The sequence below is a fragment of the Mobula hypostoma genome, chromosome 17, assembly GCF_963921235.1.
Source record: "Mobula hypostoma chromosome 17, sMobHyp1.1, whole genome shotgun sequence".
NCBI classification, from domain to species: Eukaryota; Metazoa; Chordata; class Chondrichthyes; order Myliobatiformes; family Myliobatidae; genus Mobula; species Mobula hypostoma.
Window position 1 is genome coordinate 9,134,640 of NC_086113.1, and position 136,681 is coordinate 9,271,320.

The following is a 136,681-nucleotide window of genomic DNA, read 5'->3' on the forward strand; positions in this document are numbered from 1 at the left end:
CTGAAACGTCGACTGTACCTCTTCCTAGAGATGCTGCCTGGCCTGCTGCGTTCACCAGCAACTTTGATGTATGTTATCTGCAGATTTCCTCGTGTTTACTATTTTATCATCACCTGTCAGGCACCTTCAATACAGAGACTCCTGTCCCAGCATCACCTAATGGACATACAATCGATCTGTGTACAAGAAGCTATGTTATGTATTTATATTTATTGTTTTTTTTTAATTATTGTGTTCGTTATCTAATCGTGTTTTTTTATGCTGCTTCGGATCCAGAGTAACACTTATTTCGTTCTCCTTTACACTTGTGTACTGGAAATGATAATAAACGATTTTAATCTTGAATAGAAGTGAACGAGGAGCACGGTGACATCTGCTGGTGTGTGCGGAGCGGCTGGGTCTATTTAAACACGCCGCTGTCACTTCCGATCGCTCACACCCATACTCTCTCCCAGGACCAGGAACAAACCACTGTCCCAGGGAAAGAGAGTTTCAGCTGCGGACAGCGGGTGAGTTCGGTGCCGCGCCGAGGGAACGGTGGGGAGGGCCCGGCCCGACACGGACTGCTGTCTGCGGGTCTGAGCGGGGCAACGAGTTGGGTTTGTAACGCCCCTGCGGCGCTGCCCTCTCATTTTTGTCGGTGTGCCCACTGCTGCCCGGAGAGGGGTCCGCCCTTTGCGGGCACTCTGAATACCACCCCGCCATGGGAAAGCTGCTGCCTCCCGGACTTGTCTCTCGTTGAGTCCCGGCTGAGGGACAGGGTCAGACTGTCTTCGAGCCCTCACGTCTGAGGTGGGTGCCCCGGACAATGGCGGGGACGTGGGTATGGGGAGAGAGAACTGATTTACTCAACTCCTCAAATACTTCAGCGGCTATGCACGCCTGTAACCAGTAAATAGAATTAATATCATTTTGCTGGGCACTTTATTTGCTTGCTAGTTATAATCCCATAATGTGTTGGCCACATTACCAGCCTTGATAATTCTATTTGCCGGTATTAATGGCAATTTAATCATGTGATCGTGGCGCGTGACCGAACACGTGATATGTGGTGGGGAAGTGGCTTACGCTGCAATTTTTGTTCTAATTCACTTGCATGGAGTTTTGCTAAATGCATTGACACTATCGTACATTAAAGATGTGTCCTTTTTAAACCGGAGTAAGAACCCAAATGAATAGGAAGATTTCAGCAGAGCAAGCAAACATTATTATTTAAAGACCAGAGATCCCGCTGACGTTGGAAATCCCAAACACACACAAAATGCTGGAGGAACTCAGCAAATTAGGTAGTGCCTCTGAAGGGGAATAACGTTTCAGGCCAAGACCCTTCATCAGAACATTATAAAAGTCCAAAGTATCAAAGAAATGCTTTGGCTCCTGTAAGGGTCACCCATGCCAAACAAGTTGAAGGGTGAAATGAAAGACCAAGAGTGGCCCGCCAGTCCTCCAGGTTTGGGGGTTCAGCTCCAGGCGAGCAACCCTGTCTGGTCAAACAAAGCTGTTAAGTAAATTTGCCTGAATGTGACGGTGTTCCTGAGTCTCTATCTGGGACTTGCATGACCGAGCTACTGGCACGATGAACGAAGCTCTGAGCACTGCCAGTGTCGGAGGACCTTTGTTGCTGCCCTTAATGCCGGTGGTGTAAAGGGCAGTTAGTAAGTAATCCTGTACTAATGTGATGCACTCTAATTTATTCAGAGATTAAGTACGGCATAGCCACCCAGCTATTTAACACCCTCCTAATGACAGGGCAATTTACAATTTACCGGTAAACCTACTGTGAGGGGATCCAGGAGTGCCCCTATTAACTGTTGGAAGAGAGACAGAGAGAGTCATTTATCATTGATGGTTTGTTTGGAAAAGAGAGAGAGATGAAGATTGACGGTTGGAGTGTCACGGGAGTTAACTTTGGAGATAAAAACTGAGCAGCTCGAAGGTTGCTATGGTGACCAACAGGACATTATTGATGTTACTTCCAAGGACTTGTTGCCTGCTCACATTCCTTTACAGACAAAGGAAGGAGGGACTCTTTGAATGACAGGTGATGCTCAGCTTGTGAGATAAATCGGGGGTCAGATGGTACAAACCTCAGACACATGATCGGGACACTGAGTGAGCATTGTTGTGCCCGCAGAGAAAGTGGGTTTTGGAGGATCAATCAGGCAGATTGATCCAAGTACTCTGCCAGTGAAAATTCAAAGGCAAGACCAGTGGGAAGTTGTCCATGTGTCCGACCCTGGCCTGGGTAGACAGCACAACCACACCGAAGTACGGTCCCCTTTGTTGTTACGTCACAGTCGGTGACTTGTGAAGGATTTTGGAGGACGACGAGAAAAGCGACGGCAACAACTCACCTGAAGACTCAACTCACTCTCTCTCTCTCCTACTAACGAATATGGTTTTGGACTGTGGGAAGAAACTGGAGCACCCAGAGCAAACCCACAAGGAGAATGTACAATCACGGACGGCGCTGGAATTAAATTTTCAACTCCAGAAAGCACCAAGCTGTAAAAGCATTGCACCAACAGCTAGACTGTTGTGGCAGTATGCAAGACAGGGTTTTTTTTTTGCTGTACCTTGGTATATGTGACAATAAACTAATTCCAATAATGAAATGCTTTGTGTGGATTAAGTCTGTCCAAAAAAAGCATGTGTGAAACATCAAATGGATAGATAGATACTTTATTGATTCCAAAGGAAATTAGTGTCACAGTAGAATTACAAGTGCATAGATATAAATGTTTGAAGAGAAGTTTTCAAAAAAAAATTTAAAGTTACCTCAAACAGTCTAACAGGAGGGGGTCATCACTTCCCCAGCTATAGGTTGACTCACTATAGAGCCTAATGGCCGAGGGTAAGAATGACCTCGTATAGCGCTCTTTGGAGCTGCATAGTTGTCTTAGTCTATAACTGAAAGTGTTCCTCTGTTCAGCCAAGGTGACATGCAGAAGGTGAGAAAATTGTCCAGAATTGCCAGGGTTTTCCACTGGGTCCTGTGTTCTACCACAGTGACACAATGTGTCCAGTTTGCCTCCTATAACAGAGCCAGTCTTTCTAATCAGTTTATTGAGCCTGTTGGCATCACCCGTGTTGATGCCATTGCCCCAGCACACTAGCACATGGAAGACAGTACTGGTGACAACAGACTGGTAGAACATATGAAGGAAAGGCCTGCATACTCCAAAGTTCCTCAGCCTCAGGAAGCAGAGGTCACTCTGGCCCTTTTTGTACACAGCCTCTGTGTTGGTGCTCTGCTCAGATCTGTCATCCAGGTGCTCCCCAGATACTTGTAGGTCCTCCCCACATCCACGTCCTCACCATCAGTAGTAATAGGGAGCAATGCAGGCTCAGTCTTCTGAAGTCCAACACCATCTCCTTTGTCTTACTAATGTTGAGCTGCAGATGATTCTGCTTGCACCATTTGACAAAGTCCTCCACCAGGTATTCATCCTCCCATTCTCCCTTTATACACCCAACTATTGCTGAGTCATCAGAGAATTTCTGCTGATGACAGGACTCTGTGCTGTATCTAAAGTCTGAGCGATACAGGGTAAACTGGAAAGGAGCCAATACAGTCCCCTCTGGGTCCCCATTACTGCTTATAGCCATGTTCTGAAGCCCCATAAACTGTAGTCTGCCATAGTCCATTAATCAGGATGCAATGGCAGTAGCAACCCGCAGTGAACAGAGCTTTGCTTAAAGTGCTGGAGGAACTCGGCACATCAGGTAGCAGCTATGGAGAGGGTTGAACGGTCGATGTGTTCTGAAGCTAGATGAAGGGGCCTAATGCTTCTGGCATCTTCTCCCCTTCCCTTCCAGTCCTGATGAAGGGTCTCAGCCCAAAATCAGGACTGCTACCCTACCGTGGGGCATCACAGTGGAGTGGCAGTTAGGACAACGCGGGGCTTTGGAGTTGAATTCCAAAGTCATCTGCAAGGAGTATGTATGCTCCTCCCTATGAAGGCATGGGATTCCTCCAGTTTCCCCCCACAGTCTGAAAACGTGTTGTTTGGTAGGTTAATTGGTTATTGTAAATTGTCCTATCGTTGGGGTAGGGTTAATAGGTGGGTTGCTGGGTGGTGCAGCTCGTTGGGCTGGAAGGGCCTGTTTCGAGCTGTATCCCTAAATAAAATGCCGACTGTTTGTTTACCACCCTGCCCATAGATTCACCTGACTTGTGTGTGCTGCTTCTGTCAAACTACTGTTACTTGCCCTCTTCACGCAGGTCCTAAATACCCTGCAGAGGGCGGCGTGCTTGTTCAGTATCCAGTTGATAGGAATTTGTAGTGAAAACCCTCCTTGGAAGTAATTGACATGGACAAGACAAAGAACAGCCAGTGTTATGTGGCAGTGAAACAAATAAACTGAAGTTTTGACCCTGCAAAAACAGAACTTTGGTCCACTGCTGAGTTTGTAGTTTCTAGAAAAGTGAAGTTTTTAATACAGAATAAGTCAAGTTACTTCCTTCAGTATTTCCTGTTCTAATAATGATATTTGTAATATGTGTCTCGTCATACTACCACAGGAGCAACATTCAATGCCTCTTCCCCTCCACCAGATTTCTGAATGGTCCACAATCCCACGAACACTATCTTGCTATTCCTCTCTTGCACAATTTTCTTTTGCATGTTATTAAAATGTTTGTCTTGCATTGTGCTGCTGCCCCAAAGCAACAAATAACATGATGTATGTCAGTGATAATAAACCAGATTCTGATTCTAATTCTACTCAACCCCACAGATACTTGGGCTGTTCTCTGGGGCCATCTGGGGGAAGCTTGCCCCAGCGTACTTTGATTCCTCTGGTACCTGAGATGCGCTGATTGTGAGGTTAATTGGCTCTGTGCAAGTGGCCATTGGGAAAATTGGGGTGATGGGGAGGGTGGGTGAGAGGAAAAGCTATAATGGAAGAATAGGAATAATGGGATTCCTCGGACAGCAGATATTACTCGATGGGCCAAATAGCCTCCTACATTTGCAAGGAAAGAAAAATCTTCTATTGTGGGGTGGGGCGGTAGCGTAGTGGGTAGCACAACGCTTTACGGTACACGCGACCGGGGCTCAGTTCCCAACACAGTCTATAAGGAGATTGTGTTTTATTTCCCGCGACCGCACGTTTCCTCCGGGTGCTCTGGTTTCCTCCTTCAGTCCAAAGACGTACTGGTTGGATGGTTGATTTGGTCATTGTAAATTGTCCTGTAATTAGGCTAGAATTAAATTGCTGGTGGTGCAGGTTGTAGGGCTGGAAAGGCCCGTTCTGGGCTGTATCTCAATAAATAACTAGATAAATGACTAATGTCATCGTTGGTGTACTACACAGTTCCTCTCCATTATGATCTGGAACACGTACGTTGAAGATGTAGAGTTCATAACTATGGTGAATTCTCAGCCCGGAGGTTGACTAATGAATAGTGGGATTGATCTCGATGGAGAATGAAGCACAACACATTAGTAATGCAACGAGCATGATTAACAATAAATGTACATCATCTGCATTAATGTTAAATTTATAGTGCTCTTTTATAATTATTAAAATTAATTAGCTTGTTAAATGAGACTGGCTAAATAATTGTTTGATTTACAACTCCACAACTGTAATCAACACAGTGTGAGCTTATCTTTGATCCAATTTTGTTCCATGCTCTTTTCACTATTGCCATCAAGAAGGAGGTACAGAAGCTTCAGGTCCCACACCACTAGGTTCAGGAACCCTCAACCATCAGGCTCCTGAATCAGTGTGGTTAACTTCACTCAGCTCAACACCGAGCCGATTCCACAACCTATGGATTCACTTTCAAGGACTACATTTATTAATTTGTTATTATTTTGGTTTTTTTTTCAAATTTTTGTATTTGCATAATTTTCTTTTGTATATTGGTTGTTGCCTGTCTTTGTGTGCAGTTTTTCATTGACTGTATTGTGTTTCTTTGTGAATGCAAGAAAATGAAACTCAGGGCTGTATATGGTGACACGTATGTACATTGATAATAAATTTACCTTGATTACTAAGTGACTTTGTCCTCTCTCCAGGATGTGGCGGACACAACTGTTGGTCACTGTGCTCCTCTCCATCCAGACACACTGCATTTCTGGGAAATTTTCTTTCTTTGGACGAACGTTTAGAAACAACAATGCTTTTGTTCCACCAGTGGTGGATGTCGACCCCGGGAATCCGCTTTTCCTCACTCCATACCTGGAATCTGGACAAATTGGAAAAGGTGAGAGTAAACATCAATAAGATTGGAAGAGCGCAGAGAAAACTTAAAAAGAATATTGCTGGACCTTGAGGACCTGAGTTAGAGGGAAAAGTGAGGACTTTTCAAAGAGCCACAGTAGTGTAGTGGTTAATGCAGTGCTATTACAGCTTGGGACGTCAGAGTTCACAGTTCAATTCTGACGCCCTCTCTGAGGTTTGTACGTCCTTTGTGTGTGTGTGTGTTTCCTCCAAGTGCTGCCGTTTCCTCCCACATTCCAAAGACGTACTGGTTCGTGGGTTAATTGGCCATTGTAAATTGTCCCGTGGTTAGGCTTGGCAGTGCAGTTCATTGTACTGAAAGATCCTGTTCTGCTCCGTATCTCAAAATAAAGTGGCAAGCTTCTTGAACTCCAGCTCCAAAGAGTATGTTTAGAATTGTTCCATTCACCTCAACTTCTGGTTAGTTTTCCAGATTAATAACTAATTATAAAAGAATTAGAATATAAGTTGTAGACTAATGGGTGGGTTTAGATGGTGAAGTTCCAACTGTCATTTTAAGTTTTTCTAGTTTGCTGAAATACCAAAGTAGGAAAGTGATTTTTTTTTGCAGGATAGTCTTAAAAAAGACAGAAGTAGACTAGCAGAGAGGCTGAAGGAGGATTTTGCAGCTGAGGTAATTTAAAATCAAGGATCAACAAGGTGCCCAGAATGAAGTTCATATCTCCAGGTATGCTTGTGAGGCTGGAGGAGATTGCACAGGCAGGTCTGACTGGGCATAGAAAGGCATTTGAAATCGAGACTAGTTAAAATTGAACTTGTTCAACCAGGAGCTGATAGATGGCAGTGAGTACAAGGCTGGTGGGTGAAGATAGCTTGCAGCAACCTACTAGATGGGCTGCAGTGTTTTGGCAAGACCCAACTTCCTGATGGTTTGAAGATGGCTGTTACATCAGGAATTTCTGAAATTGTCTTGATGTAGTAATGGCATTGATCAGCTACCAATACAGAAAGGAAAATGTTAAAAAGATTCAAGTAAGTTTGTTGTGGTGATAAATACAAAAAGCCATTTGTCTGGTGTATAAAGATTTTGACAAGTATTTTAAGAATTTCAAGTATTACGTGACAATAATGCTGAGAAAATCTTCGACTGGATAAACGGAATTTAAGTAATTACTATTTTCCCTCTTGTTGAGGATTGTTGAATCTCTGAAACGAAATTTTAGAGATCTGGGAAAAAAAACTCCTTAAAAGAGCCCATTTATTTAACATGTTAAATCGATTAACTAATATTAAATTTATGCCATGAAATGATTAACCAATCAAGTTTCCAAGTTTGTGGAACTGTCTAATTATTGTACAGTACAAATATTGATCTGCTGTAACATGTAGCAACTGTTTTAATAGTTTAAATATTTTACCAGCTGCTGTTTGCCCTGTCATGTCTGATCTGTGCTTCTGATCCATTTCTGCCCATTTTTTTGAAAGAAAAAGCAGTCCACACAGAAAGATTAATCTTTTAACTTTTGTCAAAATATTTATGTATTTCTAATGAACTTGATGTTGTATACACAGGGTGCTGTTTACCAGAATACTTTTTTGTCCTTTTTTATCATCGTTTGAATGCACTAATCAGATTTCATCTTGATCTGCTCTGTTCCCAAGGCAAAATAAATTGAGTTTGTCTCACCTTGCATCATTGGTTCTTAGTATCAGGATACAGAATGATTCAAATCCTGAACCTCATTTTAGCTATGTGATGTAACCTATTCAGGGGCCTTGAAACAATGATCTTGGTTCTAGGTTTTTATACAGGACTTATTCTTTTTTCAGTGATGTCTTGCTTTATTTGGTGAATGTGTTGGCTTTTTGATTTTGTTTTTTGTGTACATTGGAAAGTTTGACTAAATATTGATTTTTCAGCAAAGAGTGTGCTGTTGTTTTGTGTGGAAATATTAACAGTGTCCTTGTTTCTCCAGCCAGAGAGCTGAGTTTAGTGGGGCCTCTAGGCGGGCCAACGGTGAAGAGCTACTCAGGATATTTGACAGTGAATAAGACCTGTAACAGCAACCTTTTCTTCTGGTTTTTCCCCGCACAGGTAAGTATTCATAAGTAGGTGAGTGAAACCAAAATGCTTTCTCAGAGAGTGTAGCAGTGAGTCATAGAAAAGTACAGCACAGAAACTGGCCTTTTGGCCCAACTACTTTGTGCTGAACCATTCAAGGAGCCTAGTCCTATCAACATGCACCCAGACCATTGCCCTCCATAACCACCCCACCATCCACGTACCTATCCAAACTTCTCTTAAATGTTGAAATCAAGCTTGCTTGCACCTCTTGCGCTTGGTGGCTCGTCCACACTCTCACCACCCTCTGAGTAAAGAAGTTTCTCCTCATGTTCCATAGAACCATAGAAACCATAGAAAAACTACAGCACAGAAACAGGCCTTTTGGCCCTTCTTGGCTGTGCCGAACCATTTTCTGCCTAGTCCCACTGACCTGCACACGGACCATATCCCTCCATACACCTCCCATCCATGTATCTGTCCAATTTATTCTTAAATGTTAAAAAAGAACCCGCATTTACCACCTCGTCTGGCAGCTCATTCCATACTCCCACCACTCTCTGTGTGAAGAAGCCCCCCCTAATGTTCCCTTTAAACTTTTCCCCCCCTCACCCTTAACCCATGTCCTCTGGTTTTTTTCTCCCCTTGCCTCAGTGGAAAAAGCCTGCTTGCATTCACTCTATCTATACCCATCATAATTTTATATACCTCTATCAAATCTCCCCTCATTCTTCTACGCTCCAGGAAATAAAGTCCTAACCTATTCAACCTTTCTCTGTAACTGAGTTTCTCAAGTCCCGGCAACATCCTTGTAAACCTTCTCTGCACTCTTTCAACCTTATTTATATCCTTCCTGTAATTTGGTGACCAAAACTGAACACAATACTCCAGATTCGCCCTCACCAATGCCTTATAGAACCTCATCATAACATTCCAGCTCTTATACTCAATACTTTGATTAATAAAGGCCAATGTACCAAAAGCTCTCTTTATGACCCTATCTACCTGTGATGCCACTTTTAGGGAATTTTGTATCTGTATTCCCAGATCCCTCTGTTCCATTGCACTCCTCAGTGCCTTACCATTAACCCTGTATGTTCTACGTTGGTTTGTCCTTCCAACGTGCAATACCTCACACTTGTCAGTATTAAACTCCATCTGCCATTTTTCAACCCATTTTTCCAGCTGGTCCAAGTCCCTCTGCAGGCTCTGAAAACCTTCCTCACTGTCTACTACACCTCCAATCTTTGTATCATCAGCAAATTTGCTGGTCCAATTTACCACATTATCATCCAGATCATTGATATAGATGACAAATAACAATGGACCCAGCACTGATCCCTGTGGCACACCACTAGTCACAGGCCTCCACTCGGAGAAGCAATTCTCTACCACCACTCTTTGGCTTCTTCCATTGAGCCAATGTCTAATCCAATTTACCACCTCTCCATGTATACCTAGCGACTGAATTTTCCTAACTAACCTCCCATGCGGGACCTTTTCAAAGGTCTCTCTGCTTAAAGTTTTCACCTTCCACTCTTGAGTAGAGGTCGGTAGGTTCTTGAGCAGTATGAAGATCAAAGGTTATGGAGAAGGCAGGAAAGAAGGGTTGAGTGATAATAGAGGCTGCATGGTAGCATAGTGGTTAGCTCAACACTTTACAGTACTAGCAACCTGGGCTCATTTCCTGCCACTGCCTTTTAAGCTGTTTGTATATTCTCCCGTGACCACTTGGGTTTCCTGAGTGCTCTGGTTTCCTCCCATAAACCAAAGACCTATTAGTTGGAAGGATAATTGGTCATTGTAAGTTGTCCTGTGATTAGGCTAGGATTACTTCAGGGGATTGCTGGGCAGTGTGGCTCAAAGGGCAGGGAGGGCCAGTTCCATGTTGCATCTCGGTAAGTAAGAAGATTCCCCTTGTGCTCCCCTTAAGCATTTCACCTTTCACCCTTAACCCATGACCTCAAGGATGGGAGATTTTTGTTTTGCAATTTGATTAATAACAATTGAAAGAATTCTAAGAGCTAAGTGAGGGAAGAGTCAAACATACTATAATGACTTTGCCCTTTGCTTTCTAGAGTTATTACAGTGTCCTTGCAGAGTCCATAAGTTGAATAGAGTGGGACGTACTGGGAGGGCTGGAGATGAGAGAAGTCAAGACTTCGCCTATGATGGGTCTCAACCCAAAAGATCAACTGTCCCTTTCCCACTTTGCCTGACGAGCCCGGTTCCTCCAACATTTCTGGCACCTGCAGGATCTCTTATGTCTCCACTTTTATGAATCAAGTCGACGCAGAGTTCACAGCCTTCAGATCACTTGCATCTGAAGGAAGATTTTTTTTTAAAAAAGAGATGTGAGCCAGATTTGTGACAAAGCTTCGAATGATAATTGTTTCCTCTGCGCACAAGAGATTCTGCAGATGCTGGAAATCTTGAGGAAAATGCACAATGCTGAAGGAGCTGTTCTTCATCAAGACTGGAAAAGAAAGGAGCAGAAGTCATTTGGCAGTGGGGGCTGGGGGTGGTGGTGAGTACAACAATGTGTTTGGTTAAACTGCTAGAATTTTGCAGAAATTTAGCTCTTCCCCTGCAGAGTATGCCACTTCTGATGTACAGATTTCAAGGGCTGTGTGGATTCCGTTAGTCTTGCGAGACCATGGATCTGCGCCTGGAAAGTCTTCACTCTCCAGGGCGCAGGCCTAGGCAAGGTTGTATGGAAGACCAGCAGTTGCCCATGCTGCAAGTCTCCCCTCTCCACAACACCAATGTTGTCATTAGGACCCATACAGCTTGGCACCAGTGTCGTCGCAGAGCAATGTGTGATTAAGTGCCTTGCTCAAGGACACAACACGTTGCCTTGGCTGGGGCTTGAACTCAGGACCTTCAGGTTGCTAGTCCAATGCCTTAACCACTTGGCCACGTGTGTGGATTAAAATCTGGTAAAAGTAGACCATGAGACATGGGAACAGAATTTGCCATTTGGCCCACCAGGTTTGTTCTGCCATTCCATCATGGCTGATTTATTATCCCTTTCAGCCCCTTTCTCCTGTCTTCTCCTATAACTTTGACCCCTGATTAATCACGAACCTATGAACATCGGCTTTAAATGTACTCAATGACTTGGCCTCCGCGGCCATCTGTGGCAATAAATTCTACAGATTCACCAGCCTCTGGTGAAAGAAATTCCCCTTTCTTTCTGTTCTTAAAGGACATCCTTGTATTCTGAGGTTGTGCCCTCTGGTCCTGGACTCCCCCACTATAGGAAATGTGAGATACTGAACCCCATAAGACATGGGAGCCAAATTAGGCCAGTCAGCCTGTGTTGAGTCTGTTCCACTATTCTAACATGGCTGATTTGTTATCCCTTTCATCCCCATTCTCCTGCCTTCTCATAACCTTTGACCCCTCTCTAATCAAGAGCCTATCAATCTCTGCTTTAGATTATGAGGACACTCAGTCCTCGTTCCTTGTCATTTAGAAATGCATTAAAAAATGATACAATGTTCCTCCAGAGAGATATCACAAGAAAACACAGGACAAACCAAGACTAAAACTGACAAAACCACATAATTATAACATATAGTTACAACAGTGCAAAGCAATACCATAATTTGATGAAGAACACACAGCTTGGCCTCCACAGCTAACTGTGCAATGAATTCCACAGATTCACTAACCCTCTGGCTAAAGAAATTCCTTGTCATTTCTGTTCTAAAGGGACATGCTAAAAGTGAGTACTTAGAAAATCATGATATAGTTTGGCAGTCAACAAATATTACAAAATGAGAATCTCTGCTCTTCATGAAGGAGGAAGAGAGAAAGTAAGGAACTTGCAGACGAATTAGTGTGTTAATTGTTAGGATTACCAAATCTATTAGTAAGGATCCAATAAGTGGGTACGTAGAAAATTGTGATTGTGATTTGGTAAAGTCAGTGAACTATTATGAAATGAGAGTCTGTTGTTTGAGAATACGCCCAGTAACATCAACCAGTGGCTGCAATAAATTCAATGCTATAGAATTTTTACAAGGCATTTGAAAAGGTACAAAATAAGATCGAGCACCTTTGCTCTGTCTGCACCAAGCTGGACTTCCTAGTGGCCGACCATTTTAATTCCACTCCCCATTCCCATTCTGACATGTCTGTCCATGGCCGCCCCTACTACCACGATGAGGTCACTCTCAGGATAGAGGAGCAATGCCTTGTATACCATCTAGGTAGCGTACAGCCTGACGGTATCAACAGTGATTTCTCTAACTTCTGGTAGTTTCTTCCCCCCCCACCCCTTCTATTCCCTACCCTGGCTGCCATAAGATACAGAAACAGAACTGGGCCATTTAGTGCACCGAGTCTGCTTTGCTATTTCATCATGGCTGATCCGATGTTCCTCTCAGCCCCAATCTCGTGCCTGGAAGTCAGATTCAAAGAGAAACAGCAAACCCCCACCCTCCCCGCACAGGAAAAAGAACAGCAACACAATCAATAGCACCCCCCCACCCGTTATCCCGCCACAAAAGACACCAAGAGCATCCCCTCCCCTGTGCAAAATAAACAATGAGAAAGAACGGGCGAAAACGCAGAATATAAAACCCATAATCCTAAAGTCTTATTGGTTAATTGGTCATTGATTAGGCTAGGATTAAATTGGGGGATTGCTGAGTGGTGTACTCGAAGGGCCTGTTCTGTGCTGTATCTCAGTCCTTAAATAAATGTTGGGATATTAATTAAAAATGGAGTCATAGTCATACAGCATGGAAATTGGCTGTTTGGCCCAACTCTTCCGTGCAGGCCAAGATGACATCCAAACTGGTCCTATATGCCAGTGTCCAGCCCGTATCATTTTAAACCTTTCTAATCATGGACCTGTTCAACCAAGTTGTTACTGTAGCTGCCCCAGCCACTTTCTCTGACAGCTGATTCCACATAGACACCACTGTTTGTATAAAACAACATTGTCCCTCAAGTTCCTTTTTAAATCTTCGCCTCCCACCTTAAACCCCAAGTTCTTGATACCCCAAATGAGTAGAAAGATTGAGTGCATTCACCCTATCTATGGTCCTGATGATTTTGTGTACCTCTGTAAGGTCCCCCCTCTGTTTGCTGTTCTATAAGATGGGTTCCCAACCTTTTTATGCCCTGCGCCAATGCCATTAAGCAAGGGATCCTTGGATCCCAGGTTGGGAACCCCTCTGCTCTAGTCTGTTCAAACTTTCCCAATTACTCAGTCCCTCATGGCCCGGCAGCATAGCAGTTAGCATGACACTATTACAGCGCAGGATTTCAGAGTCGATTCCAGTGCTGTTTATAAGGAATTTGTATGTTCTCCCCATGACTGTGTGGGTTTCTTCTGAGTGCTTGCGTTTCCTCCCACAGTCCAAAGACATACCAGTAAGTAGGTTAACTGGTACTTAGATTATGAGAACACTCAGTCCTGTTTTATTGTCATTTAGAAATGCATACATGCATTAAAAAATGATACAATGTTTCTCTGGAGTGATATCACAGAAAACAGGACAAACCAAAGACTAACACTGACAGAACCACATAATTGTAACATATAACATTATAACAGCAGTGCAAAACAATACCATAATTTGATAAAGAACAGAACGTGGGCACAGTAAAAAAAAAGTCTCAAAGTCCCGAGTCGATCGACTCCCAAGTCCCTGATAGCAGGTGGCAAAAGGGAGAAACTCCCTGCCATAAACCTCCAGGCACCGTCAACTTGCCAATACCTTGGAAGCAGCCGACCACAGCCGACACCGAGTCCACCTGTCCGAAAAACTTTGAACTTCCGAGCAGCCTCTCTGATACAGCCTCTAAAGCGCCATCCTCTGCCGAGCGCCTTCGACCTCTCCCCGGCTGCTGAAACACACAAAGCCGAGGATTCCGGGCCCTTCAGCTCCGGAGATTCCGGTTACCACACATTAGCAGTGGCAGCGAAGTGGGCATTTCAGAAATTTTCCAGATGTTCCTCCGTGCTCTCACGCCTGTCTCCATCAAATCAGAATTGTGCACGGTCCCCTACTTGACAGATAACAGCTATCATCACTGAAGTGGCCGCGCGCGCTGTCGTCGTGCCGCCATCTTCTTCCCCCCTCCCAGGAGGACTTGTGTTTTGTCCTGTGATTAGACTAGGGTTCAGTAGGTGGGTTTCTGGGTGGTGTGGCTCGTTGGACGGGAAGGGCCTGATCTGCCCTGTATGGACAAAGAAAATTGTGAGGGGAAGCATTGCACTTCAGAAAAGCTCGGACAGGTGGCGCTGTGGAGCTGAGCAGTACTGACAGCGGGGCGGAGCAGAGCGAAGATCAGCAGAAACCAAAAGCAAACCAGCACTAGGGCACAGGAAATTTAAACCCGACCAGATTGAAACCTGTGTGACAGCTGGTCTTGGTTGAAATAACTTGATTATGAGCTTATAGGTAAGGGAAATGAAAACTAGGAGGAGGTAAAGGAGATGAAAACACATGCTCAATGTTTTAGGAACAGCTTCCCCTCTGATCAGATTTCTGGTGGACAATGGACACTACCTCACTGATCTCCCTCCTGGCACTCACCCTAGCGAGTGGAACAAGTCCTACACCTGCCCCTACACCTCCTCCCTCACTACCATTCAGTCCTTCCAGGTGAGGTGACACTTCACCTGTGAGTCTGATGGGGTCATCTTCTGTATCCGGTGCTCCCAGTTTGGCCTCCTGTATATCAGTGAGACCCGAAGTAGATTGGGAGACCGCTTCGCCAAGCACCTACAATCCATTTGCCAGAAAAAGCGGGATCTCTCAGTGGCCGCCTATTTTAATTCCACTACCCATTCCCATTCTGAAATGACCATCCATGGCCTCCCCTACTGTTGCTATGAGGCCACGCTCAGGTTGGAGGAACAACACCTTGTATTCCATCTGGGTACCTCCAACCTGACAGCATGAACGTTGATTTATCGAACTTCCCGTAATGCCACCCCCCCCTTCATCACTCCCCATCCCCTTTTCCCTCTCTCACCTTGTGTCCTTGCCTGCTCATCACCTCCTTCTGGTGCACCTCCTTCCCCCTTTTCCTCCATGGCCTTTCATCTTCTCCTATTAGATTTCCCCCTTCTCCAGCTCTGTGTCTCTTTCACCAATCAACTTTCCAACTCTTTACTTTACCCCTCCTCCCAGTTTTTCACCTTGTTTCATCCCTCCTTCCCCCCCCCTCACCTTTTTAACTCTATTTCTCATCTAGTTTTCTCCAGTCCTGCTGAAGGGTCTTGGCCCGAAATGTCAACTGCACTCTTTTCTATAGATGCTGCCTGGCCTGCTGAGTTCCTCCAGCATTTTGTGTGTGTTGCTCAGATTTCCAGCATCTGCAGATTTTTCTCTTGTTTGTTACTGTAATGTAGTTTTTTTTATGTATTGTAATGTACTGCTGCCATGCAACAACAAATTTAATGACATCTCAGTGATATTAAATCTGATTCTGCAACTTTTACTGTAGTTCTGATGAATTTTCAGGATGAATAGGGTCAGACAGTTTCATCCTTTCTCCCACAGACCCATATCTCTTCAATATTTAGCTTTACTTTGTGTCTCTGTTTCCTCAGATGCAGGGGAAGGGGTGGATAATAGGAAGGGAAGAGGAGATGGTTTGTGATTTATGGTGGAGCACGAAGGATAAGCTGAACACTGAGCAATTTAAATTTATTTATCACAGTTACATGAAAGCATGCAGTGAAATGTGTCTTTTGCATTAACAACCAACACATGCAGGGGTGTGCTGGGACCAGTCTTCAAGTGTCACCATGTACACTGGCGCTGACATAGCATGCCCACCGTGCTTGGCAGAACACAAGCAGCAACAAAACAACAACAGCAAAACAAGTCCCTTTCCCTCCTCACACCCACACACCGAGACAGGCCTCCAACTTCCAGTCTCAAGTCTCCAGGCTTTGGCTATTGGGCTTCAAATTCCGGTCTCCAGATTGACCTTTGGGCTCCAATCTTTAAACATAATACCGTAAGATATAGGAGCAGAATTATGCCATTTGGCCCATCGAGTCTTCTCCGTCATTGCATTGTGGTTGATCCATTTTCCTTTCAGCCCCAATCTCCTGACTAATCAAGAATCTGTCGATCTCTGGTTTAAATGTACCCGGTGACTTTGCCTCCACATCTGCCTGTGGCAACGAATTTCACAGATTCAGCACCCTTAGGCTAAAGAAAATCCTCCTCATCTCCGTTTTAAATAGGTGTCCCTCTATTCTGAGGCTGTGCCGGCTTTGGTATTGAGTCCCAGACCAGCTGATGACAGGATCTGGAACTCCAGGCTCGAGTTTCAATTGTCACCTCAACCCCCACTGCCCTGTTTGCTCTCTTTCCTACTACACTCTTTATCTTTTCTCAATTTTCAGATGAGTTCTTAAATTGGCATTTTTTTTTCTGTCTTCTTGCTGTGCACAGGCTGCTGCTGGACAAAGAGTGGATCTGCGAGGGTAGAATCAGTAAATGGCTTGGCTCGTCTAAAGAGATTAGCTTTAGTTATCACGTGCATCAAAACATACAGTGAAATGTGTCATTTGCAGCAATGACCAGCACAGTCCGAGGATTGTGCTGGGGGCAGCCCACAAGTTGCACCGTGCTTCCACTGCCAACAGAGCATGCTGTATCTTATTAACCCTCACCCACCCATCTTTTTGGAAAATGGGAGGAAACTCTAATAAACCAATGCCGCTGCTGGCGACCACATGGGGGGGTTACCCAGTATGACGTGCCCTCCGATCAATCCAATAAAAATGTTCTGAAACATCGAAGAAATTTATTTGGTCCTTTATCAGCAATCTTAAAGCGATGAAACTAAACCTGGCGATGTTAAATGGACTTAAGCGATCTTGCGATTTCAAATGCAATTAAGTGGTCAACAAAAGATATCACACCTGGTAGTTCCTATCTTTAAACTAACCAAGACAAAGCACAAATATGCAACTAAACCCTTTGCTTTTACCATACCCCCACCCATCTGGCTAGCTACCATAATACACATCATGTGGCGCTCTGGGGTGCAGTGGGGGGGGGGGTTTGACAGTCCACCCCAGCATTCCAAGTGGCCAGCACTATTTATTGTTGTTTTAAAATGCTGTTGTGGGATTATGGTGGATGTTGAAGTTCATTTATCGTTCCAATTTTTAGCTTGGGTTAAACAGTTATTCGTTTGTGGGTCACCCTGACTATAACCAGAGTGTGGTTATAATCACCTCCCCTGTCTATATGTGACTGAGTGGGTTCTCTCCCTGGGTCATAGTGCCCGGTCTGTTCTTGCGCTTGTCACAATAAAACCGGCAGTTGACCTAGACGAGGTTCTCCCATCTGTCATCATGGACAAAATGTTTGCCACGATAATAAAGACGTAACACAAGTTCAATGCAGATAGGAAACTGATACACGGCTCTAGCACAAAGCAAACCCATGTGGTATTGGGAAGAGCATGTGAACATCTTACAGACAGCAGTGGAATAGAGCCTGGGTTGCTGACACTGCAATTACGTTATGCTATTCACTGTGCCACTGTGGTTTAAGTCATTGAGGTCTCAGCAAGGTAAGCAAAAGTTGCCCTGGGTGAAGATTAAATTAGAATTGGAGAAGATGTCACCCTCTGCTTTAAATATACCCAAATGACTTGGCCTCCACAGCTGTCCGTGGCAATGGAAACCTCAGATTCACAACCCTCTTGGTTAAGAAGTTCCTCCTCATCTTTTTTTAAAGGGACATCTCTGTTCTGAGGCTGTGTCCTCTGGTCCTAGATTCACTCACCATAAGAAACATCCTCTCCACATCCACTCTATCTAGGCCTTTCAGTATTCGATAGCTTTCAGTGAGGTCTCATCTCGTTCTTCTAAACTCCAGCGAGTAGAGTCCCAGACGTTACTCCTCCTACACTCCTCGTATGTTAACCGTTTCACTCCCAGAATCCTTCATGTGACACCCCTCTGGAATGCCAGCATGTCTAAGCCAGTCTTGTGTATATACGGCTACACTCAACATATATGTGTACAATGTGTTCTATCAGATTGCTTTCATACAGTATTTGTGTTTATTGTGTTTATTTTTGTTTATTGTTGAATGCCCCTGCCACACCCCCCCCCCATCTCAGTTGCCTCTGTATTGTTCTGGAAATTTCTTTGCTTCAGTGGCAGGTATCATATTACTTGGATCTGGCTTTCTGATTGATTAGTGTTATCAATGGAATTTCTGTTATCAGTGGTCTGGTATAAGAAGGCCACACTCTTTGAATCTTAAACCTTTGAACTGAGATAGCTATATTCAAGTAATGCCATCAAGCTGGAGGCTATCCAGGCGGAATAGAAGGTGTGGCTCCTCCAGCCTGAGGTATCTTTGAATCTTTCTCGTTTCCCCCACTCTTCCTTTCATCTGCTTCTCTCTTCTCTCTCGAACAGTAGGTTCTTCCTTTCTATCCGTTACTCTTGTAACACTTATTAAAATGACTGCAATCAACAAGTTTTATACTTCATTCTTAACTTCTGAAGAACCTTTGGATCCAAATCTATCAAATATTGAAAGGCCTAGATAGGGTGAATGTGGATAGGAGGTTTGCTATGGGGGGGGGGGGAGTCTAGGACCAAACAGCACAGCCTCAGAATAGGTTGGGCACAGGGCTAGCAAACCTATCCTGTAAAAACACAGAGCTATAGAAATTTCAACAGAAGCTTTAAGGACCTCCTCCCTGGGAGAGAAAGGATCTTTGAAGATGGTCTATATCTGGATACAGTTTGAAGGACTGGCCCAGGATGGAGACTCTACCAAGCTGTAGTCAGTGGCCTATGCTCCAGTGGGGGTGAATGCCAAAGAAGGAGAACTTGCGATCATTTTATTAAGAGGCAAGAATAGAAAGGAAGAAACATGGCAAGAGTGAACAAGAAATAAGAGAGAGGCAGACAAAGGGGAAACTTTTCTGGTAAAACACTTTCTCTGTTTCTCTACTAGGAAAAACTCACTGATCAACTACGTGTTTATAGGCGATTACTTAAAAATACAAACAAGCGTAAGAAAGTTAAACTACAAGAAAAATAACAATTATATAGACAATCGAAAATTGTGTGTTGTTAATGCTGCATCAGATCCAGAGTAACAATCATTTCACTCTTGTTTACACTCGTGCGCTGAAGAATAACAATAAACAATCTTGAATCTAAGCACCGTTCTGCGTGTCTTCATAGGCACTTTACCCAGAGCAATGCCGTTTATCAATTTTGTATTTTTATAATAATTACTTGTGTGTGACTTTTCAGACGAGACCTGAAAATGCCCCTGTGTTGCTGTGGCTTCAAGGAGGCCCTGGAGGTTCCTCAATGTTTGGCCTGTTCGTTGAACATGGGCCTTATGTTGTGACTAAAAACATGACATGTAAGTGCAACTTTGCTCTTATGAGGTTAATATGCTGAATGAATGTACAGAATAATTAAGCCTTTGGAACAGTTTTTCTGTTGCCCACAAATACTTCCACTGAAACTCACCGGTTGATACTTCAGGTTATTTTAAATTGTTTTTAATACAAAATGTTAAGCTCAAATATATAGGGGTGTAGCTACCATATTGTCATGACTGTGAGTGAAGTCACCAGAGAGATGAAGTTGGTAGTATAAAAGTCTTTATTTGGGACACACTCAGGCTGACAGTCTTTGGAGTCGCTTGAGAGAGAAAGAGACATTACAGCACATTTTTATACATAGAACATACACAGAATAGTACAGCACAGTACAGGCCCTTCGGCCCACATTGTTGTGTGGACCCTCAAACCCTGCCTCCCAAATAACCCCCCACCTTAAATTCCTCCATCACCTATCTAGTAGTCTCTTAAATTTCACTAGTGTATCTGCCTCCACCACTGACTCAGGCAGTGTATTCCATGCACAAACCACATTCTGAGTAAAAAAACCTTCCTCTAATATCCCCCTTGAACTTCCCACCCCTTACCTTAAAGCCATATATGTTAATAATCAAAAGTAATTGGACAATTTTTATAGCAACAATGCCTTCATAATGCTTCTTTTGAGTTGCATATAATTTTTCAAATACCTGGATTTTCCCATCAACACACCCAAAATGAGTATTAATTATCATTGTTGCCAAGTCTTAGGTCAATGGGCTGTTAATTGCATTCATGCATATGCAGATATCTCAGTCAATCTGGTGTTTCCTGGTCTCCAATTTATCTAAAATGTAGCTTCAAAAACACCATTGTTCTGAGCTGGATTTTGAACTCAACCTACAATCCATATTCAGTTCTGAAGACTGGTTGCTGTTGAAATTAATATTTGCTAAATTGTATATCTCCAGAATATGCACTAACATATAGTATGTATTTTTGGGTATACTGTGGTTCAAGGAGGAAATATTTATAATTCCTTTCTGTGAGAGATCATGATGTCTGCCTTTAGAGACCTCCTCCACCAATATACACTGTAATTTATAATATATTTACTTCAGAAGTGTGTGGGCATGTGGCCAAGTGGATAAGGCATTGGACTAGCGACCTGAAGGTCGTGAGTTCAAGTCCCAAGGGAATGTGTTGTGTCCTTGAGCAAGGCACTTAATCACACATTGCTCTGCGACGACACTGGTGCCAAGCTGTATGGGTCCTAATGCCCTTCCCTTGGACAACATTGGTGTCGTGGAGAGGGGAGACTTGCAGCATGGGCAACTGCTGGTCTTCCATACAAACTTGCCCAGGCCTGCGCACTGGAGAGTGAAGACCTTCCAGGCGCAGATCCATGGTCTCGCAAGACTTCAGAAGTGTATCAAATCAATGTTCATTACATATTCTCATTTAATGTCTACTGATGTGTAGTAATCATTTCAGCTAAACTGAAAAAACAGGTGTTTGATTTTTGTTTGTTGTTATTTTTCCATATCTGTGCTTTGACCACTACTTATTTTCATATAATTCTTTATTCTTTAGAACTGTTGTATTGTTTTGTTGCGCGACATGCCAACACGCCGCAGCAAATTCCAAATACATGTAAATGTATATGGTAAATAAAATTGATCTTTGTCCCTTGATCTTTGTTTCCCAGAACCGATCTAAGTCTAAAAGAAAAATTGTTATCAAAGTATGTACATGTCACCAAATACCACCCTGAGATTTATTTTCCTGCAGGCATTGGCAGGAATATAAATAAATACAATAGAATTTATGAAAAACTGTCAATAACAAAGTCTGAAAAAATAACCAATGTGCAAAAGACAAATCATGCAGATAATATAAAAGTACATAAATAATACTGTGAACATGATGTGTACAGTCACAAATCCTTCAGTATTTGTTAACTTTCTATGTTACTATAAAATTGCCTTCTGTATAAACATTTCAGTCTGCAAACTACGGAAACTATTCACTTGGCACAGTGGCATAGTGGTTAGCACAGTGCTTTACATTGCAGGAGACCAGGGTTCAACTCCTGCCACTGTCTGTAAGGAGTTTTTGTATATTCTCCCCATGACCGTGCGGGTTCCTCCGGGTGTTCTGGTTTTCTCATGCAGTCCAAAGAACTACTGGTTGGTAGGTTAACGAGTCACTGCAAATTATCCTGTGATTAGGGTAGGGTAAAACTGGGGGTTCTTAAACGGCGTGGCTCAAAGGGCTGGAGGGCCAATTTCGTGCTGTATCTCAATAATAAATACTGTAAATAGTAACCAATTCTCTAAATCTATGGTGCTGAAAAGGATCTTCATATTCTAGTACAGTGTCAGGGACGGGGAGTATTAACCATGTTTGTGATTATGTATGAAAAATTAGCTTTACAGTTGAGGACACGGCTCAGTTCACTGATGTTCATTCTGACTGCCTTAGAAATACTGTTCTTGAGCTAAAGTGAACTCCGTTGTTTTGTGCTGATTGCTTCCTTTCCATGGACTGGATATCATCAAGGCTCGTCGCCAGACAAAATAATACATCTCCCAGTGTATAAATGGGTTTCCTCAAAAGATTTTGCCTAAGTTTATGTAGAGTGTAAAGTTCAAGCAAATCTGTTGATATTTAGAGAACATTGACTTGGAAGACTAATCTTTACCAAAAAACATAGGAGCAGAATTAGGGCATTTGATCCACCGATTGTGCTCAGACATTCAATCATTTATCATCCTCTCAACTCCATTCTCCTGCCTTCTCCCCATAACCTTTCATGCCCTTACTAGTCAAAAAATCTGTCAAATTATGAATATTCAAATGTTAATTTTATTATTTGTGTATTCTGCTCAAATCTAGTGGAAGCCCGGAAGTTCTCATGGACATCAAAGTACTCAATGTTATACATCGACAACCCTGTAAGTGTTTGAACTGTTATGTGTCTTTATTTGCAGAAGTTGTATGTGGCGTGGGAGCGTAGTGGTTAGCACAGCGCTTTACCGTACCAGCAACCTGGGTTCAAATCCTGCCGCTGTCTGTAAGGAGTTTGCATGTTCTCCCCGTGACCGCCTGGGTTTCCTCCCACAGTCCAAATATTAGACTAAGGTTCAATCGGGAGTTGCTGGGCAGCACGGCTTGAAGGGCAGTAGGGCCTATTGTGCACTGCATCTCAATCAATAAATCAATAAACTTAATCATTAGGATTCAGAAATACATGTCCAAGAAGGGGTTTTCTGAGAGTGTATCAAGAGCTCCCAAAAGTAAAGTTCTGATGAAAAGCAAGTCATGTTCTTACTCTTTTTTGAAAGTTTTCTTGATTGATGATGAAATCCTGTTTTCAATTTCTAGTACTCCACTCAGTATCCACTTTTATTTATTTGTCTTTTGAGATACAGCGCAGAATAGGTCCTTCTGGCCCTTTGAGCCACCCCATCAATTTAACCCTAGCGAAATTACAGGACAATTTCCAAGGACCAATTAACCTCCCTAACTGGTAGGTCTTTGGACTGTGGGAGGAAACTGGAGCACCCGGAGAAAACCATAGGGGACGACGTACAGACTCATTACAGATTGGACTTAAACTCCAAACTTCCAATGCCGTGAGCTATAATAGCACCATGCTAACCTCTACTCTGATAATGCCATAGATGAAACTATTGACATTATTTTGTTCCTTAAAGTATTCGTATTGCAATAGATAGAATAAATACCATAAAGTTGGTTTTATCTATAACATTTACAAAATGGCATTAAATATTATGGTTTCACGAGTGAATGAAGCACAGATCCAAGTTTGAGGATCACTCCAAAGTCCAAATGCTCAAAGTTCAATGTAAATTTGTTATCAAAGGATGTGTATGTCACCATATACCACCCTGAGATTTGTTTTCTGGTGGATATTCACAGTAAATGCAAAAAAAACAAGACCGCACCCAACAAGACAGACAAAGACCAATGTGCAAAAGACAACAAACTGTGCAAATATAAAAAGAGAAAAAGAATAAATAAGTACATAGATGAAAAGTCCTTGAAAGTGAGTCCATAGGTTGTGGGGCAGTTCAGTGATGGGGCGAGTGAAGTTATCCCCTTTGGTTCAAGAGCCTGATATTTGAGAGGTAATAACTGTCCCTCAACCTGGTGGTCTTGAGGTGCCTGTACCTTCTTCCCGATGGCAGCAGTGAGAAGAGAGCATGGCCTGGGTGCTGGGGGTCCCTAATGATGGATGTAATGAAGGCGCAAATGACACCAGATATTGCAGACTTCTTTAAAATAAGTAAGATGAAGTGTGTAGCAAATTACTGATGAAGGATTTTATCCTTGTTGAGTGGGTAAAAATCCCTTTTTCCTGGGTGTCTCTGGAGAAGCGACTCATTAGTCCCTCGCAAACGGCCACTGGACTCGGCAGTGAGAATCCACCTTTCCAGACTCCGTATGTCTAGGATCAGTATGACTTGGGTCCCATCAAAACCGGGAAGTTGGGATGTCTCGACCACCCGAACCCCGACCTGTATGAATAATGTGTAAATACAGCCCCCCTGCAATTAGCCATCGACAAGAAATAACAGATTGTACACTGCATACAATTGTAAAGAAAGTATATTTATGAATGTCAACTTGCTCAAACCATTATTAAAGAAGAAAGAGAAAAAAACAAAAGGGCCCATTATAACTAAAACAGTCAAATGTGCCCAAGGCTGGAGCTCAGATCTTTCAAAAGCTGGATGTGATTGTTTTACACAAAGTACCAACACATCACCAGTTTAATTGCCCACCTTGATTCTATCGACTCGTGCATTCCAGTTGGATCGAATCTTATGGCTAGTGGTCTTGAGCTTCTCGCTCCATCTCATGACGAAAAGAACTCAACATGACCCCCCTGCCCCACTGTCCGTCACCAAACATCTCCGCCCAGCTTTCTCTCGAACCTTCTGGCTGACTTGACATTCCTATGCTGAACATCGCAACCCGTATCTTTAACGGTGACCCAAACACCACCAGCAGATCAGCTGGCTCCCACAGAAAGCCATTAATTGAACTCACCTGCACATTACCAGTAAAATCTTAACCAGGGCATTATATGTGCAAACCACCAAATCAAGGATCCAGGAACTAAAATTTAGCCTTTTCACTATCAAGATATACATTTTAGGATCATAAATGTTTCTAATAATTAATAACTTTAAATAATGAAATTTTGACTCAACAGACTTTTTTCACCCATTCTGGCTTCTTTTGAATCAACTAATATGCCAGAGATCAGAATAACTGAGAGAAATGGAGAATTATTTTCTCTAGAGTTAAAGAGAAAGTTGCAAATTACGACTAAAAATGTGTGGGCCCACATTGGTTCCCATTAAACAATAAAAAATATTAAATGGGAATGTCAATCACATCTATGGGTATAAACACAAGAAATTCGGAAGATGCTGGAAATCCAGAGTAGCACACACAAAATGCTGGAGGAACTCAGCAGGTCAGGCAGCATCTATGGAAATGAATAAACATTCAACATTTCTGGCCGAGACCCTTTATCAGGACTGGAAAGGAAAAGGGAAGAAGCCAGAATAAGAAATTGGGGGGAGGGGAAGATATACAAGCAGGCAAGCAATAGGTCCTATGGTCCACTCCCCTTTCCTATCAGATTCTTTCTTCTTCAGCCCTTTACCATTTCCTCCTATCACATCCCAGCTTCTTACTTCATCCCCCACCTCATCTGCCCACCTTCTCCACCAATCACCTTCTGGCATGTACTTCTTCCCCTCCCCCCACCTTATTCTGGCTTCTTCCCCCTTCCATTTTCAGTCCTGATGAAGGATCTAGATCTGAAATGTTGACTATTTATTCCTCTCTATTGGTGCTGCCTGGCCTGCTGAATTCCTCCAACATTTTGTGTATGGTTTATATAAAATGTTATTTCTAAGGCCTCCATTGGTTACGTTCAGCCATGGATGTTGTGACCTAATTATCTAGATACGCAAGCCTGGGCAGTACAGTGCTGTATGGAGAGCAAGCTGTTACCCATGTAGCAAGCTCCCCCTCTCCACGCATCTGATGAACCCAAAGGAACAGCAGAGACTGACATAGTTTGACACAGCAGCATCGCTGGAGTTGCCAGTCAACATTGAACTCAACATAGGACTGCCTTAGGGACTCCAGCTCTGCATTATTTCCTGGGAGTGTACTCCCGAAGTCTCCCTCATGAGTGGCTATAGCTGCAAGGCAGCAGAGGCTTGAGATCTTGAAAACCTTCTAGATGAGCTGTTGACCATGGCTGACAAGCCCCATCTGCCCAAACATGTTATTTCACAGGTTTATATTTATCTATCTCCAGATAAACTAAATAAAAAGATATCTGAACTTCTGCCAAGGACTGTAGGCTCCACAATTCAAATTGAACATCTACACTTCTTTTTTGGATATAACCAGAGGCTTTCCATCATTATCTTTTTTTTTAATTGGAGCACTTAAATTTTGAAATGGTGGTTGTCCTTGTCAAAGCCAAATAACAAACCTTTCAAATGTGTTAATATAATAGTAAATCAGAAGGGCTAGCTATAATTAGATCAAAAGTGAAGTTGTACTTAAGTGCTGATTTAATCTATTTGCAGTAACCTAGTAGTTTTATAGATGTTTCCCCCTTACCTAGGTTCACTTTCTTCATCTTCCTCCGTTGCTTGAGGGTTACTATATCAGAAAGCTGTGATGACGTATACCCAATTTTGATGCTTGTTTGCACTACTTGTTCCTTATTTTTATATAAAACTTTTTTTTTGCCAAGACAAAAATGAGGTCACTTTTAGTTCAGCTGTGACTTGCTACTATTTATGTGCCCAAAACAAAATGAGAAAGAAGGCAGCTGTTACAGCTATGTGAAACCTTGGTCAGACCCCACTTGGAGTACTGTGTCCAGTTCTGGTCACCTCACGAGAGGAAGGATGTGGATGTGGATACTATAGAGCAAGTGCAGAGGAGATCTGCAAAGATGTGGCCTAGATTGGAGAGCATGCCTTATGAGAATAGGTTCAGTAAACTTGGCCTTTTCTCTTTGGAGTAACAGAGGATGAGAGGTGACCTGATAGAGGTGTATAAGATGATGAGAGGCATTGATTGTGTGGATAGACAGAGGCCTTTTCCCAGGGCTAAAATGGCTAACATGAGGGGACATAGTTTTAAGGTGCTTGGAAGTAGGTACAGAGGTGATATCAGGGGTAAGTTTTTCACACAGAGTGGTGGGTGAGTGGAATGCACTGCCAGTGACAGTGGTGGAGGCGGATGCAACAGGGTAACTTTAAGAAACTCCTAGATTAGTATATGGAGCTTACAAAAGTAGAGGGCTATGTGGTAAGGTAATTCTAGGCCAGTTTCTAGAGTAGGTTACATGGTCGGCACAACATCGTTGGCCGAAGGGCCTGTAAAGTGCTGTAGATTTCTATGTTCAGATAATTTACAAAGGATGCTGAGATTAGTATACAAATGCCACCAGTGAATGGTACCAATTGTTCCATCAGGTTTTTTTTTCTAATACAAATCTTCCCCTGCTTCCTTCTCTCTTTTTCTGATCCTCATTCTGGCTCCTCTCTTACCCTTTCTTTTCTCCCCACCTGCCCATCACCTCCTTCTGGTGCCCTTCCTCCTTCCCTACCTCCCATGGTCCACTCTTCTTTCCTATCAGATTTGTTCTTCTTCAGACCTCTTGCCTGTTCTACCTATCCCCTCACATCTTCTCACTTCTTCCACCCCCCCTCCCCGAAACATCAACTCCTTATTCCTGTCTATAGATACTGCTAGGCCTGCTTGGTGTCCTCCCACATTCCAAAAAGACGTAGGGGTTAGTGACAGTAAATTGTGGGCCTGCAATGTTGGTGCCTGAAGGATGGGCACACTTGTTGTCATTGATGCAAAATGGATCAGTGTGTCAATGTACTTCGAACATGGAACAGTACAGCACAGGAACAGGCTCTTCGGCCTGTTGTGCGGGACCAATCAAATTAGGAATCAAATGGCCAACTAAACTAGTCCTTTCTGCCTACACAATGTCCATGTCCTTCCATTTTCCTTACGTTCATGGGCCTATCTAAATGCCTGTTAAAAGTCTGCTTCTACCACCACCCCGGGGGGGTAGGCGGGGTGTGGTCCTGCCCCTCACATTTCTTTTGAAATTACACCCTCTCACCTCAAATGTATGCCCTCTGCTATTAGACAATTCAACCTTGGGGGGAAAAGGTACTGTCTGTCTACTTTATCTATGCCTCACATAATCTTATAAACCTCTATTAGATCTCCTCTCAGCCTCCACTGCTCCAGAGAAAACAACCCAAGTTTGTCCAAGCTCTCATTATAGCACATGCCATCTAATCCAGGCAGCATCCTGATACTCCTCTTCTGCAGCCTCTCCATGCGACAATAAAGCCAGCCCTAAATCTAATATTTAATACTTGAATCAATGTCACCTTCCCATCGGCTTGAAGCAATCTGGTCATACTCCTCTGATCTTTCCCATTAACAAGGCGTTTTTGTCCACAGAACTGTTCCTCAATGGATGTCTTTTATTTTTTTGCACCATTCTCTGTAAACTCTAGAGACTGTTGTGTGTGAAAATCCTAGAAGATCAGCACTTCCTGAGATACTCAAACCACCCTGTCTGGCACCAACAATTATTCCACAGTCAAAGTCACTTAGATCACATTTCTTCCCCATTCTGATGTCTGGTCTGAACAACAACTGAACCTCTTGACTGTGTCTGCATGCTTTTATGCATTGAATTGTGGCCACATGATTGGCTGATTAGATATTTGCATTAACGAGCAGGTGTACCTAATAAAGTGGCCAGTGATTGTATATGTGGAGATAATGTTTGATTTTTCCTGGAAACTAGGTTGGCACTGGTTTCAGCTTTACTGACAAGACAGATGGTTATGCACGGAATGAAGATGACGTTGGAAGGGACTTGTACAGGTTAGCCATTTCTATTGATTTAGGTATTTACTCTTCAACCAAGAGGAATTTTCCCCCTGTTCCCTTAATGCAGCTAGAAAGGCATCAATTTCTGCTCCAAAATTTCTTCATAAACACAAGATTCTTCATATGCCGAAAATCTTAGCAACACGTAGAAAATGCTGAAAGAACTGAGCTGGTCAGGCAACATCTATGGAGAGGGACATTCGATAACACTTGTGAAGAATATGGGGCATTTAGCTATGTTCTCAAGACCAAATGAGTATTATTTCATATTGTCAATACGAGCGGCTCTGCAGATGCTGGAAATCTAGAGGAAAAACATACAAAATGCCAGTGGAACTCAGCTGGTCACGACAGTATCTATGAAGGGGAATAAATAGTTGACGTTTCCAGCTAACATCCTTCATCAGTCTTGCTGAATGGTCTCGGCCCAAAATGTCGACTGTGTCGGGATGTATTTAGTCTATTCTCTGAGTATGTTTTCAATTGTTCTTTCAGCAGTGCCAGGTCTGATGGAAGTTAGTTTACCTGTAAAAATCAGTCGGGTCCAGCTCACTTGATCTAAGTTCACTTGTAAACCAATTTCCTTCTTCCCTTCTTGAACATTTTTTCCCACATCCTTCAAGTCTGTACTTGTTTCTCTGAGATGAAGTTGATACTTAGGACAAGAAGCTGATTTCTTGAAGAGGTACAGGGGCCTGAAGACACGCTTCAATGTTTTAGGAGCAGCTTCTTCCCTTCCCCTCTGAATGGACAATGAACCCATGTACAATACTTCAATAAATATTTAAAATATTTTTCCTTTCTTTTTGTACTGCCTATTTAATTTTTTAAAATGTTGCTTATTGTAATTTATATATTTTTGTTATTACTGTCTGTATTGCACTGTACTGCTGTCATGAAACAACAAATTTCATGCCCAGCGGTGATATTAAATCTGATTTCCTTGCTTCAGCCTAGTTTGAAATCCATATAGAGGCCTGATAGAATGAGGCCTTTATTGCATTTGCACAAGGAGCCAATATTAATTACATATTCATAAACAATCTCATAAAATGGAGCAACACTCACAACACGCTGGAGGAACTCAGCTGAGTTCCTCCAGTGTGTTGTGAGTGTTGCTTTGATCCCAGCATCTGCAGATTATTTTGTTTACTCTTAAAGTGGAGACAGGATCTCCCCAACAAAAGATTGCAGACATCCCACCTCTCCCAGAACTTCCGGGAGTCTCCCGCATATTAATAGTGGCTCCCTGATGCCTGCAAACTATATACAATATCACGGAAATCAATTTTTTGAGAGCGAGTGAGAGAAAAGCAAGAGAGAGCGCGAGAGCGACCACGAGAGAGAGCGCACGCGCGTGAGAGAGAGAGAGAGAGAGAGTGCAGAGTGTTCCAGAAAAAATATAAAACGTATGTCACCCCAGACTACACTAAAGTGTACCCCCGCCTAATAGGGGTCAAAATAATGACAGTGTTGCTCGCTGCGCTGTTTGCAACAGTGACTTTTCTATTGCCCATGGTGGGTTAAGACTGTAAAAGACATGTTGAGGTGAGTTTAACATATGTCATTCGTTCATTAGCATAGCTAACGTTATTTAAACTAGCTGGCCAGCTGCTAAGGAGCTACTCTATTGCAGACATCCCACCTCTCCCGGAAGTCTCCCACAAATTGATGGTGCTACCTCCCTGAAATGAGTTTTTGCAGGGTGGGATGTCTGAGACTGGTTCTGGTAGTTTTGTTCTGAGACACCTTAACCCATGTTTTTGAAGCACAACACACAGCCTTTACAATGAAATGGATTGAAATGAAAACTTTCACAGCTTTCATTGGTGACAAAGGTATATATTTTTTTGTATGTTAGGGACACAATTATCATGTTCTGCATGTCCCTACTGATATTCTGACTTGACGTGTGTGATTAAATACACAACTGGGGTGGCACAGAGGCTAGTGGTTAGCATAAAACCATTACGGTGCCGGCAACCCAGGTTCGATTCCAGCACCGTCTGTAAGGAGTTTGCACATTCTCCCTGTGACTGTGTGAGTTTCCTCCAGGTGCTCAGTTTCCTCTCACAGTCCAAAGACACACTGGTCAGCAGGTTAGTTCATCACCGGGTGTACACGGGTTGCATGGGCCAGAAGGCGGTGAGGCCGCATCTGGAGTGCTGAGTACTGTGTGCAGTTCTGGTCTCCTTACTTGAAGAAAGATATACTGGCTTTGGAGGCGGTGCAGAGGAGGTTGATTCCAGAGATTGGAGGGGGGTGTGGGGTAGGGTTAGACTATGAGGAGAGATTGAGTCACCCAGGACTGTACTCACTGGAATTCAGAAGAATGAGAGGAGATCTTATAGAAACATATAAAATTATGAAAAGGATAGATAAGACAGAGGCAGGAGAGTTATTTCCACTGCTAGGTGAGACTAGGAGGCATAGCCTCAAGATTTGGGGAGTAGATTTAGGATGGAGATGAGGAGGAACTGCTTTTCCCAGAGAACGGTGAATCTGTGGAATTCTCTGCCCAATGAAGCAGTGGAGGCTACCTCAGTAAATAAATTTAAGACAAGGTTGAATACATTTTTGCATAGTAGGGGAATTAAGGGTTATGGGGAAAAGGCAGGTAGGTGGAGATGAGTCCATGGCCAGATCAGCCATGATCATATTGAATGGCGGAGCAGGCTGGATGGATGGGCTAGACGGCCGACTCCTCCTATTTCTTCTGTTCTTATGTAAGGGCCTGTTACTGTGCTGTATCTCTACATAAATAAAATAAAATATGAGTAGGAATTACTGCAGATACTGGACGTCTAAAGAAGAGGTTCCCAACACAGGGGTTGATAGACCCCTGCTTAATAGTATTGGTCCATGGCATTAAAAGGGTGGGAAACCACTGATCTAAAGTAAAACAAAAATTGCTGGAAATGCTCAGCAGGTTGAGCAGCATTTATAGGGAGAGAAACAGAGCTAACATTTAAGGTTGAGGAGATCTGATTTGAGGTTTGGCCCTTCAGCGTTATTCCTGTTTCTCTTTCCACAGAGGCACCCTGACCTGCAGGGTATTTCCAGCGTCCTCTGTTTTTATTTCAGCAAGTTATATTAGTTATAATCGTTAGAAACAAACTTCTTATGTATGCACAAAAAAAACTGGATGGCTGTCCTCTGTTAGCTGGCAACTATTTTCACCAATCAGAATTGGGTTTATTATCACTGACGTTTGTCACAAAATTTGTTGTTTTGTACAGTGCAATAAATACAGTATAAATTATGATCAGAATATATTTTATAAGTTAAATAGGTAGTGCAAAAATAGTGAGGTAATGTTTATGGATTCATTGTCTGTTCGGAAGGGAGGAAGCTGTTCCTAAAATGTTGAGTTTGTGTCTTCGGGCTCCTGTACCTCCTTCCTGATGGTAACAATGAGAAGAGAGCGTGTCCCAGGCAGTGGGGGTCCTTAATGATGGATACTGCCTTTTTGAAGCACCACCTTTTGAAGATGTCCTTGATGGTGAACTATTCTGTCTCGAATATGAAACAGAATTTCATTGCTCTCCCACCATATCAAGAGGTCTGTGCTTGCTCATGAAATGTTATGGGCAAGATTTGCTATTAACAGTGTCAAGCTATAAGCTAAATAAAAATGGATCCTTTCTTTCTTTGCAGTGCCCTTATCCAGTTTTTTCAGATATTCAATGACTATCAGAAGAATGATTTCTATGCTGCAGGAGAGGTGGGTAATCCTAATATTTTCGCATCCTAAAATTTGCTTGGTTTTGACTATGTTCTTAAAATCAAAGTCTGTGATATTTATTGCTTTTAAAATGAAATTCAAAAGTAATAATTTAGAACATGCAAGCATATTTTAGAAATGTTATAATGATTTTTTTTTCTCTTTGGTTCTCTTTTTTCACGATGGGGTACAAGAAGCAGATTTATGATGGTCATAAATGGTGGTCACAAACTACTGTCTTTGTAGTCTGTTATTGTAATTTTAATGCATCATCTGGTGCATTGTGAGATACATTATTACAAAAGGTATAGAAATTGACTTCCTGTATGAGTTGATTTTGTTCGTTAAAATTAATCATTAATTTTATTGAAATCTTTACAATCTGTGCTTCTGTAATGCTGAGTATTACGTTAGAGTTGTAGAGTTAGTGCCATAGTGATATCAGCTCTTCAGCCCAATTTGTGCATGACAACCCAGATGTCCATCCAAACTAGTCCCATTTGCCTGCATATCCTTTAAAACCCCAACTATCTCTGTACCTGTTAAGAACGTGTTAGGAACAGCTTCTTTCCTTCTGCCATCAGATTTCTGAACAATCAATCAGCCTATGGACACTACCTCAATATTGTTTTTGCACTATATATTTAATTTAATTATGTGTGTGTATATGTACCTATGTGTTTGTGAATGTGTGGGTGTGTATGTATATGCATGTGTGGGTAGGTATGTGTATGTATATACAGTGTACATTTCTTGCTATAATTTATAGTATTTTTAAGGTATTGCACTGTAGCGCTGCTGCAAAATAACAGATATTGTGACAGATGCCAGTGACATTAAACCTGATTCCGATTCTGCATACTTGTACCCATCTTTTCTACTTCCTCTGGCAGCTGGTTCCATACACCTGCCACCTCTATGTGAAAAGCTTCCCCCTCGTGGACCCACCATCCTGTGTAAAGGTTGTCCTTCTGGTCACTTTAATTCTTGCCCTTTCACTTTAAATCTATATCCTCTAATTTTAGCCATCCATAGCATGGGGAAAATGACAGTGATATTATATAGGCTCAATAAGGCACTGATAAGACCTCACTTGGAGTACTGTGTGCAGTTTTGGGCTCCTTGTTTAAAAAAGGATGTGCTGACGTTGGAGAGGGTTCAGAGAAGATTCACTAGAATGATTCCGGGAATGAGAGGGTTAACATATGAGGAACATTTGTCAGCTCTTGGACTGTACTCCTTGGAGTTTAGAAGAATGAGGGGGGACCTCATAGAAACATTTCAAATGTTGAAAGGCATGGACAGAGTGGATGTGGCAAAGTTGTTTCCTGTGGTGGGGGAGTCTAGTACGAGAAGGCATGACTTAAGGATTGAAGGGCGCCCATTCAGAACCGAGATGCGAAGAAATTTTTTTAGCCAGAGGGTGGTCAATCTATGGAATTTGTTGCCACAGGTGGCTGTGGAGGCCAAGTCATTGGGTGTATTTAAGGCAGAGATTGATAGGTGCTCCAATTCCCTCCCACATTCCAAAGTCACACAAGTTAGGGTTAGTGAGATGTGGACATGCTGGCGACATTTGCGGGGCTGCATCCAGCATATCCTTGGATGTCAGTCTTTGACATAAAGGACTGATTTCACTGTATGTTTTGATGTTTCAATGTATCTGTGATAACTTAGTTACTTAGTAACAACGCATGGTGCAATCCTGGTCATATTATGATCGAGGAACGTGTTTGTAGACCGGATATTGAACTTTTTGCTGTTGGACTCCGGCCACTCTCCACTGAGATACAACACTGGGCGCCACGGGAGGTTGTTCCTGCCTGTGGCCATCGAACATGCAGCTCCTCCCGTGGAGGGTCAGAGACCCTGAGCTAATAGACTGGTGCTGGACTTATTTTCCATCTGGCATAGTTTGCAAATTGTGTTTGATTGCTTGTGGTTTTTGTATTGCTATATTTATGCTCTATTCTTGGTTGGTGCAGCTGTAACGAAACTCAATTTCCCTCGGGATCAATAAAGTATGTCTATGTCTTAGTGCCTTTTATGCTGCTGGTGTTTAGTGCAGCAAAGAAGGTCCTCCATCTCTGGTTGTGTTCGGGGCTTCCTTCATCATGTCAGTACCTTCCTTTCAGTTTTCACTGCTGTCATTCACGTGAGTCCTGGGTGGAGACTCAGGAATACCACTGCACTCACATGTAGAAGGATTCTTCATTGCTATTTCCGTAACAATTTTGCTTTACCAGTCAGGGTTGTTAGCCCTGAGCTGATTCCCTGGACCTAGTGGTTTGATGGAGCGCTCTTATTCTGGCCTCTACCCTTTGACCTGTTTGGCATGGGTGACCCTACCAAGAACCAAAGCATAAAGCCCTGACTCCAGCCAGCACAGCTCTCCAGGTCATTGAGGTACGTAGGCCTCCAAACCCTACAACAAGGTTGTGGTCCTCTTGAGCAGATCAGGTTTAATATCACCGGCATATGTCATGAAACTTGTACGAAGCAATATTATAAATATAGAGGAAAAAGCTGTACTACAGTAAGTATGTATATTAGTAACACACACAAAATGCTGGATGAGCTCAGCAGGCCACCTATGGAAAGGAGTAAACAGTCAATGTTTTGGGCCGAGATTCTTCATCAGGACTGGTTTCTCAAGAATGTATATTAAACAGTTAAGTTAACATAGGTAGTGCAAAGAACAGAAAATAAATTTTTAAAAAAATTATTGAGGTGGTGTTCATGGGTTCAATGTTCATTCAGAAAACAGACGTGTGACAAATAAAGCCAATATTTTCTTTATCTCTTTCTTGTTTTCTACCATATCATAAAAAAGATTTAAAATATGGAATCCATTTTGACTTCCTTTAAATTGCATTAATTTTATAAGGCTATATAGGGAATTAGTAACACCAGTGAACAAATTCCAGGATTGTGAATGTAATGGGAATTTTTTCTAAAGTTATTTACGTGTATTTTTCAATATGTGTACATTTTTAGTCCTACGCTGGAAAGTATGTGCCCGCAATTGGTCACTATATTCATATCAACAACCCAACAGCCAAAGTAAAGATCAACTTTAAGGGAATAGCCATTGGAGATGGGCTCTGTGATCCTGAAGTAGTAAGTGGTTTTGTTGTAAATTAAGCAGCATACTTGAATTACAATTTAGTTTTTATCCTGATAAAAGGAAGTTGGTTTTCAGTCAACTTCCTCATAACTTTAAGATGCTAATCTTTACCATATGTTCATCCGGCCAGTACTGGCTCAATTGGTTTAAATTATACCTTGCTGACCACGCTGACTGCAGCCTTTGACTTTGAAATATCACTCTTGTACTTTCTGAAGTTGAGTTTTTGTAAAGTGACAAAGCTCCCTCCTTTGTTGTGTGTCTGTTACACAGATGTTGGGTGGTTACGCGGAGTTCATGTATCAGATCGGGATTGTCGATCGGAGTCAAAAGCGGTACATCCAGCAGCAAACAGACATAGCAATGCGTTACATCCAGAAGAAGAAATGGGTGGAAGCCTTTGATGTATGTACCAGGAGCTTGGTCGCGGCCTTCAAATTGGAAACATCTGAGTTGCACAGGGGTCGGGGAAGGCATTATGGGAGGTCAGAAGTTTTTTGCTTGATGGCTAGATCTGTTTAAAAATAATCATCGTCATGGCATTCTAATGAGCTCTCTACTGCTCCAAAACTTCCCCTAAATTTAAGGTAATCTGTGTTTACCAACAAGAACAACGCTGAATTATACTTCGGTGTACCAAGTGCCACCTTTCTGTCCTCATTCAAATTTGACACTGAATCAGTGAGCAGGTAACAAGTGAGAAGTTTAAGGAACACAATAGTCTTGTAATCTAGTGGTGTGAGTTTTTAAACAGAAAATATGCATTTTTAAAAAAACTTCCCAGTGTTTATGCTGAAGCTGCAATAATTTAGACCATAAGACACAAAGCAGAATTAGGCCAATTGGCCCATTGAGTCTGCTCTGTCATTTCATCATAGTTGATTTATTATCCCTTTCAGCTCCATTTTTTCCCTTCTCTCCATAATCTTTAATGCCTTTACTAATCAAGAACCTATTAACCTCTACTTTAAACATACTCGGTGACTTGGCCGTCACAGCCTTCTGTAGCAATGAATTCCCCAGATTCACCACGTTCTGTCTAAAGAAATTCCTCTTCATCTCTGTTGTAAAGACATGTCCTTGTAATTTGAGATTTCAGGTCCTAGACTCCCTTACTATTGGAAACAGCCTCTCCAAGTCCACTATATCAAGGTCTTTCAATATTTGATGTACCTAATAAAGTGGCCACTGAGTGTATGTTTGTGGTCTTCTGACGCTGTAACCCGTCCACTTCAAGGCTCAATCACAAACGAGAAAATCTGCAGACGCTGGAAATCCAAGCAACACACACAAAATGCTGGAGGAACTCAGCAGGCCAGGCTGCAACTATAGAAAAGAGTAACCAATTGAATTTTCAGGCCAAGACCCCTCATCAGGACTGGAGAAAAAAAGATGAGATCAGAGTAAGAAGGTGGGGGGGGGGGGGAGGAAGAAACCCAAAGTAGAAGATGATGGGTGAAACCAGGAGAGGGGTGGGGGGAAGTAAATTGCTAGGAAGTCAATTGTTGAAAGAGATAAAGGGCTGGAGAAAGGGGAGTCTGATAGGAGAGGACAGAAGGCCAAGGAAGAAAGAAAAGGGGGAGGAGCACCAGAGGGAGGTGATGGACAGGTAAGGAGATAAGGTGAGAGAGGGAAATGGAAATGGTGGGGGGGGGGGTGCCACTACCAGAGGTTCAAGAAATCGATGTTCATTCCATCAGGTTGGAGGCTACCCAGACGGAATATAAGGTGGTGCTCCTCCAACCTGAGAGTGGCCTCATTGCAGCAGTAGAGGAGGCTGTGGACTGACATGTTGGAATGGGAATGGGAAGTGTAATTAAAGTGGGTGGCCACTGGCTGATCCTGCTTCTTCTAGCAGACCAAGCATAGGCGCTCGGCGAAGCGCTCTCCCAATCTATGTCGGGTCTCACCAATGTATGGGAGCACGGGAGACAGTAGATGACCCCAACAGACTCACAGGTGAAGTGCCGCCTCATCTGGAAGGAGTGTTTGGGGCCCTGAATGGTAGTGAGAGAGGAGGTTTAGGGGCAGGTGTAGCACTTGTTCTGCTTGCAAGATTATCAGGAGGGATATCAGTGGGGAGGGATGAATGGACAAGGAAGTCGTGTAGGGAGCTGTAAGTCCTGTGGAAAGCAGAAAGTGGGGAGGAGGGGAGGATGTGCTTGGTGGTGGAATCTCATTGGAGATGGCGGAAGTTATGGAGAATTGTTTGCTGGATGTGGGTGAGGACAAGAGGAACTCTGTCCCTGGTGGGGCAGTGGGAGGATGGGATGAGGGAAGGTGTGTAAGAAAGGGAAGAGATGCAGTGAGGGCAGTGCTGATGGTGGAGGAAGGGAAGCCCCTTTCTTTGAAGAAGGAGGACATCTCCTTAGTTCTGGAATGAAAAGCCTCATTCTGAGAGCAGATGAGGCAGAGGATTTGGGGGAAGGGGATGGCATGTGTACAAGTAACGGGGGGGGGGGGATAAGAAAGAGTATAGTCCAGGTGGCTGTGAGAATCAATGGGTTTATAAAAGATATCAGTAGATAAGCTGTCACCAGAGACAGAGAGATTGAGAAAGGGGAGGGAGATGGACCAGGTAAATTTGAGGACAGGGTGGAAGTTGGAGGCGAAGTTGATGAAGTTGGCAAGCTCTGCATGGATGCAGGAAGCACACCAATGCAGTCATCGATGTGACGTAGGAAAAATTGGGGAGTGATACCAGTGTAGGCTTGGACCATAGATTCTTCCACGTAGCTGAGAAAAAGACAGACATAGCTGGGACCCAGGCAAGTACCCATGGCTACACCTTTTGTTTGAAGGAAGTGGGAGGAACCAAAGGAGAAATTACTGAGCGTGAGGACCAGTTCCGCCAGACGGAGGAGAGTGGCGGTGGAGGAGAACCTGCTGGGTTTGGTGTCCAGAAAGAAACTGAGAGTTTTGAGGACTTCCTGATGGGGGAATGGAGGTGCATAGGGACTGGACATCCTTCGTGCAAGTAAGGTGATCGGAGCCAGGGAACTCAAAATCATTGAAAAGATCAAGAGCATGTGAAGTGTCACGAATGTTGGTAGGAAGGGATTGAACCAGAGGGTACGCAGATATACATGAGTTCAGTGGTGCAGGAACAAGCAGAAACAATGGATCGACCTGGACAGGCAAGTTTATGAACCTTGGGTAGGGGGTGGAAATGTTAGGTGCAGGATGAGGGAATTATGATGGCAGTGGATGGGAGATCCCCAGAGTCAATAACTTCAAAGTTTGGCTTGTTTTGCATTTAGAGATGCTCTTCTGCATGCCACTGTTGCAACATGTGGTTACTTGCGTTGCTGTTGCCTTCCTGTCAGCTTGAAGCAGTCCAACCATTCTCCACGACCTCTCCCATTAACAAGGCATCTTCATGCACAGAAATGCTGCTCACTGAATGTTTTTGTTTTTTGCACCATTCTCTTTAAACTCTAGAAACTGTACTGTGAGAATACCCCAGGAAATCAGCAGTTTCTGAGATACACAAAACACTCCGCCTGGCACCAACATTCATTCCATGGAACAAAGTCACTTAGATCACATTCCCTCGCTATCCTGATGTTTGGTCTGAACAACAAATGAACTTCTTGACCATGTCTGCATGCTTTAATGTATCAAGCTGCTGCCACGTGATTGACCAATTAGATATTTGCATTAATGAGCAGGGGTACCTAATAAAGTGGCCACTGAGTGTACCTTACCAGATTTTGACAGGAATTAATTTATTTAAAGAGCCATACTGAGATTCTACAATTCATTCTAAGTGCGATGCTGCCATTCCAGGGGTTAGTGTACTTCAGGTAGAATAAGACCCCAAGGAAGTGTAATCTACTTCACAAATTTGAAAGTGCTAAGGTATCCTAAGTGGCATGAACACAAGAGGTTCTGTAGATGCTGGAATCCAGAGAAACGCACATAAAATGCTGGAGGAACTCAGCAGGCTAGGCAGCATCTACGGAGAGGAATTAAAAAGTCAACATGATGAAGGGTCTTGGCTGAAATGTTGACTCTTTATTCCTTCTTGACTGACCTGCTAAGTTCCTCCATTGTCTTGTGTGTGTTTATATATGCCCTGAAGCTTTTTTCAGCCATCATTGCAAGAGTTTCTGAGAAAAATCAATGAATAACCTTAGCAATTGAGAACCCTGGCTACCTGTTTCGCAGTTTGGCAATATCCTGATTTCAAGGCTCCGTGTATTTAATCTTCTTCAGTTCTACTTTAGACATACAATATTAATAATTATTTTATTTTATTTAAAATTTTTTTTTATGCATTTCTACAAAAAACTACAGAGAGAAAATCCAACAACAAAACAATAATAATTTAAAAAATTGATAACATCTGTGTCTTCATATTCCATGTTTTCTTCATTTATTTCTTTAGGTTTTTGATGCCATGTTGAATGGTGACCTGACTGAATATCCATCCTTTTTTGAGAATGTCACCGGATGTTCCAACTACTTCAACTTCCTCCAGTGTACGGTGAGTGACTGGAATCTGAAAGCATTCCCACAGTTTTATGAGTCATGGAGTATTGAGTTCAGAGAATTCAAGGAGAACAACATTTGAAGGATTTGCTCTACAAGCTGCTGGCATGGATTCAGTGGGCTGAATTGTAATCACCTGCATTGTAATGATTCTGTGATTCTATAATCTATGCACAGCCACCGAATTAGAGCAATTACTCAAGTGTGAGCTTTTCTGATGCATTTTCAACTCCAACTCACATTTCAATATACTTTTCTTGATCTGGTAGCGTAGTGTTTAGCAACCTGGGTTCAATTCCTGCTGCTTTCTATAAGGAGTTTGTACATTCTCCCCGTGACCACATGAGTTTCCTCTGGGTGCTCCGGTTTCCTCCCACAGTCCAAAGACATACCGATTGGCAGGATAATATGTCATTATAAATTGTTCCATGATTAGGCTAGGAATAAATTGGGGGATTGCTGGGTGGCGTGGCTCAAAGGGTATGTTCCATGCTGTCGCTCATAAATAAATACATCCAGCTGCCATTTCAGCCAAGTGTTAACATCACTTTTTGTTAACTGATACTTTTTTAAAAAAAAAAGCAACCTGGTTTTAATTCCTCCTTCTAATCATTTTTTTAAAAAATTCTATTAATATTTTGACACAATTGGATATCTATCTCTCTTTAACCTGCCAATATTATAACTTTCCGGTCACATTTTTAGCTAAACTATCGAGTTTAAAGCACAAATTGATTACCTTTCACATGAACAGATATTGGTAACAATTGTTTGCTGGTATCTAATTCTATCTGTAACGTTCGATGGGGGTCCATCATTAAGGACCCCCAACTCCCAGGACATACCCTCATCTCATTGCTACCATCAGGAAGGAGGTACAGGAGCCTGGTGGCACACACTCTATGTTTTACAAACAGCTTCTTCCCCTCTGCCATCCGATTTCTGAATGGATACTGAACCCACGAACACTACCTCACTATATTTTATTTCTGTTTTTGCACTACTTAGTAAATGTAAATATTCAATACATTTACTGTAATTAAGTTTTTTCATATTTATCATGTACAATATTGCATTTTACTGCTGCTACTAAGTTAACAAATGTCACGACATATGCCGGTGATAATAAACCTGATTCTGATTCTCCTGAGTGAGATTGAAGTTAATGCACCAGGGGCAAAGAAAGGATTGCCTCCATTTCTATTCCCCCCGCCCCCCCAGAGTAATATAGGATGGAGACGGGCCCTGCAGCCCGGCTTGTCCATGCTGACCATGGTGCCCAATAAGCTCATCCCATTTGCCTCTAACCCCCTCCTATCCATGCGCCTATCCAAATATCTTTTAAATGCTGTTATTATTCCCAGGCTGAAAAAGTAGGCAGGCAAATTCATCTTGTGGACGAATAGCCAGCTCTGCAACTATAAAATCGTGGGGAAAAAATATCCTTGAAGCCTATTTCTCTGGATCTCATTTGCTCAAGAACATTAATGCCCATTCCAGACTGAGCTGATGATAGTTGTTGAAATATCTCAAGGTTCTTCCTTCCAGTTCTTTTTTCTTCTCATGTTAACAAGTTTAGTTTTCATCTCTTGAAGACCACAAACTGTGATGGGTTTGGGGAACAATAGTTAGAAATCAGAGTGGACGTTGATACACACAACATATTACACTGAGCAAGCTACTGTTAACTTTAACAATTCTTCTGCAATATTGTTACTCTGAGGGGAAAAAGTATGGATGAGCTACCAGAAAAATTGGGTGGCAGGGTGGAGATGTGCCTTACCAAAGGGGATGTAAGGTGTTCCTTCCTTCCTTCCTTCCACTAGCATGCAGGTCATCCGTGGGTGAGGTGTAGCACCCGTTTAGACCCCCTCCCCCTGATCAGGGTGACTTGAAGCCATGGGGGCAGGTGGTGGATGGTTACATGAGCGGGTGGTGCATATCATGTCCTGGTTATGCAATATTGATGCCAGGCAGACAATCTTTGAAGAATATTGATAATGGCTAGCATCACTTGTCATAAAGATATTGCCCAGAAGAAAGCGATGGCAAGCTACTTCTGTACAATCATGGTTATGGAAGGACCATTATTGCCCACATCAACCAACACAGCACATAAATAATGATGATGACCAGATGAAATGGTACAACAGCATCTTTTAACAAGCATATGGAGGGACAGGGCTTAGAGGGATGAGGGTCAAACACAGAAAACTGGGACTAGCTGGGTGGGTACTGTTTTCAACGTGGACTTGTTGGGCCGAAGATGAGGGGGACGGTGAGTGGTTGGAGCAGGGGGAAATGAAGTAGAAAGCTGCGACGTGACAGATGGGAGACATAGAGGGCTGGAGAAGGAGGAGGGGCACCAGAGGAGGGAGCTGGGCAGGTGAAAAGGGAGCTAGAGTGGACAATGTGGGAGAAAAAAAGGGGAAGGGGAAGAAATAACTGGAAGTTTGAGAAATCAATGTTCATGCCATCCACTTGGTGGCTACCCAGATGGAAATGTGTGACACTGGTATCATGAGACTAATTGGTACATCTATTCTAAAACAATTACATGCTGTTCACAAGGGAGTTCTGCTTCACTTCTTGCTGCCTCAATAAAGCAGCCAGCATAATCAAAGACCTCGCCCTCCCTAGACATTCTCTCTTCTCCTCTCTCCCATCAGGGTGAAAATCAAACGTTTGAAAGCACCTATTACCTGGCTCAAGAACAGGTTCTGTCTCAGTGTTATCAGATTCTTGAATGGTTCCATACTATCAGAAAGGCTCTTAACCTCAGAATCTACCTCATTCTGATCTTGCACTGTGTTGTTTACTGGCTCTGAACTTTCTGTGTAGCTGTTACACTTCGATCTTCATTTTTATTATTTTACTTCATTGCACTGTGTAATGATTTGATCTGTATGAACAATATGCAAGACAAGCTTTTCACAGTATCTTGGTACAGTGACAATAATAAACCAATTCTAATTCTGAGGCCAGATAAATGACATACTGTCTGACGTAAAGTACTGTTGACAGGTGGAGTAATTGCACTTAGTGTTATTATAAGAAATTGTGTTTGGAAGATATTGCAAAAATGATCACTGGTTGTTAAAGTCAAAATACTTTTACCTTGTGTACTTTCTGTGATTACTAATCGATCTCTCTCAAGAGATGCAACACTCAAGTCAAATGGAGTTGCAGACTGGTGAATAAAGAGATGAGGATAGGGTCAGAATCAAGGACGAGGATCAATTTTATTTGCAGTTTACATGCATTAGGGATTGGATGGCACTGTTGCATAGTGGTTAGCACAATGCTTTACGGTGCCAGTGATCGGATTCAATTCCCGCCGCTGTCTATAAGGAACTTATATGTTTTCCCGCCATGGGTTTCCTCTGGAGCTCCAGTTTTCACCCACAGACCAAAAGCGTACCGATTGTAAATTGTCCTGTGATTAGGCTAGGGTTAAATCGGGGGGTTGCTAGGCAGCCTGGCTGGAAGGGCGGAAGTGCCTATTCTGCGCCGTATCACATTAAATAAAAAATAATAAATTTGCTGTAGTGCATTGGCGTGACATGCAACAAAAACAACTTTCAACAGTTACAAGACTTGTATAAACAATAAGCTTTGAGTTTAAAGCAGGGCTATGGAATGAAATATGCATAAGTACATAAATACCAGCATGTATTTACAATATAAACAGCATTATAAAAATTATAAACACAAGGAAATCTGCAGATGCTGGAAATCCAAAGCAATGCACACAAAATGCTGGAAAGACTCAGCAGCTCAGGCAGCACCTATGGAGAGGAATAAAGAGTCGACATTTTGGGCTAAGACCCTCCTTGAGTTCCGATGAAGGGTCTTGGCCCAAAACAACGACTCTTTATTAATTTGCATAGATGCTGCCTGACCTGCTGAGTTCCTCCAACATCTTGTGTGTGTTGCTAACAATTAGAAAATGTGGTTTAAAGTGTTTACAGTGCAGTGACAGGGGTAATAGATAGATGAAGGTGGGTGGAGGTTCATTAGAATGGTTGATTGGATTATCTGCCTGGGAAAAAGAAACTTTCAAGATGGTGTGAAGTTTTTGTTTTAATAGCCCTCTAATTGAGGCTAAGGAAACTGGAAGAAACCAGTGAAAACAGAGAACTAGGAAGATTTGGGACAGTGGTGGGGGTGAATATAGGAAGGTTGAGCAGTGCCAGAAGCTCAGAGGTGGGACAACAGGATGGTTGGGGACGCTTTGCTGCTGAGGTAATTTTCTTACTATTCACAACAGATGTTTTTGTATCTCCTACTAAGTGGCAGGAGCTTGAACAGATAGTGTCCGGGATGGGATGGATCTTTAATGATGCCACAAGTGCACTGCAGGCATCAAGAGTTGTAGATTGTCTCCAGGTCCAGTAGTTCAGTCCCAATGATGGCTAAACCATCTAAGTGCTTTGTGATTTGACTTGCTGCAGCTAGAGTACCACACTGTCATTCCATATGCCAGTATGGTCTCTATCACACATCGATAAAAGTTGGCTTGCAATTTTTGGCCAACCTATTGTAAATAATGTTCAAAAATCATTCTTTCATCAAGATATCCATTACCCCTGTCATTGCACTGTAAACACTAAACCATTTTTTATAATGGTGTTTACAATGTAAATGTATACTGGTATTTATGTATTTATGCACATTTTATTCCATGTTTGTGCTTTAACATTTGACTTTATTTTTTTATATAATTCTTTATAATTGTTGAATGTTGTTTATTGTTGCATGTCACGCCCTGACTAACACACAACAGATTCCTGATATTTATTTATGTGTATCGTGAATAAAGTTGATCTGTGATTCATGATTTACTTCTAACAGGAGCCAATGGATCAAGATTACTTTACCGTTTTCCTATCACAGCCAGAAGTGAGGAAATCCATTCATGTGGGGAATCTGACCTTCCACGATGGTTCAGAGGTGGAACAGCATCTGATGGAAGATATTATGCAATCTGTAAAGCCATGGGTGACCGTATTAATGAATAATTACAGGGTAAGAAGATCTTTTTTGTAGGTAAGACGTCAATTTAACAAATATTCGGTTCAAGTTTGAAGTATATTTTAAAATCAAAGTACATATAGGTTACCATACATAACCATGAGATTCATTTTCTTGCGCGCATACTCAATAAATCTATAGGATAATAACCATAACAGAATTGATGAAAGATTGCCCCAACTTGGGCGTTCAACCAATGTGCAGGAGACAACAAAATGTACAAATACAAAATGAAAGTAGTAGTAATAAGTAAATAGATAACTAGATAAGTAAATAAGCAAGCAATAAATATCGAGAATATGAGATAAAGAGTCCTTGAAAGTGAGTCCATTGGTTGTGGGAACATTTTAGTGGTGGGCAAGTGAAGTTGAGAGAAGTTATTCCCTTTGGTTCAAGAGCCTGATGGTTGAAGAGTAGAACTGTTCCTGAACCTGCTGTTGTAGATCCTGCATCTCCTGTACCTTCTTCCTGTTGACAGCAGCAAGAAGAGAGCACGTCCTTGGGTGTTGGGGGTCTCTGATGATGGATGCTACTTTCCTGTGACAGTGTTTCATGTAGATGCTCTCAATGGTGAGGATAGTTTTACCCATGATGGTCTAATCAATTTCATTGATATGAATTTTGATATGGAGATTTAGAGTAACGCAGCAGGGAGCAGGTCCTCCAGCCTAACTGGTCCATGCCACCCACGGCTTCCTCCCAGCTAATCCCCATTGCCCACATTTCAGCCTAATACCCTCCAAGTCCCTTCTCTCCATGTACCAACGCAAATGCCTCTCAAATGCTGGAATTGTGCCTGCTTCAATCACTTCCTCGGGCAGCTCATTCCAGGTTCTCTTGACCCTCTACGCCAAGATGTTTCAAAGTTCTCTTTGAAATCTCTCCCCTCTTGTAACGGTCCCCTCTGGATATTATGGAGATCGAAATGGATGGGCTACAGCAGCAGAAGATTACGAGTCAACAGTGGGTACCTTATGAAGTGGCCACAGAGTGTAATTCCAACTCTGTTCTCTTGTCAAAGTTCAATGTGCTGTGTATTCAGAGATGTTCTTCTGCACACCACTATTGTAACGCATGGTTATTTGGGCTATTGTCGCCTTCCTGTCAGTTTGAACCAGTCTGGCCATTCTCTACTGATGTCTCTCATTAACAAGGCATTTTTGCCCACAGACCTGCTGCTCACTGGATTTTTTTTCCTATTTTTTTCAGCATTCTCCATAAACTCTGGAGACTGGTGTGCATGAAAATCCCAGGAGATCAGCATTTTCTGAGATACTAAGATTCTGAGAGTCTGTTAGATCACATTTCTTCCCCATTCTGATGTTTGGTCTGAACAACAACTGGACCTTTTGACCATGTCTGCATGTTTTCATATATTGAACTGCTGTCACATGATTGACTGATTGGATATTTGCATTAATGAGCAGGTGTACAGGAGTTACCTAATAAAGTGGTCTGTGAGTGTGTATGAGGGTCAGGTGGAGTTGTAGTTACAGGCGGTATGATGTAAAGAGGATGATTATGATCAGAGATATCATCGTCTTCAATGGTGTCAGCTCCACTGCTGACAACTCCAGTGATTCCAAGCACCATTTATTCAAAGTTCCAAGTATATTTGTAATCAAAGTACATACAACCCTGAGATTCATTTTCTTGCAGGCTTTCGCAGAAACTACAAAGAAACACGAAAACAAACTAACTAATAAATAAATAAGTAGTAAATACCAAATAATGAGATGAGGAGTTTCTGAAAGTAAGTCTACAGGATGTGGGAGCAGTTCAGCATTGGGGTGAGATGTTGAGTGGAGTTATCTCCTCTGATTCAAGAGCCTGATGGTTGAGGGGTAGTAGCTGTTCCTGAACCCGGTGGTGTGAGTTCTGAGGCTCCTGTATCCTCTTCCTGATGGCAGCAGTGAGAACAGAGCATGAAATGGGTGGTGGGGTTGGGGGGTGGGGGTCCCTGATGATGGATGCTGCTTTCCTGCAACAACGCTTCATGTAGATGTTCTCAATGGTGGGGAGAGAGAGTGGGGAACTCGGGTACTTCATTTTTACTTTAGGCAAAACGTGCACGTATGACGTGGTGGCATGATGATGTCTGCCATTCACGTAGTTTTACATATAATCCATAATGATTTATGTAAACGACAAAGAATGCTTTATTAAACAATATACAATGTTACTGAAATATTAACTACAGAACATTATCCCCTCTGGTTCAAGGGCCTGTTGGTTGGAGGGAAACTACTGTTCCTGAAGCTGAGAACAGAATCTTAAAAACGCACTTGTCCTACAAAAGAAGGAAATGAATAATGGATCTGTGGAATTGTTGAAAACAGTTAACATTTGCAGATTTATTGATTATTCATGCGCGGTTGATAATGTGTAGGAGGTGTGGATTGAGGCTACGAGTGGTAATAAATTGGAGTCTTAGAAAATTACCTCTGCGCCAAAGTGTCCCCAACATTTCGGCGATCCCAGATCTTGGACGGAAACTTTGATTGTTGATTCCCCTCCATAATTTCTGCCTAGGAAAAGGTTGAATGGGTTAGGATTTTATTCCCAGGAGTGTTGTAGAATGAGGGGAGTTTTGATGGAGTTATACAAAATTATGAGGGGTATAGATAGGGTAAATGTAATCAGGCTTTTTCCACTGAGGTTGGGTGAGACTACAACTCGAGGTCATGGCTGAATGGTGAAAGGTGAAATGTTTAAGGGGAATGTCTTCACTCAGAAGGCATTGAGAGTGTGGAATGAGCTGCCACTGTGGAAGTGGTGGATGTGGGTTTGGTTTAAACATTTAAGAGAAATTTGGACACTGTAGGTACATGGATGGGAGGAGTATGGAGTGCTATGGTCTGTGTGCAGATCGATGGGACTAGGCAGATTAATAAGTCTGCGTGGGTTAGATGGACCAAAGGCCTGTTTCTGTGCTATAGTGTTCTGTAACTAACCTGCTGAGTTACTCCAGCATTTTGTGTGTGTGTTGCACTGTGATTTATTTTGCATCTCTTTGCAATGTTCTGCTTTGCCTTTTGGGTTATTTTATAGGGTATCTATTATCACCCTGCTTTTTCTTAACTTGGTTACTCCATTTCCACATTGTTTTTTTAAAATAAACACCTTTTCATTTTCATTTTCATTTTTTTCATTTCATTTTCCACTTACTACTCCCTAGAGCTGTTTTCTTAGTCCAAAAATCTCTGTTTCAGACGCATGGACATTTGTCTTATTCTGCTCCTGATGATTGCCAAATCATTCTAAATCTAAACATACAATGATTATTGCAGTCAAATCTTCACTTTTGGATAGAATGCAGATTGACTGCTCAGACCCCTGAGACTTACCAAGACAGTTGAACACTAAATGCTTTTAGGTAATATAAATCAGGCAAGCAAATATATTGCACATGTTCAAAAAATGAAGGCCCTTTCCTGTTGCAAATGGTAGTTTTGGCCATTTTAAAGCTTTTGTGTTGAGACGTTCCTTCTGTGTCTTCACTTGTACTTGATTGGGAATAAAAATGATTTCAGACCCACACAAATCTTGAAACTTTTTTCAATATGATGTTCGATAGAAAATTGTCAGATGCAGGGATCAATTCTTGGATTGCTGTCTAGACTAATTAAGTCTCTCAGGCCTTCTATATGTTTAGCACTTTAATCTCTGTCTCTCATTCAGGGAACCTCAGTGCAACATTCACTCAACAGCTGTAAGGTCTCCATACAGAACACTTAGCAATTGTTCTTTCTTTCAGATTATTTTTCCTAAAGCACAAGCAAATCCCATTGCAGCCAATTTATTGGCTGAGTTTCAATGCTTAATGTTTAAATATTTGGTGTGGAATGATCTAACTAACTTGCATGGTGAAACATCGTCATCGAGATTCTGGAAACCTAGTCTTGATAACTTCTGCAAAGAGTGGTTACACTTAAACTTGTGAACTTGCTTGTCCTAAACATCTGGTTCCTTCAGAATGTAATCTGGTTATGGTTCTGCAAACTTTGTTTATATTTCCTTTACTGATTATTTTTTCTCTCTCTCTTCACCAGGTGTTGATATACAGTGGCCAGCTTGACATAATTGTGGCAGCTCCATTAACCGAGCATTTCCTGCTCACTGTGCCTTGGTCCAAAGCTGAGGAGTACAAAAAGGCAGACAGACACTTCTGGTTTGTTAATCCCAGTGACAAAGAAGTGGCTGGCTATGTTCGAAAAGTTGGGGAATTTTATCAGGTAAGATTGCAATTCCTAGGGTTAATCACCAGCATTGAACTACTGCGTCTCAATGTTCTTACAGAATCTGAGATTTTATTTAAATCTTACATCCATCCCACAACATGAGGGAGTAAAGATCTTTGCATTATGACTCTTGCAATGTACAGATGTGATTGTAAAAGTCTAATGGCTTGTAGAAAGAAGCTTATTGGTCCAGGCTTTAATGCTGCGGTAGCATTTGCCTGACAGAAGCAGCTGAAACGGTTTATGGTTGGGGTGACTGGTGTCCCGATGATCTTCCAGGCCTTCTTTCTGCACTTGTTGCTATAAGTGTCCTCAGTGGAGGGAAGATCACATCCACAGATACGCTGGGCTGTCCATACCACTCTCTGCAGTGCCCAGTGATCAAGGTTGGTGCAGTTCCCGACCCAGGCGGTGATACAGCCAGTCAGGATGCTCTCAATGGTGCCCCTATAGAAGGTCTTGAGGATTTGGGGGCCCACGCTGAACTTCTCCAGTCGCCTGAGGTAGAAGAAACACTGTTGTGTGTTTTTTTTTGCCACAAAGCCGGTGTGTACAGTCCAGGTGAGATCATTGGTGATGTGTATACCGGGGAACTTGAAACTACTCACCCTCTCAGCTGCAGACCCATTGATGATGATCAGGCCGAGCCTGTCTCCGTTCCTCCTGTAATCCACAATCAGCTCTTTTGTTTTTCGGACATTGAGAGAGAGGTTGTTATCCTGGCACCACTGTCTCAGGGTGTCCACCTCTCCTCTGTAGGCTGTCTCATTACTGCTAGAAATAAAGTCGATCAAAGTCATGTCATCTGCAAATTTGATCAGCAGATTGGAGCTGTGTGTGGCAGTACAGTCATGGGTGTAAAGGGAGTAGAGAAGGGGACTTAGAACACAACTCTGGGGTCACCTATGTTGAGGGTCAGAGGGGCAGTGATGAGGGAGCCCATCCTTACCACCTGTAGGTGATCTGATAGGAAGTCTAGGATCCATCTGCATAAGGTGGGGAGCAGGCTGAGGTCTCTGAGCTTCCTGTCAAATCTGGAGGGAATTTTGGTGTTGAATGCTGAAATGTAGTCCAGGAACAACACTCTAACGTAAGCATCTCTCCTCTCCAGGTGAGTGAGGACTGTGTGTAGTGCTGTAGCTATGGTGTGTTTGGTAGACCAGTTCCATGAGCAGGATTAAGGAAAGCCCCAAGGCTTTCTACAAGTATGTGAAGAGCAAGAGGATGAGCCGTGTGAGAAAGGCACCAGTTAGGTGCGATAGTGGAAACGTGTGGATGGAGTCGGAGGAGGCAGCAGAGGTACTTAATGAATACTTTGCTTTGGTATTCAATAGCGAAAAGGACCTTGACAATTCTGGGGACGACTTACAGTGGACTGAAATGTTTGAGCATATAAACATTAAGAAAGAGGATGTGCTAGAGCTTTTGAAAAGCATTAAGTTAGATAAGTTGCTGGGTCCAGACAAGATGTACCCCTGGTTGCTGTGGAAGCGAGGGAGGAGATTGCTGAGCCTCTGATGGTGATTTTTGCATTAACAATGGGGACAGGGGAAGTACCAGAGGATTGGAGAGTTGCAGATGTTGTTCCCTTGTTCAAGAAAGGGAGTAGAGTAGGGAGTAGAAATTACAGACCAGTGAGTCTCACTTTAGTGGTGGGCAAGTTGTTGGAGAAGATCCTGAGAGGCAGAATTTATGAGCATTTGGAGAAACATAATCTGATTGTGGATAGTCAACATAGCTTTGTCAAGGGCAAGTCATGCCTTACGAACCTGATTGAGTTCTTTGAGGCTGTAACAAAACACATGATGAAGTGGATGTATTGTGTATGGACTTCATTAAGACATTTGTTAAGTCCCCCATGCAAGGCTCATTCAGAAAGTAAGGAGGTATGGGAGCCAAGGAGACCTTGTTTTTTGGATCCAGAATTAGCTTGTTCACAGAATGCAAAAGGTGGTTGTAGATGGTTCGTATTTGGCATGGAAGTTGGTGACCAGTGATGTTCTCGGAAATCTGTTCTGGGACCCCTCCTCTTTGTGATTTATTTATTTATTTGTTTTTTACACATTACCTGGATGAGGAAGTAGAAGGGTGGGTTAGTAAGTTTGCTGACGACACAAAAGTTCGGGATATTGTGGATAGTCTGGAGGGTTGTCAGAGATTACAGTGGGACGTTGACAGGATGCAGCACTGGGCTGAAAAGTGGCAGATGGAGTTCAAACCAGATAAATATGAAGTGGTTTATTTGGAAGGTCAAATTTGAAGACCGACTACAATATTAATGGTAAAACTCTTGGCAGTGTGGAGTTTCAGAGAGATCTTGTGGTCCATGTCCATAGGACACTCAAAGCTGCTGCGTGGGTTGACAGTGTTGTTAAGAAGGCTTATGGTGTGTTGGCCTTCTTCAACCATGGGATTGAGTTCAAGAGCCATGAGGTAATGTTACAGCTATATAAGACCTTAGTTAGACCCCATTTGGAGTACTGTGTTTAGTTCTGGTCACCTCACTACAGGAAGGATGTGGATACTATAGAGAGAGTGCAGAGGAGATTTACAAGGATGTTGCCTGGATTGAAGGGCGTACTTTATGAGAATAGGTTGAGTGAACTTGGCCTTTTCTCCTCAGAGCGACAGAGGACGAGAGGTGACCTGATAGGTTGGAGGTGTTGTGGATAGTGTGGAGGGCTATAAGAGGTTACAGTGGGACATTGATAGGATGCAAAAATGGGCTGAGAAGTGGCAGATAGAGTTCAACCCAGATTAGTGTGAGGTGGTTCATTTTGGTAGGTCAAATATGATGACAGAATATAGTATTAATGGTAAGACTCTTGGCAATGTGGTGGACCAGAGGGATCTTGGAGTCTGAGTCCATAGGACACTCAAAGCTGCTGCACAGGTTGACTGTGTGGTTAAGAAAGCATACAGTGCATTGGCCTTATCAATCGTGGGATTGAGTTTAGGAGCCAAGAGGTAATGTTGCAGCTATATAGGACCCTGGTCAGACCCCACTTGGAGTACTGTGCTCAGTTCTGGTGGCCTCACTATAGGAAGGTTGTGGATACTATAGAGAGAGTGCAGAGGAGATTTACAAGGATGTTGCCTGGATTGGGGCGCATGCCCTATGAGAATAGGTTGAGTGAACTCTGCCTTTTCTCCTTGGCGTGATGGAGGATGAGAGGTGACCTGATAGAGTTGTATAAGTTGATGAGAGGCATTGATCATGTGGATAGCCAGAGGCTTTTTCCCAGGGTTGAAATGGCTAACACGAAGGGGCATAGTTTTAAGGTGCTTGGAGGTAGGTACAAGGGGGATGTCAGGGGTAAGTTTTTCACACAGAGTGGTGGGTGTGTGGAATGCACTGCCAGTGACAGTGGTAGAGGCGAATACAATAGGGTCTTTTAAGAGACTCTTAGATAAGTACATGGAGCTTAGAAAAACAGAGGGCTAAGCAGTGGGGAAATTCTAGGCAGTTTCTGGAGTAGGTTACATGGTCGGCACAACATTGTGGGCTGAAGGGCCTGTAATATGCTGTAGATTTCAATGTTCTATGTTCTATACCCCTCAATATTTTGCATATCTCTATAAGATCTCCCCTCGCTTTCCTGCGTACCAGGGAATAAAATTCCAACCTATTCAACCTTTCTCTATAACTCAAGTCCCAGCAGGATCTTTGTGAATTTTCTCTACACTGCCACAGTAGCGTCACGGTTAATACAAACCTATTACAGCTCCGACCATTTGGAGTTTGGAGTTCATTCTGATGTTATCTGTCTAAATGTCCTCCCTGTGGAATGTGTGGGTTTCCTCTGCATAATCTGGTTTCTTCCCACAGTCCATAGGTTAATTGGTCATTGTAAATTGTCCCATGATTAGGTTAGGGTTGTTAGGAGTGGCTTGAAAGGCCAGAAGGGCCTACTCTGTCCTGTATCGGTAAAGAAAATTAAGTAGAATAAAATAAACATTATTGATACCTTTCTTGTAGATAGGTGACCAGGACTGCACAAAATACTCCAAATTCGGTCTCACTAATGTTTTGTACACTTCAACGTAACATCCCAACTTCTATACTCAATGCACTGATTTATGAGGGCCAGTGTGCCAAAGGCTGTAAAGTCATTTGGCATGAATCTAAACCAGAGGTTCCCAATTTGGGGTCCACGGACCCCTTGGTAAATTGTGGGGCCCATGGCTTAAAAAGGTTGGGAGCCCCTGGTCTAAACCAAGGCCTAGGGTAGTTTAACATGAGTCTAAATCAAGGCCTAGAGTGGTGTGAAATGAGTCTAATCCAAGGCCTAGAGCAGTTTGGCAGGAGTCTAAACAAAAGCCTAGGGTAATTTAACATGAGTCTAAACCAAGGCCTAGAGCAGTTTGACATGAATCTCAACCAAGGCCTAGAGCAGTTTGACATGAGTCTAATCTGAGGCATAGATTGTGTTGCCAGTTGAATACAAGTCACCAGGTTCATCAAAACTAGATTAACTATTCATTCTTTTTACACCTGTTTGTGCAATCTTGTAACACCCAAATGGGCTGTGGGTGTCCTGTGGCAGTGAAAACAGACTCATAAACAATAAGGAAGATGAAAAAGGATCTGGTACTTTCCCAGTGTATATGATGAAAAAACTCTTCTCTGGTTTCCAGCTGGGTGCAGGTATCAAGTATAACTGACGTTTCGTTGACAAGCTCTGCCATCTTCTTTAGGGATGATCCCAGGGTATGTCTGGTCCAGTGGTATTTACACCCCGTAGACCCGCAAATGCGGAGCCGTGTATATTGGCCAGACGGGACGCGTGGTGGAAACCCACATCAAGCAGCACAGGAGGTGTATCCATTTGGGTTACCCGGAGAAATCGGCGGTCGCATTCACAATGGCCGTAGGATTGACTTCGACAGTGCAAAATCACTGTGCCGCACCAATGGCTTTTGGGAACACCTGTTAAAGGAAGCTATTGAAATAAAACTAGAGGAAAAGAATTTTAACAAAGACAAAGATCTCACTCAGAGTAAGAACTTCCATATTCATAATATGGAAGATGTAAAACAGAGAATCCCAAAATGCTCAAAGTTAGGGGGCAGCTCTGGATAGTCAAAAAGAGTTGATATTTATTAGAAAAATAACATTTGGCATGGGCTAGATGGGATGAAGGGCCTGTTTCTGTGACATACAAAACTTAATTGATATAATTGTTGAAAAAAGTGCAAAAATGGGTCTATCTATCAATTGCAAAAAGACAGAGTGTGTGGTGATATGCAAAAAGAAGGAGAATCCTATCTGCAGGCTGAGAATAAATGGGGAAGACATAAAACAAGTACAGAAATTTTGCTACTTAGGAACCTGGGTGAGATCAGATGGCAGGTGCGACATGGACATCAAAAGAAGAATAGGGATGGCAAAAGACACCTTTACGAGAATGAAGAGTATACTGACCAATACTAAACTAGGCATGACAACCCGCCTCAGAGTACTGAAATGTTACGTTTATCCAGTTATGTTATATGGCTCAAAATGTTGGACAATATCTAGTAACATGAGGAAACATATTGAAACAGCAGAGATGTGGTTTTTGAGGAGGATGCAAAGAATATCATGGACGAAAGGAATATCTAATGAGGATGTCATGGACAGAGCAAGCACAAAAAGAGAAATAATGTATGAGATCATGAAAAGGCAATATAACTTCATTGGGCACGTGATTAGGAAAGAGGAGTTAGAATGCCTGGTAATTATGGGAAAGATTGAAGGGAAGAAAGCAAGATGAAGACAAAGACAAATGATGATGGAGACAGCAGCCAGAGAACTGGAAATGAATACCAATGAATTGATCCATTTGTCCCGAAACAGGAGTGTGTGGGCCATGGCAGTCAAAGCTCAAACTGGGCATGGCACCTGATGATGATATTTATCTGGAGTGCCTAAGACTTTTGCATAGTACTGTATTTGTCAACATGGAGCGCAGAGTGAGTTTGTAAATCTGGTGGGAGCGAAGGATGTCGAGAGTAGTGAGGGTGGAGCTCCAAGGGACAGCTGGCAGAGAAGGGGTACTGGTGACGGGGGTATGTGGCGTGAATGCAGGCACACCCAGCCCTGAGACACCAGGCAAGGTTATTTGATTCCAAACAATTAGTTTATTGATCATTACAGAATGTCTCTCTGGTGCTTCATGCTCCCTCCCCTCTCCCTTCCCCTTTTCCCAACCGTGATTACCCTCTGTCTGTCCCCTTCCCACTCTCAGTCCACAACAGAGACCCATATCAGAATCAGGTTTATCATCACTCACATATGTTATGAAATTTGTTTTTTTTTGTGACAGCAGTAGAGTGCAATACATAAAATTACTACAGTACTGTGCAAAAGTCTAAGGTACTGTAGATATATATCTTAGATTTTTGCACAATACTATATTTTGTAACATCCCAAATTGTACATATCATTTTCTTATAGTCTGTAGTTTCAATTTTCTGAACAAATTAAGGGTTAAATCTGTTTGAATTTTTGCCTGAGCAGATTTTATCCACTGTGCAAACTTTGTTTAAGCTGCTTTTGATGACGAGTCCCCTAAAGGTTCTAATTTGGCCATTTTTAAGAGGATGCATTTCAGCAAAATTAAAACAGTTAAAAGTCAAAACAACGCAATCCCCAGAAATTCTGTCTCACTATAGTTGTGCAAATTCAGAAGCCTACAGATCCCTCAAATGCATCCAGATGGTAACAGTCAAAACACAGGAAGGGGGAAGCTTGATTTTTTTTTTGTTTGGAAGCCACATGAAGAATGGTTCTATTATGTTTTCTCTTTGATATCAAATTTGCACTTTTGCAGAGTTTGGTATTGAGTGCTGTGAGAAAGGGACCACAGCTTAGAAGCTGAATTGTTCAAAACATGTAAAGAGCTTATCTCCTGTGTGTGAACGTAATATGCTGCGATGGTATTTGTAGGAGAGCATTACAATTAAAACACATTTTATAAGGGTCAAATTTTAAAATCTGAATTGGGTTTATTATCACTGATATATGTTGAAAAATTTGTTGTTTTGCTGCAGCAGTACAGTGTAATACATTTCTTATAACTTTAGTATATTTATGTATCTGTGTGTAAAGGTAGAGATCTTCCATCATGAAATTCACAGAGCTACTGCATTTCTCTGTGCTCAATACTGTCAGTATACCTTTCTCTTAGTGGTGTGTTGCAAGTTTTATCTTATTAGAGATACAGCGTGGTGACAGGCCTTTCTAGTCCCACAAGAACATGCCATCCAATTACACTTGTGACCAATTAACCTACTAACCTGCACATTGTTGGTCTGTTGGAGGAAACTGGAGCACCCAGAGAAAACCCCACCTTGTCACGGGGAGAATGTACAAACTCCTGACAGACAGTGCTGGGAATTGAACCCAGGTCACTGGTGCTGTTATAAGACCATAAGGCATAGGAGCAGAATTAGGCCATCTGGCCCATCGAGTCTGCTCCGCCTTTCAATCATGGCTGATCCTTTTCTTTCTCCTCCTCAACCCCAGTTTTCGGCCTTCTCCCCGTAACCTTTGATGCCATGTCCGATCCAGAACCTATCAATCTCTGGATTAAATACGCCCAACAACCTTGCCTCCACAGCTGCATGCGGCAACAAACTCCGGAAATTCACCACCTTTTGGCTAAAGAAATTTATCTGCATCTCTGTTTTGAAAGGGTGCCCCTCTATCCTGAGGCTGTGCCCTCTTGTCGTAGACTCTCCCACCGTAGGAAACATCCTTTCCACATCTACTCTGTCTAGGCCTTTCAACATTCGAAACGTTTCAGTGAGATCCCCCCCCCCCACCCCACTATCCTTCTGAATTCCAGCGAGTACAGACCTAGAGCCATCAGACATTCCTCGTATGATAACCCTTTCATTCCTGGAATCATCCTTGTGAACCTCCTCTGGACCCCTTCAATGCCAGCACATCTTTTCTAAGTTGAGGGGCCCAAAACTAATACTCAAGGTGAGGCCTCACCAGTACCTTATAAAGCCTCAGCATCACATCTTTGCTCTTGTATTCTAGATCTCTTGAAATTAATGCCAACATGGCATTTGCCTTCCTCACCACTGACTCAACCTGTAAGTTAACCTTTAGGGTGCTCTGCACAAGTACTCCCAAGTCCCTTTGCATCCCAGATTTTTAGATTTTCTTCCCATTTAGAAAATAGTCCACATATTTATTTCTACTACCAAAGAGCATGACCATGCATTTTCCAACATTGTATTTCATTTGCCACTTCCTTGCCCGTTCTCCTTATATGTCTAAGTCCTTCTGCATCCTACCTGTTTCCTCAACACTACCTGCCCCTCCACCAATCTTTGTATCATCTGCAAATTTGGCAACAAAGCCATCTATTCCATCATCTAAATCATTTATATACAGCATAAAAGGAAGTGGTCCCAACAATGACCCCTGTGAATACCACTAGTCACTGGCATCCAACCAGAAATGGATCCTTTTATTCCCACTCGCTGCCTCCTGCCAATCAGCCAATGCTCTCACCATGCCAGTAACTTTCCTGTCATACCAGGGCCTCTTAACTTGGTAAGCAGCCTCATGTGTGGCACCTTGTCAAAGGCCTTCTGAAAGTCCAAATGTACGACATCCACTGCATCTCCTTTATCTATCCTACTTGTAATCTCCTCAAAGAATTCCAACAGGTTCGTCAGGCAGGATTTTCCCTGAAGGAAACCATGCTGACTTTGTACTATCTTGTCCTGTGTCACCAAGTACTCCATCACCTCATCCTTAACAATTGACTCTAACATCTTCCCAACCACTGAGGTCAGGCTAACTAGTCTATAATTTCCTTTCTGCTGCCTTCCTCCTCTTTTAAAGAGTGGAGTGACATTTGCATTTATATATAGTGTTATGCTCATTGTTATGTTACCATGCTGCACCAGCAGAGGATGGTTTCGAAGTTCTTTCATTTTTCATCATGATTCAGATTCATTTATTTATCACATGTACATTGAAACATACAGTGAAATGTGTTATCTGATTTAACAACTGGCACAACTTAGGGATGCGCTGGAGGCAGCCCGCAAGTGTCGCCACACATTCTGGCGCCAGCATAACATTCCCATAACACTCTGTAGAACAACACAGAACATAACCAAATAGAGCACAGCGAGCAACAAAGCACAGAGGGTCTCAGCTGCCAGCTCTTAAAGGAACATACCACAATACAAGCAGCACTCTTCCAGCCACATGACAGTGTTGCTACTGGATGAATGTTGCAAAGGTGAGACTGAACTGGAGAGATTTCTGATATTCCACAGAACCTGGACAGGCTGGTGAAGAACAGTACCCTCAGTAGGAAAGGACCTGTCTAAGGGATCACAGAGACCCTCCAAGCTACAGCCAAGCACTTCTGCTTGGGGGTTGCCAGGATGGACTCTGTGAGGACACAAGTGTACTGTAAGAGTGTCTGTATGTAGGGCAAGTGTGCACTGTAGGCAGGTGCTTGTGTCACTTCAGCCTGTGGGCAGGAAAGAGTAGGAAGTAGAAATTTCCTTCCTTGAGAAAGGGTAATTGTTATTTAGGCCCAATAGATGACTTTTCAGTGTTGTATTATTATCAACACCTTTCCAGGAGAGAGATATTCATTGGAAGAAAAGAAATCCTTAGAAGAGGAAATTGTTTCTTTTTGTTTTAAACCCATAGCCCTTTCTGGGGCATAGACTGCTGACAGTAGCACATCAGAGCCCTCCGTCCTGGGCCAGTCATCCAAGTTGTTCCCAGGTGTAGCCCATCTTCAGAAATCCTTCCTCTCCCAGGAGTGAGTTCTTTGGTGCTTCTACTGGCATTTCTGTAGCTCTGGGTTTTTACAGTATGGGACTGCTAGCCCCATGCCCAACCCTCCTCTTTCACAGTCGGGCTTGGGACCGTCTATGGCGGAGTTAGGAAATCATGTCCTTATTTAAAAACAAAATAGGGACATGAATTCCCCAACAAGAGCTAAGCCACCCAGGAAGATCTACAAAATTACTGCACTTCAGGGTAAGCTAATGTTCAACAACACAGCACTTTTTGGCATTGTGTGCATAAACACGTAGCCCAGTTTGCTCCAGTAATGTTAATCGAGAGATAAATATTGGCTAAGGGAGAAATGTTAGTAAATCTTCTTAATGTTTCAGGTCTTTAAAACTAAATCAGGCTATTGCTTATAAGATAGACATCTGTTAGGAAGACACACATTCATCAATCGTCTTAGTATCAACATTATAAAGCAGTAGTCATAGAAAGGGAGGTTTGTAGCAGGAAGATGTTGGATATAATATTTGCTTCTTTAATCATTGTTGCACATGGAAATGAAAACATAGATTAAGATTAGGTTTCTCTCATGTACATCGAGAAAGGGAAATGTGTCATTTGCATCAAATTAGGATTGTTCAAAGCAGCCCTTAATTTAAAATGTATGTATTTACTTTGTCTAAAAGAATTGTAAATTACAAAGGTTTTGAAGGGAATATTTCAAAGGAAATTTGCATGAACTTCCTCCATTGCAGGAAGTTCAAGAGTACTTGTTAATTCTTAATTATCCGAATAAGTACAGGTCAGTCAGCTTTCTGAAATAGATTTTGACAGAGGCTCTTAATGAGTGTAAAATATCTACAGTGACCCTTTCTATTCAACATGGTTTTATAGTGTAACTGGTAGATCTTGCAATCAAATGAAGATTTGGTATGATGACACTCTGTTTCCCAAGAAGGTGGCATCCATTATTAAGGACCCTCACTATCCAGGACATGCCATCTTCTCATTTCCTACCATCAGGAAGGAGGTACAGGAGTCTGAGGACACACACTGAATGTTTTAGGAAAAGCTTCTTCCCCTCTGCTATCAGATTTCTGAATGGACAATGAACCCATGAAGACCATCTCACTATTCTGCTCCATTTTGCACTATTTACTTATTTAAAAATATTTCTTATTGTAGCTCATAGTCACAAATTTCACAACATATATCAGTGATAATTTGCCGGCCAGTGGTGTAGTGGCATCAACACTGGGCTTTGAAGTTAATGTCCCCGAGTTCAAATCCTGTTGGCTCCTTGTAGACTTTCCAACTGTGCTGGGTTGAGTGTCGAGCTAGCAACTCAGAAACAGTCAAAGTGCTTTGGAAATGGCAAAAGTACTGCCTGATGTGCCACAAGGCACCAAAAGGAACGGCAACATATCAGTGATAATGAACCTGATTTTGATACTGTGTTACTGAACTAAAAGCATAATTCTTACATAAATCTTCAGGTGAATTTTCATTCCCAGTCAGCTAGATGGAAATCTCTCATGGAATAAAGAGATCTTTCTCTCTCCCAGCAAGGAAAGTAAAATTCTCAAGATGTTGAGTTGCATGCTTCTCCAGTGCAAGATTAGACATCCAAGAACAAATTCCTGTCCAACACACACAAACTCTGCAGGTCAACCAGTATCTAAGGAGGGGAATGAACATTTGATGTTTCAGACCAAGACAATTCCTGTCCCACACATGCAAATAACTCCTGAAGGGAATGGTAAAGTACATAATCTGAATGCTAACTAGGGTGATACAATTTGTAGCTCTGCAAACTCAGGTTTAAGTTAACATTTTTAAGGACATATTTATTTGACAATAGACAATAGGTGCAGGAGTAGGCCATTCGGCCCTTCGAGTCAGCACGGCCATTCACTGTGATCATGGCTGATCATCCACAATCAGTATCCAGTTCCTGCCTTATCCCCATAACCTTTGATTCCGCTATCTTTAAGAGCTCTATCCATCTCTTTCTTGAAAGCATCCAGAGACTTGGCCTCCACAGCCTTCTGGGGCAGAGCATTCCATATATCCACCACTCTCTGGGTGACAAAGTTTTTCCTCAACTCCGTTCTAAATGGCCTACCCCTTATTCTTAAACTGTGGCCTCTGGTTCTGGACTCACCCATCAGCGGGAACATGCTTCCTGCCTCCAGCGTATCCAATCCCTTAATAATCTTATATGTTTCAATAAAATCCCCTCTCTGCCTTCTAAATTCCAGAGTATACAAGCCCAGTCGCTTCAATCTTTCGACATATGATAGTCCCACCATCCCGGGAATTAAGTCTTTGCTTGCAAATAAATTGCTCATTGATTTTCAATTTAACTTTCATTGAGATCACTTATCTCTTGAGCTCATTCCGGGGTTGAAACAAACTGGATCAACGAGCTGATTTCCTGAGGTGAGACAGATCATTGGAATGCAACCAAAAGGAACTCCGAAAAACCTTAAGTTATTGAGAATTGGGGAGATAATTCTCCATGTGTTGGAGGAATATCAGGCAAGTAAGAAGATAGTTATGAACTATCCCACAACCAATGGATTCATTTTCAAGGACTCTTCATCTCTTGCTCTCGATATTTATTGCTTATTTATTTTTTATTAATATTATTGTTTCTCATTATATTTGCACAGTTTGTTGTTTTTTTGCACATTCTGTCTTGTTGGATGTGGTCTTTCATTGATTCTATTGTGTTTCTTTGTATTTAGAAACATAGAAAACCTACAGCACAATAGAGGCCCTTCGACCCACAAAGCTGTGCTGAACCTGTCCTTATCTTAGAAATTACCTCGGGTTACCCATAGCACTCTATTTTTCTGAGCTCCATGTACCTGTCCAGGAGCTTCTTCAAAGACCCTATCATATCCACCTCCACCACCGTCACCGGCATCCCATTCCTCGCACTCACCACTCTCTGTTGGGGAAAAGGAAACTTACCCCTGACATCCATCTCCTCTGTACCTACTTCTATTTCAGCCCTGGGAAAAAGCCTCTGACTATCCACACGATCAATGCCTCTCATCTTATACACCTCTATCGGGTCACCTCTTATCCTCTGTCGCTCCAAGGAAAAAAGGCCAAGTTCACTCAACCTATTCTCATAAGGCATGCTCCCCAATCCAGGCAACATCCTTGTAAATCTCCTCTGCGCCCTTTCTATGGTTTCCATATCCTTCCTATAGTGAGGCCACCAGAACTGAGCACAGTACTCCAAGTGGGATCTGACCAGGGTCCTATATAGCTACAACATTACCAGTTGGCTTCTAAACTCAATCCCACGATTGATGAAGGCCAATGCACTGTATGCTTTCTTAACCACACAGTCAACCTGTGCAGCAGCTTTGAGTGTCCTATGGACCTGGACCCCAAGATCCCTCTGGTCCACCACATTGCCAAGAGTCTTACCATTAATACCATATTCTGTCATCATATTTGACCTACCAAAATGAACCACCTCACACTTATCTGGGTTGAACTCTATCTGCCACTTCTCAGCCCATTTTTGCATCCTATCAATGTCCCGCTGTAATCTTTGATATACCTCCACACTATTCACAACACCTCCAACCTTTGTGTCATCAGCAAATTTATTAACCCATCCCTTCAGGTCCTCATCCAGGTCATTTATAGAAATCATGAAGAGTAGGGGTCCCAGTACAGATCCCTGAGGCACTCCACTGGTCACCGACCTCCATGCAGAATATGACCTGTCTACAACCACTCTTTGCCTCCTGTGGTAAGCCAGTTCTGGATCCACAAAGCAATATCCCCTTGGATCCCATGCCTCCTTACTTTCTCAATAAGCCTTACATGGAGTACCTTGTCAAATGCCTTGCTGAAATCCATATACACTACATCTACTGCTCTACCTTCATCAATGTGTTTAGTCATATTCTCAAAAACTTTAAACAGGCTCGTAAGGCACAAGCTGCCTTTTGCAAAGTCATACTGACTGTTCCTAATCATATTATGCCTCTGCAAATAAATTCTGCCTCTCAGGATCTTCTCCATCAACTTACCAACCAACCACTGAAGTAAGAATTTACTAGGAATGTAAGAATTTAGTCAGAATTTATGTTCATTTACTATGAATTCCCACAAAAAAAAATGAATCTCAGTTGCATTTGGTGACATATATGTACTTTGATAATAAATTTACTTTGAACTTGGATGTTTATACAGCACTGTAGTTCTAAATCTATGATGTAGAACACTGAATTACAGCCAAAGGACTAGATGGTTCTTTGGCTCATCTAGTTCATGCTGACATGTTTTTGTGCCTCGTGCCATCTACCAGCTCCTGGACCTTAAACTTCAATATCCCTCTCATTCATGTACCTATCCAAACTTCCCTTAAGCTTTGCAATTGAACATGCGTCCACCACTTCCACTGGCAGCTCATCCCACACCCACACCACTCTCTGAGTGAAGAATTTCCCCTCATGTTCCACTTAAATATTTTACCTTTCATCCTTAAAACCATAAGATATAGGAGCAGGGCATAGCTAATCCATTTCCCTCTCACCCCAATCTCTTGCCTTGTTCTGATATCCTTTCATGCCCTGACCAATCAAGAATCTATCAATCTCTGCCTTAAATATACATTAAGACTTGGCCTCCACAGCCACTGTGGCAACGAATTCCACAGATTCAGCAATCTCTGACTAAAGAAATTTCTCCTCGTCTCCATTCTAAAAGAATGCTCCTCTATTTGGAGACTGCGTCCTTCACTCCTATACTCTTTCAGCATAGGAAACGTCCTCTCCGCGTCCACTCTAGCGAGGCCTTTCAACATTCAATAGGTTTCAATTAGGTCACCTGTCATTCCTCTAAATTCCAGTGAATACAGGCCCAGAACCATCAAGCACTCTTCATGTGACAAGCCATTCAGTCATGGAATCATTTTAACCTATGATTTCTAGTTCTAGAATGCCAGCAAGAAGATGATACTTGGGTGTATATATAGTGACGTATATGTATTTTGATAATAAATTAACTTCTTGTAGGAGTTCCAGAGGGGAGCAACCACCTTCAGCTTTATTAATGAAAATTCATCACCAGTGTTTCTGCCTGCTGATGTTTACAATGTTCGGTTCCATCATGAACTTCCCGGTAGTGAAGCAGCCAGTGTCCTCGTAAAGCAAAACCTAATCAACATTCAAGCTTGGTCTGATACTGGCAAGCAAAATCCCAAGCCCAAAAACCTGCCTTTGATTAGGTTTTTTAAAGTTTCCATTGGATCCAGATCTCTTCCATTGGAATCTCTCAAAACCTGATCAACAGTGTGTCACTGACCTCTGACCTGTTGTTCCTCTTCACAGAGGGGTGGATAGAACAATATCTCAGATAGGGTGAGGACAGTGTTCTGTGGTAATACATGGCTGCTAAAAGTGTGGCTGAAGAATTAGAGCAGGGGGCAAGGATTCAGATGGATCATTGGGACCTCTTCTGGGGCAGGTATGACCTGTACAAAAAGGACAGGTTGCACTTGAATAGGAGGGGGACCAATATCCTTGTGGGCAGGTTTACTAGAGTTGTTGGGAGTGGTTTAAACTAATATGGCAGGGGGATGGAAACCAGTATGATAGAGCTGAGGATGAGCCAACAGGCTTACAAGTAGATGGTATAATATGTAATATGAATGTAAGGAAGGACAAGCCAATGACTGCAGACAGAGCAAAGAGTCAAATTCTATCACAGAAGCAAAATTCATAAGGGTGAAGAACGCAGGACTGAAGGTTCTGTATTTAAATCCACAGAGCATTCAGAATATGGGAGAAATAAAAAGGTTACAGGGAGAAGGCCAGGGGAACTGGGGTTGAGGAGATGGCAAAAAAAGACCCACCATGATTGAATGGTGGAGCAAACTCGAGGGCCAGATGGCCTAATTCTGCTCCTATGTCTTTTGGTCTTATGGAATAAGGTGGACGAACTCGTGGCACAGTTAGAGATTGGTCAGTATGACGTTGTGGGCATCACTGAGTCATGGCTGAAAGAAGGTCATTGTTGGGAATTTAACATAAAAGGATATACTTTATATCGAAAGGACAGACAGGGAGGCACAGGCAGTGGTTTGGCTCTGTTGATAGGAGATGGAGTTACACCTTTAGAAAGAGATGACATGGGGTCAGAAAATGTTGAATCTTTGTGGTGGAATTACGAAACTGCAAGGGTAAAGAAAAACCACTATAGGGATCTTATTGAAACTTACCGAATGTTGAAAGGACTAGATAAGGTGGATGTGGAGACAATGTTTCCTCTGGTGGGGTATCCAGAACTAGAGGGCATAGCCTCAAAATTGAGGGGTGACCTTGTAGAACAGAAGTAAGGAGGGATTTTTTTTAGCCAAGGAGTGGTGAATCTGTAGAATGTTCTGTCACAGACTGCGGTGGAGGCCAAGTCCGTGGGTTTATTTAAAGCAGAAATTGATTGTTCAGAACATCAAGAGATATGGTAAGAGGGCAGATGTATGGGGTTGAATGGGATCTTGGATCAGCCATGCTGAAATGGCCGAGTCAACTTGATGGGCTGAATGGCCTAATTCTGCTGCTATGTCTTGTGGTCTAATATACTTATAGATGGTTTAATGAGGGCAGTTAGAAAGAGAGAAAAGGAAGGGATTATAAAAACTGTGAAAATGCATGTCAGAGTGATTCCAGAAAGCGTAGTATTCCCATCATTCATTCAACTCTCTCCCATGCACTTGGTACCTTTTAAAACTCACCTGCTTTCTCTCTCTCCCAGTCTGATGAAGAGTCTCTGTCCTGAAACGTTAACTCTTTCTATTTTGACAGGTGCTGCCTGACCTGTATGTTTCCAGCATCTCTCATTTTATTTCAGGCTTTTAGCAACTGCATTAATTTGCTTTTCAGTTGCCCAGCAAGATACCAAGGAGCATTGGATGTACTAACTGGAAAATCACACAGAGGGAAGGGTGTGTGTGGGGGCTGGGGGGGAGGAGGGGTGGGAGGCAACATTCACACTCTTCCTGGCCATTAAGTAGTTTTAGAAATGACTAATTATGCTGTTCTCTCCCTCCATTTGCTAGGAGTCCTGATCCCCAGAAGACCCGAGCAATTAGTTTTGAACACGGACAAAAATGCAACAGTGCACAGCCTTTTCAGAGAGTAGATCAAAGTTCAAATTTCAAAGTTAATTTTGTTATCAAAGTGTATAGTACAGGTTACCAAATGCTACCCTAAGATTCATATTCTTGCAGGCATTCACGGTAGAACAAAGAAGTACAGTAGAATCAATGAAAACTACACACAAAGAATGAGAAATTGTGCATATATAGAAAGAAACAATAAAACTGAGAACATGAGTTGTCCAGTCTTTGAAAGTGAGTCCGTAGGTTGTGTTCAGTGTTGTCCAATTTCAACACAAGTAGCCTATTTCTGTTTTCTAATTTCCTACTTGACTCAGACCATGAGAGGCCTGCGTCGGGCATTTTCATGCCTTACAAGGCGCAGATTGGAAGTCTGTGTGGGGCGCCACTCCTCGCACAGACACAGACACTAGAGCAATGTGTGGTAAGTGCTTTGCTCAAGGACACAAACACGCTGCCACAGCTGAGGCGCGAACTAGCAACCTTCAGGAAAGCTACTGAAATGGACAATAGACAATAGGTGCAGGAGTAGGCCATTCGGCCCTTTGAGCCAGCACCACCATTCACTGTGATCATGGCTGATCATCTACAATCAGTACCCTGTTCCTGCCTTCTCCCCATATCCCTTCACTCCGCTATCATTAAGAGCTCTATCTAACTCTTTCTTGAAAGCATCCAGAGAATTGGCCTCCACTGCCTTCTGAGGCAGAGCATTCCACAGATCCACAACTTTCTGGGTGAAAAAGTTTTTCCTCAATAAAGTATATAATTTTAGCTGCAAGTTTTCAGGGAGTATTTTATAGCTTTCAGTATGGAGGATTTAACAATGAGCCCTTGAAATTCACGATTGTGGAGCATTATCGTTGCTTAAGAGCACAAAGTGTAGTGTCAGATTAACTAGACTTCAGCAGGGTTTAGTGGAATTGAACAGGAAGGTGTCCAATGATCGTGTGATCTGCAAATAATAATGTTAATGGAAAACATTCACAAAAATGCTGGAGGAACTCTAGTTAAATAGTTCCATATACTATCAGAGGAAGTATACAATATATTACCTGGAATTCTTGTTCTTCACGGACATTCACAAAAACAGAAGAGTACCCCAAAGAATGAGTGACAGTAAAAACTTCAGAACCCCAAAGCCCCCCCGCTCCCCCTCCCATGCACAAACAGCAGCAAAAGAATTACCCTCCTGCTGCCCCACTTCAGCAAAAAAAAATCAACAACCTCCACCCACCAAGCAAGCAATTGCAAAGTACCCAAGAAAGACCATGATCTGTAGTACAACAAAATCTAATCATTCACCCGACAATTCAATATAGCACAGACTCTCTCTGCCCATAATAAAGGGACAGAGCGATGTCACTGTTTCACAATGAGAGGGTGAACTCAGCAGATCATGCAACATCTATGGAGGGAAATAAACAGTCAACAATTTGGGTCGTGACCCTTAACATCAACTCTTTATTCCCCTTCGTAGATGCTGCCTGACTTCCTGAGTTCTTCCAGCATTTTGTGTGTGTTGCTCAAAATTTCCAGCATCTGTAGAATCTCTTGTGTTTAAAGTTATTTATGAGTTGTGCTTGTACTTTAGTTTTTTTCCTCCAAGTCGGGCAGGATTTTAGTTTGACCTCTGCTGTCATGTTTGCAGACTTTGCACCTCTCCCTATCGTAGCATAAGGTTCCTCTGGGTGCTCCGATGTCCATCCACTTGCTGAAGCCATGCAGATTGGGAGGTTAAATGCCCTATTGTGGCTGTGTGGAAGAATCTGAAGGGAGACTGGCAACGGGGAAAATTTTCAGAATGGTTTGCATAGTTTGATTTAATTATTCGGATGGCCCATGATATTTTGGAATGTAATTTACAAGGATGTTGCCAGACCTGCGTTATAAGGAAAGTTTAAATAGCTTAGAACTTTGTTCCTTGGAACATACTGCAGAAGATTGAGGGGAGATTTGATAGAGGAATACAAAAAAACATTGAGGGCTATAGATAGGGGTAAATGCAAGCAGGCTATTTTCCCTGAGGTTGGGTGGGACTACAACTAGAGGTCATGGGTTAAGGGTGAAAGGTGAAATGTTTAAGAGGAACATGAGGGGAAACTTCTTCACTCAGAACGTGTTGAGAGTGTGGAACGAGCTGCCAGCGCAAGTGGCTAATTGCGAGCTCGATTTCAACATTTAAGAGAAGTTTGGATAGGTACGTGAATTGCAGGGGAATGGCGGGCTATGGTCTTGTTGCAGTTTAAATTGGTTCAGCATGGACTAGATGGGCCAAAGAGCCTGTTTCTGTGCTGTATTTTTCTATGACTTGTGGGTTAATGGTTGTCTCACTCGAGTCCTTTTATTAAATTTGTTGTTCTTGCAAAGTGTGTATTTGCACATTGGACAATTATCTCAAATGTATCATCCAGTGAATTTCAAGTGAGTGGTGAAATCACTCATCTAAGAGCATGCAAACACCTACCAAAGAATATGGTGGAAAGGTAAGCTTTTGGGTAGGTGTGGAAGAATTAAGAAAATTGGAATCAGATTTAATATCACCGGCATATGCTGCGAAATTTGTTATCTTTGTGGCAGCTGTACAATGCAATACATAATAGGGAAAAACATGAATTATATTAAGTGTGTGTATATATATATATATATATAGAGAGAGAGAGAGTTAAATAAGTAGTGCAAAAATAGAAATAAAAAAAGTAATGAGATGGTGTTCATAGGTTCAATGTCCATTCAGAAATTGGATGGCAGAGGGGAAGAAGCTGTTCCTGAATCGTTGAGTGTGTGTCTTCAGGCTTCTGTACCTCCTCCCTGATGGTAGCAATGAGAACTAGGCATGACCTGGGTGACTGAGGTCCTTCATGAAGGAACATAGAATAGTGCAGCACAAATACAGGCCCTTTGACCACGATGTTGTGACAACCTTTTAACCAACCCTAAGATCAATTTAACCCTTCCATCCTACGTAGCCCTCCTTTTTTCTGTCATTCATGTGCCTAACTAAGAGTTTCTTAAATATCCCTCGTATATCTGCTTCTACCACTTTCCATGGCAGGGCGTTCCATGCACCCATCCACCACTCTCTGTGGGGGGGGGCATCTCTGTCTTGCCCCCATGCCTTCTAATCATTTTAAGGCAGGGGTTCCCAACCTTTCTTATACCATAGACCAATGCCACTAAGCAAGGGGTCTATGGACTCCAGGTTGAGGGCCCCTGCATTAAAATGATCTCCCCTCATATTAGCCTTTGCCCCTCCCCAGGAAAAAATTCTCTGACTGTCCACTCGATCTATGCCTCTTATCATCTCATACACCTCTATCAAGTTACCTCTCGTCCTCCTTCATGCTAAAGAGAAAAGGATTCAAATTGGGAGCTGCTGTTAGCAATAGTGAACATATTTCATGAAAATATAACAAAGAAGACGGCTGGTTAAATTAGTCTTTTGTTTTTGCAAAATGACATGACTTGACCAATATGACACACATTTTTATTCTTTTTTGGATGAGGAAAAGGTGCTTGATGAAAGGGAAACAGCTGCAAGATCCTGTAGTTCATGAAAGCCCCTTTCTTCTCAAGCTGAAATGTTGTTTTTGTTTTTGTGTCCATGTGAATGCAGGCCTATAATCCTGTGTGGAATGAAGAAAATGGTTTAATTGATTACTAGTTCAATTTTGAGTGGAGCTTTCCTTGAGGTCACCAGATGTACATTTTATCCATAAAGAGGTTACCAGAGCACACAGGATTCAAATTCTGGCACCAATATAGCATGTCCTCGATGCTCAGCAGAACAACACAGAGCACAACAATCAACTAAACAATGACAGCAAAACAAGCCCCTTTCCCTCCTCCAACCCATCCAGACATATGGACGGTGCTCCAACTCTAGGACAGGCCTTTGGGCCTCCAGTCTCCAATCTCTAGCCATTTGGTCCCATTTTCCAGTCAACTTTTGGCCTTTGATCTTTGGAACTGACCCCCGCCCCCCACGGGCTAGCTGATGATGGGAACCCGAACATCAGCCTCGAACTCCGGATATATCGACTAATGGCCCTCGTGCCTCCTCTTTGACCCACCTACTACCTGGGACAGCTCAACGTCCACCGATGTCCTTCATCACACCTCACACATCCCACATCACTGGCCTTTGAGCACGGAGCAGAGGCCTGGACTGCAGATGTCCTTTGCCATTTTAAGTGCGGAGTGGGGGCCTAGGCTGCAGGTGGCCTTCAGTCAATTCCTTGGTCTTACTGATGTCGAATTCATTCCCAAATGCCCCTGAGAAGGCAATTTAGTAGTGCTTTCAAAGTCAGACACGGAGAGACAAATTTATTTCCTCCTGAACATGAATGGATTGAATGGGTGTATACCACAAGAGGTACTGCAGATGCTGGAAAACTAGAGCAATACACACAATGTGCAAGAGGAGGAGCTGAGTATGCCTGGCAGCAGCTATGCATGAGAGTAAACAGTTGATGTTTTTGGTTAAGACCCTTCGTCAGGACCGGAAAGAGAGAGAAGTCAGAATAAGGAGGTGGGGCAGGGGCGGTTGAACCAGGAGAGGGGTAGGGGGTGAAGTAAAGAGCTGAGAAGTTGATTGGTGGAAGAGATAAATGGAAGGAGAAGGGGGAATCTGAGGGGAGGGGACAGCCTGGAAATGTAGCTGGAAGCCATGTGGTACAAGATGGCGGTGGAGACATCCTGAAGCATATGTGGTGTCCTCGAGGTGAGCACGTGGCCAAAGAGTTGGAGAGCAGCTGAGATCACAGAGGGGCAGCAATGCTAGAGGGTCTTACTGAATTCCTGGTGAGGAGATTTAAAATCCGTCAGGATAGGCAGTGGAGCAGTAAATCATAGACACAAGAGGTACTGCAATAATATGGTAGTTTCCTGGTTACAGTAACTGAGTCTAGGTTCTTTTAAATAGCAGATGTATTTAATTACTTGATTTTAAATTCCTCATCTCCCATGCTGGGATTTGAACTCATGCTCTTGATCCATAGGTTCAAACTTCTAGCCTGGCAGCCCAGGGACGTAACCAACCACCAGCTCGGAAATGCAGATTTGTTTCATTTAATGATGGCTGTAATCAGTGGAGTGAGACCAGGCAGGGAAACGAGCAGATGGCAGCTCACCAGAGGGCATGATCTCGCACGTGTTCGCTGCGGAGAACTCAGATGAAGATTTTGGTGTGGGGGGCAGCTGTTGGGAAAGTTCCTGGTGCCTTGCCAGGCTTGTCGCAATGCCAGGCTGCAATGTCAGGGAGGGTGGAGGACTCCATCACCAACATCACGCAGAGCTTGGAGTCCATGCTGAGCACTGGGACTCTTGTGAATCCAAATTTTGACTGAAGTCTCAGTTTTCATGACCAGCTGAATGCTGCAATCAAGGTTCTGAGGGTTTCGCAGCAGTCCAAGAAAATGTTTTCTGGCGATTACTAGGCCTTCTGAAGCACATCATTAGATTATGTTGATTGTTAATGAGAACAATGCATTTCACTGTGTTTTATTTTTAATGGTTTCAGATTTATTTATCACATGTCGGCGGAGACATACAGTGAAATGTGTCATTTGCATACACAACCAAGGGTGTGCTGAGGGCAGCCCACAAGTATCAACATGTCTTTTACAGTCTTAACCCACCATGGGCAATAGAGAAGTCACTGTTGTAAACAGCACAGCGAGAAATACTGTCATTATTTTTGACCCCTATTAGGCAGGGGTACACTTTAGGGTAGTCTGGGGTGACGTATGTTTTATATTTTCTTTTTTTTTTGGAACACTCTGCCATGGCGCGTGCGCTCTCTCTCTCTCTCTCTCACTCTCGCTTTTTCTCTTGCTCTGTTGCACTCTTGCTTGCATGCTCGCTCTCTCGCTCGCTCTCAAAAAATTGATTTCCAGGATATTTTATGTAATTTGTGGGCATCAGGGAGCCACTATCTATATGCAGGAGACTCCCGGAACTTCCAGGAGAGGTGGGATGTCTGCACACAGACAGGCCTCCAACCCCAGGAGGTGACCTCCGGGCCTCCACCTTCCAGTCCCTGGCCTAGACTCGCAGGCACTGGGCCTCTGGAATCCAGACAGGCCAACCCACGGGCTTTAACCATCGGGCCTCAAGCTGTGGACTCACCAATAGCTGCACTGTTAGATAGAACAGTAAAGCACAGAAACAGGCCCTTCAGCCCAAAATATCTGTGCTGACTGATGTTAAGCCAAGCCAATCATGTCTTTTACACATGGTCTATCTCTTCATTCTGTGCCTCTCTTAAATGTAGTTATTGTATCTGCTTCCACTAGCTCCACTAACAGTTCATACCAAACGTGCTCTGTGTAAATTAACTTAACCACATAAATCTCATTTAAATTTTATCCCTCCCACCTAGTATTTGACATTTCCATCCCTGGGGGAAAAAAACTTTTACTGTCTACTCTGTCCATGATTCTCATAATTTTTGAGCGATTGCAAAGTGAACGTAGAGCGTTTTCATAAGCATTGGCCAGCATGGTATTGGGGTTGCTAGAGCAACGCTATTGTAGCAACAGCACCTGTGGTTCAATTCCCACCACTGTCTGTATGTTCTCCCCCATAACTCCGGGTGCTCCAGTTTCCTCCTACTTTCCAAAGACATATACGTTAGTTAATTGGTTACAAAGATGTAATTGGGCAGCGGGCTCATTTGGCCAGAAGAACCTGTGACCGTGCTGTATTTCTAAATAAATAAATGTCTAGAACAAGAACATAGTACAGCACAGGACCAAGCACTTCAGCTCACAACATTGAACTGAACTAACTAAATTTGTAATCAAATGCCCAACTAACCTTATCCCTTCTGACTACATCATGTCCACGTCCTTCCATTCTCACACAAAAGAACCTCGATCGTTTCTGCCTCTATCATCACCCCAGGCAGCACATACTAGGCACCCACTACTCTGCATAAAAGAAAACTCACTCCTCACATCTCCTCTAAACTTCCCCCTCTCACCAAAAATGCATGCCCTCTGGTCTCTTTGCTGTCTTTGGAGATTTTGTTTATTTATTTGTTTGCTTGTTTATTTATTGAGATACAGCCCTTCTGGCCCTTCAAGCTGCACTGCCCAGCAACCCCTCAATTTAATCCTAGTCAGGACAATTTACAATGACCAATTAACCTAACAACCATTATGTCTTTGGACTGTGGGAGGAAACCAGAGCACCCAGAGGAAACCCACACATTTCATGGGGAGAATGTACAAGCTCCTTAGAGAACAGAGAACAGCGCTGGAATTGAACTCTGAACTTTAGAATGTCCCGGGCTGTAACAGTGTTGCACTAACACGACACTACCATGGCGCCCAACTTGGTATGAAGAATTACGAAATGCATAGTACTTATCAATGAGGAAGATGCGAAGAGTCATTTCTGAAAGTTGTTAGGATATTTGTGCTTTTGGGAAGTTTCTTCCAAATAGATAACTCCTCTCTCTTTCTGAGCAGGAGATGAATCTTATAATTGTTATAAGATTGTTGCAGGCAACTGCACAATTTCCAGGAGGCATTGATTTTAAAGTTCAAATTAAATTTATTATCAAAGTAAGTTTATATCATATACTACCCTGAGACTTCTGTACCTTCTTCCCAATGGCAGCAGCGAGAAAAGGGCATAGCAATTACTACCAAAATGTATTTAATTTTGTTGTTCTCACTGTAATGAATTAAATTTCATATTTTCTTTTCAAGGTTATTATTCGAAATGGAGGACACATTCTGCCATATGATCAACCCGAACGTGCATTTGACATGATCGACCGCTTCATCTCCAGAAGAGGATTTTTCCTATGAATGATGTTTTGGAATGAATTCTGTGGAGCAGGGTGGGGAGAGAATAATGAGATAATTAAGTATAAACATTTTTTTTGCAATGGGATGAAGACTTTTTGAGCCACTTGTCAAGAGGCACAAGAAGTGAATGGAAAAATAACTGTTTTATATTGTGGATTTATGACCTGTAAACCATTTCCTATTGCCTTGTGTCAAATATTAACAAGCTCTTATGCCTTATCACCAGATGTGTTAAAAAATGTCAGTGAATATTTCATCAATGGGAATAAAAATTAAGTTGACTTTGAGCAAACTAATTACAAATTCACAAGGAAGCATGTTTTTTTAACTTTATATACAAGGATGTTTCTCATTTGGAGAAAGCTCCTCATTTAAGAGTCAGACACGTTAACCCATGGCCTGCCAAAACTGCTCATTATTCTGTTTAATTGTGAAGCAAAAGAGGTGGTCAAGTTTGACATTAAAAAGTGTGTACAAATCATAGTGAGCTGGCTTTTCAAAAGATTTGATTTGTCAAGTGATGTGGTCATAAGACATTGCCATCTGCATCATCCAAGCATTAGACAAGGTTCAAAGTAGATTTATTATCAAAGTGTATTTTCTTGCAGGCATTCATGGTAGAACTAAGAAATACATTAGAATCAGTGGAAAAATACACACATTGACAAACAACCAATGTGCAAAAGAAGACAAACTGTGCAAATACAAAAAAAAGCAGAAGTACTAAAAAATAAATGTTAATAAATAATATTGAGAACATGAGTTGTAGAGGCTTTGAAGGTGAGTACATTGGTTGTGGAGTCAGTTCACTGATGAAGTGAGTAAAGTTATGCGTGTTGGTTCAGGAGCCTGATGGCTGAATGGGAACAATTGTTCCTGAACCTGGAGGTGTGAGACATTGTACCTCCTTCCTGCTGGCAGCAGAAGAGAACGAGAGTGCGAGAGTGCAAGGTGCAAGGCTTGCCAGCAAACCAGCCAAGAATGGACACAAGAGATTCTGCAGATGCTGGAAATCCAGAGAAACACACACAAAATGCTGTAAGAACTTGGCAGGTCAGACAGCACCTATGGAAATGAATAAACTGTCGACGCTTCAGGCTGAGACCCGTCTTCAGGTCTGGAAAGGAAGGAGGAAGATGTCAGAATAAGAAGGTGAGGGGAGGGGAAGTAGTACAAGTTCACAGACGCCAGGAGAAACCAGATGAGGGATAAGGTGGGTGAGTGGGGGATGGATAGTTAGAAGAGGTGAAGAGCTGAAGAAGAAGACATCTAATAGGAGAGTGGACCATGGGAGAAACAAAAGGAGGAGAGGCACCAGAGGAACGTGATGGATCGGTGAGAAGTGAGAGGGGGCGAGAATGACGAATAGAAGAAGAGAGAAGGGGGAAGGTTTCTCAATGCCTGGTGTCCATATGTTTCTCATCTCTTTTTGTGGCACTCACTATTTGGGCAAGGTGTTGTCGTGCAGGATCTTGCCACAAGGTGTGGAGCTGACCACAGAATACAAGTTTCCATACAAGTTATTTCAGTCAGTAAATCCAAAGTTTCACTTGCAACTCAGTGGTGAAGAAAGATAATCATTGCTGGTTATATATTCAAGGCCATTGAGTCATAGCACAGAATCAGGCCCTTCAGCCCATCTAGTCTGTGTGAACTATCAATCTAGGTAGTCCCGTCCACCTGCACCCAAACCGTAGCCCTCAATTCCCCTCCCATCCATGTACCTATCCAAACTTCTCTTAAACGTTGAGAGTGAACTGGCATCCATCACTTACACAGGCAGCTTGTTCCACACTCTCACCTCCCTCTAACTGAAGAAGTTCTCTCTCAGGTTCCCTTTTAACATTGTCCCTCTCACCCTCAACCCTTGACCTCTAGTTCTAGTCTCACCCAACGTCAGAGGAAAAAGCCCGCTTGTATTAACCCAATCTATACCCCGCCCCCATAATTTTGTATACCTCTATCATATCTCCCCTCATTCTCATATGTCTTATACTGTGCACTTAAGAATTTATCATTTGTAAGTGAATGAGAGGCAAGCTTTCAAATGTTTTTCTTCTCTCTTTTTGGAATGGACTACCAGGCTGGGGGGGGGGTGGGGGGGCTGTGAATAAACAATGTTTTCTGGAGTACTTTACCGTGAAGATTTTTGCTTGGTTCCATGTGGGAAAAATACAGAAAATGCTGTTACTGTTTAGTGGCTCAGTGGGCTGGGCAGCAGCAGTGGGGAGAGGTGGGGGTTGCAACACAGCCCCTTGTGGTCAAGGGGACGGGGGCATTCGATGTCCTGGGGTACAAGCTCTAACCCTACCGAGTGTTTCCAACATTTTCTGCTCTTGTTCTTAGATTTTCAGTATTGGCATTTTTTGTTTGTTTTTCAGTCCCCTGGCTCGTGCTGACGTCTTTCTGCCTGTCCTCAGCATTCTCTTCCATATCGGCTGGCACGGTGTTGTAGTAGTTTAACAGTGCCAGCGACCTGGGTTGGATTCCGGCAGCTGTCTGCAAGAAGTTTGTACACATTCCCCGTGACCGCTTGGGTTTCCTCCAGATGCTTCAGTTTCCTCCTGCATGGGTTAGTCGGTTAACTAGTCACACGAGTGTAATTAGGCAGTGTGGGTTCGTTAAGCGGGATGGGCCTAGTATTCTGCTGCACCTCCAAATTTACAAAAAAATAGAATGGATTAATGGATTACGAGGACATGTAGTCCTCTTTTATTGTCATTTAGTAATGCATGCATTAAGAAATGATACATTATTTCCTCCGGTGTGATATCACAAAACACAGGACAGACCAAGACTGAAAAAAACTGACAAAACCACATAATTATAATATATAGTTACAACAGTGCACAATACCATAACTTGATGAAGAAGTCCATGAGCACAGTAAAAAGTTCAAAGTTTCTCAAATGTCCCATATCTCAGGCAGATAGGAAAAGGAAGAAAAACTCTCCCTGCCATGCCGACCACAATCCGACTCTGAGTCATCCGAAAACTTCGAGCTCTGATCAGCTCTCCGACACCGAGTACTGAGCGCCATCTCTGTCGGAACGATTCGACCTCCTTCTCGGTCGCCAAAAGCAGACAAGGCCGGGGATTTTGAAAGACAGAGAAATAAAATAAATATCTCAGATTTCCAGAAACTGCAATGTTCTGGACCTTAAAGTTCTAACAAGTCTCTCCATAGATATTGCCTGACCTGCGGAGTTCCTCCAGTACTTTGTGTCCCTCAAGGTTGCCTGCACCTGCAGAATCTCTTCTGTTTATAAAAAGTCTAAAGCATTTGAGAACATTTTGATAAGAAAAAATCAGAACTAACACATTAAGGTTACATCTCTGCGCTAGTGGTTAAAATGCATAATAGTTTCCGGAGTAGCCTGTGATGAAGGGTCTCAGCCCAAAAGGTCGCTGTCTATTCCTCTCCGCAAAAGCTGCCTGACCTGCTGAGCTCCCCCAGCACTGGCATCATTTTTTCTCAAGTATTTCACATCCTTACTGAGTTCCTCATCTATTTCAAATAAAGCTGAACACCTTACAAAATAAGTAGGCAAAAGAGTTTTTGTATGATATGATGAGTTCTCATAATGAAACATTAAATGTTTATTCCTCTCCATGGATGCTGCCTGACTTGCTGAGTTCCTCCAGCATTTTGTGTGTGTTTTGCTCTGAATTTCTGGCATCTGCAGAATCTCTTGTGTGTGTCTATGATGTGTTGTACAGGTTACCCACTGTAATTAGTGGGAAATTACTGCAACTTTATGTTCATATACTGAACTCCATAAAAATTCCTGCATTACAGGGCATTCCAGAAGTGAACAACAGAACGCCGATTAAAATTTACAGACTTTCCTTGTGCAGAATTCTGCTGGTTAGGGCGCCACGGTAGTGTAGCGGTTAGCGCGATGCTATTACAACTCGGAGCGTTCAGAGTTCGAAGTTCATTTCTGTAAGGAGTTTGTTCATTCTTCCTGTAGGCACGCGGGTTTCCTCCGGGTGCTCCGATTTCCTCCCACAGTCCAAAGTCGTACTGGTTAGAAGGTTAATAGATCATTGCAAATTGTTCTGTGATTGGGCTATGGTTAAATACGTGGGTTAGTCTATTCTGCGCTGTATCGCTAAATAAATAAATTGATTAAACGACCATATTCCTGATTTTTTTTACATTTCTACTCACTCTGAGTTTCGGGGATTGTGTTGATTGTCCATCACATCAACAATAACAGGAGACCCGTGCACGAGAGTTTTTAAAGTGGAAAACCCAACTCACTCTCTTGACCTCAGAGGACCGGGTCCAGTGGTCCGAGTAATCATCCTTGATTGCAGCGGATGACCATGACTTCTGTAGCTCGTCATGCCCTTCCCCCTCCATGAAGTGTTGCAGAACCGCCTTCCTGGCTGTTGGATGTGTTACTGTAGATCTCATCCGCACAGTCTGCCAGAGTTGACTTCACATGCTAGAACAGGCATATCTCTAGCTGACCGGGGTATGAGACCCGACGGTTGAAGCGGTGTCCTGAGGTATGGCTGCTATCGCACAAGCAGCTACTTGGAGCCACAGCGGAGGGCTGTGTGCCTGGTGGGGCCAAAGCTGAGTCAACCGCCCCAGTATGGACATAACAAGCCCCATTCACCAGAGGCGCTACCCCTCCCTGGACACGACCTACACCCCATACATCAATGATCATTACTAGACAAAACTAGGCGTAATATTCAACATTTAGGACAGAACTACCATCCAGGTTTTGCACATCTTATGGATCCAATTAGCACACATGGGAAACATTTTCAAGTAGGAATTTCCTTTGTCTCTCAGGGAGGCTAGTCATCCTGTGAGCTGATTCTGCGGGGTGCCCGGGGCCAAATATCTGAGAATTGGTTGAGGACCACAGTTACTATTAACCATAAAATTCTCTTCCTTCCTGCAAAGGTAACGAGGAGGATTAGACGATCTTCCCTCTAAAATAGTAAACTGTCTAAAACGAATCTCTGAACTAGTTTGCACTTCAACTGTTTTAGGAAGGTGCATGAATTTCTTTTGATTTTGTTTTTGGTCAAACTGTTTAAAACATGCGGCATAGTAACGTAATGGCGGCAATGTGGCGCAACGGTTATCGCATTACTGTACCTCAGATTACCGATGAGGGTTAAATTCCCGCCACTGTCTCTGTGAAACATTTTACGTTCTCCCTGTAACCACGTAGAGTCCATATTTAAAAAAAACGTACAGATTAAGGTTAGTAAACGATACTTGCGGGCTTCCTTTCATTCTAAAATACACCCTTTCAATCCTTTCTTTCTAAACAGCAACCTTTCTTTAAGAGTGATTAATGTTTGTGTTTGAGTCAGTTGTACTTCTTGATCACCCAGATTGAATTGAGGCAAACGGGTGACTGGTTTTGGATATTTAGGAAGCCAGGTAAGATTTTCCTCAGCCGACTGCTGCCAGCTACGGAACAAGAAGGGTTAATGTCTCTGGCTCTGGACTGCTGGTACATATAACTCCACCCTCTGAGGGAGTCAAACCCCTCTCGCCGTGTTTTGCTGGCAATACTACTACTCCCTCTGAGAGGGGCGAGCTTGTCTGGACAGACAAACTAACGGTAAGTTTTCATTTAATGCACCCTGCTTCCCTGAGCGGCTCGACTGGGAAACAATAGCTTTCCTTGCCGGAGAAAGAAACACAAATAGTTTCGTGCTTGCTTTGTGCTGACTCCTCGATATCCCGTTTTCCCCTCACCTGTTTTCATTTAAGTCAATCTTGCCATTACTTGGCCATTTTCAACTTCCAGCTCTTTATCTCTGCTGCATCATACTGTGCTGGCTAACGAATAGCTGAAATGGAAGAGACTACCCGACTTATGAATGATATTGCTGTTTTGTCAACCATCACATTTTACATCTGTCAATATTTCATTCTAATGACTCATTTACTTTCAATATTCTGCATATGTTGTCAATATTATTTATTACTTTTTAATTTATTATTGTTTTTGTATTTCCACATTTTGTCCTCTTTTGCACATTGGTTGTTCGTCCGTCTTTGTGTGTAGTTTTCCCCCCCATTAATTCTATTGTGTTTCTTTGCATCTACTGTGAATGCCTGTAAGAAAATGAATCTCAAGGTGGTATGTGGTGACGTATACGTACTCTGATAATAAATTTACTGTGAATTTTGAACTTTTTGGTGCATTACTTCCAACAGTGTCAACACGCCTGAGCTCACATTCACCAAGATTAAAAAATACTTCCCTCGTTTTTGATGCAGTTATATTATTCTGTATAATCTCTAAAGTATTTTCACTCAAATGCTGACAACTCACCTCTGAAGAAAGCTGAGCAGATTGTCTTTGCCTCAGTTTAAAGCAAATCTTCCATTTAACTGGACATTTGTTCCTATTGTGATGCCATTTTTGTGTGTGATCTCTCATTTAAAACGGGGATTGCTCCTTTGTTAGCGGTCTGTCTTCCTCGTGAAGTTTACTGCTGAAGTTGGTTTACGCCCCTGATGGATTTCAGTTTCTAACTGCGAACGTGCTGCACCTAACTTTTGAAATGCATTAAACTGTTAGGGAGAATGCAATTCATGAGAGAACAAATTGTGTTTGCTTTGTATTTCTGCTTCCAGATTATTCAAAACCAGAATTTTGGGCATTGCCCACTCTCCCTCTATAATCCAAATCTCTGTTAACTTTCACCAGTCTCCCATTATTCCCGAGTTCATTTGTACCAGCTCTGGCCTCAGTTTGAAGACCCTCGTTCTTGTTTTAAATCCTGCCGTGATCCCACAGCTAACTCTGGAACCTTTGACAGCTCTCCAAGATATCTGCACTTGTTATATCACCTTCATTTTAAATCGCTTCTCCGTTAGTGGCCCTGCCTACAATTTTTCCCATAGTCTGGGATTCCCTCCTTAAAGCATCGCCCTCTCTATCACATTTTTTACTTTTTAAACTTTTACTTGTATCTTGCCTCTTTGACCATATTTTTAGTCTGCGTTGCGTAATCACAAGAGGATCTGCAAATACTTTTGATCTTGAGGAATACAAAACGCTGGATGGAGGAAATTGGCACCTCGGACAGCATCTCCGGAAGCCCACGCTTTAGGCTGAGAAGTCTCTCCATAGATGCTGCCTGGCCTGCTGATTTCCTTCAACACTGTGTGCGTGTTGCTTTTTATGTTGTGTGGTGTCAAACCTTTGCCTGTTGTCACTCCTGGTAATTGCCGCTTTAAATACGCGAAACTGTTAACAAGTTATTGTGGCTTCCTGTACTTCAATAATAAAGACATTTTTTTTAAATTCCAGAGATGCCAGAGAGAGGGGATTATGCGTGCAAGAACGTGCACGTGTATGTGCATTTGCTTAAGCGCGTACTTGATCTTGCCCCTGCAAAAACCAATAACGCAAAGGACGTATTTCTGTATGTTTCGATGTACAGTACATGTGATAAATCTGAATCCGATATGATCTCTAATTGAAAAGGACATGATGAACTCGTCAGATAAACTGGCTGAGAAATATATTTAAGGCTCACGTCAAAACTATCTTTGAGTAGCTAAGTGGACTGTCTCTTTAAAATTCCTCGCCAGTTGCCGGAGTTCTTGCCTTTTTGTATCTCCGCCCCCAAGAGTCAATCTGTTTGCAGCCGTTAACCCTTGAGTGAAGCAGGCATGATCTTACAATGCCCAGCACTGCAATAACACAGGCAAAAATTTCTTAAAATATTAACAAGTTTTTAAATGTACTGATTTGATCTTTACTAAATTCCTGCACGGAATGGCCTTGGTTGGCACAAGATTCCAACTACGATTTCTGTGAATTTTCACTTTAACAATTACCAAAGAAAATCTTAAAATTCAAATCACAGCTCACGAGTACACAATCATTTTAAATATTTAATTCTGTTTGTTGTATGAGACGAGTTGTGTTCGGCATATTATGCAATCTATAATGTGTAAAATAGCTGCACAAATACCTTTTTTTCCCCCCTTTATAGGAGGGCTGGATTGGGAACTACCATTTCGCGGTTTTACTATTTCCTTAAGTTCCTAGTTCGGCAGACCTTATCTATCCCATTCTCAGTAAAGGCAGTGACTAGCTCAGCCAAGCCGATCACAACAGAAATGCAAGCAAGGTTCAAGATTGTGTAATGTCATTTCCTATACACAGGCGAAAAGGAACACGAAATAATTGTTACTCCGGATCCGATGCAGCACCAGAAAAAAACATAGGAGAAAGAACACAATAATAACACACAATAAATATAAATACATAGGATAGCTTGTATACCTAGATACTAGCGTCCATAGAGTGATGCTAAGCACGGGAGTGTCTGTGCATAAGGTGACTGACAGGAAATAAATCGTGTGCTGGGTTAGTGGGCGGAGGTGTTGATTTGCCTTGCTGCTTGGAGTCTGGCCGTCCTGGCGTGGAAGCTGTGTAGCCTCCTCGCTGAAGGAAGTGGGACAAACATTCCATGAGCCGCGTGTGTGGGATCCTTCGTGATGTGACTGGCCCCTCTTCCGATGGAGCCTACAGATGGAGATCTTCATAATCAGACACCATTACATGCAGGAAACGTTCTTGGTGATTTTTATTGCGGCGTAAGATGTATAATCAGTTCAAATGTGATTTGGGCTGGAATTTCCAGTGGAAGTTTGAAAAGCAGGTAAATCCATACTAATGGATACCATAGACACAAGAAATTCTGTAGATGCTGGAAATCCAGAGCAAAACAAACACACACACACACACACACACACACACACAGCTGGAGGAACTCAGCAGGTCAGGCAGCATCTCTGGCTTCTCCCCACAGCCATTCACGGAAGTGATTCCAGGATTGAATGGTTTGTCATATGAAGAGCGTTTGATGGCTCTGGGCCTGTACTCACCGGAATTCAGAAGAATGAGGGGTGACCTCATTGAAACCTATCGAATGGTGAGATAGAGTGGATGTGGAGAGAATGTTTCCTGTGGTGAGAGATGTTAAGACCAGAGGACATAGCCTCAGAATAGAGGGCGTCCTTTTAGAACGGAGATGAGGAATTTCTTTAGTCAGAGAGTGACGAATTTGTGGAATTCGTTGCCACAGGCAGCTGTGGAGGCTGTCTTTATGTACGAGGGGTGATTGATAAGTTCGTGGTGGCCTAAGGCAGAAGGAGTCAATTTTAGAAAACCTAGCACATTTATTTTTCAACATAGTCCCCTCCTACATTTACACACTTAGTCCAGCGGTCATGGAGCATACGGATCTTGGACCTCCAGAAAGTGGCCACAGCAGGAGTGATTGATAAGTTCGTGGCCTACGGTAGAAGGAGATGAGTTATTAACCAAACTTTCTGCATAATCATTCAAAGGGTTGAACTGTATGTGCATATAACGATAGCCGTATAACTCATCGTCTTCTCTCAGGCCATGTAACGAGAGCTGTATATAACTCGTCGCCTCCTTTCTGGCCACGAACTTATCAATCACCCATCTGTGGACACTTTCTGGAGGTCCAAGATCCGTATGCTCCACGACCGCTGGACTAAGTGTGTAAATGTAGGAGGGGACTATGTTGAAAAATAAATGTGCTAGGTTTTCTAAAATTGACTCCTTCTACCTTAGGCCACGAACTTATTAATCACCCCTCGTGTATTTAAGGTGGAGGTTGATAGATTCTCTTGCTTGTTCAGGGCATGAGGGGATACAGGGGGAAGGCAGAAGATGGGGTCTAAGATGAAAATTGGATCAGCCACGACGAAATGGCGGAGTAAACGCCATGGGCCAAATGGCCTAATTCTGTTCCTATAGTATGGTCTTGTAGATCCTTTCCAATATTGATGAAGAGTCTTGGCCCGAAACGTCGACTGTTTATTCCTCTCAATAGCTGCCTGATATGCCGAGTTCCACCAGCACTTAAAGATACAATTTATGTTTATTATTTGATAAAACATTGCTAATATGTGGAAGATTCTCCTTAATCATATTTTAGCATTATATTGTACAGAAACATAGAAAACCTACAGCACGATACAGGCCCTTCGGCCCACAATGCTGTGCCGAACATGTCCTTACCTTAGAAATTACCTCGGGTCATAAGTTAACTATTCGTTTTACTGGCTTGCATTTCGATCAGTAATGTGCATATTCAATTTGATGTTAAAATTGACGGCCATCCGCATTTGTCCTATCTGTTACAACGTACAACAGTGATAATACAAACTTCATAATCTTTCTTGATCTTTAATTAGAGACTCCTAATGAGCATTAACTTTGATTGCAATGATGCATTATTATAAAGACCTAAGGTTTTTGAGTTAGATTTACGGATTGGATTCCATCCAGATCGGAACAATTATTGAGGGGAAATGTCTTCACTACTTTCAAACGGACGAGTTAAGGTTTTAAAGAAAACATATATGTGAATGAGAATCACACGTGTCTTGCTCTAACTGAAGCACGCTATTGTGTGTTCGCAGATTCCTTGAAGCTACCGGCAGTGAAAGTGTCCTGGATAATACGTCTCAATATTACACCACTCCCACTCCCTGCTCGACCTCTGCATAAACACATCTGCGTTTTTGGCTGAAGTCTCTTGAGGGAAATGCGGGGAAGTACAAATTTCCGGCTGTTTTCCTGGCATATATTTATGCTTTTTCTAAATCGGTCCCTATCCAAAGTTCCTTGTTTGCGTCTTGGCGCTTTCGGCACTGTGAGCCACCGATAGGGTCACGGTTTTACTGTTGTTCTTAGTAGGGGGCGTTAGGGCAGCGATCGTTGCTGACGTTGGCCTACTCTTCACTGCCAGGGGAATTTTAATTGCATTTCCAAATGAAATCTGCGAAAGAAGTTAACCGGGAGATTTCATTCTCGGGCATGTATTTAGAAAAGCATTGATCCGAAGGGCCGTGTTGTTCATATCACCATCGTCCGTTCTCCGTCTCCGCCGAAAGGTTCACGTCAGGCAAAACCCTTGCATGGAAGACGGAATGCAAAGGATAATAATATCCAAAGCCGCTGACCACTGGGGATGGAAAATTTACGGATGGTCTGGCTGATGTTTCTTTCTTTGATCGGTTCCGCCAACTCTTTTTGTCCTGAACAATGTGACTGTCAACATCGCCATGTGCTCTGCGCAAACCGAGGTCTCCGGGCTGTCCCGGAAGCTCGGCAAAATGTCGTGGATGTCCTTACTTACAGCCTCGGGGGCAACTTCATCAGCAACATCTCCGACGTGGATTTCACTAGCTTTAGCAAGTTGCTTCGATTGGACTTGCAATACAATAAGATTGAACACATTCACCCGAAAACTTTTGAGAAACTTTCGAGGCTGGAGGAGCTGTACTTGGGTAACAACATCATCTCAAACATACCTGCCAATGTTTTCAATTATCTCCGGCGATTGAGGCTTCTAAATATGAATAACAATAGATTAACGAAACTGAATCACAACGTGTTTGCACGCCTAGAAAACTTAGTTAAATTAAGACTAGATGGGAACTCTTTAGAGGTCTTGCAAGATGCGATTTTCAAACACTTGGTTAATCTCCATTACCTGCAGTTGGAGTCCAACAAGATCCATGCTGTTAGTGGGAGTACCTTTATAAATTTAAGGAACCTTGTATATTTAAACCTCGCCAAGAATAACCAGACTTCATTACAGAACAGTGCCTTGTTTACACACCTGACATCACTGGCAACTTTAGTCCTAGATGAAAATAATATCAAATATGTTGGAAACCGGGTTTTTGAAATGCTACAGAAACTCTCTAGTCTCTCCCTCAGCAAGAACAAGATTTCTTACCTTGGTTCTGAAGTCTTTGGAGGCCTCCATGGGTTGAAGGAACTGTTTATTGATGGTAACCTACTGAGGGAAATCCCAAGTAAGCTGCTGGATCCTCTGGTAAAGTTAGAACAATTAGATCTGAGTGACAACCAGATCACCACTATCCATCCATTGGCGTTTAAACACCTGACGGTTCTCAAAGTACTGAAGCTGAACAGCAATCGTTTGACCTACTTACCTGGAGAAACTTTTGCGTTTACCAACTCTATATACAGCCTTGATCTAAGCAACAATAATTGGACGTGTAACTGCCGGCTGACAGGCTTAAAGCAGTGGATGAACCTGGCTCATGCTCAGGGCAGGCTACTCACCATGTTTGTCCTGTGCAATAACCCCCTCAGTTTGAAGGGAAAGTATCTGGATTACTTGACGGACTCTGAGATGTGTTATCCTCGGAAGGCGCAGTCGCTGTTAAATTCTTCCAAAGGCTCTATGGTCGATGGAGCCCTGAGTGTGGACCAAGTCAACATTCAGTCAGACCAAGAACGTATCTTGGATGAAGACAACTTGCACACTGTTGGGAATACAGGCCAGCAGCAGAAGCCATCTCCTCAACCTATTACAGTCACTAGCCCGCCTAAAGACAAACATCTCGTTCTAGAGCCAAGGCCAACCAAACCAGTTACAGTCAGCACAATTCAACGGGAATCCCCAGTATCTCTAACCACAGCTCAGGATTCCTTGGATGTTTTGACTCCTTACACCACTTTCCCAATATCCTCGAAATCTGAGCGGTATTATCTCCTGAAGGCCAAGGATAAAGTGATGCAGAAACCATTGATAACCGATCCTTGTGAGTTCAATAAGCTCTACATTACCAACCTGACGGCGGGCGAGGTGAGCTCATCCACCGCTACCATCCGGTGGAAGGTGGCCCACCCGGGTTTCCGGAACGCCGTGCATTTCCGTGTGCTCTTCGACAGGTTCGGCCAGCCGGTGACATTCCACCGCTTCATATACGTCAAGGACAAGTCGGAGTGGGTCACCTTGAGGGAGCTGCGGGAGGAGACGCCTTATATTGTGTGCCTGGAAAGTGTCATTGCTGACCGGGTGTGCCAGATAGCATCCCGTGACCATTGCCTTGGTGTCCTTACGTTGCCTCTAAAGCGAGGTCCCCTGGATGTGCAGCACTTCATTTTGATTCTGTCGGCCATCAATGCTTTCCTGGTTTTTCTGGGACTACTCATCTGGACGTCGAAGGTGCTGAGGAAGCTACGGAGGAAAAGAACCCCAGTCAGTGTGCGGCGGATGTACTCCACACGCCGTCCCCTGCGCTCCATGGGCTCCGGGGTCTCGGCAGGAGACTGTACAGGCTTCCAGACCAACAGATCACGATCAGTCATGTATCAACTCAACGAGGCAGATCTGATGGACTTCCAGTCTGACCGACTCATGGACATTAATTTAAGGAGGGAAGATATTGGGCAACGATATGGTGATTAAAGCGCATCAATAGGAAAGCCGTTGCTCAAGGCTGTTCAACACGTCATTCTCTGTAACTTTTGCCACCTTTGTCTCTACGTCCATCTTTACAGAGATCAGTGACTGGAGTTCTAATCCCTCCACTGTCTCTGGGAAGTTTGTACATTCAACCCATGACCCCGTGGGTTTCCTCTGAGTGCTCCAATTTCCTGCCACGTTCCAAAGGCATACGGCTTTGGGTTAGTAAGTTGCGGGCAGGCTATATTGGCACTGGGAACAAGGTGACACTTGCGGGCTGCCCTAGCACATCTTCAGACTGTTTGTTGTTGAATGCAAGCAGTGCATTTCACCATATGTCTCGATGTTTCAATGTACATGTGACAAATAAAATTAAAAATTAAGATTACTTTATCGGGATCCTACCACTAAGCACACCTTCTCTTTTCTTCCTCCCCCCACCCCCCCTACTTTCCACTCTGTGATTCCCTTGATCACTGATTTCCTTGCCACTCCTCTGATCTCCCTCCTGACACTTGTCCCTTCAAACATTACAAGTGCTACGCCAGTCCCTACATCTCCCTCTTTGCCACCGTTCAGAACCCCAAGCAGTCCTTTCAGGTGAGGCGAGTCTGTGGGGATTAACTATTGAATCCTGTGCTCCCGGTGCAGCCTCCTCTACATCGGTGAGACTCTCAGATCAGAGGACTGCTTTGTCAAGCTCCTTCGCTCTGCCTGGTGGCTGGTCATTTCATTTTGGCTTCCCATTTCCCATTCTGACATGTCCGTCCATGGCCTTCTTGCTGCCAGGATGAGGCCAAGCTCAGGTTGGAGGTGTAACACCTCATATTCCATCTGAGTAGCTCCAACTTGATGCCGTGACCTTCAACTTCTGACAATTTCTCCCCTCTCCCCACTCTGTTTCCATTCTGGTTACCTTCTTGTCCCTTCTCATCTGCTTATTACCTCCCTCTGATGTCCCTCCTTTCCTTTTTTCCATGGTTCTTTCCTTGGTTTTTCAGCCTTTTCCCTCTTCTATTACCTCCCAGCTTCCCACTTCATCCCTGTCCCTCACCCACCCACCTTTACCTGTCTCACCCATCACCTGCCAGTTCATACTCTGTTCCGCACCCCCACCTTACTGTGGCTTCTGCGTTCTTTCTGCCCCGTCCTGATGAAGGGTCTCAGCTCAATACGTTGACTCTTTATCCCCCTCCATAGATGCTGCCTGACCTGTTGAATTCTGCCAGCGTTCTGCTTGTGATGTTTCATTATTAATTTGACTTGTTAATTCTGATTGACAAAATGTTATCTTATCTGCAGAGTGCTGTTGGGAATTGCCCACAGCTTATGTCCAGCTAACCTATGGTTTCAATCTTTAGGATTGAGATCAAGTCTGTCTATCAAAATGTAATAATATTGCTTGACAATGTCTGCTACATTTGAGTAAGGATGAAGAAAGAATTTGCCTCAATGTTTTTTTTTCCAGTGACTTCAGAACATGCAGACACTTCAAAGCCAATGTGAATTGTAAATGTTTATGGTTTGCATGTAAGGCAAATAGCAGATAATTTATGCATAAAGACAGATTAAGTAACCAGTTTATTTGTTTTCTTATTGTTGATTGAGGGACTAATGTTGGGCTGGACAGCAAAATGACACTACTTCTTTGATAAGGAATGTATGATATAGTCCAGATGTGGGTCAATGGGATAGGTTGGGTGAGTCTAGAACTAAAGGTTATAGGTTAAGGCTGAAAGGGGAATTTGAAGGGAGCTCTTCGCTCAGATGGTGGTGTGAGTGTGCAATATTGTCAGTGTAAGTGGTAGATACAGGTCCAATTTCAACATTTAAGAGAAGTTTGGATCCATGTATGGATAGAAGTATGGAGGACTATGGTCCAAGTGCAGGTCAATGGGACTAGTTAGAACAACAGTCCAACACGGACAAGATGAGCCAAAGGGCCTGTTTCTGTGCTATAGTGCTCCATGATTCTCAGATACCTTTCCATTCATCTGAACAGATAGATGAAGCCATCATGTAATACCCCAACTATATGGTGACGTTTCAGATAAAGCGGAGCTTCCCCCATGTGTACTGCACTGTGTTTGTAAATTCCTCTACTCAAGTATTTCAATTGGAGGTTTAAACTTCCAAATCATCTGACTCAGAGGAAAAAAGATGTAAAAAAAAAAGCTGACAAATCTGGCTCAATTACCACAAGATAACCGTGCTTAATTTTGCCTTGTGTCAAATCTTAAACTATGTGTCTCTCACTTTATTCAATGTTCCTGGGATTACTCACTTTTCTACATGGTGGAATAAAGGGCACTTTAAAGCAACGTGCAGTATTTATCATTTCAGAGTCCCTTGGAGAGCAATGCACTGCTATTTCAAAATAGTAACGACTGTCCCATAATGTGTATTTTTTTTTATGATTGGCTAGAACATTTGGTAAAGTATAAGTTATAATCTCTTCGAAGTAGAGCCAGTGGATTTGCTCTATTGAACATTTCACCTGGTAGAAGCTGAGTGATTGGTATTGTAAGACACTAAGGTATATTACAATTAATGTCTCTATTGAAAATTCCTGCATAGTACTTGTGTATCTATTTTTGATGCATCTGGTCTCCTGATGATTTCTTAATTAACTATCATATTTCAACACAGTGATAAGAACGAAAAATAATTTTCTGTCGCTTAATATATAAAATGCTGGAGGAACTCAGCAAGTGGAGAGGCACCTAAAAAAAAAAGGCAATTAAGACTGAACAGTCAACGTTTTGGGCTGATACCCTTCATTAGGATTCCTGCTGAAGGGTCTCGGACCAAAATATTGAGTGTTTACTGTCTCCATGGATGCTGCTTGGCTTGCTGAGTTTCTCCAGCATTTTGTGTGTGTTGCTCAACATTTCCAGCACCTGCAGAATCTCGTGTATTTATGATTTTCTGTTGTTCGCTGACATGGAGCTAAACTATTGTCTTCTGTTTCATATTTTCTTTACTGAGTTGTACCTAGGCTGATCCACTTTGAATTCTTTTGAAGGATAGCCAGTGGAAGCCATTCCTTTGCAGAGTCAGGAAGTTTAAATAGGTTCACTTTAGCTCAGAATGCAATTGTACAATAGAGAAGACGGCCATTTGCTCCATCAAAAGTCATAGTCATAGAAAAATTCAGCACAGAAACAGGCTCTTCTTTGGACTCAGTAGCCATGCATTACGTAGTTCTGTGTCATGGACTGAAAACTAATGTACCAGATGCAGCATTAGGATGTTTGTTTGTATAAACAGCTTATTTGCCATTGTCAGTCAGTGTCACCTTTACCTTCAGAAGGATGTTTTCTCACTGTTCACTCAGAAATTCAGGGGTAGATCAGAAATTGCAAGCTATTAGACAAATTAGTGGAAACCGTTGTAAATTTACCTAATTATAAATGGTATTTCAGCAATGTATGCATAGAGTCAAAGCCCATCTAATCTGAACTGAGTATTAACTTGCCTAGTCCCATCAATCTGACCTGGACCATAGCCCTCCTAACCATGTACTTATCCAAACTTCTCATAAATGTTGCAGGAAACAGTCGAATCTGCATCCACTGCTACCACTGCCTGCTCATTCCACACTCCGACCAGTGATGAAGTTACCCCTTAAATATTTCTCCTTGCATCCTTAACCTAGTTCTAGTCTCACCCACCCTCAATGGAAAAAAAAGTTGCTTGCATTTACTCTATCTATACCCTTCAAAATTTTATACGCCTCTATCAAATCTCCCTTCATTCTCCTATGCTCCAGGGAATAAAATCCAAACCTATTCAAACTTTCCCTAAACACACGCCCCAGCAACATCCTTGTAATTTGGTTTTGCTACATTCAATGTTCTCCGTAGAAGGAGGCAGAAGATGACATGATTTTCTTTCTTTTTTTTTTAAAAAAAAAACTTTTTTGCTGATAATCACTAAGAATGTTGTTTTGAATCATTCCATTTCATTAAATTTCATTAGCATGTGGGCAACTTGCTGAAGATCCATAATTGAATTAGTTAGCAAACGTCAGTAGAATTCTGTTTATCAGTTCATTTAGCAGAATTTCAAGAACTCCATTGAGTTTCAAAGCGGTTGCTTAGAGTAAACCACTAAAGAAATGTAATTTCTCTAATTGGCATTGATAATTTTTAATTATTTTCAAATCCGCTTCAAATTAGCGCACATTGAAAGCATCAAAGAGGGCAAGGGAGATGAACCTAAATAACTTTCAGTACTGAAAGCAAATTTTGGGCAAAATAATTCAGTCTAGTCATGTTAGAGACAATTAATTAAACAATCAGGGAAATACAGCGATCAAACTAATAATGTTTTTATCTTTTTAGATGTTTAATAACATTCTTTTTAAGATTTTGAAAGACTGCTAACTAAAATACAGATATTTTCAGTAACTCATTTCTGTGATAATTAGTCTGAAGTTTGTTCTAATGTGGCATTTGCTACATTTGGGAATCTGAGATATTGACTCATAGAATTTTAAATATATTCTACATTTATGGAAATTTTCATGCTTGTTCAGTACTATGCTTCCTTCCTAGTAGACACTTACCTGCACTGTATATCCCCTGAGTTCTCCAACCCTCCAGTTAATGCCTTGTGAAATCCTTGCTCCAAGTTGCTCGATCATTGGTGATTGTCCAGTCAGGTACCACGTCCCAAACCCTGGAGTATTTTTGCTAAAATTCACTGCCTCTCCATCTGCTGCTCTTCAAGATTATTCCTAATATCGATCTAATACTTTCTTCATTTGTATTTAGTTTTTCCTCCATGAGCACCTTGGGCAATGACGCAGATAGATAAATGCACATTCTTGTAGACATGCAGATTGGTTTTACTGTTATCCAAACTGTTACCTTTTGTTCATCTACTTGGATCTGCAGATAATCCCTGCGGTTGGAAATGTGCTCTTTTCATATGCTTGCATTTTAAAAATCAAATACAATAACAACTAATTGGAGCTTTTCTTATCCAGTTAATCTTTTCAGGAAATTTCATCAAGTATGTACTCTTTATGGTATATCTTAAGTGTTTTGAAATGTGTACTTTTCCAACTGGAACATCTGTTAAATATTAGTCAAAGGATGCAAGAGACATGAGAACAAAACTCCTAACTGTCTATCAACTCAACTCAAACAGGAAGAGTTTGAATCAAACAAATGATCAGTTTTCAGGAAATAAATGAGTAACATCAGAAACCTTGATTTATGGATACATCTACATCCTTTGCTGATGATAAGCATAAACAGCTGGAAGTATGGGCAGGTTTCAGCCAATTAGAATAAAACTTTAGAAGTAAATAATGGAAAAATATTTCTGTAAAGCTGCATCACTTGCCAAGGCTGGTCATCAAACTGTCCACATCACTGAGAACTCCAAGCCCCAGCTACCCTCTCAGATGAATTCACCCATCATTTAAACATCAGAAATGGGGTTAATAACACTGGCATAATTTATTGGCTGCAGTACAGTGAAATACATAATAAATTACAATAAATCGATTTTAAAAAATAAGCAGTGCAAAAAGAGAGGAAAAAAAAGGTGAGGTAGAGTTCAATGTTTTAGGAACAGCTTCTTCCCCTCTGTCATCAGATTTCTAAACAGACAATGAGCGGTTCATTGCCCATTCAGAAATCTGATGGCAGAGGGGAAAAAGCCGTTCCTAAAATCATTGAGAGTGCGTGTCTGCAGGTTCTTGTACCTTCTCCTTGATAGTAGTAATGAGCAGAGGGCATATCCTGGGTAATGGGGATCCTTGAGGATGAAAGTCCCCTTTTTCGAGGCGTGGCCCTTTGAAAACGTCCTGAATGCTGGAGAGGCTAGTGACTGTGATGGAGCTGGATGAGTTTGCAGCCCTCTGCAGTTTCTTCTGATCCTGTGCAGTGGTCTTTCCATAGCAGATGGTGTTGCAATCAGTTAGAATGCTCTCATAGTACATATTGTATGTAGAAATTTGCTAGGGTCTATAGTGACACAACAAATCTCCCCAAACTCCTAAATCCTCCTTTAGTCTGATTTTAAACTGTAGCCACTCACTGGATGAATAGTTATTCACTGAGCTGTTAATCCTTACGGGCTTAACTAATTCACCAAAATTTAAGAGAACAAGTTTGGCTGTAAATGTCAGAAAAAGAAATGAGTCATGGATTGGACTTAAACCATTTGGAAGAGTTTTTTGTATAAATGCTTTAGTTCTGATGTGTTTTGTGAAAGAAGTTTGGGTTGCTGCGTGATTCAATGGAGTCCTCAGATTCTTCCCTTTTGTTTAACAATGTTTACTCTCCATTTCGTCAACTGACCCCTCAGTGCTACCTAATCACTCCAGCTTGCTGATTTACCGGATTTTTTTTTGTTTGAGGATTGGAGCTCACCCAGTGATTGTGGGGAATAGTGGATGGAAATAAAGGCCAGGTGTGGATCAGAGAGAATGGTGGTTTTAAAACACACACAAAATAGAGGAACTCAGCAGGTCACGCAGCATCAGTGGAAATGAATAAACAGTCAACACTTTGGGCCAAGGCCCTTTCAGGACCTGTGAAGGGCCTCTGCCTGAAATGTCAACTGCTTATTCCTCTCCATAGATTCTGCCTGATCTGCTGAGTTGTTGTAGCATTTTGTGTGTTACTCTGGACTTCCAGCATCTGCAGAATTTCTTGTATTACTGGATATGGAAGGATGAAATAAATAAGTAAATAAATAATACAGAGAACGAGTTGTGGAGACCTTGAAAAGTGAGCCTGTAAGTTGTGGAATCAGTTCGGTGATGTGGAGAGTAAAGTTATCTATGCCAGCTCAGGAGCCTGATGTTTGTAGGATAATAACTGTTCCTGAACCTGGTGGTGTGGGACCTAAGGCTCCTGTACCTCCTGCCTGATGATAGCAGGGAGAAGAGAGCTTGGCCTGGATGGTGAGGGTCCTTGATGATGGATGCTATCATTAGGACCACCCATTTCCAGCTCTGATCTTGCCTCATTTCAGATATAGTTATCCACACCTTCATAACCTTCGGGCTAAACTATTCCAACTCTCTCCAGCCTAGCCGTATTCATTCTGTTCTCTGTAAGCATGAACACATCCAGGACACTGATGTGCAGGTTTAACTTGTATGAAGTCTCATTTACTCTGTGCTTGCTGCTCTCTGTTGAACATTACTAAAATTTCATCAAATCCTTCTATTGTCTCACCCTGTAAATCTCTCTCCAATTTTTGTTTACTGTCTATCTCTCCATGTTATATGAATTCCTCAGTTTTGGTCAGAGAGTCATAAAATCAGAAAGAATTGCAGAGCAGAAACGGGTCCTCCAGCCCATCTAGCCCATGCCAACTTTCTCTTCTGCCTAGTCCCATCTACCTCCACACGGACAATACTCCTCCTGTCCATGTAGCTATACGAATGAACCCGCATCTGCCATTTCCACTGGAAGCTCAGTCCGCATTTGCACCCGTCTCTGAGTGAAGAAGTTCCTGTTCAGATTCTCCTTGAGTAAGGATTTTTGAATTCACTGATGATGTGACGATTTTGTATTTTCTTTCTGGCAACTGCCGAGTATGGTTACCTAAGTAATGAAGTCAGTGGCAACTTTGGTTTGTGTGAAATTGCCTTGCTACTGGATAGCAGCTTTGACTTCAGCAATCTGATTTTTCCTGACTTGGGTTTTGTATTAGTTTTAGTTATAAGTACCAGTTATTTTAAAGATTTCTTTTAAATACATAAATTATTCAGGTGAAAATAGCATTGTGACACAGGATGCCTGGAATCAAAAATTGTATGTACAATTAATAAAATACTTTTCATACTTGGTTTTGTTATTGTTCTTCACTTTCCAAAATAAACAATATCTTTATATTAGTTAGAGATACAGCACAGTAACAGGCCCTTCCAGTTCAATGAGCTCTCACCACCCAAATACACTTAAGTGGCCGGCTAAAGTTCTAACCTATAAGCCTTTGAGATGTGAAAGGAAAGCAGGGTCTTGGGAGGAAACCCTTGTGGGCTTGGGGAGAACGTACAAACTCCAAACAGATTGCAGTGGAAATTGAACCTGGGTCACTGGCACTGTAAAGTGATTGTGTTAACAGCTACATCTCAGCTTACCGGCTTGCTGTAACATTTTGGTATGTTTGAATCAGTAAATAACCACCGCCAAAATCACATCTTGACTTAGTTGTAACTAAAGAGGGACCAGTGGGTGGGGGGTGGGGGGTGTTGGTGGTGAACCTCTGGAAATGCAGAATGCCATGAATGTTGAAAGATGTTTGGGTGAGGATATTCCCTTCATCAAGAATTTGTATCTAAACTAAAACTGAGCCATACAAATGCTATAACTGGGGAAAAATTTAAGAGTAACACACAAAAAGCTGGAGAAACTCAGCAGATCAGGCAGCATCTCTGGAAAGGAATAAAGAATTGACATTTCAGTCCTGGACCCTTCATCAGAAGCAAGAAAGCTGGCTTCTTCCCCCTTCATTTCTAGTCTTCATGATGAGTCTGTCTGAAATGTCAACTGTTTATTCCATAGGTATTGCCTGACCTGCTGAGATCCTCTGGCATTTTGTGTGTGTTACTTTGAACTTGCAGCATCAGCAGGCTCTCTTGTGTTTGATTTACTGAGAAATACAGTATATAAGTTCTTATTCGCACAGCAAACCTTCATGAGAAAGAGTCCAAGACAATTTTTACTCTCCTGATGCAATTTTTTTTAATAAGTATTCAACACACATTTAACATTAAATAATTAACTGCAGTTTCAATTACTATGCTTTCCTACTTAACTTGAATATAATCAGGTAGATTTTCATAATTACATATTTATAATGGTAACACATCCCGTCTAGCAGAACCTCTTTGAATATTCAATACTGGTGTCTGTTCCAAAAACCAGATACCCAAAATATACCTCTTTGTAACAGTGAGGAATGGCTCCATGAATAAGCAACTAACTAGAAGGTGCAGTGATTTAAAAACAGACCTGTCCTGAACTGGAACTTTATCAATGTGCCAGTAACAGCAACATTTGTCTATTAACTTCCCCTATGTCCAATGTAAATCTATTATCATAGTATGCCATGTCACCATATACAACACTGTGATTCATTTTCTTGTGGGTATTCACAGAAGAAAGAAATGCAATAGAGTCAATGAAAAACTACACACAAACACTGATGAGTAACGGATGTGCAAAGGAAGATGCAGTGCTGTTGTACTGTACAAATTTAAAAAACCACAAATAATAATACTGAGAACATGAGTTGTAGAGTCCTTGAGAGTGAGTCCATAGGCTGTGGAATCCGTTCAATATTGAGGTGAGTAAACTTGTCCACACTGGTTCCAGAGCCTGAAGGTTGAAGAGTAATGACTAGTTTCAATAAGACATAATCTCATTGTTATATTGTGTCCAGGTTTTATTTCTTGACTGATTATAACAATTATAAGAAGTTTAGAGGTTAAAGGATGAATTTGGAATAAAATGTGTGTAAATTCCTAAAGACTGGCATGTAAACAGCATTATAAACAGTGGTTTAAAGTGTTTACAGTGCAGTGACTGGGGTAATAGATAGAGGGGGTGGGGTAGCTAACGAGAATGGTTGATCAGATTAACTGTCTGGGGGAAGAAACAAAGTCCATTTTTAGTATAAAATAATCAAAGTGATCATAGTGTTGCTCACCTAGTTATTAAGGTTTTGCCAGTTGATTTAATAACCAGATGATTGAAGTGAAGTAGCTGTTCTTGAATCCGATAGTGAAGGACTTCAGACTTCTGTACCTCCTGCCCAATGGTAGCTGTGAGAAGATGGCATAGCCTGGATGGTGGGTATTTTTTGATGACAGTTATTGTCACCTTGAGGCAGTGCCTCCTCTAGATACAACCAGCGGTGGCGAACGCTGTACCCATGCCTATCATGAGCTACTCCCTATTACTTCCTGTGATTCTGTATTGCCCTACCAGACCATGATGTAACCAGTTAGGATATGTTCGACAGTACATCTGTGGAAGTTCGTTGGAGTACTTGGTGACAAGCCAAACCTTCTTAACTTTCCATGAAAGCAAAGACATGGATGTGCCTTTGTTATGATTCTATCCGTGTGCTGGGCCCAGAACCGATCATTCAATATGTAAACGCCCAGGAACTTAAAGCTGCCGATACTCTCCACCCCCAACCCTCCAACATAGGCTCTGCATGTCCGTCCCCACCTTCCCCTTCCTGAAGTCAACAATTGGTTTTGCAGATGTTGTGTGAGAGGTTGCTACAACACCATTGAGCCAGGGCGTATTATCCTGTTCCAGTAAACAGACTCATCGCCACCAGTGATTCATCCAACAACAGGGGAGAGGGTTGATTTAGTGGCAACAGGCCTATTGGTTTTAAGGAATGTAATAGGATAATGCTGAAAGCATTGGCCATAAGACAAAGGAAGCACAGGTTTCCAGCAGATGGGTAGTTATTAATATTATAATACTGAATTAAATGATGCTACACTTCTAGCAAGAAACCAGACTCAAAGGAAAAGGATTTTAGTGTTATAAGACATAGGAGAAGAATTCAGCCATTCAGCCCATTGTGTCTGCATTATGGCTGACCTACAAATGTTTGTATTTTTCCTCTGAACTCCAGACTTCTCTCCGTGACCTTGCACGCCCTGACTAATCAAGAACCAATTTGCTTTAAATCTGCCTTAAATATACCCAATGACTTGGTTTCCACAGCTGCCTGTGGCACCAGATTCACCAACCTCTGGCTAAAGAAATTCCTCCTTATCTCTGCAGGAGGAGAGAGAGCAGCACGCCACGTGTGCACAGCCCTCCAGTGAAAAATGATATCGTATCCGTTAAATAGGGGCCGTGGGCAATTCTGATCTGATGGAGACTGACGTAAAAGCACAGAGGAACATCTGGAGAAATTTCTGAAACGCCAGTTTGCTGCTGTTGTTACTGCGCAATCTGGAATCTTCCGGAGGGAAGGCCTCAAAATCCCCGGCTTTGCCTGCTGTTGGCAACTGAGATTGAGGTCGAATCGTTTGGATAGAGATGGCGCTCAGTACCCGGTGTTGGAGAGCTGGTTGGAGAGCTGATTAGAGGCTCGAAGTTTTTCGGATGACTCAGAGTTGGACTATGGTTGGGCATGGCAGGGAGAGTTTTTCTTCCTTCTCCCATCTGCGTGAGATGTGGGACATTTGAGAGACTTTGAACTTTTTACTGTGCTCATGGACTTCTTCATCAAATTATGGTATTGTTGCACTGTTGTAAATATATGTTATAATTATGTGGTTTTGTTAGTTTTTTCAGTCGTGGTCTGTCCTGTGTTTTGTGATATCACACCGGAGGAAATATTGTATCATTTCTTAAGGCATGCATGACTAAATGACAATAAAAGAGGACTGTGTGTCTTCATAATCTAAACTTCTAAATGGTCGTTCCTCTATTCTGAGGCTGTGCCCTCTGGTCCTAGACTCCTGCTCTATAGGAAACATCTTGGTAAAAGGAATGAAAGTGTAGACTATTTTCTAAATGACTCATAACCAGACTTGATCGAGGTACTTCAGTGCAGAACTGGCTCTGTACGCTGTGGCCTGCAACCTGACTGTCTCAGTGGCTGTGGCTGCTGGACTGTTTCAGAGGCTCTGAGGTTTGATGTTTCATGTTCGGTGTGTTATTTGCTCACTTTTTTTCTGTTTGCATGACTTGTTATTTTTTGGCGTGAGTTGGGTGTTTGATGGTCTTTGTTTAAAGAGGTGCTATGGTGTTTCTTTGTTTCAAGCTGCAGTTGCCTGCAGGAAGATGAATCTCAGGGTCCTATACTATATACATACTTTGATAATAAATGTACTGTGAAACTTTGAAAGTATCCAGTTTATGAATTAATGATTCTTCGCCGAAACAATGGATTGTGGCGATGTCACAAGCAGTCCCAAGGAGTGGAAGTTTTTTTGCTTTGACGTTGTGCAGAGTTTGCAAGCAGTGGATTTTTTTTTTTACATATCTCTTTCCCTGCTTTAGGACTCTTAAGGTCCCAGAGGAAGTCACCATAACAAGTACTTAATTCATCTTTAAAAACCATGGAATTTATAATTTTTCTTGGTTAATGATTTCTGCAATTACCAGTCTAGACTGAGTTCATCATCGCTATTGAGTCAGTTAATCTGATCTGGGTTGTGTTCAATTGTGAAGCTTCTGAAGCCAAATAGACAACTAATGATTAGAAAAACATGCAGCATCTGCAGAATCTCTTGTGTATCTGCTTATTCGAATACTTTTGTTTTGAATGAGCTATCAAGGGGATCCTGCCTCTGTGAAATTTTTTTACTAGCACGGTCAGTACTGTTGAAGGTCTGAATTGTTCAAGTTTATTGTCATTCAACCATACAGATGTGTACAGCTAAATGAAACAATGTTCCTTTGGGACCAAGGTGCAAAACACAATGTGTATACAAGTTAACATAAAGTGCATTATATGACATGTAGCTAAATTTACAAAGTATTATGAAAGTGGCATTGTCATAAATAATGTGTACAGGGTAGTAGGGTGTTCAGAAGTTTCACAACTTGGGGGAAGAAGGTACATGAAGAATTGTATCAATAATAGTGTTAGCTTCAGCATTTCTTGTATGCTTATTCATATTTGAGTTCTAGAGTAGGAAGGAGATCACAATTGCCTAAAATCTCAAGCCTGATTCTTTGGACCTTTAATATTGCAATTATGAAAATCATTTTCTGTGAACATTATATAAGAATATAAAAGACTATATAAGAACATAAAACAGTGCATTACAGTAACAGGCTTTTCAGCCCATGGTGTTGTACAGACCTATGTAAACCTACTCCATGATCAATCTAACCCTTCCTCCTACACTGTCCGTATTCCTTGTTGGCAACAGGTTTTCAGAGATGATTTCCAGAATACATGGAATTTGTTCAGTATTCCCCTGCTGTCCCCCAACTTCCTTTTACACCCTCTCTATAATCAGTTCCTTCATAACATCGAACTATTTTGCAAGTATCGTTACTGCTACAGCAGCACACAATTTGCACGCTGCTATCCTGACAAGCAGCAAATTGCAGTTGAACACAGAAGAGTAAAACCATCAAATTTATCCCTCACATAAACTGTCCTCTACTCAAATTTCAAACCTTCCTCCCTCCCTAAATATGATATTACACTATACCTTTAAAGGGCATGTGGCCAAGTTGTTAAGGCGTTCGTCTAGTGGTCTGAAGGTCGCTAGTTCAAGCCTCAGCTGTGGCAGTGTGTTTGTGTCCTCAAGCAAGGAACTTAACCACATATTGCTCTAGCGTCTGTGCAAAGAGTGGCGCCCCACACAGACTAACAATCTGCGCCTTGTAAGGCATGAAAATGCCCGACACAGGCCTCTCATGGTCTGAGTCGACGTTCCCTCCCCTCCCTTTAAAGGGCATCAGCACCATCATTATGTGCCATGTTATACAATGTAGGTGACCATGATCTTTCCATGACCATGATTGTTTTGGTAAATTGTTCTATGGAAGTGGTTTGACATTGCCTTCTTCTGGGCAGTGTCTTTAGAAGACGGGTGACCCCAGACATTATTGACACTCTTCAGAGATTGTCTGCCTGGCGTCAGTGATCACATAACCAGGACTTGTGATACACACCAGCTGCTCATATGACCATCCACCACCTGCTCCCTTGGCTTCACATGACCCTGACTGGAGGCTAAGCAAGTGTTACACCTTCCCCAAGAGTGACCTGCAGGCGAGTGGAGGGAAGAAATGCATTACACCTCCTTCAGTAGAGACATACTTTATCTCAACCCTACCTTCCAGAGAACCTTTAAAGGGCATCTTTCCATGAACCTCATTGAGCTACTTTTTGACATTGAAGTTGCTATTACAAATGCTGTAGTTCCATGCATACTTGCTTGAGTTGCCTAGTGGCTTATGATTGCATGTATTATTCGTTAGGGTGATATTTGAATGGTAAAAGGTAGCTCTCATCATTAATGCTCAGCTGAAGCTCGCAGGGTACTGTTGACTAGTGGTTGGTGTAATGCTTTATAGTGCCAGTGATCAGCGATTGGAGTTCAGTTCCCACCCGTCCGCAAGGAGTTTGTACATTCTCCCCAACTGTGTGTGTTTACTCTGGGTGATCTGGTTTCCTCCCACATTCCAAAGGCATACAGGTTAGTGTTAGTAAGTTGTGGGCATGCTTTGTTGGGGCCGGAAACACAGTGACACTTGCAAACTGCTCCTGCACAAATTTGGATGCTGTTGGTCATTGACATGGGGGAAATGATGCAAACACTTCAGACAAAGTGCAAAAACAGATCTACCGAATGCTTCTTGGAATGTGGGTATTTTGTTACATAGAGGGACAGGGGAGGCTGGTATAGCTCTCAATAAAACAGATGGGATTTGCAAGGTCATCTGACTGGTATTTATAATAATGAAGGGGGGAGGTACCCAGATCTGCATGCAGAGCACATTGCTGCTGAAACAATGTTCAATAAATACAGACCACAACTTTCTTGCTTTTGTAACTCCTTGACGTTTTGTAAAGCCCAGGATCCTGTCTGCTTTCTGAACCCCTTTCACAACCAATCCATCTGTTCTTCACTAACTCTGCTCGTATACTTCTAGATGCCAATCATTTGGGGGGGGGTCAAAACTTGTGCATTGAGTTGCTGCCCCATGATTGGCTGATTAGAGCAGATGTATTTAATAAAGTGGCCACTGAGTGCAAACGATTATTTCTATTGTTCTCTACGTAGTAGTTTGAGTGGATTTATTTTTATGAGTGCACGTATTGATCACCTGTAGCTATTCAGTTTCTCAACAAAACTTTCTCAGGTGTAATACCTTAATTGTCCCTGCAGCATCTGTTACCTAGTCTTTCCTGCTCTTCTTGTTCTGTTGATAATTATTGAGTCTGTTCATATGTTCACATTTATAGAAGTTTGATTATTGACCTTTGTGCATGTGACCATCCTGCTAATTGTTGATTGCTCACATCTATTATCTTGTAAATTGTTGGTTGCCATTGTGTTGTCTGTTATGGTATTGTCCTGTGTTTTATGCCTGGCATCGGACCACAATCAATTCTGGCATGTTTTGCATACTGGCAATATATTGATTCTGACTATTTGTGAGGGTGATATTTGAACAGTGAAAGATAACTCTCATCATTAATGCTTGGCTAAAGCTCGCACGGCATGGTAGTGTAGCAGTTATTCTAATGCTTTACAGCACCAATGAATAGTAATTAGGGGTTAATTCCCACTGCTGTCTGTAAGGAGTTTGTATCTTTTCCCAGTGATCACGTGGGTTTCCTCTGGGTGCTCTGGTTTCCTCCCACATGCCAAAGATGACAGGTTAGGGTTAGTAAGTTGTGGGCACTCTATGCTGCTGTCTCAATCATGGTGACACTTGCAGGCTGCCCCCAGTACCTATTCGGATTGTGTTGGTCATTGACGTCATTGTACCATGTGGTGGAAATCATGCCAATCCTTGAGACAGATTTGCTGAATGATTCTCAAAATGTGGGAATTTTGTTACATAGTGGGACAGGAGAGGCTGGTATTTCTCTCTATAGAACAGAGGGGATTTGCAAGGTCATCTGATAGCTGTATTTATAATCATAAAGATAAGGGTAGGAAGGTAGACATTATCTGCTGGAGGAGGTCACAAATGTGGGGACATTGAATGAAGGCAACTGTCAAGAGAACCCAAAGTGGTGAGAAATATTTTTTCACTATTGGTAGATTGTTCTTGTACTCATTGGAGATGTGCTTAGACTGAATAATCTCCTCCCATGCACCAACCATTTTTGTGATTCTAATTAAGTGGTTTTTCACTGCCAAATTCAGGATTTTTTTTTTCAGTCAGAACATTCAAGGTTTATGAGAGATATTCAGAGAAGACAAAAGTATATTCGTTCCTTGGGATTGATGGCAAGTTGCAAATATAATCAAAGGTTTCATAGCATTGAATATGATCTGTTGTAATTTACAAAGACATTCGATGCCTGAGAGCAAATTATTGCCTTGAATTTACTCCGGGATCTTCTATTATGTTTAATACAATTATAATACTGAGAGTTAATATTGTGTTTTTGTTTTATTTTGACAGACCATATCCACTGAAGACTGCACCGAATGCAACAATCCCAAATAATAATGGCTTGAGGCCACCCCTAATGGAGAGATGTAATTACAGCACAAAGTATTCAATTTTCCTTTATTACTCCAATGTACTTACAGTATGTATGGCATGATCTGCCTGGATGGTATGCAAAAATCTTTTTCGCTGTACCTTGGTACATCAAAAGTCAAAGTAAATTTTATAATCAAAGTACATATTTGTCACCATATACAACCCTGATATTCATTTTCTTGTGGGAATACTCAATAAATCTATCGAATAATAACCATAACAGAATCAATGAAAGTCCGCCCAGCTAGGGCATTTGGCCAGAGTGCAATAGACAACAAACCGTGCAAGTACAAAAACAAGAAATAATAAACAAATAAATAAATAAGCAATAAATATCGAGAACATGAGATGAAGAGTCCTTGAGAGTGAGTCCATTGGTTGTGGGAACATTTCAATGATGGGGCAAGTGAAGTTGAGTGTAGTTATTTCCTCTGGTTCAAGAGCCTGATGGTTGAGTGGTAACAACTGTTCCTGAACCTGGTGGAGTGAGTCCTGAGGCTCTTGTACCATCTTGTGACAAAACCCATATTGTACCCTTCAAGACCTTCCATTTAAACTATAGATTTTTAATGAGAAATTATAAGAATATGAAGAACATGTAACACTAAAATAGAATCTTAATTGCAACTTGCACTCCTCAGTAGGCTCTTTATTAAATACACTGGCTCATTACTGCAAATATTTAATCGACTAATCACGTGGCAGCAATTCAATGTATAAAAGCATGCAGAAATGGTTGTTCAGACCAAACATCAGAATGGGGAAGAAATGTGATCTAAGTGACTTTGACTGTGGAATAATTGTTGGTGCCAGATGGAGTGGTTTCAGTATCTCAGAAACTGCTGTTCTCCTGAGATTTGCACATGCAATAGTCTCTACTGTTCAAAGAGAATAGTGTTAAAAACAAAACAAAAAAATCTGTTGAGTGGCAGTTGTGTGTGTGAAAACAGCTTGGTAATAAAGAGGTCAGAGGAGAATGGCCAGACTGGTTCAGGCTGACAGGAAGGCAACAATTACACAAATAACTACGTTAAGTGAGTCTGAACGCACTAACCCGACGCCTCTCTCCTGGGCCGCTGTATACACACGACAATGTGGCTTGAGGCCTAGTACTTGCTACAACCGAGGCCACGAGGGTACCCCGCCGTCCACCCTTGCTGACCGCCGATAAATCAGTGAATTGGACTTGCAACATTCCTCGTTAACAATGTCCAACAGGGTCCTGCGATCACAAGGGAAGTGACTAAGATGATCACTCACTGATAGACTGCAGTGATGTGTCATACTGCAATGACCATAAGATATAGGAGCAGAAGTAGGCCATTCGGTCCATTGAGTCTGCTCCGCCATTCAACCATGGGCTGATCCAATTCTTTCAGTCATCTCCACTCCTCTCCCTTCACCCCATACCCTTTGATGCCCTGGCTAGTCAACAACCTATCTATCTCTGCCTTAAATACACCCAATGACCTGGCCTCCACAGCCACTCGTGGCAACAAATTCCACAGATTTACCACCCTCTGACTAAAGTAATTTCTCCGCATCTCAGTTCTAAACGGACGTCCTTCAATCCTGAAATCGTGCCCTCTAGTCTTAAAATCCCCTACCGTAGGAAATAACTTTGCCATACCTAATCTGTTCAGGCCTCTTAACATACGGAATGTTTCTATGAGATCCCCCCCCCCATCCTCCTAAACTCCAGCGAATACAGACCAAGAGCTGCCAGACATTCCTCATTCATTCCTGGAATCATTCTCGTGAATCTTCTCTAAACCCTCTCCACTGTTCTTATATCCTTTCTAAAATAGGGAGCCAAAACTGCACACAATACTCTAAGTGTGTTCTCATGAGTGCCTTATAGAGCCTCAACATCACATCCCTGCTCTTGCATTCTATACCTCTAGAAGTGAATGCCAACATTGTATTCGCCTTCTTCACAACTGACTCAACCTGGAGGTTAATCTTTAAGGTATCTTGCATAAGGACTCCCAAATCTCTTTGCATCTCTGCATTTTGAATTCTCTCCCCATCTAAATAATAGTCTGCCCATTTATTTCTTCCACCAAAGTGCATGACCGTATACTTTCCAACATTGTATTTCACTTGCCACTTTTTGGCCTATTCCCCTAAACTATTCAAGTCTCTCTGCAGGTTCTCTGTTTCCTCCACCGCTCCTCCACCTGTCTTTGTATCATCGGCAATTTAGCCACAAATCTATTAATCCCATAGTCCAAATCATTGACATACATCATAAAAAGCAGCGGTCCCAACACTGACCCCTGTGGAACTCCACTGGTAACTGGCAGCCAGCCAGAATAGGATCCCTTTATTCCCACTCTCTGTTTTCTGCCGATCAGCCAATGCTCCACCCATGCTGGTAACTTCCCTGTAATTCCATGGGTTCTTATATTGTTAAGCAGCCTCATATGCGGCTCCTTGTCAAAGGCCTTCTGAAAATCCAAGTACACCACATCTACTGCATCTTCTTTGTCTACCCTGCGTGTAATTTCCTCAAAGAATTGCAGTAGGTTTGTCAGGCAGGATTTTCCCTTCAGGAAACCATGCTGACTTTGGTCTATCTTGTCAGGTGCCTCCAGGTACTCCATAATCTCATCCCTAACAATCGATTCCAACAACGTCCCAACCACTGTTGTCAGGCTAACAGGTCTATAGTTTCCTTTCCGCTGCCTCCCACCCTTCTTAAGTAACGGCGTAACATTTGCAATTTTCCAGTCATCCATTGCATCGTCAGAATCTATCGATTCTTGAAAGATCATCGTTAATACCTCCGCAATCTCTCCAGCTACTTCCTTCAGAACCCGAGGGTGCATTCCATCAGGTCAAGTTTTATCCTGTATTGCATCAGTTGGATTAGTGTTGCACACTAATCCTCTGAGATATTCAATTTTGGCCTCCTAAGTGTTGTGTATTTAATACTTCAGTAATATTTGAGTAATGTTATAAATATATTGTTTTCTTAAGCATTCTTGTTTAAATAATCCATTATGGGTTATATGTAAAGGTATATGAATTGCATAAGCCGTCACACCTCCCTATCATATGTGCATGGCTCAATTAAAGTAAAAATAAAACAAAGACACAATTTCCAGACTCCCTTGTTTTTCTTTCAATGAGCTTTGTTTTGAAGTTACAAAACATAACACTAAGCACTTTCAATTTTAGATGTCATGGGATCTTGTGGCTATGCCTTCTGCTGCCAAGGCCTTAAACCCCAAAATTCTCTCTCTAATTCTCCCTCCCTCTTTTCCATCATTTATTACACTCTTTTAAAAAGTGTTATCTTTCTCCAGACTTCCAATTATTTGCCCTAATGCAAGGGTCCCCAACCTTTTTTGCACCGCGGACCGGTTTAATATTGACAATATTTTTGCGGACCGGCTGACCACAGGGGGTGTTAATCGCGACTGGAATATAGGTGATAAGTCAACTATAAGTCACTTATCAGTGGCTAATACTCAATTTTGTTTCTAAAAGGGGTTATCTAATGAATTTAATATTAAACACACAGTGCATATTTTCCTCGCATGAATATAGTGATAAGTCAACTATAAGTCATAAGGGGGTTCCTAATGTCTAGTCTATTCCACAATTTAGTTTTCGTTGCATTCATTGCAGAAAACTCCACTTCGCAGAGATATGATGTTGGAAATGGAAGCAACGTTTTCAGTGCTTTTGTGTCTATCTCAGGATATTCAGCCTTGACTTTGATCCAGAATGCCGGCAGAGATGTTATGCCAAACAGACTTCTCAGCCCACCGTCATTTGCAAGCTCGAGGAGTTGATCACTCGATCACTTGATCCCGCACTGACATGGATGATTCACCGGGACATTCACAAATGGGTCACGAACCCATTCCTTTGCATGTCTTGGGTCATTTGCGGTTGGGAAGTAACGCTCGAATTCTGTCGACAGCGAAGACAGGTGTTCACGCACCAGCTATGTGCCGCAGTCTCTCCCAAATTCCCACTAATGTCGGGAGCATGTCAAATATGCCCCTGTCCACTCGCCGTCCCCACAGTTCCGGTTTGGCTGTGAAACCAGACACTTTACCTGCCAACTTGAAGACAGTTGTCATTCTCCCCTGAAGTGACAAATTGAGTTCATTGAGCAGGTTGAAGATGTCACACAGATAAGCGAGTTTTGCTATCCACTCCTCGTCACTGATTTGTGCTGCCATTGGTGACTTTTTTTCTGAAAAAAAAATCTCTGTAGCTGCTCTCTTAACTCAAAAACCCTGGCCAGGGCTCTCCCCCTTGATAGCCACCTGACTTCAGAGTGTAAGAGCGTTTGTGCTCTGCATCCATTTCCTCACAAAGCTGCTCAAATAGACATGAGTTAAGGGCTTTTGCTTTGATGTGATTGATAACCTCAACAACGTCACTCAATACACTGTTAAGATCAGGTGACATTTTTCGGCTAGCCAGCGTTTCCCAGTGTGTGACACTGTGTAGACTGGCATTCGGGAGCAACCCCTTTGACTCGGGTAGTGAAACCAGACTCATTACCGTTCCAACAGCTGTGCTTTGATGTCCTGTACTATGTCATCGATTCTCCTTGAAACTGTGGTAGCTGAAAGAGAAACCTGTGCCATCTTGTTAGCTGCAGCTTTTCCCAACAGTTCACGGCACATGTCCTCGGCAGCAGGCAGAATCAATTCTTCACTAACAGTGAAAGGCTTCTTAGCCTTAGCAATACGGCGAGCCACTAAGTATGACGCTCTCAGAGCAGCAGCATTTGTGGAAGTGGTGGCTCTCAGCACTTGCTTCTGTCCCGTTTGCTCACGTTTTCTTCTGCTCAAAAAACCCAACGAGTTTGTCTTTAAGTGCAGGGTGCTTGGACTCAAGGAGCCGAAGCAGTTTTGAGGGCTTCATTGCCTCATTAGACAGCTTGTCTCCACATATCACACACAGGGGGCTTGGAGCGTGCAAGTCACCGGTCACAATAAAGCCATATTTTATGTACGACTCGTTGTATTTTCTGTTGAAGGAAGCTTTCGTTTTTTTGCAGTCTCGGCCTCAGTTGTCTCTGCGTTATCATCATCGTTAGGCCTTTTATGTCCCCTACCATCTCTTCCAAAGAAACTCTCAAGCAACTTTTGTATTTTACTCATCGAGTAGTTGTAGGTTAATGACCGACTGATGTCCTCGCGTGAGTAATGACCTTGCGTGCGTTCAAGTTCAACAGTGGACGTGACAGGGAATGAGGAAAGGTGCAGTTGACTCATATCCTTTCCTCGCGGCCCAGTAGCACACGCTTTGCAGCCCAGTACCGGTCCGTGGCCCGGTGGTTGGGGACCACTGCCCTAATGGTAGAAGCGACTTGGGACTTTTAGGATATTAAAACTCCACCATCCCGGCTATGTTCTCTTCTCACTTCTCGGGCAGAAGGTATAGGAGCCTTGGGACCCAGCAGGTTCAGGAATAATTACTACCCAACAACCATCGTTCTCCTGAACCAATGTGAATAACCTCATTCACCTCAACGCTGAACTCACTCAACAACCCACAGATGAGGAAAAACTGCAGATGCTGAAAATCCATGCAACGTACACACAAAATGCTGGAGGAACTCAGCAGGCCAGGCAGCATCAATGGAAAAGAGTAAACAGTTGACATTTCGGGCCTGAAATGTCGACTGTTTACTCCTTTTCCATAGATGCTGCCTGGTCTGCTGAATTCCTCCAGCATTTTGTATGCGTTTCCACAACCTATAGGCTCATTTTCAAGGAATTTACAACTCACGTTCTCAATATTATTTATTTATTTCACTCAATTTTTCTTCTTTTGCATACTGCTTATTTGTCAGTCTTTGTTTACATATAGTTTTTTCACAAGCTCTGTTGGGTTTCTTTATTTTCCTGTAAATGCCTGCAAGAAAATGAATCTTAGGGTAGTATAAGGTGACATTAAAGCACTTTGATAATAAATTTACTTTGGCTTTGATTTCATTATTAAGTGTATTATGGAAGTACAATTGTGGTGTCTCACTATTTCAGGTTTGTTGGAAATCTCCAAAGCAAGTTAACATTCTTAAGCCTTCCTTATTCCATTTGTTCCCTCGCTTTTTATAATTGATATAAGATTGAATTCATAACTCTGATTTACACATCAGCCATAAATAACTTACTTGTTTTTAGATATACAACGTGGTTACAGTCCCTTCTGGCCCAACGAGCTCATACTGTCCCATTACATCCATGTGACTCAGTGTAATTGCCAGTATATCTTTGTAATGTAGGCGGAAACTGGAGCACTGGAGGGAAACCCATGCAGTTTTATATTAAGCTGAGCTTCAAAGCTCTTCAGTCTGATTGGTTCAAATTTCAAAGTACAAAGACATTTATTATCTAAGTATGTATACTTTATACCAAGAAGGCAAGACTATACTTCATTAGGAATTTGAAGAGTTTTGGTATGTCAATCGAAACAGTCAAAAACTTCTATCGTTGTACCATGGAGAGCATTCTAACAGGCTGCATCACTGTCAGGTATGGGGCGGGGGGCGCTACTGCACAGGACCAAAAGAAACTGCAGAGGGTTGTAAATTTAATCGGCTCCATCTTGGGTACTAGCTTACAAAGTACCCAGGACATCTTTAAGGAGTGGTGTCTCAGAAAGGCAGCGTCCATTATTAAGGACCTCCAGCACCCAGGGCATGCCCTTTTCACACTGTTACCATCAGGTAGGAGGTACAGAAGCCTGAAGGCACACACTCAGCAATTCAGGTACAGCTTCTTCCCCTCTGCCATCCGATTCCTAAATAGACATTGGAACCCGTGAACACTACCTCATTTTTAAAATATACATTATTTCTGCTTTTGCATGATTTTTAATCTATTCAATATACATACACTGCAATAGATTTATTTATTTATTTATTCTTCTAGATTATGTATTGCATTGAACTGCTGCAGCTAAGTTATCAAATTCCACGACACGTGCCGGTGATAATAAACCTGATTCTGATTCTCCTTGAAACTCTTCTTTCTTTCTTTTTCCTTTTCAAATCTTTTTATTGTTATACTATACAGGAAAAATAACATGAGTACATTGAAGTAACAACACTTATAATGCCTCAAAAAAAACATTATCTTAAAGATTGAAAAAAAATTTGTGACAACAAAAAAAAACCTACTAAGCAGAAAAGTGAGAGAGAAAAAAAAATCCATTAGGTGTACAACCCCGGAGTCATGCGTCATAGAAAAAGCTTCTAAAAATAAACATCAAACCGCCAGCAAGAAAAGAAAATATACTAAAACATTTACAACTAGATCGTGGAAAAATTATATCAATTAACTCAAATGATAATAATGAGCAAATGAGTCCCATCTTTTCTCAAAATCAAATAAAGGTTCAAAGGTTCGACTTCTAATTTTCTCCAAACTAAGACATAGCATCACTTGAGAGAACCATTGTGACAAAGTGGGAGCTGATGTATCCTTCCACTTCAACAACATGGCCCTCCTAGCTATCAATGTAACAAATGCAATAACATGTTGGTCAGACACAGAAATACCATGAATATTTTGAGGAATTATTCCAAAAAGCACAGTTAATTTAGAGACTCATCTCCTTAAAGGCAGCCACAAAACAAAGAAACTCAACAGAATCAATTAAAACAAAGAAGACCGCTGAACCAACAAAGTGCAGAGCAATAAAATTAAGCAAATAGTGTTCAGAACTGAAATCCATGAAAGTAAATCTACCAGAGCCTGTTAGTTGCAGGCCACAGCCTCAGATCTGTGCAGAGACGAGTAAACCTCATGGTTAAATTGAGGCATAGTAGTTTGTCCAATGTATTCAGACCTTGGTGTACCTTATCTCCCTCAGTGAAACCGTAGCAGTTCATACTCTCAGCAGCCTGTTAAAAATTCATGTGCGCAATGTCATGTATAAGTCATTGCAGGTATTGTTAGATGCCTTGTCGCACTAAATCATCGACAAATAATTTAGTTCAGCACCTGACAACAGCTTCTTTTACAGAAATGAAATTTATGCCATTGCATCAGTAACAGGCTTGAAACAGTAGGTAGTCTACATAATTTAGAATATAGTGTCTGCATATCCTTTATTTATGTACACAATATGACAAATTCATTTAAGAATGAATTACATTGTCTGTTCCTGATTTGTGTCGACTGATTTAACAAGTTAAGATGACAGCTTTCACTGCACATCCACGTTTACACAGTAAGATTTTTCAAGATTTCAAAGTACATTTATTATTTAAGTACATGTACTATATACAACCTTGAGATTTGTCTCCTTACGGACAGCCACAAAACAAAAGAACCCATAAATAAAAAGAAGGCTATCGAACACCTAATGTGCAGAGAGGGGAAAAATCATGCAAACAGTAAAAGTAAGCAAATAGCATTCAGAACAAAAGTGGGAGTAGGCTGCGGCCTCAGTTCAGCGCAGAGCCGAGTAAACATCGCAGGGCAGCGAACAGAACCAGATCAACCCTCGCCTCTGGTCCCGACACCCTGTCCTTTCAATCTGGCCTGGTGTTTAAGTCATCCAAACATCGGATCATTCCTCGCTCTGGGACCCAGGCGCTGTCGCTTCGATTCTCAGTATTATTTATTTATTTTACACATTTGTCAGTCTTTGTTTATGTAAAAATGAACCTTTGAAATTCTATTGGAATTTTTATTTATTTGCAGGCACAGTGCAGAATAGGACCCCCTGGCCCTTTGAGCTGTGCTATCCAGTAACCCACCTGTTTAACTCTAGCGCAATGAGAGGACAATTTACAATGACCTATTAGCCTACTCACCACATCTTTGGACTGTGGGAGGAAACTGGAACATCCAGAGAAAATCCGCAGGAGAACATACAAACCCTTGTGAGTCTGTTGGGGTCATCTATTGCATCTGCTGCTCCCGGTGCGGCCTCCTCTACATCGGTGAAACCCGACGCAGATTGGGGGACCGCTTCGTCGAGCACCTCTGCCACAACAGGCAGGATCTCCGGGTTGCCACCCACTTCAACTCTGCTTTCCATTCCCTTTCGGATATGTCCATACATGGCCTCCTCTACTGCCATGATGAGGCTAAACTCAGGTTGGAAGAGCAACACCTCATATACCGTCTGGGTAGTCTCCAGCCCCTTAGTATGAACATCAATTCTCCAACTTCCGGTAATTCCCTCCTCCCCGCTTCCCCTATCCCAATTTTACTCTGCCCCCTCCCCCAGCAGCCTACTACCTCCCTTATGGTTCCGCTTCCTTCTACTACCCATTGTGCTTTCCCCTATTCCTTCTTCACCTTTCCTGCCTATCACCTCCCCCACCCCTTTATCTTTCCCCTTACTGGTTTTTCACCTGGAACCTTCCAGCCTTCTCCTTCCCACCTTCCCCCCACCTTCTTTATAGGGCCTCTGCCCCTTCCCTCTTCAGTCCTGATGAAGGGTTCTGGCCTGAAACATTGCCTGATCATTCCCTTAAAGATGGTGGCCGAATTGAACTCTGAACTCCGATGCTCTGGGCTGTAATAGCGTCACGCTAACCGCCAGGCTCTGTGCTGCCTGAGATTGGGGTACAATTGCCGATGTTGTTTGCAGGGAGTTTGTACGTTCTCTCCGGTGTTTCCTCTGGGTGCTCTGGTTACCTCCCATGTTCCAAGAACATACAAATTAGGGTTAGTAAGTTGTGGGCATGCTATATGCAGCAGAAGTGTGGCAAAGTTGCCGGTGGCCCTCAGCACATCTCTGACTTTGCTGGTCATCACAAAACAATTCTTTTCACTATATGTATTGATGTACAAGCGACAATAAAGATAATCCGCACATTTACTTTGGATGTCTCTTATAACTTTTTTAGTGTGAATTAAAGTTAGCAACTGTACTCAGAGTCAGCCAGAGAAAGACTGAGACCATGACCCTCAATGTAAAGTCTCCTCCTTCTGCCAAGGCATATGGTGTCAACTTATCCAGTTCGGACGGATTCACCTAGCAGGGCAGCATCATTCAGCAGGATGGTGGGACCAAGGACGGCATTCAGTGCAGACTCAGCAAAGCTGGAAACATCTTCAGATCAGTCAGCAACGTTTGGATATCAACCAGGTATAGGGTCCACACCAAGGTGAAGCTGTACCAGAGCTGTGTTCTGTCCACACCCTTGTACGGGTCAGAATGCTGGTGCTTGACAGCGAATGACCTTGCCAAGCTGTCACCATTCCTCACCGTGAACATCTAGAAGATCCCCGGTATTTTCTGGACAAGAAAGATCTCCAACCGTGCCCTACTCGTTGAGTGTCATCAAGAGCACAGGGCCTCAAACATCATGAGGAAATGGATATGGACTGGGCATGTGATGAGAGGAGAGGCCAGCTCCATCACCAGGACAGCACTTCACTGGACCCCTGAATGGCGGAGGAAACGTGGGAGACCAAAGACAACGTGGCACCATGCCATAGGGGCAGAAATGAGGGCTCTGAACCACACCCAGGGCACAATAGAGAAGGTGGTCAAGGATAGGTGGAGATGAAGGACCTTCATTGCCGCCCTAAATGCCACAACTGACTGACTGAACTGCTGAGTAGAAGTTAAATATAACCTCATTTGTGATATATAAATGTGAGTATGACAGTCTGAATAATCCTGAAAGCTAAACACACCTTTTAAAAACATATGCTTGATTTGAGTACCTAAGCAATTACGCAAACTCCATAGTCCATAACTAAACAGCATGAGTGAAGCAAACTCATTTATCCAGTCATCAGTTCCCAGTAAAAACAGGCAACACAGTAGCATAGTGGTTAGCATAATCGTTTACAGCCTGCCAGCTGTAAAATTGGGGTTCAATTTCCAACGCTGCCTATAAAGAATTTGCATGTTCTCCCTGTGGGTTTCCTCCCACATTCCAAGGACCTACGGGTTAGGGTTAGTGAGTTGTGAACATGCAATCTTGTTGCTCGTAGCAAGTCAACACTTGCAGGCTGACACGCACAGTCCTCGCTGACTTTATTTGACACAGGACGCATTTATTTTAATGTACATGTGATGAATAAACCTAATTGTTTCTCTTTAAAGAGCCTGAATCATTGCTATTGAGAACCTCAGGTTTTTTCAGATCTCTCCTTTTCAAAAGTGGTCACATCACATTCCGCTGTGTCCTATAAGACTAAGGAAATGGATGAACAGAAGTGAACTCACTGAAGTGAAAATAAATACAGACGAATGGGGGAATGTGCGGGATGCAAATAGTGCAGTAGTTTCTAACGGCCATACCAAATAACCTCAATCCATAGCAACTCACAAAAAGAATGCTTGAGGATTTCAGCAGGTCAGGCAGTACCTATGGAAAGGAATAAACAGTCCACATGTCTGGACCGGGGCCCTTCATCAGGACTGGAAAGGAAGGGGGAATTAGCTAGAACGAGAAGTTGGGGGGAGGGGAAGGAGTTCGAGCTGGAAGGCAATAGGTGAAGCCAGGTGAGGGGGTAGGTATGCGGGTGGGGGAGGGAGGATGAAGTGAGAAGCTGGGAGGCGATAGGTGGAAAAGGTGACGGGCTGAAGAAGAAGGAATCTGATTGGAGACAAGAGTGGACCATGGGAGAAAAGGAAGGAGGAGGCGGACCAGAAGAAGGTGAGAAGAAGAGAAGGGGTAAGAGAGAAGCCGGATCGGGGAATGGAAAAAAGGTGGGGGCTGACTTCCTCCAGTATTTTGTCCGTTACTCCAAATTTCTAGCGACTGAAGAACCTCTTGTATTTATTCTATATGTTGTTTGGTCACCATTTCAGGAAGAACTGATTGTAATCCACACACCAGCTCAGCACATTTCTCTTCCTGTCAGGAATACCGACCTGACAAGAGTGAGTGATTTTATTTATGTTATGCATACTCCAGCTGCATCTCATCAGTGGTGTTACTCGCACATTGGATTCATTGTTCATCTGTTTATTGTTTTAGCAGTGACAACTTTCCTATCACTATCTTAAGCTCGTTCAGGTTTCTCAATTGCATTCTCAAATGCTTTCCGCATAGTCCTGACCTCTGGACCCATGTGTGAAAATATTTCTTGTTATCATCCAGCATTTCTGTAAGTTATAAGAGTGAACAATGAGAGCTAGCAAATGATCAAAAATAATCAAATCAGATTTAATATCAATGACTTATGTTGTGAAAAATGTTTTTTATGTGGCAGCAGTAAGTGTAATACAAAATTAAAAACTATAAATTACTAAAAGAATATATATGTATATATGTGTGTGTGTGTGTGTGTGTGTTTATTTATAAATTAATATATATTTAAATTACGTTAAGTAAGTAGTGCAGTAATAGTGTGGTAGCAGTTCATTGCCCATTAAGAAATTTGATGGCAGAGGGGAAGAAGTTGTTCCTAAAACATAGAGTGTGTGTCTTCAGGTTCCTGTACCTCCTCCTTGATGATAGCAATGAGAAGGGGGCACATCCTGGGTGATGGGGGCCCTTAATGACGGACGCCATCTTTTTGAGGTATTGCCTTTTGAAGATGTTGTGGATGCTGGAGAAGGCTAGTGCCCATGATGGAGCTGACTGAGTTCACAACTTCCTGCAGCTTTTTCCAATCCTGATTTGAATGTACCTCAAATGATCACAGTTGTTGTGAGCCAGACAACAATGTCTTTGGCCTCGGCATTTGTCTCCCAAGGCAGGCGAGAGTGAGTTGATGGGATTGCCCCTAACCCTGGACACATCTGGTTGCCATTTCATAGTGATCTGTTCTGAGGCCACGGGAGAGGTGGAAAAGCTCATCAATATAAATAAATCCCGCGAGCTTTGCAGTTGAATCAGAACCTGCTTCATTATCACTAACACATGACATGAAATTTGCTTTGTGGCAGCGAGACACTGCAAGATAAGATCATTACTATAAGTTACAATAAAAATAAAGAAATTGATAGCACAAAAGTTGAATAGTGCGGTAGTATTCTAGGACCAAACAGAAATCTGATGGTGGAGGGGAGAAACTTTTGCTAAAACATTGAGTGTGGACTTCAGGCTCCTGTTCCTCTGCTCTGATGGTAGTGATGAGAAGAGGTCATGTCCTGGGTGGTGAGGAGCTTTAATGATAGATGCTGCCTTCTTGTGGCATCACCTTTTGAAGATGTCTTTGATGGTGTGGAGGGTTGTGCCCATGATGGAGCTGGCTGAGTGTACAGCGTTCCGCAGCCTCTTTCGATCTTGCACATTTTTTTTAGGCATCCGTTAGTCTTGTGAGACCATGGATTTGCGCCTTGGAAGGTTTCCAGGGCGCAGGCCTGGGCAAGGTTATATGGAAGACCGGCAGTTGCCCAGGCTGCAAATCTCCCCTCTCCACGCCACTGATGTTGTCCAAGGGAAGGGCACGAGGGCCGATACAGCTTGGCACCGGTGTCATCGCAGAGCAATGTGTGGTTAAGTGCCTTGCTCAAGGACACAACAAGCTGCCTCAGCTGAGGCTCAAACTAGCGACCTTCAGATCACTAGACCGACACCTTATCCACTTGGCCACGCGCCAATACAATCTTGCACATTGGAGCCCCCATAACCAGGTATTGATGCAAGCAATCAGAATGATCCCCATAGTACATCAGTAGAAATTTGCTAGAGTCTTTGGTGACTCTTCAGGGCTTTTTGGGGTTTGCATATATAGCAAACAGCTTCAGCAACTGATTTCAGCCACCAACCTTCAAATATGAATATAGACAGTAGATTAAATTTAAAATGCAGTTGTGAACAATGGGTTTCTAAAAACTATGAACCACAGTTAAAGGGAAGATCAGACAATGCTGATTAGAATGCATTTGGATGTCTGGTGTGGTTACGAAGCGGAAGGTTTGAAGTACGTGTGTGTTTCAAAGGAAGCATTGAGGATGCATTGTAAATATGGAATTGCCCTTTGATCTTTAGCACCTAAAATGCTGTGTAGCGTTGGATCGAGCAGACTTTTTTTCCTCCCAAAGAGTCTCAATCATGATGCCTGCTGTGTCCACTTAGTCAAATAAAGAGACTATCTACCAGTACTTCTCTCCAGTGACTTTATTCATGCTTTAAGAGTGACACACAAAATCTCCTTAAACTCCTAATGAAATATAAGTACTGGCATGCCTCCTTTGTGATTGGTTCAATGTGTGTTCTCAGGATAGATCATCTGAGATATTGACACCCAGGAACTTGAAGCTGCTCGTCCTTTCCAATGAGGACTAGAGTGTGCTCTCCTGACCTTCCCTTCCTTAAGTCCACAATCAGTTCCTTCGTCTTGCTGACACAGAATGCAAGGTTATTATTGCGACACCACTCAAATGGATGAAAGTCCGCATGCCTGCTTCCTGAGCACTTCGTGGGTGTTGCACAGAGGAGGGAAGGTCAAGTCAAGGGGAGCAGAGGGCATCACAGGGTGGACTTTCATCTCCTCATTGTGGCCACTGACCTCCTGCAACCAGCCGCCATGTCTCTGTTCTCCCTGTTGCCAATCACGTCGGAACCCATTCCCCTTCTGACCCTCCATTCATGGAAACCTTCATATCCATCGTTGGGACTGACTAAACTGAGCCAAATGGAAGCTCTGCCTGGGAAATATAGACATCTTTATGCACACAGCAGACCTTCAGAAGAGAACGTCTGTGAGACTCTCACTCTCCTGTCACAGTGTTTTATACTTTGCAACATTTCAACGGTTAAGTTCACCTGCTTAGCCTTAATACCTTGAATACAACAGAATTCCATATTTGCAATGGCAGTAAAGATAAAGTGATCTTTAAAGATGCACTTTATTTGTTACATTTACATCAAAACATCGGAACACACAGAGTCAAAGGATGTGCTGGGGGCAGCCTGCAAGTGTCCAGTGCCAACATAGCATGCTGACAATAAGCCTCACACGCATGTTTTTAGAACGTGGCAGGAAACCAGAGCACCCAGAGAAAACTCACGCAGTCACTGGAGGAACGCACAGACAGACAGAGGCGAGATTCAAACCCCATCAGTGACTGCTGCCGCGGTAAAACAATTGCGCTAACCATTACACGTCTATGCTGCCCCCATGTGCTGTTAGGTATGTCCCCCAAGCAGTACCTCTGAATATTTAATTCTGGTGTCTGTTACGAAAGCTTCTAAGCATAAACTACAGAACAACACACAAAATGCTGCAGGACCTCAGCAAGGTGAGGCAGCATCTATGGAAGTGAATAAAGAGTTGCCATTTCAGGCCAGGACCCTACATCAGGACTGGAAAGGAATGAGGCAGAAACCAGAATAAGAAGGTTTTTGCAACAGCGTTGAGATATGGCTTCCTGAATATATAACTAATCAAAATGTTAAGTGAGAAAACAGATCCTGTCCTGAACTGCACACTAAGAGACAGGGATACACTTTTCAGGTCGAACTTTGGAGTACTGCGAACAGTTTTGGGCCCCTTATCTAAGAGAGGATGTGCTGACATCGGAGAGGGACCAGAGGAGGAGAATGAATCTGCTTTCATAAGTTTAGCTTTCATAAGTCGGGGGATAGAGTTTAAGAGTCGTGAGGTGATGATGCAGCTCTATAAAACTCTGGTTAGGCCACACTTGGAGTACTGTGTCCAGTTCTGGTCGCCTCACTATAGGAAGGATGTGGAAGCATTGGAAAGGGTACAGAGGAGATTTGCCAGGATGCTGCCTGGTTTAGAGAGTATGCATTATGATCAGAGATTAAGGGAGCTACTTTTTGGAGAGAAGGAGGATGAGAGGAGACACGATAGAGGTATACAAGATATTAAAAGGAATAGATAGAGTGGATAGCCAGCGCCTCTTCCCCAGGCGAAGGTAAGGGGTGGGAAGTTCAAGGGGGATATTAGAGGAAGATTTTTTACTCAGAGAGTGGTTGGTGCGTGGAATGCACTACCTGAGTCAGTGGTGGAGGCAGATACACTAGTGAAATGTAAGAACTACTAGACAGGTATATGGAGGAATTTAAGGTGGGGGGTTATATGGGAGGCAGGGTTTGAGGGTTGGCACAATATTGTGGGCTGAAGGGCCTATACTGTGCTGTACTATTCTATGTTCTATGTTCTATGAATGAAAGGATTACCATCTGAGTATTGATTGATGGCTCTGAGCCTGTACTCACTGGAATTCAGAAGAATGAAGGGTGATCTAATTGAAACCCCTTGAATATTGAAAGGCCTCAATAGAGTGGATGTGGAGGGGATGTTTCATGTGGTGGGGAGTCTAGAACCAGAGGGCATAGCCTCAGAATAGAGGCAAGTCCATTTAGAATGGAGATGAGGAGGAATTTCTTTAGCCAGGGAGTGGTGAATCTTTGGAATTCGTTGCCACGTATAGCAGTGGAGGCCAAGCCATTGGATATATTTAAAGCAGAGGATAATAGGTTCTTGATTAGTCAGGGCATAAAAGGATATAGGGAGAAGGCAAGAGATTGGGGCTGAGAGGGAAAATGAATCAGCCATGATGAAAGGCCGGAACAGACTTGATGGGCTAAATGGCCTAATTGTGCTCATATACCTTATGGTCTTATGGTCTATAGACTTAGTAATGTGCTAATACAGGAAATGGTCACCTAATAGTAAATTCAAGAGATTCAGCAGATGCTGGAAGGCCAGACCAACACACGCAAAATGCTGGAGGAACTCAACAGGTCAGGCAGCATCAATGAAAATTAATAAACTGTCAAAGTTTTGGGCCGAGACTCCTTTTCAGGACTGGAAAGGAAGGGAGGAGACGCCAGAATATAAAAGGTGGGGGCAGGGAAGAAGGATAGCTGGAAGGGGATAGGCGAAGCTGGGTGGCTGGGAAAGGTCAAGGGCTAGAGAGGAAGGAATCTGATAGGAGAGGAGAGTGGACCTTGTGAGGGGCACCAATGGGAGGTGATAAGCAGGTGGGAAGAGGTAAGAGGCCAGAGTGGGGGATAGAAGAGGGGAGGCAGAGGGAAAGATTTTTTTTTACCAGAAGGAAAAATCGATATTTATGGTCACCTATTGCCTTCTCCGATCTCAGCCTGAAGTTTTCAATGGCTACCAATTAATGACAACATTCATCTACTGTTTTCCCCTGTGTAGTTTCAACGTGACAGAATCAGAATGCTGCACTAGCCATAGAGTATCATTGGAAGTTAATTTACGTTTTATTTATTTTATTCAGTGATACAGCACGGTAACAGGCTGTCTTGGCCCTACGAGCCCCAGATAAATTGGAGTTCGATCTTGACCCATTCAGAGTTGTAAACAGGGAGGCAGAGAGACATAAAATGAAGTAACACACACAAAATGCTGGAGGAACTCAGCAGGTCAGTCAGCATCTATGGAGAGGAATAAACAGCCAATGTTTTGGACCAAGACCCTTCTTCAGAGACTTCTCCCAGGGCAGAAGTGATAGTAATTCACTCCAAATGTGACTGGAGTAAAGAATAAGGTGGAATTTGCACACTTTTCTGCAAGTTCAAATCGGTGCCACCATAGTTTTATGGCTAATACAATGGGGAATGTCAGGGGCCATTTTTTACTGAGAAATTGGTGTGTGCATGAAACGTACTACCAGGGCTGGTGATACAGGCAGATACATTAGGGACATTTAAGACACTCTTAGATAGACATATGAAGGATAGAAAAATGGAGGGCTAGGTAGGAGTGAAAGCTTATCGGGGTTTCCAACCTTTTTATGACACGGACCAATACCACTAAGCATTAGGTAGGTTGGGAACCACAAGGTTAGATTGATTTTAAAGAAGGTTAAAATGCCGGGACAACATCGTAGGCCAAAGGGCCTGTACTGTGTTGTGCAGTTCTATGTTCTATGTTCTATCAGGAGTCTTGGAGACTTGCCGAGTTCCTCAAGCATTTTGTGTGTGTTGTTGCTCAAGACTTCCAGCATCTGCCGAATCTCTTGTGCTTATGAAGTTAAATAAAACAGCTGTGGACTTGCTGCTGGAAATGTGAACTGTTCAGCTGTGACCTGACTTGAAGGCCCACTACACCCATTGGAAACAAACAAGGGATTTGTTAACATTCATAAGATCCTGCCCATGATCTTGCCCTTACCTTTCTTGCTGCTGGTTCATCAACCCTTCTACTAATCATTGTTGGCAAAAAATCGGAAATAGCCGCTTCCCAGATGTAATTCAAGAAACCCTCAGCGTCAGGTCTGGGAGTTACTTTTCATGCCTTTAGGCAGCTTGGCTACATAGATGATTTTAAAGGTCTTCCAATGTGTGTACAATGTCTTGCGCTCTTAAAGGTTCCTGGCAGCAGAGCATTTCTCCTTTTATCAATGTCTTCTCGATTCCCCCATGGCTAGAGAGGCAGAGGCTGGAGGAGCAAAATAGAAATACATCTCTGCAGAGCCGATTACATTTGCAGGACTGCTGTTGCAAAACTAATTACAGCCAACGAAGTACAGTTGTGAAATATATAGTCATTTTGCTATGGAACAACATGCACAACATGCTGGAGGAATTCAGCAGGTCGTGCAGCATCTATGGAGTCGACGTTTCGGGCTGAGACCCTTCATCAGGACTGGAAAGGAAGGGGTAGAAGTCAAAATAAGAAAGTTGACATCCATAGCGAAAATGAAGCAATCAGGGCCAGGGAACTGAAAGTGGTTGAAGAGACTGAGGTTGTCTGAAGTGTCACGGATGTAAGTGGGAGGGTTTGATTCAAAGGGGACAAAATGGAGCCAAGGTAAGCGGGCACAAGCTCCGTGGGTCAGGAGCAGGCAGAAACAATGGGCCCACCTGGACAGTCAGTTCAGTGGATCCTGGGTAGAAGGTAGAAACAAGCAGTGCAGGGCAAGAGAACAATGAGGTTGGTGGCAGTGGATGGGAGATCTCCAGAGGTGATAAGGTTGGCCTAATGCACTTTAGTAGGATCCCACTCTTTCAGTTCCATTTTACGATGAAAATCTTGTCAGCCAGTTTTTGCAAGGGGATTCAGAACCAGAATCACATATATGGAGCTCAAAGGCACATTCAACGATTCAGGAATAACTCCTTCCCCTCTGCCATCTGATTTCTGAATGGACATTGAACCCATGAATACTAACTCACTTTTTTTTCCTATTTTGCACTAAATTTTTAACATAAATTTTTAAATATATATATGTATACTTATTCTGATTTACAGTTATTATGTATTACAATGTACTGCTTCCACATAACAACAAATTTCACAACATATGCCAGTGATATTAAACCTAATTCTGATTCTGAATCTGACATTTCACAACCATACATTTCTTGATGTACAGTGACCAGAACTATACACGTATATGTAGATATATCGCAAAACTTGTTGTTCTGCAGCATGCAATACATAAAATATACTATAAATTACAATTTATATGATTGCCATTTAGGATAATGTTGCAACTCAGTGATTTCTGAAGCTGTTTGGGTTTTTGGATGTTGGAGCGGATGGAGCTGGGGGTGTGCTGTGCCAGGAGGATGGGGTGACAGGCAGCAGCGAGTTGACATTATTTTACTTTTTACAATACACACTTTAAATTACAATAAGAAATATAAAAAATAATTATATAGTGAAAAAGAGAAGAAAAACGCATAGTGCAAAAGAGAGAAAAGTATATAAAAGTAATGCAGAAGAGAGGATTCACCTACAAGTAGTAATGTGATGACATAAGATAGCTGGAAACATTCGGTATGTCAGAGAGCGCCTGGGGGAAGAGAAGCAGTGTTAACTTTTTTAGGTTAAACTCCTTTGTAAGAATTCTGACTAAAGATCTTCACCAGAATTTGCTCCAGCATTTGGTGTGTTGTTGAATCAGAAATGTTCACTCTGTTTCTTTTTTACAGTCCCAGCGTTTCAGGTTCAGAATCAGAAACAGGTTTATTATCACTAACATTAAATTTGTCACAAAATTCGTGGTTTTGTAGCAGCAGTACAGTGTAATATATAAAATTTGATTTATTATTGTCATGTATACTGAGGTACAGTGAGCAGATTGTCTTGCATACTTTTCAAAATGATTAGACCATTATACAGAGTGTAAAAGCTACAGAGAAAAAGCAGTGCAGGTAAACATTAATACCATGAGACACAGGAGCAGAATTTGCACATCCAGTCTGCTCCGCCATTCCATCATGGCTGATTTATTATCCTTCTCAACCCCATTCTCCTGTCTTCACCTCATAACCTTTGATGCCATGACTAATCAAGGTCCTGTCAACCTCTGTTTTAAATATACCCAATGACTTGGCCTCCACAGCCATCTGTGGCAATGAATTCCACAGATTCACCACCCTCTGGCTAAAGAAAATCCTCCTCATCTCAGTTTGAAATGGACATTCCTCTATTCTGAGGCTATGGCCTCTGGTCTGAGATTCACCCAAGGTGCAAGCTCATAACGAGGTAGGTTGTGGGGTCAAGACTCCATCCTATCATACTAGGGAACCATTTAAAAGTCGTATAACAGTGCTGGCTGGGTGGGATACGTCTCTCCCAGAAGAGGTGTAAGGCACTCCTTCCCTCTGCTAGCCTGCAGGTCACCTTTGGGCAAGGAGTATCACCTGCTTAGCCCCTCGGTCAGGGTCATGTAAAGCTATGGGAGCAGGTGGCAGATGCTGGAATGAGCAGCTGGTGCATATCATAAGTCCTGGTTATGTGACCACTGACACAGACAGATAGTCTCTGAAGAGCATTGTGAGCTGGTCACAAACAAGAGAAAATCTGCAGCTGCTGGAAATCCAAGCAACACCCACAAAATACTGGAGGAACTCAGCAGGCCGGGCTGCATCAATGGAAAAGAGTAAGCCGTTGATGTTTCAGGCCGAGACCCTTCATCAGGAGTGTTTACCCTTCTCCGCAGATGCTGCCTGGCCTGTCGAGTTCCTCCAGCATTTTGTGTGCCTCACCCCCTCTTGTAAAGACACTGCCGAGAAGAAGGCAACGGCAAAGTACTGGAGAAAAATTTGTCAAGAGCAATCGTGGTCACGGAAAAGACCGTGACAACCTGCATCATACGACAGAGCACATAGTGATGATGATGTCAACGGTGGAGTAGAAGCAGGTCCCGGGTCTGGTGTATCTTCTGACTGATGAAAGAGGGAAGAAGAAAGAATCTTAAACACAAGAGATCCTGCAGTTCTGGAAATCCAGAGTAACAGACGCAAAATGCTGGAGGAACTCAGCAGGTCAGGTAGCATTTATGAAGAGGAATAAAGAGTCGATGTTTTGCCCCAAGATCCTTCATCAGGACCCTGACAATCAAAGGTATATCCCTGCCAGTTCAGGACAGGTCTGTTTGGTCGCTTAATTTTATGGATAGTTGGATACTCACAGAGCCATCCCTCAACACTGTAACAAAATGAGTATATTTGTATTCAGAGGCTTTCGGAACAGGCACCAGTATTGAATATTCAAAGGGATTCTGCTATTTGGGATCTGCTACCATTGCAAATATGTAATTCTGTACATTTACTGACTATATTCAAAATGTTAAAGTTATATAGGTACTTATAGCAATTGAAACTGTGTTAATTGTTTATTGTTATCTTTTTCTCGAAGAAGTATAAAATATTGTGTCAGGAGAGTAAGAATCCCTTGCATTTTCCTGAACTCACTCTCTCCTGGAGGTTTGCTGTGTGAATAAAGACTTTTATATTTCCCAGTTACCTCTTCCATGTGGCTCAGTTTTAGTCAGTCACATCAAAGTTCAAGGTACATTTATTATACAACCGTGAGATTTGTCTCCTTACAAGCAGCCACAAAACAAAGAAACCCAAAAGAACCAATAAAAAAAGACTGTCAAATACCTAATGTGCAGAGAGAAAAGAAATTGTGCAAATGATACAAGTAAGCATATAGCAATCAGAACAAAAGTGATGTTGAAGGCACTCTTCCCCTAGTGAGACTAGAGAGGTCGGTTCAGAATAGGGGGCATCTATTAAGGTCAAAGGTGAGCAAGAAGCTGTCTTCTCAGAGCAGTCACAAATGTCTACGCCACAGGGCCGCTGAGGTAAAGTCACTGAAAATATTTATGGTGGAGTTTGGCAAACTCTTGAACTGCATGGGAGTCAAGGAATATCAGACAAGATTAGGTGATGGGTCCTGGTAGCATAGCAGTTGCAGCACTAGTGATCAGGGTTCAATTCCACCACTGTGTGTAAGGAGATTGTTCGTTCTCCCTGTGATCGCATGAATTTCCTCTGGGTGCTCCAATTCCCTCCCACATTCTAAAGACATTCAGGTTAAGATTAGTAAGTTGTGGACATGTTATGTCAGCACTGGAAGAAAGGTAACACTTGTGGGCTGCCTCCAGCACATGTTCTGATGCACTATTTTTTTTAGATTATGCGGTTTATTGTCATTTAGTAATGCATGCATTAAGAAATTATATAATATTCCTCCAGTATGATATCACAGAAACACAAGACAGACCAAGACTAAAGCTGACAAAAACCACATAATTATAACATATAGTTACAACAGTGCAAAGCAATACCGTAATTTGATAAAGAACAGACCATGGGCACGGTAAAAAAAAGTCTCAAAGTCCCAATAGCCCCATCATCTCACGCAGACTGTAGAAGGAAGTAAAGCTCTCCCTGCCATGAACGTCCAGTGCCGCGATGCAGCACCCTAGAAACACCCGACCACAGCCGACTCTGAGTCCCTCCGAAAACTTCGAGCTTCCGACCACCCCTCCGACACCAAGCACCATCTCTGCTGAGTGCTTCGACCCTGGCCACGGCTGCCAAGCAACAGGCAAAGCCAAGGATTCGGGGCCTTCCCCTCCGGAGATTCTGGATCGCACAGTAGCAGCGGCAGCGAAACAGGCATTTCAGAAGTTTCACCAGACGTTCCTTTGTGCTTCTCACGTCCGTCTCCATCAAATCAGGATTGTGCACGGCATCCTACTTCACAGATAACAGATATCATTCACCGGAGTGGCTGCTGCGCGCTGCGTCGTGTCACCATCTTCTCTTCTACGATAAGTAAAGCTAATCTTTATAAAGTTTGGATCAGCCATGATGTTATTGAGAGCAGAACAAGCTCAAGAGAGGGAGAAGCCTAATCTTGCTGCTGCTTTTTCTGTTTATATGTGACACTATTAATGCTATTTATCTGGGCCGTTCATTAGTCTAGGTCACCACTCGTGTATTTGGGCTCGGACATGCAACATTATCTGACAATGTAGTAAAGGAAGTACAGGTTTCCAGCAGATGGGAAGTCCATAATGTTATAACTCTGAATTATATGACCTTGCACCTTTAGCAAGAGATCACTCTCAAAGGAAAAGGATTTTAGTGTTATGACTACAACACTGCAGACATATCCATCCTGTGACAGGGAATGTAAAAATATTGGATTGAAATTGTACACCTAATCCTGATTGTTTTTAATTCTCATATTCCAGACTAATTTTGTTGAAATATTTTACAAAAATATGTTTCTCCAATGGTCCACTCTTCCCTCCTATCTGATTAATTCGCTTTCAGCCCTTTCCCTTTTCCACCTATCACCTCCCAGCTTCTTACTTCATGTCCCCTCTCCACCCGCCCACATTCCTCCTCACCTGTCTTCACTTATCACTTGCCAGACTGTACTCCTCTCCTGCCCCGCCCACCTTCTATTCTGGCATCTTCCCCCTTCATTTCCGGTCCTGAAGAAGGATCTCGGCCTGAAACGTTGACTGTTTATTTTTCTCCATAGACGCTGCCTGACCTGCTGAGTCCTCCCCAGCATTTTGTGTGTGTTGCTCTGCATTTCCAACATCTGCAGAATCTCTTGTCTTTGCATTGTTAAAATAATGCTTTTTTTTGGAAAAGTTTAACAACTAAAAGCAAAGTGCTTCTGAAAGACCATTAAGATGCAACAAATTTAATATTTTTTTTCCATTGAACAATTCACTAGCCTGGTTTCAATTGAAAACTCTGGTTTTGGTATCAGTTACTCATTATTATAATTATAGCTGAATTTGCCTTGCTTTGTATAACCACATTATTGATTTTTGCTTTGGACCTCCAAGTTTATCTGAGGTTTTGTATTTCAGGTGGGTGTTGGACTGATATCCGAACACATTGATTCTTTTTTCATGTCTAGAAATAAATACTACTGTTCATGTGTAAAGGAATGCTTTTCCAAAGAAAATGAAATGCTGTTTCTTATATAAAAAAAGGATGCAGCTGTTCTGTCGGCTTTAACTTTAATTATCCCATGGTTTCTTTTACAATGACTAACTTATTTGCCAGCTTGTTAAAGATTCAAGTTGCAAACCTATTAAATGACTTGGATTTTAAATACATTCCTTACAAGAAATGGAACTGGAATCAAAATCAGAATTAGAATCAGAATCAGGTTTAATATCTCTGGCACAAGTCATGAATGATGCTGTTTTGCAGCAGCAGTACATTGTAATACATCATTTTTAAAAAACTATAAATTACAATAAGAAACGAGTATATAAAAATAAATTAAATAGTGCAGAAAGAAAGCAAAAGAGAAAAAAAAGTGAGATAGTGTTTATGGATTCATTGTCCATTCAGAAATCTAAATGGCAAAGGGGAAGAAGCTTAAGATGCTGAGTGTGTGTCTTCAGGCTTCTGTATCTCCTCCTTGATGAGAAGAGAGCATGTTCTGGCTGATGGGGGTCTTTAAGGATTGGATGCCACATTTTTGAGGCAAAGTCTTTTGAAGATGTCCTCGATGCCGGGGAGGCTAGTGTCCATGATGGACCGGGCAGAGTTTGCAACCATCTGCAGCTTTTTCTGAACCTGTTCAATGGCTTCTCCATACCAGACGGTGATACAACCAGTCAGAATGCTCTCCACAGTACATCTGTAGAACTTTGCGAGAGCCTTTAGTGACATACTGAGTCATACTAATGACACAAACAAGGTCTGCTTATTGCCAATCCACAATGTGTTCCCTGTTCCTACTGAGGGCAGCAAGAATAAGCCTGAGAATTCCTGAGCTTTGGAAAGAACAAGGTGAGAGTTGTTCCACAATGACTCCAGCTGGAAAAGGCTGTTCTCCAGATTTAGAGTTATGATTGGGCCAATTATCCTTGCAACTCCTTCCACAGTTGAAATGCCAAATGCCATTAAGGTGAAAGGTCCTCACCATTGGGTCATGGCCTTGTCTCAGTACTACCATTCAGGGAGGAGGTACCGGAGCCTGAAGACTCATGCTTGATGCTTCTTCTCTTCCATCAGATTTCTGAATGGCCTATGAACCCATGAACACTACCTTGCTATTCCTCTTTCATGCCATCTATCTGTCTCTCTGTTGTGACTTAAAGTGATTTTTATGTCCTGCACTGTACTACTGCCACAAATCAACAAGTTTCATGACATATGTGAGTGATAATAAACGTGAGTCCGATTCTGCCCTTTATTAATAAGATCACTATCTCCTTTTCCCACTGCTGAAATTTTTGTGACTGCAAATAGTTAGTTAGCTGGAATGTTCTGGATTAAAGCCAAGTTTCTATTGACATTATAAAATTGTGTGTTTTTGTTCTAATAGCCACTCATTTAAAAACAAATTATTTCTAATAATCTGCAGGTTGATACACTAACAAGCTCCTTAAGGTCATGGGGTGGGGGGGGGGGACAGCAGTGTGTGGGTAGTGGCGATAAGCTCCCACTATTTATTAAATGCTCCCAATGGCAAATGTCTCAAATAGCCTCTGACAACCAAGTCCAGCTCTTGGCCTTAACGTGTGGCGGAGCCGTTTGTACTGACAGGAGAAGGGGCAAAGGAGGATTACGGGCATCTTAAAAGCAGTCGCTTCAGGCAGACGGAGCTCATCAGTTATGGTGGCAACTCCTCTGGGAGAAGAAAAACTCTGATCTCAAACCTCTGCTGCCTTAAGGCTATACCCACTCATGGGCAAGGCTGCAGGAGTAAACCCCGAGGAAAAACCAGGAGCTGGAGTCCGGAAGCAATCCTACCTTGAGTTCGAACACTGACTGGCAACTCCTTCCAGTCTTTTGGACTCACCAGCTGCATGGAGAAGGGAATCCTGCTTGGCAACAGTCTGCTCTACATGTCGTATTGGCCTGGCTCGTGTATCGATGAACAGCAAGAATGTAGGCAGCTAAGATGCAACGTCCATGGTCGACCCCGGACTGACTGAGGGCCCCAAATGGTATGCTAACATCATGGCAAGGCAGCTTAATTAAAAAGCATCCTACATGTCCATATGCGTCCACTGACCCACTGTCAATTTTTCCCAAGTGAGTAGGTGATTAGTCAAAGTGGGAGCATGTTGGTGGGGAACACTGGGGAAAGTACAACACGGGAAAGGAACGTTGTCAAAAATAAAGAGGAGTTGGATGGTTTGATTGTAGAGAATACACTCAATGCCCTTAGGTACAACTGCTGATTAATGTAAATATCCAATCAGCCAATCATGTGACAGCAACTCAATGCATAAAAGCAATCAGGCATGGTCAAGAGCTTCAGTTGTTGTTCAGACCAAGAAATGTGATGATCTAAGTGACTTTGGCGGTGGAATGATTGCTAGTGGCTAGACAGGGTGACCTGAGTATCTCAGAAACTGTTGATCTCTTGAGGTTATCACACACATCAGTAGTTGACCGTGGAATGATTTTTGGTGCCAGATGGGGTGGATTGAGTATCTCAGAAACTGCTGATTTCCTGGGATTTTCACACACAACAGACTAGAGTTGTGCTACAGCAGCAGAAGGCCACAAGCATACACTCTGTTGTCACTTTATTTATTAGGTACTGGAGGTAACTAACTGACTGACTGTAAGTGTTTGTGGTCTGATGCTCAGCCTGGGTTAAGTATAACATCAGGGTTGATCTAGTCCAGTTCAGAATCAGATAGATTCCAGGGAGAAGGTTACATCAATGACTAGAGAATAAAACTTGGTCTTTATGCTTTTTAGTATCTTGGAAAAGGAAGGGAGGATATCTTCAACAGGTGAGAAAATACTTTTAACTTAGTGGCACATATACTGTATAGTTGCAGTCTCTTGGATTTAAAAAATTATCAGGTTGTCCATAACAGCACATGTATTAAAACATAGTTAGGCCATTCGGCCCATCAAATCTGCAACACCATTCCATCCATGGCTGAATTACCATCCCTCTCGACCCTATTCTCCAGCCTTCTCCTCATAACTAATCAAGAACCCATCTACCTTTGCTTTAAATATGCCCAATGCTTTTGGTCTTCACAGCCATCTGTGGCAATGAATTCCACAGTTTCATTACGCTCTGGCTAAAAACAAAATTCTCCTTCTTTAAGTATTCTTTGGATCAAATATAAAGAATTTGTTTGATTTTATGAATATTTATGTAGAATTCTGCCACCTTGTGCTGCATGTGTTTTATTACACATTAAGCTGACATATAGTCTGCCTAGAAACCCGCAAGTCTGGAAACTGTCGATAAAGTTACTTCCTGGTAGCAACCAAGTAAGATAATGGGGCACAAATGTCAGAAGCAATCAGGTGACGTATTTTCCTAAGCAAAGAATAGACTGCTGTATTCATAGAACATAGAACAGTACAGTACAGCTGACACTGCAGCTTTAAATTCCTTGGTATTAACATATCAGAGGATCTGTCCTGGGACCAGCACAAAAGAGGCATCACAAAGAAAGCACAGCAGTGCCTCCACTTTCTTAGAAGTTCACATAGATTTGACATGTCACCAAAAATTTTGTCAATCTTCTCTTGATGCACAGTGGAGAGTATCTTAACTGGTTGCACAACAGCCTGGTATGAAACCACCAATGCTCAGGAATGGAAAGGGCTATAGAAAGTGGTGGATACAACCCAGTCCATCACAGGCAAAGCCCTCTCCTCCATTGAGCATGTCTGCATCATCAAAGACCCCCGCCACCCAGGCCACGCTCTCTTCTCACTACTGCAATCGAGCAGGAAGTAAAGAAGGTTTAGTTCTCACAGCACCAGGTTCAGGAACAGTAATTACCCTTCAACCACCAGGCTCCTGAACCAGCGTGGATAACTGCACTCACATCAACACTGAACTGATTCCACAACCTAGGGACTAGTGTTATTTATTTACTTGTTTGTTATTATTATTTTTGTATTTGCACAGTTCGCCTTCTTTTGCACATTGGCTGTTTGTCAGTCTTTGTGTGTAGTTTATCAGTGATTCTATTGTATTTGTCTGTTTCACTGTGAATGCCTGCAATTAACACAATCTTGGGGTAGTAGATTAGATTATGAGGACACTCAGTTCTCGTTTATTGTCATTTAGAAATGCATGCATTAAGAAATGATACAATATTCCTCCAGAGTGATATCACAAGAAAAACAGGACAAACCAAAGACTAACACTGACAAGACCACATAATTATAACATATAGTTACAGCAGTGCAAAGCAATACCATAATTTGATAAAGAGCAGACCATGGGCATGGTAAAAAAAAGTCTCAAAGTTCCGATCGACTCCCGATAGTCCCCGATAGCAGGTGACAAAAGAGAGAAACTCTCCTTGCCATAAACCTCCAGGTGCCGAAAACTGCCGATGCATTGGAAGCACCTGACCACAGCTGACTCTGAGTCCGTCCGAAAACTTTGAGCCTCCGACCAGCCCTCCAAGCACCGAGCATCATCCTCAGCCAAGCGTTTCAACCTCACCCTGGCTGCCGAGCAACAAGCAAAGCCAAGGACTCGGGGCCTTCTCCTCCGGAGATTCTGGATCACACAGTAGCAGCGGCATCGAAGCAGGCATTTCAGAAGTTTCTCCAGATGTTCCTCCGTTCTCTCAAATCTGTCTCCATCAAATCAGGATTGTGCACGGCACCTTACTTGACAGATTACAGATATCATTCACCGGAGTGGCCGCTGGGCGCTGTGTCGCGCCGCCATCTTCTCCTCCTCCTAACACATATGTACTTGATAATAAATGTTGAACTTTGATTATGGAGGGTCAGCTCACTGATACCTTACCCTGACGTGGATACGCCCTGCACATATACCTACCACACAAGCAGTGGAAGCGCAAGATTCTGCTTGCATTCTCTTCCTTTGTACTCTGCACTGGGATCTGAATGCAATATTGTTAATTTTAATTTTAAGCACCATATTATAAATTATTTAGTAAAGTTAATTTGTTTATTGTGTAATATATTTATTTCTGGGAAATCTTTTGGAGATCGCTTAGCAAATGTAAAGGTAAAGTCAAAATTTTTCTGCGACCTGCTGATTTTAAGGGCACCAAATTAGTTGAAATATCTGCAGATGAAGAGCAGAAATGAGAAAAAAAATGCTTCAATTATCCTGATGTATATTATGTGAATGTACTGTGGAAATACATAGTTAAATAAAAATTGTAATTCTTATTACACGTGTGAAGGTATTATTATCAGAATGACCTTGGGTTTTAAAGAAAATAATTACTGTGAAAGATTGCCTGAAGCATTTATACAATAGTTCAAAGAACACTTATTTGTTTCATTTTCCAGATCATCCATTTGATTAGCACGTGAGCAGATCTTGCGAGCCTAAGGGTGGATTGTATTCTTAATAATTAATCTGATCAGAATCCCACTGAAGGTGTAGTTCCCATTCCCTGGGATTCATCAGCACTGACCAGTAAGTTAGCCAAGTGGAGAGTGAAAAAGCAGGGACACAATCTTTCAGCAACTTGTAACCCATAATTTCTACATTGCCAATAATTTCATATGGTTCAACTAATGACCAGAGAATATATAGAATATAAAACTTGAAATTCTTACTCTTCACAGACATCTACGAAACAAGAAACCCCTTCAAATGAATGATAGAAACATCAGAAGCCTCCCTCCCCCCTTCCACAGTAAATACTTAACCATACTGTGTATACCTCTTGTAAATGCAGTCAAAAGCCAAAAGCTATTAATGTTGGGTAATTTATAGTAAATTCTATGTGTTTCACTGTATTTCTGTTGCTGTCGAAGAATTTACCCTGATTTATGAATTTTACTGTAAAAGAATTTTGTTGCCAATTTACTGTGAGAGACTTTACTCTGTTAGGGAACAGAAATAAAGATGCAGACCTTGGTATAAGGTTAACCCTTTAATACATGATCACGGGGAGCCATTGTCTTACAACTCTGCCAATGTCAGGTTACATCTTAAACTTATGCAATAAATTTTGGGTGAAAGCCAATAGCTAAACATACTCGGTCAGCGATTTCAAGAAACACTTGTTAGGTATCAGCAAGTCTACAAACATTCCCGCGCGATACACAACGTTAGAATTGCACGCCTCCACTCAGTTCCTCTATTATCTAGACAGTCTCAGACAAAGGTTAACAATACGTCATCGCTGGTATGATCTATTTCTAGCTATTGTTAGCTTGCACAAGCAAGGCAGCATCTGCATCTTATACTGTTACCTTCATGACCCAAGTCTCGAGAAATACTTAACTAGCCAAGCTTGACAACAAGATTTAATTCAAAATTTAATTTCCTTCTTAATTTTCTTCCACAGTCGCAAAGCAACTAATTTCGTGACATATAATATACATGATCCTGATTCTGAAATGTTAGGATCTCGAAACTGGACACCATCGAGCTGTTTTTTCTCAAGTTTATGGTTTCTGATTTGTGCATTGTCTCTTGCTCCTCCTTCTCACATTCCATCTCCTCATGTTTGGCTACTGCTGGATCTGTCATTGTTGCTGCTTTCAGGATCCCGCCACTGGCTAGTCCGGGGATAGATACCGAAGTTTGAAGCCTGAGGGTTAATCGGAAGTCCAGAAATTGAAGCCAATGGCCGAACCCTGGAGACAGGACGATTGGGTGCCTGGGGTTGGAGGATCGGCCATATGTGTGTGGGTGGAAGGGAAGAAAAGGGCTGGCTTTGCTGCTGTTGTTTTGATGCTTGTCATGTTCAATTTCACTGTGCTCTGTGTTGTTCTGCTGAGCACTGTGAGCATGCTGTGCTGGCGATGGAATATATGGCGGCACACATGGTTTGCCTGCAGCACATCCGGAGGAAATGGTGCATTTCACTGTATGTTCCAATGTACATATAATAAATAAACCTGAATCTGAATGTAATTCGGTAATATCAATAGGAGTTATTATGATTAGACTGATTAAGATTGGATTTGCTTGCCGTTACTGGTTTGTAACTAATTAGGTTCAGACTTCTTCTGAGCTGCTTGCATGCTACTTGCAGAGTTTCACTGACTGAGGAGCTGATTATTGACGACAGGAGGAGGAAACCGGAGCTCCATGAGCCAGTCCTCATTGGAGGATCAGAGATGGAGAGGGTCAGCGATTTTAAATTCCTCAGTGCTATCATTTTGGAGGACCTGTCCTAGGCCCGGCACATAAGTGCCATTACAAAGAAAACAAGACAGAGCCTCTACTTCCTTTGAAATTTGCGAAGATTCAGTATGACATCTAAAACTTTGCCAAACTTCTTTAGGTGTGTGGTGGAGACTTCGATTGATTGGCTGCATCATGGCCTGGTATGGAAGCACCAATGCCCTTAAACAGATAATCCTGCAAAAAGTAGCGGATACGGCCCTGTCCAATGAAAGCACATTAGCACTTCTACTTCCTTAGCAGTCTGCAAAGATTCAGCATGTCAACTAAAACTTTGACAAACCTCTATAGATGTGTGGCGGAGAATGTATTGACTAATATATTGCAGATAGTTCCTGGGATGGAAACACCAATGCCCTTGAATGGAAAATCCTACAAACAGTAATGGTAAGGCCTAGTCCATCCTGGGTAAAGCCACCCTACCAATGAGCACACCTACGCAGAGTGCTGTCGCAGAAAAGTAGCATCTATCATCAAGTCCATGCTCTCTTCTCAATGCTGCCATCAGGAAGAAGGTACAGAAGCCTCAGGACCCCACAACCAGGTTCAGGAACAGTTAACCATCAGGCTCTTGAACCAGTGGGGATAACTTCACTCAACTTTATTCACCTCATCACTGAACTGTTCCCACAACCTATGGACTCACTTTCAAGGACTCTTCACCTCATGTTTTTGATATTTATTGCTTATTTATTTTTTTTCCTTTTGTATTTGCACAGTTTGTTGTCTTGTGCACATTGCCTGTTTGTCCATCTTGTTGGGTGCGATCTTTTATTAATTCTATTATCAAGAAAATGAATCTCAGGGCTGTAATTGGTGACATATATGAACTTTGATCTTTGAAATTTGTGTGATGGAAATGATGCTTCTGTTTCTTTTCTAGCCAGGTCATTTCCTCAGACTAAGAACAGCTCCAAGATACTCTGGTTCTTAGTGACTGATGGGTGTTTATATCTAACCAGAAGAGATTCATGAGAATGAACCCAGAAATGAAAGGGTTAATATTATGAGGAGCTTCTGATTACTGTACCCTGGGTCTGGACTCACTGGAGTTTAGAGGAATGAGGAGAGATCTCACTGAAACCTTTCAGATATTGATAGAGTAGACATGAAGAGGATGTAGGAGCTGAGGACCAGAGAGCACAGCCTCAGAGTAGAGGGACATCTATTTAGAACAGAGATGAGAAGGAATTTCTTGAGCCAGAGGATGGTGAATCTGTGGAATTCATTGCCTCAGACAGCTGTGGAGACCAAATGATTGGGTATACTTGAAGTGGAGGTTAATACGTTCTTGATTGGTAAGGGTGTCAAAGGTTATAGCGAGAAGGCAGTAGAATGGGGTTGAGAGAGATAATAGATCAGCCATGATGGAATGGCGGAACAGGCCTAATTCTGCTCCTTTACCTTTTGGTCTGATGGTCTTATTTCTTCCCACAAGGGCTTATAATATCTCCAGAGGAAAAAAAATGTGTACATTACTCAGTGACAAATTTCTCAAACATGAGATTATGCAGATGATGGCAATCCAGAGTAACACACACAAAATGCTGGAGAAACTCAGCAGGTCAGGCAGCATCTACAGAGAGGAATAAAGAGTTGACATTTTAGACTTCTTGAATTATCATCTGTGACTTTTGAAATTCTTGTTCTATATTTTATATGGATATTGTAGCCTCTCCTTATCGCTGTAAGTTTTGATGTACATGACAAATGAAGCATATCTTTAATCTTTAAGATCTTTATCTTTATTATATTTACCTAGAGTGTGATTTTGATAATTCCAGTTTACCAGTACAATAAAGACCATGGTAAAGGATGCATTCAGGTATATACAGTAGGTCGGCTGAACTTTTTTGGAATATTTCTTTTAAACCTCCAGCAGATTATGCTTATTGTTCTTTTTCACAAAAGTATTTTGAATAAAAGCTAAAAGGACAAGTATCAAAATAGAAACATTTTGTGGCAATATATTGTAGTTTT

At 42.4% G+C, this 136,681-nt stretch overlaps 2 protein-coding genes across 5 annotated transcripts; both read left to right on the forward strand.

The window, feature by feature from the left end:
• Window positions 1-364: 364 nt before the first annotated feature.
• On the forward strand, window positions 365-74,497 carry cpvl (carboxypeptidase vitellogenic like). Of its 3 annotated transcripts, none has more exons than XM_063069529.1 (13): window positions 365-509; window positions 6,030-6,217; window positions 8,172-8,290; window positions 19,536-19,650; window positions 22,511-22,569; window positions 28,527-28,606; window positions 32,270-32,336; window positions 35,334-35,456; window positions 35,737-35,868; window positions 39,854-39,952; window positions 44,812-44,985; window positions 49,044-49,226; window positions 73,867-74,464. In XM_063069529.1, exons 2-13 carry the CDS (start codon window positions 6,031-6,033, stop codon window positions 73,966-73,968), a joined length of 1,440 nt encoding a protein of 479 aa, XP_062925599.1. In that variant the 5' UTR covers window positions 365-509; window position 6,030; the 3' UTR covers window positions 73,969-74,464. The 3 variants fall into 3 exon arrangements, with proteins under 3 accessions (XP_062925599.1, XP_062925601.1, XP_062925600.1); XM_063069530.1 differs by lacking the exon at window positions 365-509 and adding an exon at window positions 531-792 and having other exon boundaries at window positions 73,867-74,468; XM_063069531.1 differs by lacking the exon at window positions 35,334-35,456 and having other exon boundaries at window positions 73,867-74,497.
• A 5,006-nt stretch (window positions 74,498-79,503) lies between these two features.
• Window positions 79,504-95,008, forward strand: tril (TLR4 interactor with leucine-rich repeats). Of its 2 annotated transcripts, none has more exons than XM_063069532.1 (2): window positions 79,504-79,568; window positions 84,434-95,008. In XM_063069532.1, exon 2 carries the CDS (start codon window positions 84,985-84,987, stop codon window positions 87,241-87,243), a length of 2,259 nt encoding a protein of 752 aa, XP_062925602.1. In that variant the 5' UTR covers window positions 79,504-79,568; window positions 84,434-84,984; the 3' UTR covers window positions 87,244-95,008. The 2 variants fall into 2 exon arrangements, with proteins under 2 accessions (XP_062925602.1, XP_062925603.1); XM_063069533.1 differs by lacking the exon at window positions 79,504-79,568 and adding an exon at window positions 82,588-82,635.
• Window positions 95,009-136,681: the final 41,673 nt, after the last annotated feature.

Excerpts from the sequence above, each read along its gene's own strand:
- cpvl (XM_063069529.1), top strand. The coding sequence starts at position 6,031 with ATGTGGCGGACACAACTGTTGGTCACTGTGCTCCTCTCCATCCAGACA. Across the intron at positions 8,291-19,535 it reads TCTGGTTTTTCCCCGCACAG|ACGAGACCTGAAAATGCCCC; the intron begins GTAAGTATTCAT and ends GTGACTTTTCAG. Across the intron at positions 28,607-32,269 it reads GTTGGAAGGGACTTGTACAG|TGCCCTTATCCAGTTTTTTC; the intron begins GTTAGCCATTTC and ends CTTTCTTTGCAG.
- tril (XM_063069532.1), top strand. The coding sequence starts at position 84,985 with ATGGAAAATTTACGGATGGTCTGGCTGATGTTTCTTTCTTTGATCGGT.